General features: G+C 37.6%; 4 protein-coding genes across 9 annotated transcripts; all 4 read left to right on the top strand.

The window, feature by feature from the left end:
• The first annotated feature begins 5,483 nt into the window (after window positions 1-5,483).
• Window positions 5,484-19,626, top strand: traf3 (TNF receptor-associated factor 3). 4 transcript variants are annotated; one of them, XM_053509736.1, is made up of 13 exons: window positions 5,484-5,818; window positions 6,218-6,429; window positions 6,743-6,943; window positions 12,085-12,278; window positions 13,390-13,441; window positions 13,540-13,644; window positions 13,761-13,919; window positions 14,317-14,397; window positions 14,526-14,600; window positions 14,769-14,861; window positions 15,162-15,302; window positions 15,717-15,894; window positions 16,270-16,940. In XM_053509736.1, the coding sequence occupies exons 4-13, from the start codon at window positions 12,088-12,090 to the stop codon at window positions 16,839-16,841; spliced, it is 1,647 nt and encodes a 548-aa protein (XP_053365711.1). In that variant the 5' UTR covers window positions 5,484-5,818; window positions 6,218-6,429; window positions 6,743-6,943; window positions 12,085-12,087; the 3' UTR covers window positions 16,842-16,940. The 4 variants fall into 4 exon arrangements, with proteins under 4 accessions (XP_053365711.1, XP_053365712.1, XP_053365710.1 ...); XM_053509735.1 differs by lacking the exon at window positions 6,743-6,943 and adding an exon at window positions 17,832-19,626 and having other exon boundaries at window positions 5,485-5,818; window positions 16,270-16,863; XM_053509734.1 differs by lacking the exon at window positions 6,743-6,943 and having other exon boundaries at window positions 5,485-5,818.
• A 3,135-nt stretch (window positions 19,627-22,761) lies between these two features.
• On the top strand, window positions 22,762-40,724 carry ehd4 (EH-domain containing 4). The gene is made up of 6 exons (XM_053509900.1): window positions 22,762-23,132; window positions 27,644-27,820; window positions 32,009-32,106; window positions 35,281-35,693; window positions 37,030-37,194; window positions 37,719-40,724. Exons 1-6 carry the CDS (start codon window positions 22,903-22,905, stop codon window positions 38,274-38,276), a joined length of 1,641 nt encoding a protein of 546 aa, XP_053365875.1. The 5' UTR covers window positions 22,762-22,902; the 3' UTR covers window positions 38,277-40,724.
• Window positions 40,725-40,979: 255 nt separating this feature from the next.
• sptbn5 (spectrin, beta, non-erythrocytic 5) lies at window positions 40,980-89,295 on the top strand. 3 transcript variants are annotated; one of them, XM_053509480.1, is made up of 71 exons: window positions 40,980-41,107; window positions 42,005-42,130; window positions 45,994-46,161; window positions 46,293-46,412; window positions 46,510-46,667; window positions 46,789-47,017; window positions 50,551-51,185; window positions 51,454-51,592; window positions 52,820-53,043; window positions 53,146-53,299; window positions 53,426-53,626; window positions 53,741-53,947; window positions 54,387-54,549; window positions 54,671-54,807; window positions 54,938-55,147; window positions 57,173-57,325; window positions 57,419-57,549; window positions 57,680-57,931; window positions 58,027-58,314; window positions 59,075-59,318; window positions 59,506-59,642; window positions 59,731-59,830; window positions 60,008-60,178; window positions 60,366-60,530; window positions 62,259-62,485; window positions 62,726-62,912; window positions 63,439-63,621; window positions 63,712-63,825; window positions 63,915-64,072; window positions 64,155-64,287; window positions 64,492-64,637; window positions 64,867-64,981; window positions 65,059-65,169; window positions 65,272-65,451; window positions 66,588-66,791; window positions 67,279-67,428; window positions 67,664-67,768; window positions 69,075-69,263; window positions 69,338-69,493; window positions 69,603-69,794; window positions 69,880-69,975; window positions 70,563-70,681; window positions 70,777-70,891; window positions 71,192-71,305; window positions 71,489-71,610; window positions 71,691-71,853; window positions 72,365-72,553; window positions 72,651-72,728; window positions 72,824-72,996; window positions 73,078-73,168; window positions 73,341-73,487; window positions 73,593-73,730; window positions 74,367-74,623; window positions 74,721-74,907; window positions 75,494-75,706; window positions 76,197-76,393; window positions 76,918-77,122; window positions 77,324-77,500; window positions 77,964-78,119; window positions 78,217-78,434; window positions 78,517-78,706; window positions 78,893-79,069; window positions 79,202-79,309; window positions 81,632-82,462; window positions 82,535-82,600; window positions 82,731-82,814; window positions 83,038-83,129; window positions 83,675-83,788; window positions 83,910-83,995; window positions 84,082-84,180; window positions 86,791-89,102. In XM_053509480.1, the coding sequence occupies exons 2-71, from the start codon at window positions 42,005-42,007 to the stop codon at window positions 86,922-86,924; spliced, it is 12,198 nt and encodes a 4,065-aa protein (XP_053365455.1). In that variant the 5' UTR covers window positions 40,980-41,107; the 3' UTR covers window positions 86,925-89,102. The 3 variants fall into 3 exon arrangements, with proteins under 3 accessions (XP_053365455.1, XP_053365456.1, XP_053365454.1); XM_053509481.1 differs by having other exon boundaries at window positions 41,010-41,113; window positions 81,632-82,450; window positions 86,791-89,295; XM_053509479.1 differs by having other exon boundaries at window positions 41,011-41,113.
• Window positions 89,296-94,180: 4,885 nt separating this feature from the next.
• foxg1a (forkhead box G1a) lies at window positions 94,181-96,494 on the top strand. Its single transcript, XM_053510240.1, has one exon. It carries the CDS (start codon window positions 94,365-94,367, stop codon window positions 95,583-95,585), a length of 1,221 nt encoding a protein of 406 aa, XP_053366215.1. The 5' UTR covers window positions 94,181-94,364; the 3' UTR covers window positions 95,586-96,494.
• The last annotated feature ends 47,685 nt before the right edge of the window (window positions 96,495-144,179 follow it).

A 144,179-nucleotide genomic window follows, 5' to 3' on the forward strand; every position in this document is an offset into this window, starting at 1 on the left:
CTGTGATTCTGTTTAATTGATTCCTCTGTCAGCGTTGGTGCTGCATGAAATCAAGATAATTAGCTGCCTTTAAGGTTGTGGCGGTGAAGTCGTTTAGCAAAGTTAGTATCAGTATGTTTATTTATTTAACCATGTTTAATATATAGGTAAGCTTTTTTTTTCTTCTTTCAATGAGACAGACAGGTGCAGAGATGTGAAACTATTTACTGCCACTTTTATCTCCCTAAAACGGGCTCTGCCTCAGTGATGCGCTACAGAATATAGACATTTCTGTGGAACTCATGATGCCTTGGCCTTGTTTCAGCTGGAATGTAAAGTTTGTTTCCAGCTCTATTTTAAATCCATCCACATAATTTTAATGAATTAATTTTCTGAACATTTGGATGAATAAAGCCATATAGATAACCAGAAATAATCTATTGAATTATGAAATAAGCCAGTCTAGGTGTTAAAATTGTGAATTTCCCCAATAAGATTTTATTTTAAATATAGTGAATCAGGCTATCAGGTTCTCATTTAATTAGCATTTAAATAAGTTGCTTAAGTAATTCATTAAGAAGGAGGTTTAGTAATGGACTGTTTAATTGTTCAGGGTTGTGTGTGAAAATTGCAAAATAAATGAATTTAACTAGGATTGTTACTTAACTAAATGCAGGCTGTCTGTAATAATACGCTGGATTTTTATTATATATCTATTTTAAATATTATTTTTGGTATAATTTTTTCTTCTGGGTTTTTAATAACGTGTGCTACGGTCTGTCTTGCATGTATGGGCAGTTATTTGATAAACCTGGTCCAAGTTTGAAGGTTTGTTCTCCAGTGAAATATGTGGATGCAAGTTGTTTCAATGATTAAAGCACTACATATTACAGTAATAAATGCAGGCTACTGATTTTTGGACAAAAATTGTCAAGTCTGTTCTAAGGTTCATTTCTTTTTCTCCAAACATTTAACATTTTTTTTTTTACCGTGCCAGAACCACAAATGGGAAGACTGATTTATGGTTGTTGGTTTTGTGTGTGTGTGTGTGTGTGTGTGCGTGCGTACATGCTTCAGTGTAATTTTTTTTTTTCTTTGACTATGCAGACTTTTCCCACATATAACCGGTTTGTCACATTAGCCACAGAATAAACCAATGGGATTTAAGCAAATAATGGTGTGCGTGTATGATTTAAACCTAAACACCATGTTGTCAGAACTAATGACTTGCATTTCATTCTTGTAATGAGTTTAACTCAATACTGAGTTAGTGTTGCAGTTACGAGACGATTGTAGATGGTGCGTGAGTCAACAGTTGTTTTTTAAACTTGTATTTTTTTTCTTACAGTACTCCATCTTTTAAAAGATGACATCTAAAATATCAGAGAGCTTTATCTGAGAGGGAAGAAGTTTAAATTTCCTTTTAATGGTTATTTAAAGGATTAGCCACAAGTTACATTTTTAGGTTTATTTTTACTGTTTCTTAGTACATTTTTTATAATTTTATTTAGATTTATATATATATATATATATATATTTAAACTGGATGAAAAATTCTCCATGGTTTGAGATTGCTTTTACTGCTTCTTCATAAATGGATCTCGTGTTTACTTGATCAATTTTTTCATGTAACATTTGGCTGTCTAGACTGCTCTGAGAGGAACAAAATAGAAGAGAATACTAATGTAAATGTTTTTTGGTTTTCAATGAAATAGAAAGTGAAAGCAGTTCCATCCAGTTGTAAATCTGCAGCATTGTGTAATCTTTTTTTGTAAAATGTCCCAGGACCCATTCATCAATTCAGCTGTGTTTGTATTACACTTCTAACAATTGCTACAAAACAGTTTTAGTGAATAATAAATAAAAAAATGCATGCAAGTAATTTAAAACACGTACGGAAAAAGAATAGACTATAACCTATTTTTTTCCCTGATGAGCAATCCGAGGGTGATGGTGGCAGGGAAAACCTCACTGAGATGACAATAGGAACAAACCTTGAAAGGAACTAGACCCAATAGATAAACCAACCTCATTTGGGTGACATTATATAGTATCACTCATTAGAACATAAATCACTCCCTGGTTTATCTCTGTGGTATGAGGTTGAAAGTTCAATAAAACAGGAAAGGTGTTTAAGTAAATATAGAGTCCACCTTTATTTTTGGAGAATATAATGTAAAGTCCACTGTGGTTTCCAAAATGCATTTTTAAAATGAAGTAACAAACCAATGTAGAAGAGACCAGACAGCGCAAAGCAGTTTGATCTTGTCGAATCACGCAAGTTGGTTTTCCCCATCTCCAGGGTGTGTCCACTGCCACATCTAGCTCATTGTGATGTAAATAATTATTGTAACCGTGTACTGCACTTGTTTACATTAGATGTAGGACCAGGACACTACCTGTCAAAACCTTTCACACATACTCATTAAAAGATTTTCTTTATTTCACCCTATGAAATAAAATAAAGAAATCACTATAGAAAGCAAAAAAAAGGACCAAAGCCTAAAGTTTGAGATAGTTTAAAGAAGCCACTTTTCGATTTAATGCCATCTTTGCACACTCTTGGCAATTTTTCAAATACCTTAAAGACATAGTCATCTGGAATTATTCTCCAACAGTCTTGCAGGAGTTTACATGTTCAGCACTTGTTGACTGCCAGCAAGGTAAACTATGGCTACTTAAAAAAAAAAAAAAATTATGAAAAAAACTAAAAATATGAGGCATCTTTTTTTTTTGTTTGTTTACCACATAATTTTATATTGTACAGTGGGGGAAATAATTATTTGATCCCCTACAGATTTTCTAAGTTTACCCACTTACAAAGAAATAAAGGGTCTATAATTTTTATCATAGGTTTATGTTAAAGGACCAAATATCAAACATCCAAAAATGTTCCAGAAAAAAGCACATGATACAAATGTTATGAATTAAGATGCATTTCAATGAGGGAAATAAGTATTTGTATAAACATGACTTAGTACCTGGTAGAAAAACCATTGCTGGAAAGCACAGTAAGAAGACGTTTTTTGTAGTTGTTTACAAGATTTGCACACATCTTGGGATGCATTTTGATCCACTATTCTTTACAGATTTTCTCTTAATGTTTAAGATTTCTTGCCTGTTGCTTGGCAAATCGAAATTACAGCTCTCTCTGTGAATTTTCTATTGGATTAAGATCTGAAGACTGGCTATACCACTCCATGACCTTAATGTGCTTAATGAGCCACTCCTTAGTTGCCTTGGCAGTATGTTTGGGGTTATTTTCATCGTGGTGTGGTTTGAATGGAAGCTGAAGATTTTGTGGACAGGTGGCTTTTATACACATACCACATTGTTGTTGGGAGCACTTTCTTAAATTAATATGTGTACCACAAGAGCACATAACTTAGTTTTATCAATATTTATATTCATATCCATATGACCCCTCACTGCATGACTCCACATGGTGGAGGTGTGCTGTGGTGTCTGACACCAGGATGTTAGCAATATATCTTTTGAGTTCTGTGGGCTGCAGGTCAGGGTCTCTGTGTGGATTGGACTAGTTTGGTCCAGTCCATCCCATGGGCACTCGATTGGATTGGGATCTGGGATCTCTTGGAGGCCAGGTTGGCGGTCTTTGGCTCCTTGCCTGCTGGGCCACGTGTGCAGTGGTCTGAGGTGCACTGGGTTTTGTGGTAACTTTATATAGTTGGATCATTTACTTTTTTTAGCGGGTTGTGCTGCATTGGCTTTTCTGTGGGATCGGACCGGACATGGTGGCTTTTGCTCCTCACAGGCATGAATGATCCTTGTGAAAAGATTTCCACATTTTGTTATGCTTCAAATTCATCTTAAAAAATATTTTAAATAATTTATTTCTCATCATTCCATACACACGACTTCACAATGACAAAGTAAAAACAGGTGTTAGTAGCATTTTTTTAATTTATATATAAATATCCCATTTACATACATATTCAGACGCTTTATTAGGACACTTTGAGCTCTGGGCAATCACACTCTGGTGTCTCTTATTTATATGAATTTTATTAGAGCCCACCCTTGTCTAAATTAATTCATTGGGGAACGTCACACACTGTATAAGGTCAAACAGTAAATGGTGTATGTCAGAGTGAAAACAAAGCCATGAAGTTGAGAGGAATTATCTGTAGACAGGATGGTGTCAAGACACAGGTTTGCGGAAGGATACAAGGAACTTTTGATGTGCTGCCAAGTGCCTAAGAGTACAGTAGCCTGTAGCATTCTCAAATGGAAGAGATTTGGAACAACCAACAATCTTCTTAGATCTGGCCATCTAGCTGACCTGACTAACTGTGTATGAAGAGGCTTGGACCTGTATATCCCAGGAGACTTAGGGCACAAGGTAGGACGGGGTGCCAATCCATCGCAGGGAACATACACACACACACACACACTACAGCAATTTGGGAACGCCAATTAGCCTAACCTGTATGTCTTTGGACTGTGGGAGGAAACTCACCATGCATAAGGAGAGCAAAAGCAAGAGCAAGAATCGAACCCAGAAACTGGAGCCACCGTGCTGCCTCTATCACAGTAACAGGAAGCATGACAGAGTGTTAAAATACCAAAAGAAAGTCTTTTAAAGGAGACAAATAGGTCAAGAAAAGTTTTACAATATACTTTTTGCTTAGCCATGTGATTTGGAATCATTATAATATTTGGGGTTTTAAAAAATTGAAAAGTAAGCGATGCAAGCAAATAGTACAAGAGTGCAAAAGAAGAGACATAAAGTGGCACCAAACATTTTAAATAAAAGTTCCCATAGGATAGCAGTCTGTAAAATCATGATCACGTGATTTTTAACTTTTTGCATAAATTTGTATAAATTTCACTTCCGGTTTCGTGCAACGCTGCGTCATGCACTTCAAAAGAAAAAAAGCGAATTTCAAAAGAAAAAATATTCATTGTATCTGTGTATCGTATTTATATTTGTACATTTACGCTCTACCTTTTATGTGTCTTGTTTTATTAATTCGGCATCTTAAAGTGGGAAAGAATAGTCATGAATTATTGTATCAAGCCTCTCTCTTTTTTCCCCTAACATGATAGCTCGGGTGGAGGATGGTACAGTATTTAACCGTAAGTGATTACATAGTTAAAAAAAAAAAATATATATATATAAATATATATATCATTCGACGTTCACACCTTCACATTGCACTGTAAGTGCGATGAAAAACAAGCAAAAAATTGAGCTCAAATTTTGAAACGAATTTTGTACCCCATCCGGTTATTATTTTCTGTTTCCCACACTCGCACTGTTGGTGCGAGCCACGGTGTGTGTGTGTGAACAGGGTGCAGTTTGGTCCAATCAGCTCCAGCGAGCCTGTTCTCCGTACAACGCTTAAAAACTCCGCCGAGGCTTTAGCGCGTGCGCAGAGCGCCCTCTCGCGGCCAAACTTCAACGGCGTCTCTCTCTTTTTTTTTTTTTTACTACGGGCTTTTTTTTTTTTTTTTTTGACGGGGATTTCCTGAGGAAGTCGGAGCGAGGGGGCTTTCCAGTTACTCGATTTGACATCAACAGCGCACAAGGCTTTTTAACGCTGTGGATTTTTTAGCTTCTCTACGGGCCAAATTGCGCACTTTTTTCTTCCAGACTGGACACCCGACCATGAAAAGGTTCGGTGTGTGGTGTGGTGTGTGCGTGTCGGTGGCCGCGGCGTGTGTGAGGATCAGCGAGGACGCGTTGGTGTTTGAATTGTAGTCGCTGGTGGAGCGTTCATGAAGTGGACAAGCCGCCGAGGCTCCGGCTGTTACTACATTGTTCTGAGGCGAAACCCAGTGCTGCAATACCGGACGACGTCCATAACTGATTCATGTAAGTGCTCCGAATATGTGTGTGTGTGTGTGTGTGTGGTGCTAGCTTTTGGTTTAGTTAGCAACAACCTGTGTCAAGACAAGCCCTAAGGAGCTCCGGGCTCATTTAACCACAAAGCTATGTGGCTAGCACCTCTTTTAGTCTGGCCTTCGTCGCTCAAAAATCATTTAAAGGGGTCACAACGGGACGAACAAAGAAAAGCAAACAGCTAGCCTTAAAACCTAAAACCTGTCTCCAGTCAGCTCAGCTCCTCACATCAGGACACTATCTGCACTGTGGACATGGAGGACAAGTTCATCTTCCATCCATTGAGGATTTTTCTTTAACCAGGCATGGATGGAAAACAACATCATCATCATCATCATCATCATTTTGTTGTCTTTTTTCTTTTTAACCTAGGAAAGTCTGGTTCAGGCCTCTGAACTACTGATGGAAAAACCATGATGACACACAGCTGAGTTTAACTCTCTATTGGATTCAGAGTTTGTGCTGAGGCATTGTCAGTCTTTGGGCAGGATGTTGGGGTTACTTTTGATCGCTGGGTGCTCTTTCTCACTTCACACCCTGAGCCATTTGAATCTGACATCTGTTGAACTCTCAGAATAAACAAGGTAAGGTCCCTGACATGCTCCACCACACACACACGCGCGCACACACACTTTTGGGACCTAGTGTCAGCGTAACAGAATACATGTGCATTCGCAATTTATCACACTATTTATTTCATCGCACGCACACACACACATATCTCAGGACGTTTATTTAAAAACCATAATAATTTGCGAACATTAAAGTATAACTGCGTCTTCCCCTTAACTGTGTGTGTCACAACTGGTTGATCTCTTCCTCCTGTTGAAAGGTCAGACGAGAATAGGCTGATATTCCCCTTTAGACTTTTGTTTCATTTTTGCTATGATTTCTCAGGCAGTGCAGGCATGTTCAAAGAAAACCTCCTTTACCTGGACGCCATTCAGCCCTGAACTTACACTCTTGGTGGATTGGGTTACACACTTCACCGCCAGCTCTTTCTGGTGTTAAATTCTGTCGGACTCGGATGTGGAGCTCGGGGTGAGACGGCACAAATGGTCTGTCTCCATCAGAATTTTTGCTTTCTGTGTTTCTGAGGCAAGTTCCTTAGTCTGTGTGTCCTCTTTTTATCCTTGTTCAGGGCTATTCAAAGCTATTGTATTACAATTAGAGGAATAGATTTGGTCAATTAATTAGGAATTATATGAAACCAACACTGAAGTAACATTAAAGCTTTAATCTTTGTTAATCTGTAGAGGAAGGGGAAAAAAACATGGTTGATGGAGTTCAGGCAGATAACAATTTTTTTGAGCGAGAATCATGAATATGGTAGGTGTTGTGTTTAATAGTCAAATAATTAAGTGGTTGTTTCACTTTTAATTGTGTCAGGCTATGAGATGTTCCCGTGTCTAGCATGAATCTCTTAAGAACTGCTTTTTTGTGTGCGTGTCTGTGTGTTGTCAGCTATGACGGCAGGGAATGAGGCAGCAAACTGAAAAGCCCCTTAAATATTCCCGGAAGCTCCCAGAGAACTACACGTTTTGGTCAGCTAATAATACACTGCCTTCCCCAGGATGGTTTTGACTGTTATTTCATTTCTCTTTCATGTGATGATGCAGAATAACGCTTAAGTGTCCTCTTTTCAGGGACAGCACTCACAGTCTCGATACCCAAGTTTGGATTTGTAAAAAAGAAAGAAAAAAAAAAAAAGCCCGGTGTGACTGAAAGAGAGATGCAAATATGTCAAACAGAAGCGAAATCAAACCCCGAGTTTCTCAGTAACCTGGATACTTGAATATATAAACATACGGGGGATGTGATGGTGTAATAATAAAACATAGCATTTACACGAATATATAGAATTTAAAAGTGATTCTATGATGCGCATTATTTCGTTTAGCTCATGCTTCTCTGTAAGTTCCTACGCTCTCTCTCAACAGATGATTAAGCATCTTCATATGACGCAGCAGACAGACTTGAATGCCTGGATCCCACCACAGCTGTGTGGTTGTGAAGGGTTGCATGGCATGCACTATACTTAGTTTTTAATTGTTTTGGATCAACCACATATTAATTTAAAATGAATTTTTTTTCTTCTCAACACTGGCATTGTGAAATATCTGTGCGCTTATTTATGTTTAAAAAAATTGTAATGTGTAAGAGAAATTCTGGACAAGACTTTCACCATAATCTGCCCTGATGAAAATCTTTTGTCATTTAGGGAGACACTTGCGTTAATGTGTTTAGTCATTCTACATCTCCTGTTACCGAAATCGTTTCGTCATCCTACCATTTGGTTTTTAAAGCTCTGTGTTCTTATCAGAATGATTGAAAAGGATTTCTTACTGCTGACTAAGAAGTGTCTTCTTTGTGGCCATGAAGTGCTATAGAGTAAAATAGTTATAATTTTTGTATTACTCCTCCTTGTATGTGTGTGTATACGTTAATAAAGTAACTGGTGCCCCACAACTCCAGGGTCCTTGGTTTGATCCTGAATTCATGTTACTGTGTGTGTGGAGTTTTGCATGTTCTCTCAGTGTCCACATGCATTTCCTTAGGATTCTCAGGTTCCCTCTCCACTCCTAAAAAACTTGCAAATGTGCGGATTGTCTGCGCATGGGCGTCTGCGATGAACTGGCATATTCCTGCCTCATGCCCAGTGTTCTGGATCCGGCACCACCATGACCAGAGTAAAGTGCTTAATGAAGATAAATCAATGAACTCTTGATCTCGGCGAACGCTAGAATGTGATCAAACAAATTGCTTTTGTACAAAAAGCTCTTTCAGCATTATTCACACTTCTTAGTGTTCAAGCATGTCTTAAGTTTGCAAAATACCAATACCAAGCGCCTCTGCACATGATCTACATGATCGCTGTTTTCCTTTTTTTTTCAACCCTCCCCTTTTTTGTTCTTTGTTTTTTTTTTTTTGTGCAGAATTGTGCTCTGGCCTGACTTGTGGTGAAATTGTATTGAAAAAGGCCTGCAATGTTACTCCAGGAGCATAACTGTGGCAGAGCCTGATGAAGGTATTTCAAGTTGGGCGGTGTGGCATTGCTGGGACCTTCCTCTGTGCTTGGTTTAGCGAGGCACTTGGCTCCAGTGAGATATTATTAGTGCCAAAGAGTTATGTCTGTTATGAAGGGGTTTCCCAGGCTGTGAGCTGCTGGTCAGGAGCTCTTGATGTGGCAATGCAAGGCCAGAGCTTAAGCGTTTGAAAATGGAGCAGTAGATGACGGTAACTTATTTGTCTGGTGAGCTATAAACAGTGCTGGAGTAGATTCTCAGTGTGTGTGTAAGAGAGAAACACAGACGCCTTTATCGCCTTTATTTATCTGAAATAACCAGCAAGTTAATTTGCATAGGTTTTCTTCCGAGTTGTTATTGATCAGACAGTTGTGAGATCAAATCCCAGAAATGCCTTGAACATCAAGTGCTCAGTTGAATCTTATCTTGGATGTAGCTGTAAACCTCATACAATATATATATATATATATATATATATTTTTTTTTGTTGAGTGATTGTAATTATTTGTAAAGAAGAAGACAAACCTGTGCTCAGGGTGTGTACATTTATGGTACATATACCTGCCAGTAAAGAACTGTTCAAATGAACTCATGCGTTAAAAAAAAATCAGTTTCAGATTGAGCTTGTGCTGCTCTTTAAATAATCCTCCTTTTCAAACCGCAAAAATGTAATATGTAGATTCAATCTGATTTTAAATCCTTATATAAAGCTACACATCTGACATTTTCATCCATCTTTCCTTTTAACCAGGAGCCATGCGTAACTTCCTCTGGTCTTTATAGGAGCTTAAAACAAAATAGCAAATGTATCATTAAGCTTCTGGATACATCCCAAGTTTTTACTCTTGCATGAGATGAATTCTAAGAGTGACACAAATTTCACCTTAGTTGAGTTGGAGGTTAGATTAAAAATTTTGCCAAAGTGGAAGCTTGATTATTTGAGACATCTTGGACTTAAGTATGTTTTTAATGAGGTAAAAACACTCAAATTCATCAAACATGCACATCTTGATAAAAAAATAAACAGATAAATAGTAACTTTTTAACAGTTTTACTTTAAATTACATTTGCAGACAACAATGCAAATAAGAGCAAATCATATTTGCATTAATATTTGCAGGAGTCCAACTGACAGGTACAAAAATAAAAGTGATGAAGAAAAGCCGCAGAAACGACTAACCAAGACTTGCTCCGATTTAAGAAGCTTGCTATTATTTGGCCAACTTTACAGAAAACGTAACCCGGTTTTACTGGCGTAAGACCTGATCCGAGCTGATAGTGTATTTGGGTACATCGCTGGAACACAGCTGCTCGCCACGAATTTGGCTTTGGCTGCAGATGATGGAAAAGAGGGCTTCTCTGAGTGTTTCCATGTTAAAGAAAAATCTCTCCTCTCACAGGATGCGATGGAATTATTACCACCATGTCAATTTGGATAGGATGCATGTTACCTGAGATTATTTTTACAGGTCCTTGTACATGAAAAATGATGTATGTTTCCCCTGCATACAGGGTAAAGTAACTAAATTAACAGTTTTGGAGAGGACTACAATACTGACATACATTACCCCTTCACACCCTGTCACAAGTGCATTCCTCTAGTCCTCGTAGTGACACTGTGTCCTTATGAGAAGGAGGCTGATTCTGTTGCCGGCCTGTAGTGAGGCACATTGTTCCATGTACATCATCTTTCTCTCTGGGATTTTTTTTATGTTGTATTTGTACATCTTGCAGCGCGTCTCAAAAGCTTTCCTGAAAATAAAAGCCTTCGCTGTTATTTACTGACATTTTTGTAAATGGTAACAGCGCTGACACCAGAAGATCCAGAATTGCAAGAAGTTAATAGTTTGTTTAATTTCTTTTTGCTGTTATTAAATTTTTATTTCATTGAATGCTTTTTTTTTCCCCTCCCCTTCTTATTCCTTTTTAAAAATCCTTGCTTAAATTTTGTTTAGTCTATTTTTATTTTTTATTTTTTTTTAACAGTAGACATTATCACAAAGCAGCTTTATAGAAATTTTAATGCAGACATAGATCCCTAATGAACAAGTCTGTGGCAAGGGGAAACTCCCAGGTATGAGACAAAGAAGAAACCTGACCTGTCCTAGGTCACACTAGCTAGAGGGATTGTAATCTTCTCAAAGTTGTTATACTTTGCATATTGTTTTCACATTAGGCTGTGGATTGCATTGTGTTACATGCGAAAATGAGCCACGAGGTGCGAACTAAGCCCAAGGACATGAGTAAATCCTGTGACAATGTGATGTTCTGGTGATTTTGAAAAAAAAAAAAAGAGGGAGAGATATGCGAAAAAGTGGGTCCAGTAGACAAAATGTCTCAATCCAGTTATTTCTAGTATAATTATCTCTTACTATAATGAGGGCAGCTCTGTGTTCTCTATGCTTGGGTGAATTTTTGCTTTCTTTGAGCACTTGGCAAAGCATGCATTTACTTTTCTTTACCATTATTTTTTTTACCATTATTTTTTAGTTTTATGCACAAATTTTAAGCCCTACGCACCTGTCGGCCCATAATTTTTTGCTATTTGTTTTTCTTTACTTCTGCGCTTTAAAAAAACAGACCCAAGCAAACAGCTGATTCAGGATCTGCACAGACTAATAGATGTGAAAGCACCCTGAGACCAACGCTGCACATGCCTGAATACAACGATGTAATCAAGAAGGTTCTACAGTTTAGTTGGAAACCACATTTTCACACCTACCTTTTTGATGCATTTTTTTTGGGGGGGGTGTTGGATTTGGCTTTGGTTCATGAAAGCTGTTTTGTTTTTCTTCCTTGCTTTCCTTTTCATACAGCTTCAGGGTGTAATACGGTGGACGTGTAAGTCTCTGGTGCTTTTCCAGCACCATCACAATCATCACAGTCCAAATAATATGTTGAACATGTTGACCTTTGCAAATTTTTAGGGAGCACCCCGAAACATGACTGATTTAACAGCATTCAAGCATGAGTTTTTTTTTTTTTTTTTTTTTTTTTTTTTTTTGGAAGTTTCCCATCTTCATCATTCCTGTGGCTAAATCCAAAAAACACCTACCCATGAGAATGTACAGTAGTGAACTGTGTGCATTAAGACAACACTTGTTTGAGTGCAACAATGCAACGATGTTTTTCGTTTATATTAGCAAAGCAACTGATATTCAGCTGTACAAGAACCTCACAGGTAACTTTTGTGTGTTTGTGCCCCTTTTGCAGGTCATGTCCTTGTTGCGCCGTGTGGACGCGCGGGAGCAGTCCTTTCTCCCGCTGCGTGGTGGTTTTCAGGACGACTTCGTCATGCCTCCCGAGCCCAAGTACTGCTGCGAGCTCTGTCGCATGGTGCTATGTAATCCTCGCCAGACTGAGTGTGGACACCGCTTCTGCGAAAGCTGCATTAACCAGCTGCTTAGGTTAGGGAAACTTCAAATTTTACAAACACTACTACGTGCCTTGTCACTATAACATGTGGTTATTATCTTGAAGCAAAACATTCCTGGGCCTGATAATCCTAATCCATCTTGATTAATATCTTGTGTCAGGATAATTAAGGATGCACTTAATAAACTTATCTTAAAGATAACATTTCAAAATTAATAAGTTTTATAATTAACTTATAAAGAACAAAATGTGGATTCCAGCTTTTTTTTTAATGGTTCTGCTTTTATCATTTGCCCTGACCAGTCAGGAGTGTTTGTCCGTTCATGTGAACACGTTAGGGCAATTAGTGCTGTCCTCCAAGCACATTCAACTGCGCTGTAATACACGCAGCAAGCCAAAATGCAGAAGCCTCGTGTTTCAGAAGACGTGTCGCCCTTTCATTCACAGATAGGTAGCTGTTGTTTGGTACAGGAACTTGAAACTACTGGGGTGGGAATTGGCAGAAAATAAATCAGGTGAAAATTCTGACTAATTATGTATGGTATGAACCACAAAACATGCCTTTTTTCCCATTTTTTAAAAGATGTTTTTGCCTTAGGGACAGCTGTCTAACCAAAGCACTTAAGCAAACACAATGTCTTAAAATGACAACTGATTGCCAAAAATTTGTTCAGAAATACATGTAACTTGGAGGGCTAGTTATTGAATCATTTTATCAATAAAGATTACAAATTTCTTTTACTAGCCACTTTGTAGTATCAGTTAAGCAAACTGAAAATAAATCCCTATAAATAAACCTAATATTTGCCTATAAGTTATCCAGATATAGCAAGGAGCGTGGATCCTAAGGCCAGAGATAATGAAGAGTCTTTCAGTACCTGATCTGAGACAGTGACCAAAATTGCCTGCACCATTTTTACAGCAGTTGCAGTCAGTAGAAAGTTAAAAGCTCCCATCGACATTTTATTTCCAGAATCGTTAAAATGACGGCCGAATAAGTGTTAAAGTAAAATATATAAAAGCATAAAGCAAAATGTATTAAATATCTACTTTGGTATACAAGCACATGTTGCTTCTGGACTTCACTGTTTACTGCCTGACATATCAAACACTTAAAAAAAAAAATTTTTTTTATTCTTTCAGTAAACAGAATCCAGTGTGCCCAGCTGATATGGAGCCATTATCTCAAGATAAAGTAAGCCTCTCTAAAGGAAAAAAACTAACTGAATTCAAAAAGGCTGGGTTTTGTTTGGGCGAGTGTAGTGTAACAGTAGATTTTCTTTTTTCTAACAGATATTTCGTGATGTTTGCTGCCATAGAGAGATTATGACATTAAAAGTCTTCTGCCGAAGTGCGAAAAACGGATGTAAAGAACAAATGTGTTTACAGCAAGTTATGGTGAGTTGTTTTGAAGTGCACTATTTTAGTCACATATTATTAGTGGTTGAGACAGATTCATAAAAAAAGATTACTAATCATGCTAATTAGTACTATTTACCTGTTTGGACCATCAGGACCATTTGAACTTGTGTGAGTACTTTGAGGTGCCCTGTCCGTTGTGTAAAGAGAAGCTTATGAGGAAGGACATGCCTGAACACTTGAGCCGCAAATGCAAATACCGTGAGGCCACCTGTGAATTCTGCAAACTCAAAATGGCCTTAACAGAGCTACAGGTACATTTCTGAAGCTCCTTTTCCCAGTTAGAAACGTCTTGTCTGACAGAGATGTATTGTATTTTATTTATTTATTTTTTGATAAATTAGTCCGAAACTGCATTACATTGCTTTGTTAGTACTACTTCTGTGTTCAACATTTCCCTTTCTTTGTGCCGAAAATGTCCCATGACGTTTTGGTTTCATATTAGTCCTGGGAACTTTAGGGGAATCTCATGTAAGACATTTTGAGAATGCTGGTCCTCGTGCTTTTACAAAATTGTGGAAGTAGATACTGTACATAATTGTGCTGTGGGAAGTCCTAGGAAGTCTAGGTGAAGTATTTTTGGTCTTATCTTATGATTGTAATGATTACTCATTCTGTCTTTCTCTATTACTGTTTATCTCTCTGATCTAGAAACACAAAGAAACTGTCTGTCCTGCATTTCCAGTATCATGCCCTAATCATTGCTCATTTCCATCAATTTTACGAAGTGAGGTGAGTATGAATTGCTGAATGTGAAGAGATTTTTTTTAAGGTCTAGATATGTACAGCAGCAGTTGTACACTGGACATTAAAGCGCAGTCGACTTCAATGTTTATTCTTTATTTTTCTTTTCATTTTAGCTCTCCATTCACCAGCAAGACTGTCCAAAAGCTCAAGTCTCTTGTTCCTTTTTTCGTTTTGGCTGCACCTACAAGGTAATGAGTTGTCCTGAGACGGGGGAAAAAAAAAAAGTAAAAAAGTTTTAGGCCTAAACTTGCTGGTAACTGTCACCTGTATTTAGTTTTAGTTAGTTAGCTCTCCTTATTATCCCACCCTTATTAAGAATAAATAAACATATATATACTTTTTTTTTTTAATTGCAGGGTCTGAACAAGGAAATGAGAGAGCACGAGTCAAGCTTTGCCTCAGAACACTTGCGACTGATGGTAGCCAGAAGCAACACGCTAGAGGCCAAGGTAGGGAAGCTTTGATATTTATGTTGAAATTTATAGCCATATTAAAGGTTGAAGGGGCTGGATTTATGTGTAATAACAGTAGGAGCGTAATAAACTATAATACATGAATGAGACTTGCATATGATCTCTGGTCCAAAAGTATGAATAATTGCTCCTGCAAAATTACATTGGCTCAGGTATATGTGGCAGTGCAAAAAATTTAAAATAATAATATGAAAATAATACCAAGATGTGTAGATTCTTTTGTTTAAGGTTATTTTGTTCATTTGGAATCTCTTTCACATATATTTGTTTGTGTAGGTGGAGGATGTCAAGAACGAGCTGCTAGAACGCTACAAGGTTCTCCCGAGTCTGAGCAGTCGCCTTACAGAAGTGGAGGAACAGTATAAAGATATGAGGGAGAAATACCGACAGGTGGAGCAGAAACTATCCAGCATGCAGGTGAGAAACATCTCTCTTCTGTCACCTGATACTGTTTACATTTCAGACCTTGAATGGGGCTTTCCCACATAGCGCTATGAACCCAGAGGGCAAATCTTTTGAAATAAATGACTAGTAAGTTTGTAATGTTGCTTTTTTCTGGCAGATTTAATTCCTCTCTGTTAAGGGATACTTATTACTTTGTTGTTTAATCAGTGCAGTTAATAATGGGGTCCTTTTCAATTACTACTGCATTCGGAAAATTACAGTGCAACTATTTTTAAATGTTAAAGTATAATTTGTTGAAAATATATATTAATTACAATTATCTTGTTCATGAAATCTGTTTGTTATTGGTAGATGCCCACATAACTACAGTTTTTGCTAGTAGACATTTGTGCTTTCGACATGACAAAAATTTTGCTTTGCATGTAGAAGCTAATGAGTGCACACTCGGAGAAGCTGCTGGAGGTGGAGATGGAGCTGAGGGAACTGCGGCCGTTGAGGGCGATGCGTGAGGAAGTAGAATCTCTAAGGGGCGCCGTGGAGAGTATGCGCTCTGTGGTAGCATCGTTCGACTCTGTCCGCACTGGTCCTGGTACCCTCACGCTGAGTGAGTGTCACCTCTGCTTCATGACTGATGTATATACTTGTAGAGGCGCCAAACTAACTTAACAATAATGATCTAATGATACAGACACAAGCAAGTGCCTTTGAGTCGTAAGTCATGGATAGACGTTGCATACATTTCCTTTTGTTATTCAAGATAACTGTCATACTGCCAAAATTTACTTATCTTAATCTTCAGAAATGTCCAGATAGTGTCCACAGCGTGTTTGAATTAAGGTTCTAAATTATTTTTGTGTACAAATACAAACCTAACGGTACGCTGCAAGTAAATTATATAAACCTCTGCATAGTTTTTTATTTTTTTGTATTTTTTTTTGGTGATTTAATTTAATATTATGTTGTTCTGTATCAATTTCAGCCTCATTAGAGACCCAGCTTTCTCGGCATGATGAGCTGCTCAGTGTGCACGACATCCGTTTGGCCGACATGGACCTTAAGCTGCAGGTGCTGGAGACGGCCAGCTTCAACGGAACTCTTATTTGGAAGATACGTGACTACAAACGGCGCAAACAGGAGGCAGTGGCTTCCAAAACATTGTCGCTTTACAGCCAGCCTTTCTACACCGGCTATTTTGGCTACAAAATGTGTGCTCGTGTTTACCTGAACGGTGATGGCATGGGAAAGGGCACACACCTGTCACTTTTCTTTGTGGTGATGCGCGGTGAGTATGATGCGCTGCTGCCATGGCCTTTCCGCCAAAAGGTGACACTCATGCTGATGGATCAGGGTCCTGCACGGAAGCACCTGGGTGATGCTTTCAAGCCTGATCCAAACAGCAGCAGCTTTCGGCGGCCCACAGGGGAAATGAACATTGCCTCAGGCTGTCCGCTGTTTGTCGCTCAGACTGTGCTGGAGAACGGGACATACATCAAAGATGACACCATATTCATCAAGGTCACAGTGGACACCTCAGACCTACCTGACCCATGACACCTGGACAGTTAACTCATTGGTCAGTACCACTGTCATTTTCATGTCACTGAAACTTAAAGTGCTAAATGTTTGAAATAAATATTTCATTGGTCTGTACCACACGCCTTAGACTTGTCAACCTTAGGTCCAAAGTCAGGTTTGAACCGTCCTGAAGGTATAGCACTAAAAATAACAGTAGCGAAAATACAGGGTGATTCAGAAAAATGTTAACACCAAGACGACACTACAACGTACTACAGCAAGGTTAGGTTATAAATTACAGACTGTAAAAAAATTTCCATTACATTGTCTCTACTTGTACACCAGAATCTAACAACAGTACTCTAAAGAAAAGTCAACTGAAAAAACGTTGCCAGTAAGTGCTAATATTTTTTTGAATCACACTGCATATTTTTACATACAAGATGATAAGGGCTTGGTAAGATGATGATGATTCTCATCATCTGTGACATAACATCATGATGTACTTTTTCTATGTACCATCATAATTATCAGGAATCGGAGCTTTTATAACACCCCACTTGGACCTGACGATTCTGCAAATACAACCTTCAGTATTTAAAATGCACATTCTTTCCTAAATAATGCTTTATTTGAAGCTTGTTAAGCCTGTAATTCAGCCTTGAGATATCATATTTGCGATGAACTTTATACTAGCACTCAAGGCTGAACTATGAGTGCTACGACGTGCATCAAATTTTAGGCCTTTTCTAATTCGATCCAGTTTGTTCTCTGTAAAATCAAGAAATACTACACTTTTATTAGGTAAAAGTGAAAACTCATTTCAATTTTACATTCTAATTTCTTTTCTTTTTATTTTTTTTAGCGTATTCCATGAAAATTAACAAATGAAATGGCATTTAAAATCTTTTGAATAACAGTGTACTCCTAACTCCTAACAGTAAAAGTGCAGTCATTAATTTGAAAGGTTTTATGCAGTGTAGTTTTTAGAGTCCATTTTTATAACAGACTTTTCTATCATGCCAGAGGGCCCGGTGCTCATCACGGATGTTACGAAGTCACAGGATTGGGGAAAAACAGAGCAGGAACCGATAAGAAGAACCAACCAAACACAAGAGCGTGCTGAGAGTCTCGGGCTGGTGCTCCTGAGACAGTGTTTGTTGAGGGAAAAGATTGTGCTGTCCTTTGGATCATGACCAGGGTGTAGGGGAGGTCTCAGATAGCTGCAGTGTTCAAGATGGAGCAGAAAGAGCAAAGGGTTTTCATCTCTAATAAAAAGGAAAAAGTACGTCTTCATCAGTGCTGGTAAAGACTAAGAGAAAGACAAAATGTAATGATACAAACATAAAAAGCTGCCTTTTAGTGGAAAAATATACAAGGGGATTTGTTTTCTGTAACTGACATATTACTCTGTAATAATATTTCACAGAAAAGAAAAGAAGTATTTCAATTGTAGAAAATCAATATGTGGGCCTCATTTATCAATCTTTTAGTAGTTTTGTGTTGTTTTTTTAAGAAACCAAAACAATCATTTTGTGTAAGTCCCCCCCATCCCCCCCCACCCACCTTTATACTTCAGTGATCTTGCTGATAAATACCAGTCTGATGTTTTGCATATAGTGATGCCCACAAACCCCAAGGTAAAACTCATAGAGGGCCGAAAATGACTCAATAATGAAAAGTACCTCCTAAGCATGAAGCGTCCTAAATCTTCCAGTAATGCAGCTCTACTTATGCAACACTTTGTCTACAGTACACTAACTCTTCCTCCCTTTAAAGGGGCCTGTTTCTGTTGTTTGAATTAAATAGTGTTGTCTTGAGTTCCAGATTTATTTTAAATTGCTTACTTTCGAGTGAATTTCCAATTTTCATTAAATCTGTGTATAAAATCTCAATAAATTATCAAACGAGTGGCTTCAAATCATATATTCTGTGAGGCTCGCTTATGTAAGTACATATGTACAAGTGTAAACAATCTCAGGAACCTTTGTAGGATGCAAATATTTTTTTTCAAACGAAGTAGACTTCCATGTGTAGCCCATTCATTATGTAAATGCTCCTGTGAGCAATTTTTCAATAAGTGCATTCGTATTCAGCTTGATAAATGAGGCCCAATGTCTGTACCGCAGGCTGTCGATTTGGCTTTTATAGTCAGTCAAATACAGATACTATGTATTCCACTTTATCTAGTAATGTTTGGTGGTTTCATAAAAATAATTGAATAAATAAACAGCTTTCAGTGTCGCGTGTCGAGGCATTCATCATATGGAAAAGAACAATGGGTATAGAATGTGTTGTTTGCGCACGGTGGTAGATTTTTTTCATTTTATTTTTTTTGTTTGGTGTACTGGTAATAAACTATATGAAAGAAATCCATAAAACACAATGGGGCGAAAGAAAATGCATGTAAAATCAAGAAAATATAAATCAGTTTAATCTCCCATATGTGTTTACTATCGACACATTATTTTATGTAATGTTTAATATTGATGATGCTGTGCATCAGAATATAATGTTCTTTTTTTTAACACCGTTTGTAATACTAGCCTCTACGTGTACAGCTATGCTGACCGAAACATTTACAGTTAACCTTTTCAAGAAGAATATTTGCACAAGTATGATTTTTTTTTATATGTGTAATGCAATTGTATATGTATATGAATATAAAAAACAAACATTTTACCATATTCTTTTGTTGTTATTTGTGAATAAAAGTTATGGTAACTTGCCTAAGTTAATCCACGGTTTATGACAACACAAAAAAATTACTTCCTTTTTTGTGTGTTTGTGTTTAAAAATCTACAGATACAAATAAAAAACCCCTCTAGAAATGTTATGCTTATGTTCTTATAATTTTAAAATGTTTCTTCTTTCTATGCAACACCTTTAGGAAAAAATAATTAATAGAAAAATAACTCTGTTTTGGCTTAATCCAATGGTTGTGAAATCCCCTAAAGCAGTCTGGACAGGCGGGCAACTTTACACAGGACACAGATGTATCTTGTTTTTTTTGTGCACACTTAATAACCGCCATATCTTATGACACTGTTGGTAAAAGAAATTCTAAGTGTTTTCCGAAATACCATGGGGTGTTTCTTCTCTTGGGAACAGAAGCAAGACTAGGCCACCTCCGAGAGCTGTTTTGTGTGGAATCTCTGTCTGTCTGTCATTACAATATAAAACAATAATAACCAGCATTGTGTATTTTCCCCTTGTGCCACTGGGGTAGCTCAGACCTTCAGGGCATGTCTCTACAAGACTTCTGGTGGTGTGTTGTGGTATCTGGCACCAGGACTAGGTGAGTCTTTGGCTCTGTGCCTGCTGAGCCGCGTGTGTAGCATGCTGTGGTGCATTAGGTGTTCCGATTCCTTTCTATCGTGCTCAGTGTTGTTTTTGGTTTGTCCTACATTGGCTTTTCTGTAGGATCGGACCAGACAGACTGGCCTTTGGTTTCCATGGGAAAGAAGAAGACTTGGGTGTCCTTGATCTTTTGGTGTTATAGCTAATAAGTCTGTGCATACACACTCGCACACTCCAATCAGTTATAATATTAAAACCACATGCTGAGTATTGTGTTCGCCCCACTTGTGTCATCAAAAGAGCTTTGATTCTTCAAGGCAAGAACCCCTTAAAGTTGCAAGATGGGGCCTTCGTGGACTTTTTTTAGCACATCGCACAGCAGCTCAAGTTGATTGCGAACTGGGGAATTTGGAGGCCAAGTTAATATTAAACCGTTCTTGAACAATTTTTGTAGCAAAAGCCCCATATCCCACAACATCATTGTTAGAAAGGCAGGAACTTGGTCTAAACCAACGTGTCGGTAGGTGGTACATGTCAAAATAACATCCACATGACTTCCAGGGTTTTCAGCAGAACATTGCGCAGAGCAGCACATTGCCTCTGTCAGCTTGTCTTTTCCCAATAGCGCGTCTGGTGCCATTCCTTCTCCAGGTAAGCGATGCACATGCACCCAGTATATCCACATAATGTAAAGGAAACCGTGAATTAACAGACCAGGCCATCTTCTTTCATCTTATACAACTGCTTCATGGTACAGTAGCTCTTCTGTAGGTTCAGAGACAGCAGGCTAGCCTTTGCTTCAATGTTATAAATGACTTCACTTGAGAAATTTTTAAGGCAATTATTGCATTTAAACAGAATCTCCATGATTTTGCCCTGTTTTGGTTTGAGAAAAAAAAATGAAATACTATAAACTGTCCATAAATGTGTATGGCATGCAAGAAAATATTTGTGCATAAAAGTCATGAAAAAAAGAGTACACCTGGCACAAACTCTTAAACAATCGGCTTAAAAATCAGTGGATTAATTAGGCGAAAAATAAGATGTTTTAAGTCATAGGCTCCTGTAGAATATGCATAAATAGATATCGGTTGTTTTCTGACAATTCCCGTTTTGGCCACATGGTGGCAGGGACCTACAACCTCTTAGAGTAGATTTCCAGTGCTTTCTGTACTGGATGAGTAATGACTAATGCATTTTATACCCTGCATTTTATATATGTAGTTACACCCAGTGATGGGGGACCTAACTTTTTAAAGTAACTAATTACATTACAAAATTACTATCTTTAAAAAGTAATCAGTTACATTACAGCATCTCTTTCTGATAAAAGTAACTAGTTAAAGTACTTTTCCATTGCAGAAAATGTAAACTCCTTTGTGATTCCTCATGTATGTTGTTTTCGTCAAGACCTTTATAATTATTCAACCATCATCACTTAGCAAAGTTTGGCCCATAATCTGTTAACTACTAATACCCGTATTTCACCTACGCGGTTTCATGCAGTTTCCGTAAGTACAGTTCATCATAATTCTTTGGTGCTGTGATTAGATTTCCATCTTTCTAGATTTCGTATCTGTCCTCTCATGGTCAAACCGCAAAGGTTAGATGGGGGTCTAACAGCAGGAATAACAGAGGGGGGCAGGGGCAGGTTATCGGGGGCGGGACTTGTAGGACGACTTTCACACACACACACACACACACACTAAGGGATTGGGAATGACCGCTGTCTCGCTTACGGATTACATTAATTTATCTAAATAACGGATTACATTTTTGAAAAAGTAACTAAAGGTAGCAGATGTTGGTATCATACTGTAGCAAAGTTTTGCTGGAAAGGGACTGGTGCACTTCAGAAAATGGATGGTATCATGAGGTAGAAGGCAGAATTATGTCAACAGTATGACAAAAAAGTTGCTTTTCTAGTTATGGTTACATGGTGAAGAACTATTTAGCCAAACCAACAGTAGCGTCAGGCGAAAGAGAATTTCTATTTTGTATGTAGAGAAATAAATAAGTTTCAGTCCTCTGGGGCCCAACGCAGTTGCCGGCCTTGCCTGTTGACTGTTAGGAGGAATGGGCAAAAATGACAAAAAAAAAGTATTTTACTCATGTTCAAGCAATTAAAAGACAATGGGCCTAATTAAAGTGTATCTGAGCTTTGTCCCATCCACTGAAAAACTGATATGGTGAATAAAGACTGAATTATTATTATTATTATTATTATTATTATTAATACAAAAATAATAATTATTATTGTTGGTTTTAATAGTAACTATTACATATATACATTTTTTTTAAATAAAAACTTCAGTAATAAGTTATTTAAATTAATATAATAATAAAAATAATTATACAACCACAACACCAATAATAGTTATAATCATAATGATATTCACAATAATCATAATAATCATAACGTTGTTGTTGGTATTATTATTATTATCACTATAATTATTATTATTATTATTATTATTATTATTATTAAATGTCCTATTAGGATTTAGTATAAGAGTGATCTGTAAATTCGGACGTGGCATAAAATGGTATAAATCCAGTCTCACGCATAAAGACACGCCCCTGTGTTTTCCTTTATAAAAATACATATTTAAACAGGCAGGGGGCGGGGCTTGCGGCTTTCAGGTGGACATGCGCGCGTCACAGCCAGGCCGAACTGTTAACGGTGGAGTCTGAGAGAGAGAGAGAGAAAGAGAGAGAGTCATTCATCTCTCTGCCACAGAAAAGCGAAGTACAGTTGCACAATACCGGTTAGGAGGAATAAAACCAGATCCGCGTTATGTTCAGCTGGGTGAGCAAGGAGCAGGGTGGAAGGAACAAGGAGGGAGACATGTTCCAAACGGTGACTGAGGGACTTCAAAGTCTCTACTCTAAAAAATTACTGCCTTTAGAAGAAGCCTACCTCTTCCATGACTTTCACTCACCGGCCCTGGAAGAAGCGGATTTCCAGAGCAAGCCAATGGTCCTTCTGGTGGGACAGTACTCCACAGGAAAGACCACTTTCATAAGGTAATGATGAGGGGATTCTTGTATAAATAAGAGTAAATGTGAGTAGGAGTGAGTAGAATAGTGTTAACTGAAGTGTGTAAAGTGAATGAACAAGTAAGGCTGAAGCTGTACTCGTGTACAGTCTGCAGTGTTTGTCCAGGCGGCTCCTCCTGGCAGTGATGAAGAAAAACCACCCTACACTGCCACAGTCACGTATAATAATAAAAGCACACGACTAAGGGCACACAGCCTAGCATAAGTGGCCGATCAAATATTATTCTATGGATTAGGAAAACTGCTTGAATATTTGTTATCATCTTTACCACTCTTATGATGTCATAATATAATATTATTACCTCAATATACAGTCAACATTACCATGATGTAGCCCCCTGTAGCTCACAGGATGTTAAACTGTATCCTACTTTCCAGGAAACCCTCATCCGCATGGCAGTAAAAAGTACAGTTAAAATTATACCTAGTATAGTGTAATATTAAAAATGCAAAAAAGGGGGATAGAAGTTCATTTATTTTAATTTATTGAAACAAATGTTTCAACATCATACACTGTTCCAGTTACACAGTAACACTAAACACTGTATAAAAATCTCCCAAGTCTCTTAAGTCACTTTAAAAGAGTTATTTTGTAATCTTTATGCTTCAAAAGGATAGAAAGCAACTATTTTTCTTTGTAAACTTTTCTTCTGTGACCAGGACATTGGTATGTTCAAATGTAGCATTTTTATTGAGAACACAGGTGCTACTTTACCTTCACTTTATCTCTTTTGTGCGTCGGGTCTTCTGGGGATTTTTTACCGTCATCAGATTTGCTTTTTTTCTGTGTATTTGTCCTGCATTAATTTTTCTAGTATAGTAAGGATTTTTCTAGTATACATGATGGAATTTGGTTTCCGCACTTATGGGTGGAGCCCTGGGTGCTTATGATCCCGTCACCACTTTATGGCATTAAAGGTTTCTTTAAGGAGATTTTTATTTAATATTTATCAGCTGTCAGCATTTTGTAATAATAATGCGAATGCAAATCACTAGAGAAGACCCAATATTATATTATGATACCTAGGTGCCCATCCAGTTTGTATTGCAATAAAATTCTGTATCTCAATTATATAAATACAGTGGTACAGTACCTCGCCATACGAATGCCTCGACATAACTGAAATTTTGCAAGGAATTTGCTTTAGCAGCAAAGCATTTTTGTCAATGGAAAAAAATAGATGCAAGCTTACACATTTTTTTTTGTGTTTTTTGAATTTTGTGTAAGAATTTATTAAAGATATAGCACAATGGGTCCCATGAATATTGGTAAGGACAGTAGCAGGAAGAAAAGGTTTGTTTTTAAAGCACCTGGCAACAAAAGGAATTGTAAATGAAAGGTTAGGTGAGGTTTAATGTCTATTTATTTCATAATCGACTTTATTTTTAGACCTATTTTAATTTGTTTTTATATGCAGAAATATGATTAAAATGCTGAAAATTAATTAAATAAATTATCCGCATTTACATGTCCTATGAGAAAATTCTGCCTTCAGAACTCGCCTGTGGAACGGATTAAATTTGTATGCCGAGGTACCACTGTACATCGGATAGATTTTTTTTCCCCGATTTTGTTACAAATTTAAAACATTTAAATAAAAAATTGTTGTGCCTTAAAAGCCTTATTTATTTAGTGTTTCACTTCATCTGAACTGCTAGGAATCTTGTTTTAAACTCATGACCTGTGTTCATTCTTGGCTTCTAGCAAACGTTTAGCTCTTTCCACAGTCTTGCCTAAATTAGGGTGGTGCTGAGCAACATAGGCCTGTATGTTAGTCATCTCACTTAACCATTAGTCATGTTGTACTAATAAACTTCAGCATGATACAGGTTACATAGAGCATGGATCATCTATTTATGAAATCCAAGGTTCATATATCCATTTAAATTATGGTGGTTTAGCCCACCATAATTTAATATATTAAATATAACATAATATGTGCATATTTAAAAAATATAACCACATGAGAACATGGTGTGGTATAAACGGAATAAATAAGCAGTAAGGGTCCTGAAAAATTATTCTATTAGGGTTTTAATAATGCTCTTTATGACATAATATAATATGACATAATAATCAGCTTTGCACTCGGCCATAGTACTACCCTGTCTTTGATTATTATTTTGTTTTAACTTCACTCCCAGTTTTGCTTTATTCATAGTATGTTGTGTTACTATTTGTAATGATGAATGATAATATTAGCATTCTAAATAATACAGATTTTTTATGCACAAGATGCATCATATGAGTACTTTATCCTAACCTTCCTAGCAGGAACCCTAACGTTGGAAGACTGATGCAATATAGTTATAATGATATTGAATGAATGACCCAAAGATAATGTTGCAAATACAACTAAAAAAGATGTTTTGCCTCACAAATTCCATCCACCAGTTCTATATTCCATTCACTAAAGTTTCTGACAGGGTTGAGAATTCCAACCAGAGATCACAACAGCTTACCCTCACACATGTATCTCATGTCACACATTTCTAAGTGTTGTAAGTAATATTACCTCTCCGTTTAATTTTCTTTCGGGAAAAATGACTGTAAGGTGCATCTTAGCTCCTAAATAATCTCACAGTGCTTTCACTGTACTGCCTGGAGTTCAGGCTCAGGCTATTGGGTTTGTATTATTGTTTTAAAGTTCTTTTTGCAACTGTGCTGGAGAAATTTGCTTACCGTTACCTTATTTTCATGCAGTCTGTGTTGTTCCAACATCAATCCATCGAATTTATTCTTATTGTGTGGCAATTCTTGTATCGTTACACTGACTAAAAAAAAATTTCATTCACTCGCTCATTGTCTATACCATTTTATCCTGCATTCAGGATCGTGGCGGGCCTGGAGCCTATCCCAGGAGACTTACAGCATGGGGCGGACAAGGGGCCAATCCATCACAGGGCACATACATTCATACACACTCACACACTACGGGAAATTCGGGAACACCAATTAGCCTAATATGCATTGGACTGTGGAAGGAAACCCACCAATCATGGGGAGAACATGTACATAGACATAGGCGGGAATTGAATCTGGAACCTGGACAGGGCAACAGTCCTAACCACTAAGCTCACTAATGTTTGCATCTGGGGTGATAAAATGTTATTATGTAATCAGAAAAAAAAATAGAAAATCAGGATAATTTGAGAATTGCAATACAAATCAAACCGGCACCGAGGTATTGTGATGATATTGTATCGACTGATTCCCATCTCTATAATTTAATGTTAATGTTATTGATACACACAAAATACTTGCAAATCGGTTGTTGTCTAAATGAAGAGAAGGCTGATAGCTTTTTTCTTGACACAATTATACACTACATGAGACTTTTGACCATCACATCCATAAGTACTTACTGCACATGAAAGATTTAGTCATTCTTTACTGTTATAATTTCCTCCGGTCCTGTGTGAGGGCTTTTTAGCACAGCTTTGGGGATTTATGCTCATTAAGCCACAAGAGCATTTGTGATGTCTGGCACTGATGTCTGGGGTGCAGTTGGTGTTTAAGTTCATTACCAAACTTGATTTCTTCCACAGCATGCTTGAAAAATCATGTCTGCCTGTTGGCTGCACTTTGTGCACAGAGGCATGACTATGCTGGTATATTTTTAGTTCTCTTAATTCCAGTGAAGGGAAATTACAGCATACAAAGTCATTCTAGATAATGCTGTGCTTGCAAATCTGTGGCACCAGTTTGGGAAAGACCGTCTTGATAGTCATAGTGTGATAGCCAGGTGTCCACAAACATTTTTATATAGTGTATCCCAAAGCAACCTTATCACTCACATAAACCGACTACTGTACATTGTTCCAACTGTGAATTAACTCTATGTGTTTTTGTTAGTGTTCAGGTTGATGTAATGTAGGGATTATGGGATTATGTAGGGGTAAAAAAGTTTATTCTTGCAAATCTATTGTGTTCCTTTAGCAAAAAACATTGCTTCTGCTTTGAGTGCTGTTAACATTTCCCTATACATTGAGTTTATTTGGCCATTATGTGGTTAATTGTAAAATCATGTGGCTTATCTTTTGCCTTTGTTTAACAATTGGAGGCCGCCAGACGCTAATGTGACTCCATCCCTGCAAAGTAGAGAAAAGTTAATGGTTAATTCATCTTTTCTGCTGGCAAGGCTGGAAGGCAGCTGATCATACAGTATTTAATTAGTGTCATTACTTATGAAATAAATACATTTCAGTGCAAATTATGATTTTCATCTGTAGTTACCTCCCTTCCTATTCAGAAGGACATCATTACACATAAGAGAAAATTTCACATCAGTCACTACCACACCCCCGTTTTCTTTGCCTCAGGTCCAGAATCAGTTGAATGCTACAGTATCCCGGTTACAGTATAATACAGAGAAACATTGCTGCAATGTTTTTAAGTAGTTTGCAGTCAGAGTGTGTAAAATAACAGTACCCTTAAACAGAGTGTTCACTTTCACATTTGGCTGCTCTGGCCGCAGGTATTTGCTGGAGCAGGATTTTCCCGGGATGCGGATTGGGCCTGAGCCGACAACAGATGGCTTCATTGCTGTGATGTATGGCGAGAGCGAGGGAGTTGTACCTGGAAATGCGCTGGTGGTGGATCCCAAGAAACCTTTCCGAAAACTCAATGCCTTTGGAAACGCCTTTCTAAACAGGTAAGATAATGACTGGTTTCCCCATTCTTTGCTTGCTGGATTGGTGTTAATACTATTGTGTAGGGTTAATGCAAACAGGGTCTAAAGATACGCCAGTTTGAAATAGCAAAGGATGAGAACAGAAATAAAATAGGGCTGTTACAAAATTATGTTTTATTGTTATACAGTCTTATTATTATTATTATTATTATTATATAACAACCAAATTATCTTTTTTTTATTGTGAATTTATAAATCTTTGAGCTTTGAAACAGCTGTTAAAGCAGTGTGTCCTTGCATACCTCAGACATGTCTGAGTGATAAGCATAATTCTCAGATGTAAAAGCTAAAAGTACTGTTTTGCCCCAGAATTTGTACAACCATTAAGAACTATAACATAATTACTAAATTGGTAAAGCCTGATGCTGTTATGATCAACAAAATGTGACCCCATTTTCTTATAGTTTCCTCAATAATTGGTTTGTGCTCATATTATTTTAGGATAATGCAAACATGTACATAGAACTGATCATATCTTTACAAACTTGTTGCCATGTTGCACCAAACAGGGCTAAACTGCCATGTCCAAGTTATACGTCAGCTTTTTCTATATGAAACCATTATTACCTTGAAAATGTACAGCAATGTGCAAAAGTCTTGTGCCACCTTATTTTCATGTTTTTTTTTTTAAACAGCCTGATTTTTGTGTTTTTTTATTATATAGCCTTGAGGAATAATTAACCAAGGATGTTTTTTTGGCTCTCGCTTTCAATCCAGTCCCAGTACCTGAACAGTGTTCTTTTTAACATTCTAACGATCATTCTAACATAAGAATTCTATAACTTAAAGCATGAACTAGTGAGAAGCAGGTGCAGATGAAAGTTGACAGATGATCAGGCTGGTGATTAGTATACTGGTGATGCTGAATGCTGAGTGGTTGCAATAGAGGAGAGGGGAAGTGAGAACTAATTTTTCAGGCACTTTGCAGACTATCATAATAAAACATTTGTTACCATTTTTTAATTTAACCTGCATCACTTAATTTAATTTAGTATAAAGAAATATTGTTTTATTATATGTATAAATGTGTTTTAACATGGCACTGTTGAATTCTTGAATCTGATTGGTCAGAAGGTGTTCATTCATGTGTTTATTTTCCTACAACTACATGCTTTATAGAGCTGTATGATTTCAAAGTTTTAAAATGTAATCAATCTTTTGTTGGTCAGTTTTTTAATCAAATAGATTTACACTTATTTACGTAAACTTCTAAATGCTCTAAATTCAATGAATTCCCTGCCACAGCTTTAACCAAAACTTCAAACCAGTTCCATCTTATGTACAGTAAATACCTGAGATCCTGTGGCTCAATTGGCTGAGCATTGGCTCTAGGTTGAAAGGTTGCCTGTTCAAATCCCGGCCAGGGCTTTAGGCTAAGATGTCCCCTGGGTTGCATCTCTTCTATTGAACACAGTGTGAGACAGTGATAGCTCAGTGAGTTAAAGTTTGGGTTACTGATTAGATTAGTGGTTCAAACCCCAGCCCTACCAGACTGGCATTGTGGCCCGATGGACGAGAGCATTGGCGCTCATCGTCTGTGGAGTTTATGAGCAGTTGGTGTAACCAACGCCTCAGCTCCTGACAACTGCCACCTACTGGACTGGAGTGTGGAGGTTGGCAAGGTTGGCACGAGAATAGATGATCGCTTTGTACAATACATTTAAGTCACAAACACAGTGTTTATTGGATAATTTGAGTAGTTTTTATTAATTTAAAACCTGTAAAAAAATTGCCAGACATAGCCTTTTTATCTATGAGTATTCACATTTTGTTTAATTAATGTAAAAAAATAGAGGTGGAAAGAAACACTAAGAAGGTGGCTTATTCCACTAATTTCTCCATTTTAAACCAGGATACCAGGACATAAATATAGTTCATCTATTAATGGTTGTCTGTGGGTTCAGAGTAAATAAGAATTATTTTGAGTAATATTGATATTTGCCTAAATGGATAAGGGGAAAAAAAAAACGAAAATCACTTTAATTCCAGTGTGAATTCTCATAAATCTGTTTCAAAACACAAGAGAGAATGCTTATTCAGCCATAGCTGCTAGCTTGTGTAACAGGTTCAACATCTGCTGGAGCTGTTGCCAAAACAAGCTATTTCCACACATTTCCACGGAATAAACTGCATATCCATTCATTCATTTATAGTATAGTTTGCAGTTTAAATAAAGAAACATCTCATACTGACTGTGTGAAGGTGTGTATGTGTGTGCCCTGTGATGGATTGGCACCCTGTCCAGGGTGTACCCCGCCTCGTGCCCTAAGCCTTCTGGGATAGGCTTCAGCCCCCCCGACCCTGAATACAGAATAAAGCGGTATAAAAGATGAGTGAGTGGGTGAGAACACCTCATACTGCTTTTGAGACTACACATTTAAATACTGTAGCTATCCTGACGATGCATTATAATGGTCATTATTAGCGCTATGGGATTTAATTAGTTAAGCAGTTAATTAATCTTTTGTTGGTTAATACTGTATAGTTAATTGAATTGATGGATCAGTTTTTGAAGCAGAATTGATTCACAATTGTTTTGTTAACAAATTGGTTACAAATGTTAAATGGTCCAAAATTGACGGAATAGAATATAAAATAAAAATATATTAAAAAAAATAACTTTGCATTTACAGAAAGAACATTTTGCAAGAGTATCACTTCTTCATCTTTTAAGTTAATGTATTATGCAATATCTACTGAATTGGAGAAAGGAGCAGAAGCTTGGCTGGAAAATGATTACCACATTGTACCAGATATGAAATTTAAACAATCAACAACACAAGTTACACAGCATAAAAAAAAACCCTACTCATAGTGTGTGTGTGTTTATATTATATATATATATATCAGCAAAAAATCTTTCTTTGGGTGTTTTTCACAGTCGGTAGACAAGTCTCTTTAGTGTCCTGCGTTTTTAGAACTGTGACCTTAAATGCCTACCTACTGTAAGCTGTTAAGGTCTTAACGACCATTCCATAGGTGCATGTTAATTAATTGATTATGGTTAATTGAACATGCATGGAAAACATTGTTTAAACCCTTTACAATGAAGATCTGTAAAGTTATTTGGATTTTTACATTATTGTTGAAATACAAAGTCCTGAAAAAAGGGACGTTTCTTTTTTTTGCTAAGTGCACTATGAGTAGTTTTGACACTTCAACACCTGTAAGATAAACCTATACGAAAGCAATGGAAATGGTGCCAGTTCGTGTTGTTTGCTGCCAGCTTCTTAATGTTTAACTTTAACAAGTAAACGGTTAGGGGAGGGCTATTTTTTCCCTGCTGGCTGGATATTTTTGTAGAGGGGAAATAAGTAAAGTATGCTTCTTTGACAATCACTGCCACAGAGGTCAAAGACACACTTGGCAGAGAACATCTCCTTTTTCCAGAGGAACCTCAAACAATGCATTTGGTTTCCTGTGGGCCACTCAGTGCGTCATGGTTTTGCATGTTTTCAAGTAATATGGTATGGGATTTTTTTTAAGCAGGGCAGTTGATTAAATAGTTATGGGCTTGGTTTCATTTCAAGTAAAATGAATAATCAGGTCTTTAACAGAACTGTCTGGCCCACAGTTACATTTTCTGCTGACTGCAGCTGGTACATTTAGCAATTTCCTCTTTTATATTAAATCATGATTTTTTTTGTGTGTGTGTGTGTATGTAGGTATGTATGTATGTGTGTGTGTGTGTGTGTGTGTGTGTGTGTGTGTGAGTGTGTGTGTTTGAGGGTGGCACTGTTATTGTTTTAGGACCTGTGTTTTTTCAGGGTATGTTTTAAAAAATAGAGATGATGATCATAGTTGTACATGTGACCATACTATTATATTATAGATATGATTTACTAAAATCAGTCCATATATCTTCTAAATCAACTCTAACCAATTCTGGTATTTTCACATAATATTTGGATCTTTTGTACATTTGAGTGAGAAGCAGTCACAAATGAATACACTTAGGCAAAGCTTCAGCATTTAGCAAAGTTAATAAAAAGTTAAAAGTATGAAAAAATGATCGTGGATGGTTTGCATCAGCTGTTTCACTACCCACTGCCTCAGACAGACCACATAAAATCAACAGACAGCTGTGGTGGAAACACCTGTGTTTTGCTTTGGTAACACTCAGTACACTTTCTCTTCCTGTACCACCAGGTTCATCTGCTCTCAGGTCCCCAACCAAGTCCTGCAGAGTATTAGCATCATTGACACACCGGGGATCTTGTCTGGAGAAAAACAGCGTATTAGCAGAGGTTAGTAGCTACAATGTAATATTTTATAGGCTCTGTTTAAATGCAGGAAACCGATGATTGCCACACATGCTGTTTGGGAGAAGTCTAAAGAGTATACTGTGCATTAAATAATAAAATGGATGAGGTGATTTAATCTAATATTGCCATAAAAAATTCTTTTTCAAACGGTCCAGCCAGGGACCTCGTAACCATAGCTTTTTAAAATGTTTAGAGATCGTCAGCATGTGTGGAGCAGGTCATGGAGTAATTGACTGAATGCTTTGTAATCCAGTCATATGCTGTTGTAAGGCTAAATCTCTCTACGCGGATCAGATTTTCCACTGATACACTGCGGATGAATCTCTGCACCATCCCTTTATTGAAGGTTACACCAATTGACATTATTCCTAGCTGTTTCTCATTACTGGGTCATAGCGCTTCGCCTATTAGTTTTAATTTGAGTCAGCAGATGCAAGGCCATCTCTTTGTAACGAGGCATCATTTCCGTCTCTGCCTTCCATCCTGTGGGCCTGGATTCACAAAGCCAGCAGCTTGAATTGAGCAATTTACTGTCAGCACTTCTTGCTTTCTATTCCTCATATGATAAATCACACTCTCAAAACAGACAACTGGACGCACATCTGTTTGAAGGTAGCGAAATTAAACCAACCATGCATTTATAGCTAATCTTTTAATTACAAGGCTTGGCTATAAAATAAACAATACATTTAAATGTAATATTTCTTTTAAATTTCCAAAAATGGCTTAAATAATAATTGTCATCACAAAGCAGCTTTACAAAATCAAAAGAAAATTAAGTATTAAAATGATCAGATTCTCCCTAATGAGCAAGCCACGGGTGACAGTGGCAAAGAAAAGCTCCTTGAGATGGCAATAGGATGAAACCCTTGAAAGGGAATAATACATTTTAAACAGCATTTAAATAAGTATGAAAAAGATTAATCTGATTGTCCAGGATTTTTTTTAATTAGTAAGTGCATTCATATTATTATCTCCAGACAAACACATATACTGTGAAAGCACCAGAGTGACTTCACTGGATTCATGGTAAAACCCACATGTTTATGGGTTAAGAGTATAAGAACGTATCGTTGCAGGTTTCATTTTGTATTTCTTTTTGCCCTCATACCTGTAAATAGCAAAACCTTATTTCTGGCCCAGCGATCTAGATGTACGGTAATATCCCACACTCTGTATTCCTTTAGTGGCTAAAATTCATTATTGAATAGTAGATTGGATCCTACAGTACAGTATATGAGCTGTGATGCTGTCTCCACATCCCACGCTGTGAGTTTTTGGTCCAACTGTGTGTGAAACTTTAGAAGTGATCTACTGTATACTGTTTAGTCTAGAGTACAACAGTTTGGTTTCATCAGAAGAGAGGAAATCTGCTGAGCATGTATAAAGTAAAATACCTAAAACACAACCTCCAGATTCATGGTGCATTCAGCAATTCAACTTTCATAGTAAAACAACTGTTGAACTGATATGGACGGTAAAAATAAAAATCAAGCTTAATGCTAAAGGCACATTGCTACTGTACTTACACAGAGCATGTTGGGCCTTAAATCGCCTTTAAATGTCATATGATTCTTTTTTTTTTGTTGTGTGTGGCACCAGAAATATTCTGCACTCATTAACCAAACACAATCAGGGCAGTTCTTCATGTAGAGTTCAGTCAACCATTAACAGAATTACTGAAATTTTTTTCTTGATCCTAATGCTTGCATTTTTTAAAGTAACATTTCTAATAAAAGAACAGCTTCCATATTTTAAAAAGGGATCATCCAGGTTCCTTTTTTTCTAATTGGTTTAGTTTCATTTTATCACTGCTGCTAAAAGTATAAAAATCCCCCACTTCTGTGGATACCTCTGAAACTAGCCTTATTCATTATAGCCGTCCACGTGCTTCATCTACTGTAGGTTCTGAAGACCAGGACAGGCAGGCAAATACTGTATGAAAAAACACCAGGATGTTCTATATGAGTGGTGCCTCTTCAAAATGACATGTCCTGTTGTAAAAAATAGTTCTCAGAAACTCAACAAACTGTTTTCTGTTTGACTTGTATATCCACCTGCAGGTGGATGCAGGTTATTAATTAGTTTAACGTTTTTCACCGCCGTTATTTGAGAAGTCTACACATACAAGTCACGAGGCCTTCTCTAAAACATGAGCGGCCTTATCTTGTACCCACAGGGCAGTTGACGCACACTGGTAACTGGTTAGGTGGTAGAACCTGCTGCAGATTACACCAAGCTAAAGTCATACGTCACTGCTCTGGACCTGAGGGATAACACAACATGGGCGTTCCACATCTGTTCCTGTTTTCAGTCCAGCTGAAATGGCATGCCATCCACACTAACTTCTCAATTCTACTGATGACACAATGCTTCATGTACGATGATTGAAATGCTTAGTAGCAATATATATGCTAAAGATTATAAAAATTATTATTATTATTATTATTATTTCTAATAATACTATAAATTAAAAATACCCAAAAAGTATTTTTTTTACCAATTACTTTACTTTCCTAACTGAAAAGAGTTTTTATTAATGCATTATAAATGTGTACTTAATTAAAAACAAATACAGTGTAGATTAGTAGTATTGTAATAAATATTTTTGCAAATAATAAAAATTAAGTAAATATAAACTTGTATACAACGAAGTTAATGCTTTTATAAAACTCCAAGCTGTCACTAGGAAATTCTTCAGCTGCCTGCCTTGTTAGACTTAGATTACCCTATGAATAAATATGTTCCTTAGTTTGACATTTAAAAAAAAGTCCAATGGTCCTCATTAAAAGAGCCAGACTCAGCAAGATCAGCTAACTTTACCTAGCTATAGGCTAGCTGCAGCTTTCACAACTGTAAAACAAACATTGAATGCTAAAGCCCTTATCACCTTATAAAATGTCACAACCTATGGATTAGGTTCATGATAAAGCTTGTTCTGAGCGTACACCGATTATTTGGACATTTAATATTAGTGCAAGTTGTAAATTCTTACAAAGAAAACTTTTATTTCTTTTACCCCAGAAACCCTAAGTACAGATGACTTTTTACCAAATTACTTTTTATTTCATTCTTCAGATCATGGTAATTATACTGCCTTATAAACTACTATATATATATACAATACCTATAAATTAAAGTATCTCTCCTCTATAGGCTACGATTTCTCTGAGGTCCTGCGATGGTTTGGTGAGCGTGTAGATCGCATCATCCTCCTCTTTGATGCCCACAAGCTGGATATCTCTGACGAGTTCTCTGAGGCTATCAAGGCCTTCCGTGGCCAGGACGACAAGATCCGTGTGGTTCTAAATAAGGCGGACCAAGTGGACACACAACAGCTGATGCGCGTTTACGGGGCCCTGATGTGGTCGTTGGGCAAAGTTATCAACACCCCAGAAGTGGTGAGGGTGTTCCTGGGCTCCTTCTGGGCCAAGCCCCTGCAGAACACAGACAACCGCCGGCTCTTTGAGGCTGAAGCACAGGATCTGTTCCGGGACATCCAGGCCCTGCCACGCAACGCTGCCCTTCGCAAGCTCAATGATCTCATCAAAAGAGCCAGGCTTGCCAAGGTCAGCTAGTTTTATCAGCCTTAAGTGCACTGCTGTCGCAAATCTGTATAGTATATTGCATTATACAATCTCTATACTAAATACTGATCGTTGGTAGGCTGTATGCCTTGATGCCTATTCTGAGAATTTTGTTCAGGAAGGAAAACGCAATGTTATTTTTAAATGACATTACGCTTTCCTTCCTCAACGTAATGTCATTTTTAAATGATATCAGTGGAAATGTTTGGAATAATTACAGATAATATCGACCTTTGCTGCTCCATGTCATGGCTGTTTTGTCTTGCGTCTGACCTGAGCTCAGACGCTGTTGTTTTTGGCCGGCTGTTGTATGCAAAGGAATAATACCCACGTGAGCTCTCAGCATGCTGCACAAAAGAATCTAGAACAAGCACTTAAGTCTGTACACTTTTAAACAATCCATTTATGGATCAGCCATAATTATGGGAGTGCCTCTTATCTTTTCCGCAGTGCTTCCCCAAACTGCCCGACAAACAGGAATCCTGGTTCTGCTTTTGCATTCTTTCCTAAAATGCAAAAAGCCATGTGCGAAATAGTTCTTCGCATGATTCAATTTCCTGAAAGGGCTCAGTGTAACCCGTTCCATGGTATGCGGAATATGTATGATGTATATATCCATGGAAAATACACAGCTCTTGTTTTGTTTTTTTTCCCCCTCAACATCTCTCACCTTCTTCTACACTGCCACTCTTCTTGTTCATGCCACTCCCACCTCTCTGGTTTCTGGCCACTAGCCATATATTGAAAGAACAAATGTGGTCTTATTTTAGTCCTCCTCCTTCAGGAAAGGGGTGTGTAAACATAGTGACTGTTGACCATTTCCCAGGCAAGCAGCAGTGACAAGGTGGAGTAGCTGATAATTTTATATTTTGCAACCAACGTGGACAAGTGGAAGGCAAAGTTTACCATGTCTGACAGCTTCCTGATGATAAAATAAATAAAGTTACGGTCTTGGTGGTGGTGTATTCCAAGGTTATATTTTAGTCCTGTTATTTATGGTAACTGACTTGTTCTGGTGTTTACTGCACAGAACTAATTTTCTGCATGCTGTAGAGGCTATCGAGAATATAATAACGTTGATTGGTATGAAAGATGGCATGGTAGCGCAGTGGTTAGCACTGTGGCTGCGCACATCCAGGACCAAGGATTTGAGTCTCACCTCAGGTCTGTGTGAAAGACGAAGGACGTTTGCGTATATATATATATATATATATATATATATATATATATATATATATATATATATATATAGAGAGAGAGAGAGATAGTGGATAATATTTAACTACTTTATAATAATAAATCATGTTTATTCCTCCAGGTGCATGCTTATATCATCAGCTATCTGAAAAAGGAGATGCCCACTCTGTTTGGAAAAGAGAAAAAGAAGGAAGAGCTAATCACACACTTACCTGAAATCTATCAACTGCTACAGCGAGAACATCACATCTCACCTGGAGATTTTCCTAATGTCAACAAGATGCAGGTAAATTTTATTATCAGTCACTGTTTATAGATTCTTTTTAAAAATGTATTTTTCAGACACCTCCGGCAATTATGCCGTAACCGGGGGAACTGAAGGTCATTGTGCCATCCTTTATTTAATAAGAAAAATATTAAGAAAAAAAATCAATCTACATAAACAGCAAGCATGGTGGAGAACAAGAATGGGGTCAAGCATGCATCAATATTATTTGATTAATACCAGCGTTTATCTGGCTAGACTTAGTACCATTTATTCCAGCTGCTGATTAGTGAAGGGAGCAGACACATGTCTATCTAAGCCCTTTAAGCCTGGACCAATTCCAGGTAGCACTTACAAGCTACAGACTGGAGTCAGTTTACATGTAACACTGACCGACTACATAGCAGCCCCAGATACAATGTGTGTTTTTCAAACTTGCTTTCATTTTGATTCAGTAACACATGAATAGGCCACATAACATTAAATATATTCAGTAAAAAAAATTTGAAAAAAAGTTTCACCCAGGTCTATTTGTGTCTACACAGGAGCAACTTATGCATTATGACTTCAGCAAGTTCCCATCCCTGAAGGTAAAGCTGATCGAAGCAGTGGACAAGATGCTGACTAACAAGATTTCACATCTGATGAACATGATCCGGGAGGAGGAAGGTAAGCAGCCAACTCAGATGGTGATGGGCGGGGCTTTCGACGGCTCGGAGGATGGGCCATTCGGCCACGGCTATGGCGAGGGCATTAGTGCCGGAGCAGACACTGAGGACTGGATTGTGAGTCGTGACAAGCCACGGTACGACGAGATCTTCTACACGCTAATGCCCATCAACGGCAAGGTGACCGGCGTCAACGCCAAGAAGGAGATGATGAAATCACGCCTGCCCAACACTGTGCTCGGAAAGATCTGGAAGCTGGCGGACTGTGACAGGGATGGCATGCTGGACGATGAGGAGTTTGCCCTGGCTCAGCACCTCATAAAGGTCAAATTAGAGGGCTACGAGCTGCCCTCAGAGTTACCGCCCCACCTGGTGCCCCCTAGTCACAGGAAGAACCCCACTGCAGACATCTTGTACAACCATGAGGACGACTAAGATCCAGATGTGACCACAGTAGAAAAACATGTATAAACATCAGTCTACACCTCATATCACAGCCTTAATGGGATAATTCATCCAAATTCAAATGTGAAAAGAATATATACAATTTTCTGTTATTATTTAGCTTTAGTTTGCTCTGTAATGATTTGTCTTAGGACAGAATTGTAAAAAAGCAATGTTATCTCTAACATGAGTGATATCTGACCATTTCACCAAGGGAGCTTTTAAATCATCACATACGTTTTTTTGTTAAAATAGTGTACTTAAATTAAGTAATCATTATTTGTATTTTCTCTTTTATGCAGGTAATATCATTATGTAGTATTGTGCGGGTATACAAGTATAAAAGGAAATTATTTTATAGCTAGTAAGTTATAGAACCACATCTGTTTCTGCAGATCTAGTACAAAGACTAGGTTATTAAACATGATATATTTTTTAAATCCTAATGACAATCCATTCCCAGTATTCTTTTGTAGTTTATTCACTGTCTCAAAAAATATGTGATAATATTCAGGCGTCTGTCTGTGCAACCTGTGCAAAGCTTCATGGTCACTAGAAGGGGCTGAAAATCCCTACTATTATTATTGCGCTTTTTATATCCCAAAATCTTGGCAGTTAATGTGGGTCATATGGCTAAACCCCCCTCACCACCAGGAATAGCTCTCTTTTACTTTTCTAAGGAATCAGATGTACGGTTTTTATATTTCAATAAGTTTGTCTTCATATCTGCATTTTTATCTATGTATATAGATAAACCAATAATAACACGTAATAGTTAATGGTGTTAATGCTTATAATAATTTGCTACTGATCATGTGCACTGAGACTTCATGCTTGTTTTTTTCAGGAAACTAATTTAATAACTGAAAAACAAATCTAATCTCATTTCCTTTATGTAGAGATAAAAATATATAGTTTTCTTTAATCTGTATTTCAGAAAAGCAAACCTACTCGGCTGGTGCAAACAAAATGGTTTAATTGAAGGTTTAATTTAATTATTGTATTAAATGTGCAGTGAATACTAACCGGCTAACTTTTTTAAAGGCAAGTCTTTATCTGTTACACATTATTTTTTTTAAATTATGTAATAATTCCCTCCAGCGTTACATAACACTAGATGCAAAATGCGCATTGGGGTGGAGTTACACCCCACTTAGTTAATGCCTTCCAAGCGTTATTAATCACAGTTTTTCCTCATTACACATTTTTACATGACTAAATATTACATTTTTACAGTATACTTTAAATGATTTACTTTTTTTTGGAATCTGTTTTTTCAGCAATCTGAAATGTGCTCATGAAAATATCTCTTTTTATATTCCACCTGTTAACATTTCTGTCTGCTTACTGTAGAACACTTTCAGTTTTAATTAAACAGGCTTAGTGTATAGTGAGGAGAAAAGTGCCTTCATGTTGTTGCATAAAAAATGTCTCATGTACTAAATAACTTATTCAGGGGATAAGAGGGGCGTTCAAGTCAAACCCGGACTTTATGATGACTTTTTCTGTGAATAAAGGCATAAAACCAATTGACATTTACAGAAGACTGAAGAACAGTATGGTGATGAGACTCTTAGCGACAGTAAAACAATTGAAATGTGTAAACGATTTAAAGAAGGCTTTACATCTGTGAATGACGATCCTGGCTGAGGTGGCTTGAAACCCTCTGCCGTCATACCATTCAGCAAGCAGAACTACAGATAGGGATGGATAACTTGTTGCCAACTTGCGAATTAGATGCATCTGTCCGTGGGAATGGCAAAATCTCGAAATCATTCACCAATATCATCAGCAGCACATTACAGGAATTTGTTTGGGAATTGTCACATCCCTCATACAGTCCTGACCTCGCACCAAAGTCATTTCCACATGTTTGGGCCATTAAAGGGGTTCCTGGAAGGCCAGCGTTTTAGACTTGAAGCAGGCAGTCTGACCATGGCCCCGACATACCAAAAAAGCTTTCCACATTGATGGTGTCCAAGTACTAGTGAAGCATTGGGGTAAATGAATTAGTGTAGCAGCGGATTATATAGAGAAATAAAGTCTCTCATAACTGTTCTGTTATTCTGTAAAAGTCCCTTTTTGGCTTGAAGGCTCCTCATATTATTATTAAATGGGTATCTGTTTGGTGATTATCAGAAATGTTTCATAAATGTGTGGTGTTAGTTAGTGTAATACTGTTACCTATGAGGGAAAACCCGTAAAAAACAGCAACCTGATTTAAAATTAATTTGTGTAAGCTTCTAATTAATAATATTTTTATTATTTTGAACAAACAGCAAAATGACTCAGATTCTTTTCTATGCGTTGTCTCTTTTAATTAAATAACTTTTTTTGTTGATACTCCTTGTACCTTATATTCCATTTCTTTTAAAAAACTCTCATATTAATGTCTAGCATATAAATGACTGTAAAGAAATAGAATTAATTTGTGAAATAAAGAAAAATGTAAATATTAAATAATATTTAACAATAAATTTTGTGTTTTCTTATTATTCCATGATTTATGGATCTTTATAATCTTGGATCTCTCCTCACATGCTCACTTTATGTGCATTATCATTTTACCATGAAAGTATTTCCTTAAAAGTGCCACTGCTGTATTGAGAGCTGCACTTTATATGATGTGCAACCTTTATCCCTCTATTTACAGAGTCAGGTGAGAGAGAGAGTTGCCCTCCCTTGCAACTACTTTCTTTGGCTTCAAAGTTCAGCTCAATTCTTCACTAATCAACCTGCAAGAAGGAGCTCGGGTAAAATCATGACTGTCTCCACATCTTAGACTGACGTGTGTTTAGACCGAGAGCACAGAGGAGGACATTGTAAGGGTTTGTAAAAATAATAATAATAATAATAATAATAATAATAAAATATATATATTGATTCTTTTTATTAGACTTAAAAGGAAAGCTGTATTGGTATGATTAAGTATTTAAGTAATTCTTTATCTTGATACAATGTATTTTACATGCCATTTGCAACATTTTGAATGACGATGCACTTAAGTGTCTCGTAACCTTATTAGATCTAAATGCTAGATATCTAACTATATCTATAAATATTGTATATAGTACATTATGTCTATTACATCATGTTAAGCATAAACAACGGAAGTAGGATTTTCTGGATAAATTCTGTTGCTTTTTGTTCAGTCAGACTTTAATAATAATTTAATGGCTACCAGCTTTCATTTTATTGATTCATATCATGTCTTGCTGTAAATGAGTCACATAAAATACCAGGAATTTTTATTATCCTTTGGATAGATTTATCCAAGTAAAACGAAACCACAGAATCAGTGAATAATAGACAAAGTTAGAAAACAATTGATTTTGTTAAAAATATGATTTGTTTCTTGTATAATTACCTGTAATAGTTTTTTATTCTTTTGTTCATTGTAAAGTTCAAAACAGCAAGGCCTCAACTGCAGAATGAGGTGTGAAGATTAATAATTAAGCTCATCCTGTGACTTAATTTAAGGGCACTATTCAGTGTGAACCATAATTCTGTAGCATATAAAGGAATATCTGACTAAAGAATGACTTGTTGTAGATCGATCGTAATTCTTTTAATACAATGCTAGTATTTTGTTCATTGATAATAATCCTGGATTTTAAGTAATCTTATAAAAAATACAAGATTGTTCAATGTTCAAAAATTCAATGTTCCAAATTACATGGCCATTACTTACTCCCGTGAACTCTGCTGTGATGTCACAGATGTCTGAGTTGGCAGATGTGGATGAGTATGAACATGGACGCATTCGGGAGCTGCAGCAGCAGCGCATGGCTGTTCAGAAAAAGACCTACACTAAATGGATGAACAGTGTCTTCTCTAAAAATGGGGTATGAACAAGAAAGTCCATATCTTAAATAACCATTTTCATTACAACATTGTGCAGAGCATTAAAGGATCTAACACAGTCACAAAAAAAAAAGATTCAGCATTAAATGAACAGTAAGAGAACAGATAAGTATAAAAGTTACATATTTTATTGTTTTTCTAAGGGAAAATATTCAAATCAATTAAATTATTATTTTTTCACGGAGCAGCTTTAAACAAATCAAAACTATGGATAACAATTTACAATTTATTAGCTTTATCAGCTTGTTCCTGATGATAATAACATGATAATGAGCAACTAAGAGATCACAGTTGTAAGGAAACCTGTCTGAGGTGACATGAAGGAAAAACCTAGAAAGGAAGCAGACTCCAAAGGAAACCCATCCTCATTGGGGTGATACCAGATAGCACAACCGTAAATAAACCTCTTCTATAACTGTGTGCTATAAAAGTCCAATTGTATAACAGGAAATCCATTTCAGTTAACACAAAGTCCATTTTCTTGAGGTTACAAACTGTTACCCATGTATCATTATCCATACAAGCATGAGGCATCACTCGATGGATTGAAAATTCAGCTCTTTGCCCACAATAAGAAGAAAAAAGAGCAGTGCTAACTGTTGAGCATGGGGTGAATCCATTATCCTTTAGGGACATGCGGCAGCCAGTAGCACAGGAAACATCATAAAACATGTTTACTTTTTTCATTTTACAAAGCAACAAAATATCATATGACAAAATATGTACGTAATTGGCTGGCATACAAAATGCCCATGATGCTTTTCTAACTTCTTTTACTTACTTTTACTTTCTAACTTCTTTTACTTAACAGATTCTGTATCTAACAAAAACTAGTCAGTTAACACATGGAAATTATGCCACATATCTTTTTCGACATGATAACATGGTAGTTTATCTACAATGACATAATGTTAGCAAACATCAGCTTCGTCTCGTGCCACCTGTTTTCGTTTGATCTACTGCTACAGTCATGAATACTGACTGTAATTTATGTTGTCATAACTTATATCGGTTAACATTTATACAGTATGATACATAAATGAGCAGTTTCCAAAGTTCTTTATCAAATGGAAGTTTTGAAACACATGTGGTGCTAACTAATTAAGCTAATCTCTAAACACATTTACCATCTAAGTAATTACAGGTACCGTATATGATATCATGTATAATGCAACGTGTGAAGTCACCATGACTGTCAGAGCGTCTTCAAGGTCTAGTGAGGTGTTCTGAACAATGATCTGCTGGGAAACCTCGTGACCTGGCATTCATGTGGCCTACCTACCTAAACATTGCTAAAAACCAAGTATATTCCTTCATGTCAACTTTATTCCCTAATTGCATTGGCATATGCAAAATAAAATGTTCAAGAATGTATTGAGGAGAGGGTTATAATGGTATGGCTGACCAGTGTAAATCTTTGCAGAACACATGTGTAGAAGAGAAAAGTTCAATAAGAATTCTGTTAAGTTAAATAAAAGTAAATACGAGTTTCTAGTTTGGATTACCCACTGATGCTTACATCTCTTAATTAAAATTTTAATCATTATCGCATTCCCTTCTGCATTATAAAGTGTAAAAAAAGACATTAATTCCTCCAACACTGGGGGATACTCGGGGTGAACAACCTTTGAACCCTTTTGTAAGTTCAATTATGTAACCCCCGGTGGCATCTCAGTGAGGAAGAGCATAAAACAAGGAGGAGAGGATATAGCTCATAACTCAAGGTCTTACATAAACATTTCTGCAATGCTGAAGCCAGGAAGGAAGAGGAGCATGCAGTGAGTCTCAACACTAAATGTGATATATTCACTGTCATAACAGCTAGAAAACATGTAGTACTCTAAATCAGCCGACACTGTATTGTGCTGCTTGTTAGGGGTCAAGGGATATATGAAGAGCTATAAGTGACTGACACAGACTTTATACATTTATGATCGGAAGCTTACATACACTCATCATAAACATTAAGGTCATGGTGACATGGTGACTTTGAACTGTTTTTTTTTGGGAGCAGAATGGTTGTACAACATATAGTACATCCTTAATAGAAGAAAACACCAAGAATTAGGAGCACAATGTTTAACTTATTCTGGGTTTTTTTATATTTTATCTAATACTGATCTAATATTTGATTAAATGTCCGTTAAAAAGTTTCATCTTCAACTTTCGGTAGCCATTAACAAGCTCCTGGCAGAATTCTTGATGAATATTTGCCCACTCTACTTGGCAGAATGGATGGAATTCATTTAAATGGATTGGCTTCCTGGCGCTAACCAAAAATTCACACACAGTCGAGACTCCAAAAGCTTACTGTTAGCATGCTTTATCCAGACCATAACCAGCGTTGTTGCGTGTTTAAGGTCATTGTCCTGTTGGAGCAATTAGCATGATTCCCCCACTAGCATGCTTACCATTTGGTACAGTGTTCTTGGGTGGAATAATTTGTGTTTATACCTCCAAAATGCCCTCTGGTTACCATCCTTGTGGCCAGCTACAAACTTTGGTCAAGCTTAAAAGTGTCAGTTTTGGAGAAAGGGCTTCTTTCTTGGACAGCTGCACTTAAGTACATGACAAGATAGAAATAGTTTGAATGTTGATAGTTACATTGGCTTACCAGCAGATTCTAGTTCATGGCAAACTTGTACATTACCATGCTGATTACTGTATAAATCCTGACCATGCAACTAGTTTGGCTCTTATTCCAAACCCTAGAGCAATGGCTACATCTCCCCAAAACTTGATTTTATGTACAATTGTTTGAACCTGCAGTTGTTCACAAGATGGGCATTGGTCAATCATTATTTTGTGTTGGCACAGAGAAGCTGCACGCTGTAGTCAGTTTCACTAACATTTTTGGGCTTTGGGCTTTAAAGATTTTACGAGTTTTTGGGTGACTTTCAGCACCACATAATTAAAAATATAACTACATTTAAATGTGTAAATGTATATTTGTCCCTGTATATATAATCTTGACCTTATGGTATTTTGGAAAAAGAAAAGAGAAGATATTAAACCCTGTACTTCAAATTTTGCGGGATTTTTATCTTCTATTTAAGATTATATATATATATTTTTTTAATAGAAAAGTCCAGTTCAAATAAATCATAACTACCCCAATATTCTCAAGGCTTTGCGTTAATATGAATGTATGCACATTTCACCACAACTGTGTGTTATACATAAATTTCTTTTTATTTCATTTGTTTGATGTTATGATTTCATTTATTTATCTTCAGTAAACTCCTTATCCTGGTTAGAATAATGTTGAATCAGGAGTCTTTGTTTTTTTCAAATAGCTGTCGTCTAACAAATCGCCAAACTCCTTTCTGTTTGTCTGTGATCACCTGCAGAGATTCTAGGATGCTTTTTCCCTATAGCTCTTAACCAGGAAATGCATACAAAAACAGATTTGTCTGAAGAATCTTGCAGTTTTTCCTATTTAGTTCAAAAGGGATCTGTTCAGAAACTAAAGTCCCATAGTTCTTGCATAAGGGAGTGGTTATCAAGCTCTAAGTGGAACCGGCAAAAAAAGGAGGAGTATGTGATTCATGCTGGAATACAGCATAGTGGCCACTAGCCAAATGCAATATTTAAACCGTGCCTGCTGCTCCTGGAGCAAAGAACACAACACTTCCTCTCCCATCTGACCCTAACATTTCTGGAAAATACCAGGAGCTAGTTCAACCTGTTCTCTGTAAGTGACCTGTCCAAAACATTACAAAGATTAACCTTTAATGTTGCCAAGCAGGTTTGTTGTATGCTTAACTAACTGTGCGACCTTTCTAAATAATCCTAAATCATCTGACATGTGCTGGTGAAGTAATAGAGGTATTTCTCTGTTCAGGAAAACATTGTCCTGGAAGATGTGTACACAGAGCTCAAGACTGGTGTGTATTTAGTGCGTCTCTTGGAGCTCATCTCCAGGGAGAAGCTACCCACACCTAGCCGAAGAACCCTCAGAGTACACTGTTTGGAGAACAACAGCATTGCCATAAACTTCCTCAAAACTAAGGTGCCACTGGCAGAATCGAATTTTTAACTCTCATAAAGCAGTAAACAAATTACAATACAGCAATTCACAGTTTAAAAGATTTTCTAATATGTGGGTCTTGGAGAATATCCTTATTTATCCTTTCTCTTTAGATCCGAGTAGATTTAATTGGACCTGAGAACGTTGTGGATGGGGACAGAACCCTGATCTTGGGCCTCATCTGGATCATCATTCTCCGTTTCCAGATTGGAGCAATTAATCTTGATGAAGTTGTGAGCAAAAAAAAAAAACATGCACTTAGTGTTTCTGTCAGGATTATCTGCCATGTTTATCTGCTATAACTGCATCCTGATTCTGTTTTGTTTCCAGGACAGTGGTAATGCCAGCTTAGCACGTCGTTCAGCCAAAGAGGCTCTTCTGATATGGTGCCAAAGGAAAACCGCTGGTTATAACAATGTGGATGTTCAGGACTTTTCCAGCAGCTGGAGGGATGGACTGGCCTTCAATGCACTCATCCATGCTCACCGGTAATGTTATGAGATGTATAACATTGTATGAAAACAGGACCATCACTATATATTTAAAACCACACACAGATGTAAAATATATCTCCAACTATTTAGTCTGTGGTGACTTTTTCTTTTTCAGGCCAGATCTATTTAATTACAATCGACTTTATCCAGATGAGGCAAGGAAAAATTTGGGACATGCTTTCACCCTAGCTGAAAGTGAATTTGGCATCATGCAGCTACTTGATGTGGAGGACATAGTGGATTCACATCCTGATGAGAAGTCCATCATGACCTATGTTTCTCTCTACTACCATTACTTCTCTAAAATGAAGCAGGGGCAAACCATCCAGAAGAGAATAGCCAAGGTTGGTTATACTAATAAATGTTAAGAAGTGGACCTTAATTTGCGTTCCCCACTGGATCATCACTGGATTTAGTGATCCATAATTTAAAATAACAATTTCACAATATGTGCAAAAATTTAAGTGCAAATTTCTTCTTCAGTAATTGCTGATTGTTTATCCTGGTCAGGGTAAATAGTGGATACAGAATGCTGGAGATAAAGCAGGAATACACGCTTGATGGAATAATGTTGCATCACGAGACCCCATGTACACAAATACATTACATTTGTATTAATACAGATACACTTTCATTCCTAGGGGCATACAAAGCAGTTAATCCAACAAGCTGAGGGTTAAATAAGAGACCCTGGAGCTTCAAGGCAGTCAAGTTACCTGCTGTTTCACCATGCTACCTAAAATAGCTGTCCTGAGAATACATTTAAGCAGCTATCATGTTTTCTGTGGTTTTGGTTGACATCACACTCCATTTAAGGGTACTGCCAACCATTAAAACCCAATTGCAAGCGCAATGCACATCAAGAATGAATGCACCATATATGGTACCTTTTGTAGTCTACATCGAGGGCTGTACTCGGGGAGACTGTGGATTATTGGATTTTACACTAGATCAGTAGGGAGGAGCTCTGTCTCTAATCAGATAAGCATTAGCTTAACCCTGGAAAATACACACAAGTGAGGAAGTAAGTCCCCTTCCTACAGCATAGTTAGCAGGATACTAAAATAGCATTCACTATATTTCTAGCATCATGACAGAAAAATCGCTCTGCACACACAGTTAAAGGCCACCAAACGGATTTGAGTTCAGAGGGCGGAAGATTCTATTTTAGTGCTTGGTCGGGACTCATGGAGAGGTACAGTGGTGAGAAGTGTTCTGTTCTGCCTGTGCAGGAAAACGATGACAAGATTGTTCACCACCACATTCGTATGTGTGAATAGAACAGTACACCAGCTGTCATAGAGGTGTGTTTAATAATGACGTGCATGTCGATTCGGGAACTGTGCCAAGTCGGGTCAGATTTAGGGGCAATTTGGTGTTGAGACGTGACGAGAAATGGCAGGTGGTGTGTCTGTTCCAGGTGTGCCCAGCCGGGTCATTGGCTGGAAATGTCTCTCATTGGGAGTTTCAGCAATCAGTGGCTGAGATGGCAGACTATGAGAGAAGCTATTATTAAACCACAGAGGAGTGTGTCAGCACTGCAAAGGGTGTGTATAAGTAGCTAGATGTCGTTGTAACTAAAGACTGCTCTAATACCTTCACACTTAGTTATAGTTTGGAGGCTAACTTGTTGATAATTTGATGATTGACCATCTGATTGAGTCATGTTCAAAAATTAATACACCCTCTTTTAATTATTAATGTTTCTGTATAAAGCATAATAAAAATTATCTCATTATAGTGGGTCTTAATACTACCCAAATACAACCTCAGATGGACAACAACAACGTGCCATTAATTATTTAATACAAATAAACCAAAAAAAAAATATATATATATATATATATATATGGGCAAAATGAAGTACCCCCATGATTCAATCACGCGTAGATCCACTTTTAGCAGCAAAAAAGCATTGTGTTGGCATTTCAAGTTTTTGGGCATTTACTTTCACCTATGCGCAGCTCTCTTAAGGTCCCACCACAGCGTTTCAATTGGGTTTAGGTCTGGGCTTTGACTAGGCCATTCCAAAACCTTGATTCTTTAATTTTTCAGCCTTTCTGATGTAGATTTACTGGTGTGCTTTAGATAATTGTCTGTTGCATGACCTAATTTTGACCAAGCTTTAGCTTTAGGTCCTGTGTCTCCACTTTAGTCTCAACTGTCCATGACACATAAGAAGTCTTGTGATTTGTTCAGATGCAGATTTGCAAACCTCAGCTGTGCTTTCGTGTTCTTTTTTGCCAGAAGAGGCTTGCTCCCGGCAACCCTTCCAAACAAACCATACTTCTTCTTTAAATTGTGCTGTCATGGACATTAACATTTAAGTGATGCCTGTATGGTCTGTAGTTCTTGTTTTTTTTCTATTGCTCAGAGCATTGCATGGTCTGGTCTTTGGTGAATGTGCTGTGATGTGCATTCCTGAGAAGATTGCCAACTGTCTTAAATGCTTTTCACTTGTGAATAATGTTTCTCACTGTAAAACTTTGAATGGCAACTTATTTGGAAATGGTTAATACCACTTTCCAGATTGATGTGCAGGAACAATTGTTTTTCTTTGTATAGTCCATTGTCCATTAGTCCATTGCTTATGTCTTTCCCTCTTGGCATTGTGTGAACACACACCTGAATTCTCCAGACATATATATTACGGCAGCAATGCGGCATGGCATGGAGGCAATCAGTCTGTGGCATTGCAGCCTTTAGCTCTTCTGCGTTGTTAGGTCTGGTGTCTTGCATCTTCCTCTTCACAATAGCCCACAGATTCTCTATGGGGTTTAAGTTGGGTGAGTTTGCTGGGCAATCAAGCATAGAGATACCATGCCTTAAATCTGTACCATGGTATCAGTACTTTTGGCAGTGTGAACAGGTGCCAAGTCCATAAGCTCTCCATAAAGCTAGTCTGCAGAGGGAAGCATGAAGGTGCTGTATGGCTGCGCCGTGCTTGGACCTGATAAAACAGTGGACCAACACCAGCAGATGACAGGGCTTCCCAAACCACTGCTGACTGTTTAAACTTTACACTGGACCTCAAGCAGCTTGGATCCTGTGCCTCTCCTCTCTTCCTCCAGACTCTGGGACCTTGATTTCCAAATGAAATGCAAAATAAATTTTCATCTGAAAAGAGGACTTTGGCCAACTGAGCAACACTCCAGTCCTTTTTGTCAGTAATTTATGCAAAGGGAGCCCCGACCAAGTATTAAGTGCTGCACATGTTCATACTTTTGAGTAGTCCAACATTTTTTAATTGGTCCTAAGTAACATTTCCAATTTTCTGAGGTACTGAATTTTTGGGTTTTCATTAGCTGTAAGTCATAATTAAGAAAATTAAAGACATAGACACTTTAAATATATCAGTCACTCTTATCCATTACACAGTATGTGTGTAATGGATCTATATAATATCTGAGTTTAATTTTTTTAATTGAATTACTGAAAAAAAATCAACATTTCAATGATATTCTAATTCATCAAGAAACAACTGCATGTACTGTATGGATGGATGAATGGATGGATGGATGGATGGATGGATGGATCGATCGATAGATAGATAGATAGATAGATAGATATAGAAGTTATAATGTATTTAAAAAGTAAACAGTTACGTTTATCATTACAAAGTGCACACTACAATTATTATGGAAACTGTGGCCCTTTTAGTGTATAGAGGTTTACCTTACTAATAGAGCTGCTTTATATATTATTATGTTTTCTTTGTATTCATACTTTTAGTGGCTTTTGTGTCAGGTTAATCTGAAATAGGCTGGTGCCTTACAGTGGGGGAACATGGAACATGACTACCCTACTTATATTGATAAAAAAAAAAATCAGAGGTACTCATTTTGAAACCTGTGATCATTCTTTACTCTGCTTCCAGATTGTAGACCTCCTGAAAGAGCTGGATGATATGAAAAGGCAATATGAGCACATGGTCACTGATCTACTACAATGGATCAGGACCAAAATAGTGATGCTGGATGATCGTTCTTTCCCGAACTCCCTGCCAGGCATGAAGCAGCTGGTGGCTGCCTTTAAGACCTTCCGCACTGTGGAGAAGCCCCCTAAGTACCAGGAGAGAGGAGCTATTGAAGCCCACCTCTTTAACCTGCGTACAAAGCTGATGGCCAACAATCAGCGTGCCTATGTTCCTCCAGAAAGTAAGACCCTTGGAGATATTGAGAGGACCTGGACTCTGCTAGAGAGGGCAGAATATGAGCGGGAACGCGACCTGCAGATCGCCCTCTTAAAGCTGGAGCAACTTGAGCAACTAGCGCAGAAGTTTGGCCGTAAAGCAGCACTCAGGGAGAGCTACCTGGAGGACACAATGCAGTTGGTTCTGAAGGATGATTTAAAGCGACTGGAGACTCTGGAGGAAGCCCAGGTTGCAGCTCAGAAACTGGAAGCCTTACGCACTGATATGCTGGCTCGTGAGCCTCGCTTTCAGGCTCTCAGTGAGATGGCAGCTATAATTGAGAGGGAGAATTACCACAGTAAGGAACAGGTTATCCGCAGGTATGTTAACAGATTTTTTCATTTGTGACATACAGTACTATACTATACTTTATCTGTTATGATGTTTTAGGGCCACTTTTAAAAAATTACAAGATTTCAAAAATAAAGTAATTATTTCAAGAAATGTTCTGCCAATTTTTTTTCTTTTAATCTTGTATGTTTCTTTTTTCTTTTATTAAACAGTATCCTTTGAATGCATTTGTACCTATCTGTCCTTACTATAAACAAATGGCAAGCATCTTTCACTGTCCTTTATTGTGTACAACAGGCAAATGAATATCTCCAAAAAATGGCAAGCTTTACTTCAGCAGTTGCAGCAGAAAAGAGATTCTGTCGGAGAGTTGGTGAACACGCTTGCCCTTCTCAAGGACACGGAGCTAATCTCTCTGGACCTAAAAGAGCTACAGGTTGTTATTTTCATTTAATTCCATAAATACAGTGGAGTAAGGTTAAGGCTAAAACATGCAGATTAGGTTAATCTGGCGTTCCCAAAATTGTCCATAGTGTGTGTGCTCTGCCATGGATTGGCACCAGGGTGTACCCCACCTTGTGCCCAAAGTCTCCTGGGATAGGCTCCAGGCCCCTGCAACCCTGCACAGGATAAACGGTATAGAAGATGAATCAATGAATTAATTAATTTCATAAACATAAGGCACAGTAGGGGCCTCCGAGTGGCGCAGTGGTAAAGTGCGCGCCCTATGCTATAACCTCTCACAGCCGGAGGTCTAGAGAGAGCTGATTGGCCGAGCTCTCTCAGAGGGGAGGGATGAGAGGTACTCGCGCTCCCTCATTAATCACAGCTCTACATCCAAACCGGGAGCGTCTGTGAGCTCGCGCACGCGGAAGAAGCGGCTAGCGCTTTCCTCCGACTGTGTTACTCCGCCCCTAACGGTGCGTGAGCGTCATGCTGTCGGAGTTCGGAGGAAACACGTGATAGTCTTCGGCCCTCCCGGCTGAATGGTAGTAGTAGCCTTAATGTGGGAGCCCCCTAGTGACGGGGAGGAATTGGCCACGACTAAATTAGGAAAAAAAAAAAAAGGCACAGTCGATATAAAAATTTTACATGCAATTCAAAAATGAAGCTTTTTGGGAAAAAAAGAGAAAACTTTCATAACTGATAGCTAATAGCTTGTAAAGGCAATTTTTCTTTTCTCTACATTTTTATTTTAATTCCACTCTTCCTTACAAATATACTCCTGATCGATAAAGTTGTAAGAGAATATTCTGTATGAAGGAGTCTTTACCTTTATAAAAAATTTCTTTATTACTATTTGTCTAGAAGAGGTCTGCAGGTGTGGTCACTATTCCTTGTCATGAGTATGGTGTTCTTTGGGTGATAAGATGTCTATTTTCTGTGCCAAATATATATTTAGAAATAATGCCCAAAATGGTTTACCTCTCGTAAGATCAGAGCACATTTTTACTACATGGTTTTGTATTACTGTGTGTATAACTGTATGTATGTTTTCTCTTGATTTAATTTTTAAATCTGGAGTTTGTAGACTTAGACATAGCAAATACTTATTTTTATTATTACAAAAACAAGATATCCAACACATTGCAGTATGAGAACTCTGTAAAAACAAAGTTCCAGAAATCACACTTAATGTTCTTCTGTGTTGTTTCACTCTTAGCTTCAGGCAGGGTCTTCTGACCTTGGAAAGCATTTACCAGATGTGGTGGATCTACTCCAGAAACAAGAACTGTTGGACACCAAGATCATTTCTCTTGGAGAATCACTGAGTACCATCAGCAGTAGTGCATTAAGGGGGAAGCACAGAGATGTTTCACAGGTTCAGAGAACCGTGCAAGAGCTTAATAGCCAGTACAAATCCCTCCTGGCCCTTAGCCAGAACAGGTGATGTCTTTGAATTTGAAATAATCGTTCAAGACTCTCTTAAACTTTTTTGCAATCTGTTGTTCTGTAGTTTGTTATTAAAGATTAAAGATCTTTTTAAAGGAGGAGAGCCTTGGAGGGACAACTGAAGCTCTTTGAGTTCTTCCATGACTGTGAGGAAGTGGAAGCTTGGATTTATGAAAAGTGGCTTCTGGTGCAAGCAGCATCTTTGGGCAGAGATCTCAGTCAGATTGAACAAGCCATTCAAAACCATAAGGTTTGACTTTTTAATTAATAAAAAACAAAGAAATATTAATGCCTCCTAGCTATTCACATGTGAATTAAGTTGTTTTTATGCAACAGATGTTTCTACGTAATGCAAATGTTCTAATATTATTTGCAGACATTGGAAGCAGAAGTGCAGTCACAAGAATCTCTGTGCTCCAAGGTTGTGTCCAGGGGTCAGGAACTGTGTAGAGGGAGACACCCCAACGAGAAAGATATCCAAAAATGGATCCGGACCTTGCAGAAACAGTGGCAGCAGCTTAGGGACCAAGTTACAAACCGCAAAAACAGACTGCATGCAGCCATTGTTATCAAACAGGTTCTGTTTGTTGCTACTACATCTACCTGATAGACCCCCAAACAACTAGAATGTGCACTGTAAGAAATCGCTTAAAAGAGTCTGTTTAACCCTTCATCACTATTTTCCATACAGTATTTTGCTGATGCAGCAGAAGCAAACTCATGGCTTAATGATCGCAAACCCCTTCTAACTGATGAAGATTATGGAAAGGATGAGATGAGCACCATTGCACTGCTCCAGCGCCACCAGAGACTGGAAAAGGAAATGGGGGCATATGCCTCAGAGATAAAGAGGCTGAGTGAGCAAGCTCAGAGTGCTGCCCAGCTGGCTCCACTGACAGTAAGTAACTTTATTAGGGTTTTCTGCAGGGTTGCTGAGATTACACTTTGATAGGGTGTGGGACTAAACAATCCAGCTAAGCATTCTGCTCCTCTGAACTGAAAAAAGACAGTAGATGTTAATTGGGCACCTTATCATGACTCCCCCTGGTGGCATAAGCTGTACCAGGCACGTGCCACAGAACACTGATGAGATTGGCTTTAGAACTTTGAGTCTGTGGTTCTTTTTCTTTGCTTTGGAGTCTTTTGTTTTAATGTTTATTTGTAATACTTAAATAAATAATAAAACCATTAAAACTGATAACATACCTGATTGGTTATTATTATTATTATTATTATTATAATAATTATTATTATTATATTTATTTTTTATCCAAAATGCAGTACTTCTTTTTATTTATCAAATGAATTGTAATGATTTTTTTCCCTGTTCTATTCAGACAGAACCTCAGCAGACCAAAATGGTCAACTACAGTGATTCATCAGGAGATGAAAGAGAGACAGTGAAGGAAAAAGGACGAATTTCAGTAAAAAACAGAGAATCTTCCCCTGCCTTACCACAAATGCAGGAATTTAATGCCAAAATTAGGTTTAAATACAGAGGTACAAATCACATGAATTATTAAAGTGCTAATCTGATATTTATATTAAGTATCAATATAGAACAACACCACCACCACCACCACCACATACTGTATCTTTTTGCATGAACATTTTTGTTCAGGGATAAAACTAACCTGGGATCGTGGAGAAATGCTGACAATCCTCAGCAAAGAAAAAGATGATAAAATGCTTGCACGGGATAGTAAAGGAAACGAACAACTGGTGCCTTTTTCATACATTACAGATCTTTCTTCATCTGTAAGAGACTCCATAAATCACTAAAAAGATATCATATCATTGTATATAACATTAGGTAGATTTACATATGCATGTCATGGATGTTTAATTTATTAATTCATTATTTCTGTATGCATTTTGAATTATGAAGATGCAGAAAACCCCACCTGCACCCATAAGCACAGTTCCAGAGAGCCAGACTCGAAAAGTGAGCCGGCCGCGCCGCACCCGCTCCATGCGCCGGGGCACTGCTGAAATCGCAATCACTTCTATGCCAGACCCCCATTTTCAGAAAGATACCATAGAAAATACACAAAGCAGCTTGGAGAAAGACTTTAACAGTCTCTGTCAACTACTACAGGTAAACATACACTGTTAAACCTCAAAAAGCATGCGTTCCGATTTTGTAGAAGTTCAAACACTATGAAATTAGGGAGCTTCTGTTTTTATTCGGTGATGGGGTGGGTTCCCTCCTTATTAGTGTTGCATTTTAGAGATTATAATCAGATTCTGAGATTATGAGTAATCTCAATAGGTACAACCTTAAAAATACAGAGTGATTGGAGGCCAAAAAATGAAGCATTGAGGTATAAACAGATGTTTCCACACTGGCCAAAGAAAGTTAGTTTGTTACAGTAGTTTTTCACCCACTTTAAATTATTTAATGATTTAATTAAGAATCACATTTTTATACATAACCATTTGGTGCTTAGTATACAGTGGAGATCAAAATTAGAGAACCATGCTAATAGAACAGTATTTTACAAAATAACCAAGGAACTTCAATAAATAACTTTATTTTGTAAAAAACACAATGATCAAAATTAGAGAACAACAATGACCGCAGCACAGAGAAACATTACAACTAAAATTTCTAAAGGTTACAACAGTCAAAAATTAGTAGGAAGTGTACTAGACATCACTAGTCTCTCACACTGCTCTGGAGTGATTTTGGTCCACTCTTATTGAATTATTCCAGTGTCTTCTATAGTTCAGTGACTTGGGTTTCTTGGCCATAACTTTGTTGCCAAGGATTATTATTTTTTTTTTCATTTCATTATTTCGTTATTTCTGCTTTAGGGAACTCCTTCACGCATTTAGTTGTGTGACAGGTGGCACTGTTGTGCATGAAAATTGCTGGCTGATTGGGTGATAAATGCAGGGAAGGAACTACATGTTGTCAAAGAAGGTTCTGATAAACACTTGCATTCACTCTGCTATGTAGCGGTATAAGAGGCCCAACTTCTGCTGCTGAAAACGTCCCCCAAACCATGAGGCTTCCCCCTCCATCTTTCACTGACTTCTTTAGAAAGTTTGGGTCAGTCTTTCCCAAGTTTGTCAACAAATATAATGTTCCATCAGACCTAAATAAATTTAACTTGCTTTCAACATTAAAGTGAATTGTTCTCAGCAAAGGTTAGTCTAGCCTTTTGATTCTGTCTGCTAAAGAAGTTTGGTCACAGCAGAGGGGGCTTTCAGTCCTAATTCTATTAAACTGATGAGACAGATCCGTACTCTGTTCCACCCTGAACTGCCATGCAATCCCAGCTGCAAGGTTAAACCATTCGCCCATTATCTTGTCCTCTCTGGAATTTGTCTTTGTAGGACTTAAATGAGTTTGTGACATTGCAAAGATGCAATATTTCCTCAAATCACAGATTTAGAACGACCAACTTCTCTTGCTATGGCTGAAATGGTCATCCCTTTTGCCTTCATCTGGACGAAGGCCAGTCTAAGGGTTTTAGTCACTTTAGAACAGCTCACCATCTTGCAAAATCAGAGAAAACTGGAAAGTTAGGCTGCCAGTTAAATAGTGTTTGTCAGATAATTAAAGAAATTAGCATCAGGTGGCAGTTTAACACCAATAACTGGAAGTGTTCTCTAATTTTCAAATCTTATTGAAGTTTTGTATTTAATATATATGTAACTCATGAAATATGCTTAAAAGACCTTTTATTCCTGATTAGATTATTTTAAAAAGACCTAAGCAGTGACCTTGAAATCTAGGAAATTGTAGATTGTAGAATCTCAAATTTTGATCTCCACTGTTTATGCCCAGGCTAACTACTTAGGTAAAATTTTAGTTAATTAACCGAATTGTTCCTATTAGCTGCTTAATAGGAAAGTTAAGTTATTTTTGTAAGTAGTTTTGTTATTATTAGAATTTCAAATTTCAAATGCATTGACGGTTTTTATCTTTTGTTCTGACTTGGTTATGAGCATGGCAGATTACTAGATCATTAACTAAATGAATTTGGCATTCTAGGAAATGATAGATGCACAATGTACAGTATTTGGATTTTCTGAGAGCATAAGTCTTTTTCCAAACACCATTCTCAGTGTGTCAAGGATCAGGTAATCACAGAAATTTATTTTTTGCCTGTAGTATAAGACAAAAATCTTGGATGAGACTGCTCAGTTACATGGGTTTTATAACGCCTGTGAGGAGTTTGAGTCCTGGATGGAGGACAAGGAGAACATTCTCAACACTTTCAACTCTAATTCTGAAAATACTGAGGTTCTGCAGGCCAAATACGAGGTGAGTGTATAAAAAAAAATAATAATAATTTAAATTGCATTCATACATCACATAATTTAATTGTGCTAAATCTATTATAATTTCTGCACAAAGAATTTTCTTACGGAGCTGGCAAGTGGTAAGGGGCAGCTTGATGGCATCACTAAATTGGGTGACGATCTTTTGAAAAAGCAACACAGCAAGAAGAGAGAGATTAAGGACAGATATGCTCAGGTCACCAAGAGGTAGGAGGAAATAGCTTTAGACCCTGATAATAACTTCAGAATCAATATACGATGCAAATCCCAAAATCCATGTAAACAAATTCGAAGGTGTCAATGGTATATTGTACTTAAAATAAAAACTTGTCCTCAGGTGGGAGCATATACAGGCCCTAAAGGATGAGAGGGCTCAGGAACTGCTCAGCTCAGCTGATATCAAGTCCTTCTTACACACTTGTGAAGATGCCAAATCCCAGCTCCTGGACAAACTGGTCCAGCTGGATATGTCTGGTGTGGGCAGCTCAGCATCGGCCCTGAAGGCTGAAGAACAGAGTCACTCCCAGGCTGAAAGGGAGATTGAAGCCCTTGAGAGAAAGATAGAATACCTAAAGAGTGTGGCCAGAATGTGAGTCTGTGTGACACACAATGTTACACAATTGTTCCTCAATTATATATACTTTTTCATTTCTCCTCATTGAGCTTGCCCTACCTACGTTGTAGGAAGCGTGACTGCAGCCCTGCAGAGAGTGCTGCTATCATGGAGGAGGTCTATGCTTTGGAAAAGTTGCTGCAGCAGGTCAAGGGTCAGGCTTCGAAAAGGCAGAGAATTATAGAGGAGGCTCAACGCCTGCAACTCTTCCAGAAGGAGTCCAGAGATTTGCTGCTGTGGTCTAAGGCAATAGAGGAACGCTTGCTTGAAGAAGAGAATAGCTCTGATGTTGCCTCTGCTCAAGCCTTGTTGAATGAAAACCAGGAACTGAGGCTGGAGATTGAGCAGCAGAGAGAAAGGTTTTGTAATGCACGGCTGCACTAGTCCATCAAGTCCTCAAACTGATCAGCCATAACATTTTGACCACCTGTCTAATATTGAATAGGTCCCCACTTTTGCCACCAAAGCAGTAATGATCTGTCTGTTCTGACACCTTTCTACTGAAAGTGACATTAACCTTTCTTTAAATTGAACTACAGTAGCTCTTCTATTGAATCGACTACATGGGCTAAACTTCACTTCCCATGTGCATCAGTAAGCCTTGGCCACACAGTTCATCAATTTTCCTTTTCTGTATCACTTTAGGTATGTTCTGACCGCTTAAGAACATTTCACGATACCTGCAATTTGGACCTCCAGTCCTCCAGCCATAACAATCTGGCCCCTATAATAAGATATTGTAACTGTAGATATTGTGAGAAGGGTCAATATGTGATGGCTAGACGACTGCATTAGAGCAGGTCATAGTCTGGTCCAATAGAAGCGTTAATGTAGATCAAATTGATGAAAAGGTAAATCCTGGTTACCAGAGAAAGGTGTCAGAACACATCGTGTATTAATGATTTGGTTGCAAAATGGGGGGCTTACTTAAAATTATGCAGATGGTCATAATGTTGTGGCTGATTGGTGTAAATAAACAAACAATTAAGGAATTTGAGAACAACAAAATTTTCTAAAATCTATTGCATTTTCTATTACAAATATAGAAAGTGGGTTAAAATTATTATATTAGAAAAGCAAGCATCTTAATACAGGCTATAATGGCCCATTTGTTTTCAGATTGAAAAACATGGAGAAGCTGGCTGAGTCTTTGGAGGCATCATCTGAAGGAAAAGTTGCTAAGGATACCCGACCAATGCTGGCTCAGCTGAACCAGGAATGGAGCAGGTTGGACAAACTTTGGTCCAGTCGAAACAGGCGGTTAGAACAAGCACTTGAACTCCAAAAGTGGAACAAAGAAGCAGATCGAATAGATTCTACAATAGCTGGTCATGAAGCCAGGTTAAAGGTTAAAGACTTAGGGGTAAGACGATCTGTCATTGTTCGGGGAAACATTTAAAGTACAGCATAATACAAAATAAGCAGTGCTAAAAACAATTGTTCTAATTATGTGTTATTTTAACTGTACTGATTCAGAATGCTTTTTTGTTAGTTTGGTAATGAAATTTGTATATATGTGTGTGTGTGTGTATGTGTGTGTGTGCGTGTAGGACTCTGTAGATGCCGTTCGCAGTTTACTTGCCCGTCAAGAGGAGCTGGAGGGATTGCTTGGTGCTCTTGACCAAAACATAAAGTTCTTATTCAAATCTTATTCAAATCTTTTTCAAGACCACTTTGCATCCAAACAGTGAGGAGAAACTTTCACTCATAATTTGTGTTTTTCTTTATTTAATTTAAGCGTGTTTACTAAATATTCTATTATACTTTAATCTCAGGATTCAGCAGCGATCCTGGGCCATTGAAGAACGATACAAGAAGCTCAAAGACAGCTGCAGACAAAGACATCTGGAATTACTTGCCTCCAAATCATACCAAGTATTGCTACATACATATGATACGGAAAAGTTTGACTGTTGGACATATGTACTGTAAAATACAGCCAAGTAGTTGTTTCTTGAAGCAACTAGCACTGTCCAATAACAACCAGCACTAATTAGTTTTTAAAGCCTAATAATGTTAAAACTATAATACTTCATTGTTTTCCATTGGCAGGAATATTACAGAGATGCAGAAGAGCTACTAATTTGGATGGATGAGAAGTTTAAGATAGCTGAGGATGAATCTTACAGAGACCCAACCAACATTCTGCGCAAACTAAAAAGGCATGAAGCAGCAGAGAAAGAGATGCAGGCCAATCAAGTCCGTCTGGACAGACTGATTGAGGTACACATAGTTTGGTACACTAAAAAACTGTCTACTATGTACACTGAAACAAATAGATGGATGATTTTTAAATAAATGTGACAAAATCAATCATTAGTAAGGTCTCATTTCCACCCCTTTGATAATTGTTTCTGATAAATCTTAAGGCACGTCTAAGAATGATGCTGGGTTTGTTTTGATTGAGAAGGCAGGAGAAGCAATGCTGGCTGAGGACCACTATAATAGTCAGAGCATCCGGAGAAAGGCTCGGCAAGTGCAGAGCAGATGGAATGAGCTCCAAAGGAAAATGGCCGAGAGAGGGGACAAGCTGAGACAGGCTGGTCAACAGGAACAACTCATGGAGCTACTTCAGGTAATTTTAAACTAGTAATGCATAATTAATATTGATAATATTATCACTTGCTTAAGTGTTATAAATAGTCCTGCCGATCGATCTAGTTCAAATCCAAACTAGTTCAAAATTTAATCACTCTGGTGAATCACTATTTATTACAATTTTAAAATACTCAGATTTACTTGTATCATAACCATGCAATGTTGGCATAAAGAAATGCATAACTGGTTAGAGGAAACAGATTATACAGTGTTATAATATCTCAAACAATATCATTTAACAACTGTTAAATTCAAATCTCCTTGTAGCAACAATCATTTTGTGATCCTTGTCTGTAGCAGGTGTATATAAGGGAATTTTTTTCTTCTCTCTCTCTCTCTGCACTTGGCTCATAAAGAGCGGTGTATCTGTTTGTGTCATTAATAAACTACGCCGGTAAGGGCTGAAGATAAATGTTGTTGTATCCATTATTATAATAATTATTCCGCTGCAAGAAGGCAAAGTTATGCACTTTGGAAGTAATTCTGCTAACGTTTTGTATGGTTAATTTGCGTTAAACAATACCAACGTTAAAATTTCTGGATTAATCACATTCGTTAATGTGCTGATATTGACAGCACTAGTTATAAATTGGAATATTATATATTTATTGTATACAATGAAACCTTGGATTGCTAGTAACGTGGTTTGCGAGTGTTCCGCAAGACAAGCAAAGATTTTTAATGAATTTTGTATTGAAAAATGAGCAAGTCTTGGTTTATGAGTACGAGTATCATGTATCACGCATGCGCTTCTTGTTTTGACGCTAAGCGTCACGTGATCACAACTGAGCCAACGGTTTTGCTCTCTCTTATGCTGCGCAACACCGTGCCGGGTCACACACTCTCTCGCCTGTTGTGTGTTTGTGTGTTTGTATGTGTGTGACGCACCCCCTCTTTGCTTTACACACACACACACGCGCACACACAGACACACACACACACACACACACACACACTCTGCTCTACACAGAAACACTGCTCTGTCACGACTCTTTTCGTGAAAAAGAAGGTAAAGTCCAGGTTCATTTCTTTGCTTGTTTTATGTTACAGCAGTGATTCCATTAGTATGCGCTCACACGAGTGTCATTAGCAATGTTCCTTGCTAATTTTTCCAACAAATTTTTTACCTCTCTTATGTGTGTGTGCGCACGCTTAATTTGACACCGTGCCAGTTCAAATACTCCCTCTCGGGACGGGAGAGGCTTCACACACACACACACACACACACGCACAGCGCCTGCGCGCATAAACGAAAACAACAATCTGTTGGGATTTATTTTTACTTTTTTTAAAAGGTAGAGTGCAGGGTAATTGTTGGTGTTTTATTTTTATTTTATATTTTGTGTTAATTATTTTTATGTATTTATTTTTTTAAGCTGTGGAATGAATAATTTTGGTTTCCATTATGTCTCATTGTAAAATTTAATTTACAAGTTTACAAATGTTTTGGAATATGAGCCCACTTCCGGCACAAATTATGCTCGTAATCCAAGGTTCCACTGTAATTGGTTTAGTATAACTAAATTTACTGGGAAAGAAGATATTCCTCATTTAAAATAACTGTGTTATTACAAGATCAATCAAATGTTGAACAAGTCTATTATCAGACAATTTAATGTTGTAATGCACCTTTCAACCTTAATTTCCATGCATAAAATTTAACTTCTGTATTGTGAAAAAAAATAAGCTAAGCACCTTATTCCAGGATGCCAAAGTTAAAATTGAGGAAATTCAGCGGATGCTCCAGTATGCACCCAAAGGCCATGATCTTCGCTCCAGTCGAATGCTCCTAAAGGAACACAAGCAGGTTGAGCAGGAAGCTCAGGAACTTGCAGACAAAATTAACTCCATTGTCACCCATGCCAAACACCTGGCTACGAATCATTTTGACTCTCAGAGAATTCTTCATGAGACAGACAAGTACCTGAAACTGTGAGCTCTTAAAATGTCCTATGGTTAATTCTGTTATAGAATAATTTCAAATATAATGAACTGTAAATAAGAGCCTTAAATAATCTGACCATAATCAATTAATTAATTGTATAGTGGTCAAATGTGTCCACTGTACTATCCACTGTACTATTATAATTTCCATATGTTCTGTATGTTAGTTAAGTTATATACTGTACAATATAAGAGTGTTATTTAATTTTTCTTTCTTATATTTTATAGGTTTAAGTCTTTAGAAAAACCTCTTGATCAACGGAGAAACCAGTTAGAAGAAGATGTGGCACTCTATAGTTTTTACCATGACGTGGATTTGGAACTTAGTTGGATTGCTGAACACGAGCCTGTAGCAGATACCAGTAGCTATACCAAATCCTTGGCTGGGGCCATCAGTCTCTTGCAGAAACACAAAGTAAAATTCCACAACAGTCGTATATAAAAAAACACATTCATAAAGTTCCTAAATAGATCAACACTGTCCACTTTATTTAAGTTGATTAATTCTAGAACTGACTGTACTGTATATTCTAGACTATACTGTATATATCTATTATACCAAAGTACCACTCAACATCACATTTGTGCCATCATTGAACTCTCAAATCCTCTTTTAGTAGAACCTTCACCTTGCACCTCCAGGGTTGAGGGTTCGATTCCCACCTGGAACATGGAGTTTGCATGTTCTTCCTCTGTTTCGTGGGTTCCCTCTGGGTGCTCATTTAGATTAGGTTAATTGGCATTCCCAAAATTAAGTGGTGTGTGTGTGTGTGTGTGTGTGTGTGTGTGTGTTGAAACCCTGCCCAGGGAGTACTACCTCTTGTGACCTAAGTCTGCTGGGATAGACTCTAGGCCCCCGTGACCCCGTATACAGGATAAAGCAGTATAGATGATGAGTGAGCTTCTTCTTCACACATAAGCCTTTTCTGTACCCTAAACAGGAGCTGCAAGCTGAAGTTAATGCCCACAGGCAGTATCTTCAGCGTGTACTGGAAAGAGGCAGGGCTATGGGCAACCGGGAAGTGCTCCAAAGGTGCAAGCATTTGTCTACAGCTTGGGAAGAATTAGAGGATGCTTGTGATAAACGCTCTTCCCACCTTAACAAAGCAGTCAAGCGAGAACAGGTACCATCTCCTATTCTGCAGACTATAGGGTTCTCTGTGTGCTTCATGCTAAAGTGTGGCTTTTGTGTAATTATATATGATTACGTGCAGATCTTGCTTGAATGTGCTGAATTAGAAGTTTGCTTAGCTGAGACATCAGCTTTGTTGGGGACTGACTATGGCAAAAATGGATCAGCAACACAGAGCCTTGTGAAGCAGCATCAAGTAAGCAAGAAGCTAAACCTGGGTTAATATGTTTATAACATGTTAACCAGTTTGTATGGGTTTAAATCGGAATTAATTTATCTGTGCAGATGGTGGAGGGGCAGATCGAGGTACTTTCTGCCCAGGTGGATGAACTGAAGTCCAGTGTGGACCAGGCTGTACATGCATGGGATTTAGAGGAAGTGAAGAGACCTTACAGCCGCATCAGAAATCAGCTAACTGAACTACAGCACTCAGCAGCAGTAAGGTAATTGCCCAGACAGTTTCAGTATTTAACTGTGTACCAACATGTCATGTGAATTGTGTATGTTATTTGCTTCATGGAACAGAGAGCAAAAACTCCAGGATGTCCTCCACTTGCATGAATTTAAGAGGGAGTCTTCAGAACTGGAGGAGTGGATTTCACAGGAGCGGTTAATTGCCGCTTCAGATGACTACGGCTCCGATTATGATCATGTCCTGGTGAGACAGCTTGTGAGAAAGTTAGAAAGAAAGAAAAATGCTATTTCCTGGTTTTAACATTTAGCAGAAAAATGATTTGTAAAGACATTATGACAGTAAAATGACTTTTTTTTAAGTAAATCCTCAATAAAGAGATAACGATTTGGGTTAAAGCACGTGATAAATGTTCAACAATTCACCTGAGTGTCACCTGATCTATGACAGCACCTGCAGAGAAGGTTTGAGGTCTTTCTGAAGCAGCTAGATGTGGGAAGGGAGAGGATGCGTTCATGTCAAGAGCTGGCTCACAGACTCAAAAAAAACAACCACCCTGAGAGTAAATTCATCCAAGAAAGACAGGAGTTACTGAGGTACCAGCACACAAACAAATCAGCACAGAAATCATGCATTTTAAAACCTCAGCGAACGTTTAAAGCAAGCTATTAGCTTTTGTAGTAGGGGAATAAATTGTGAGTTGATCTGTTGTGACACTCTGTGAAACTGCAACACATCGTAGGTAAAATATTATCCAGCTACCTTTACAAGAATTGTACTTTTGCATTGAAATTTACAATGAGTGCTTTTATTGCTTTTTGTCAGGGAATCATGGGATGAGCTGCAGCACTTGGCCAAAAGTCGTAAAGAGAATTTACATAAATCTGAGGAATGTTACAAGGTCTATAAAGACTTGACTGATGCCCTTGGAAACATAGAGGTAATGAAAGCCAAAAATAAATTCCATGATGATGCTGATTAGTGTGGTAACCTTTGACTGCATCTGTGATCCAACAGGACAGATACAAGTGCATGCCTGATGATATCGCCAAAGACCTGAAAGGGGTTGAGTTGCAGCATAGGAAGCATGAAGCACTGGTAAATGAGCTGGCGGGAAACGAGCTGCAGGTACTAAAAACATCTCCAAGATTTCAATGAAACACATTGACAGTGACAGTGATTTTGATATTATTCATAATTTATTCATGTGTTTCTTTGGTATTTGTATAGATGCAGGAGCTACTAGACATTGCAGACTCCATTTTAGACCAATGCTCCCCAGAACTAAGAGGAAAGATCCAGCACGAACAGCAGAGGTTGGTGGAAAGTTGGGAGAAGCTCCGCATGTGCATGGAGCAAAGGGAGCAAAAGCTGAAGCTTGCCAAACAGCATTACTATTTCCTCAAGACGGTAATTCTCTCGCTGTCTCTCAAACCTATTAGCTTTACTTGTCCACTTACTTAAAATGAAAGGAAATGGGCAGAGTAAGGAATTAAACAAAGTGCTGTTAATTTCGTATTTCTTTGATAATTATATTAGGTTTAATTTAGTTCAGTGTTATTTGCATAGTGCCTTTCACAATTGGCACAAAGCTGCTCTACAGAAAAAAGAAAAACAAATCGAAATACATTTAAAATACTGTATATAAATTGAATAGATTTATAGCTTAGGTCAATTTAAAAGCCAGAGGCAACAGTAGCAAAGAAAAGCTCCCTGACATGACGTAAGGAAGAGCCCTAAAAAGGACCCATACTCAAAGTAAATCCATCCCCGTATAGGTGACACCAGATAGTGCTACCATAATCAAACCCATTATCGCTAGTATATAGGCAAGAGACCTATTGTTTTTTTGTTACCATGATGTCCACTTTGTTAAGGTTACCAACTGCTCACTGATGGAGATTTGGGTGGAAAAATCACAGTCCCAAACACACGGAGCAATTACAAATCTAATGTTATCTATGTTCTTTTAAATGTAATTTTTAAAGGCATGTTTTTGAAAAGGTGAAAGTTCTACATTTTCTAAAGCTAATAACAAATGAATGAAACAATGTGTTTATATTCCAGGAAGTGTAATATCTACTGTATTTATTTGTATAGCAAATGTAAAGTCAATTGACCATTTATGAAAAGGTGTCCCATTTGTAAATTCCAAGGACAGAGGACGCTGCACCTTCTGGTTTCACAGTAACAAATAAAAAAAGAGAAAAGAATGTCTGGTGAGGGAATGACTGTTAAAGATGCTGTAATGCACATGATAGGATCTGATTTGTCTCATGGATGTTCCACTATGTTAAATGTGATGCCAAAGATTGATTAATAGTAAACTGTAATCATTGCAGCATTGCTGATGCATAAGAGGAATAAAACACTTCAGGACATAGTGTTATCATAGAAATATCAACTTCGTGGTGGCAACTGCCTTCAGAGCACTGATTACTTTACTGTAACACAGGCCCTGTTGTGTTTTATTCCAACAACAACTATGTTGGTTAAAAAAAAAACAACTACAGTAGATACCAGAATCTTTCCACTTTGGTCCTTAGGTACAGGATTACTCTCTGTGGTGTGCTCAAGTGCTGAGTGGCATGAAGGCAGAGGAGTCTATTCGCGATGTGGCCACGTGTGACCTGCAGCTTCTCCAGCATCAACAGCTGTGGGCTGAGATTGTGGCCCATGAGGAGACATACGCGCAGGCTGTAGCTATGGGTCAACACCTACAGGAGCAAGATATTCCCAATCGTCAGGAAGTGAGGATCCCTTTAGTCATTTCTTATATCAGGGTTATCAATGGTATTAAATGGCATGTTATGTTAAAATAAATTTAAAAACAGCAAAAATTCTAATCAATTCAACTTTATTTGTATAGCGCTTTTAACAATTGGCATTGTCCCAAAGCAGCTTTACACAATTAAAAGAATTATTTAAGTTTGTATGGAATTTGAATGTGTATGAATCAGAAATGGTCAGATAGTCCCTGGTGAGCAAGCCGAGGGCAACAGTGGCAAGGAAAAACTCCCTGAGATGGTAGTAGGAAGAAACCTTGAGAGGAACCAGACTCAACAGGGAACCCATCCTCATTTGGGTGAAACAAACAAAAAAGCAAAACAGCATGCTGTAAAAAAACAAAAACAAAAAACAGCTGGAATGTTGGATGTCAGCAACAGTATTTGTGATTGGGAAAAATAAACTTATATTACACTATTATAATCTATAAATGTGCTTTTTGTTTCCCAGGTCCAAGACAAACTGAGAGCTTTGCAGAGTGAAAGAGAGAGGCTGACAGATAACTGGGAATCCAAGCAAAAATGGCTGGAGAACACCTATCAGGAACAAGTGTTCTACAGAGACATTGCACACATGGAGAAGATCACCAACACCCAAGAGGTTGGAACTCAAAGACACATCAGATTAATTTAAGTTTAGGCATAAGACTGGCACTATAAACATTTTTAAATGATGAGTTGACTTGGCAGAGGTTTTGGGCCGAGGTCTCCTTTGCTGGTGAAGAAATGAACACTCGGTGGATTTAACATGTAGCTGAAACATGATACCTTTTTATTCCGAAGTTGTATCTTGTGTTTGACTAGAATTTCCTAAAAAAATATTATTTGATCTGCAGGTCCAGCTGAAAAACAGTGAATTGGGGTCAACAGTGGATGAGACAGAAACTCTGATAAAACGCCATGAAGCCTTTGAAAAACTTCTTAGCACTCAGGAAGACAAAGTTTGTACTTTTATTCGTTGTCATTTCTTTTCTAAAATTAAGTTCTAGCCTAATGATTAACTCATTTTCTTTATTTTATTAACACGTAGTTTCTCACTTAAAGTGAAATGTGTGCTTATTTTTTCCCACCCGTTTACAGAATGTTGGTGAGGACCACATCGTTTGGATTTAGACCCTGTAAAACGTTAACTATATCTACTATTATTACTAGTAATAGCCACTATTAAACATAACTATATCTATCACTCCATGTTAAAGGTGTTCTAATATATGTTGACTACACTAACTCTCTGACAGTTCAAAACCAATCACAGAAGCACTTTCAGCAGGAAAACACATCTGATAACATTGTGTCATGTTAAATAACACTTTGTCTCATTAATAACTGCTTCTAATTTATTTTGAATCAGGTCTGAACTCTCCGTGTTCTTTTAGTTATAGCTACAAAGCTTCTAACACTAGCCTGAATCCCAAATCGCTCTCTAACCTGTAATTAAGGGCACTGCTTAGTGTGTGAAACAAGGTACAGCCATCCATTAAACGCTATTTGGGATTTAACCCCAGAACACAGAAATTAACAGAGCTGATATTCTAAAGCAGAATAAGTTTAAATCTAACGAGAAACTTTATTTACTTTAGGATATTTACAGGACTGTCCACCATCTCCATGGTATATTCTCCTCACCTTTTGGCTACATAATAGTGGAAAGAATTTAAAACTACTTTCACCTTTGTTACTTTCACTAACTACTGTATGGTCTCTAACAGTTGATCAGCCGCCAAAAGTAGCATGTAGTTAGTTCTGCAAGAATATATAGTATATATGGTTGTGATGTTCTGCTAAATATCAACATGGCTTTGGTAGCCTTTAATACTCAGGCTACACTCTTATGCCCATGACTGCATCACAACACTCCCTCCTATGTGATATTGCTTAATTAGGCAGATCAAGTTGAGCAACAAATCCGAATCTAATTTTGCATTAAGCTTAAACATTCTTCTGTGTAAATTATTCGGATGATTCAAAAGGGTTTGGGGATGATGCATGAGGAGAAAAAAAAGTGTTGGAAAAATGTTACAAGATATAAGATAGTCGAGAATCTGTTGAAATTGATCCACCTGGCCTAATTGATTTACCTGAGAATGTAAAGAATGGCCTGCAATCAGCAAAGGTTAGCGACTGATATTGTGAGAACTAGAAGTGCAATTAAAAGTTTCTTACATGTCATCCAGTCATTATATGGCTGAATACTTTCTGGACAGACTTTAAGAAATAATTGTTTATTAATGATCTTCCATTTTGCAGATGCTTGCACTTCAGGAATCAGCTGACCGTTTGAGCAAAGGAGGGGTGACAAGAGAAAAGAGCAACTACAAAAACACACTGAACTCTCTCAAATCTCGGAGGGAGCGCATCAGAGATATGGCCATGAAACGCAGAAAGGAACTTGAGCTCTCAAGGCTTCTTTGCATCTTCACCCGGGATGCCTCTGAGGTACACACCACTTCACCACTAACTATCAGAGCAATATGATGTTCTGTAATTGTTTATCATTAATTGTAATTCAGGCTGAAGAATGGGTGTCGGAGCGCATGCAGAAGATGCAGGAGGATTCCAAAGTGGACCTGAGCAACCTTCAGGCCAAAATGAAACTACTACAGAAGCATCAAGTGTTTGAGGCAGAGATTCTGGCTCATGGAAAAATAATAGATTCAGTCCAGCAGGTGAGTTCTGTATATGGTGGCATGTACTGTATTTGCATGACCGTGTGTTTATGACAGATCCCTGACTTTTACACTATTTCATTATGCTTGGTCATATTAATCCATTAAGACAGGAGAAGAGCTGGTGTTTCTTCATCATCCAAAGTCCAGTGAGGTAGAAGAAACCATCTCTGCCCTGATCTCTCACTGGGAGGATTTGAAAGCTGCTATCTCTGCCCGGGGAAAAGTTCTAGAGGGCCACCGTGACTTTCTTGAGTTCCTTCAGAAAGTGGAGCAGGTAGAAGTTTGGATCAGGCAAAAGGTAAGAAAGACAATCCTTAGACTTATAGTATGTGTAACAAAATATAGACAAAATATTAAATAATAGGTTTTTCCTTCCTCTCTAGGAGGTCATGATTAATGTTGGGGATCTTGGGGAGGATTTTGAACATTGCCAGCAACTCCTAAAGAAACTAAGTGAGTTCAGAAGCTCCAGCCTTGGGGTAAGTCACAGAAAGGTGATTCTCACAATTTAACAATATGATCGTATCATATTGTATCACACCGTAACATGCAGTTCATTATCCAAGGATGTATATAATAATAATAATAATAATAATAATAATAATATATTATTATTATTATTATTATTATTATTATTATTATATTAGTAATAACAATAATAAATTAATAATTATAAAAATAGAGTATTGTGTAGGACATCAGTGATGACATTATCTGTGGATCCTTATGATCAGTAAACAAACTGGACTGGGCCATTGTCTTTTAAGTGCACTTCATCACCTCAGAGGTTAGGGTCACTGGACAGTAATCAATTGAAATTTAAATATTACCAGGGCTAGAATCAAATAGTCACTGGCACACTTGCCAGGTGTAAGTAGTACAGCATTAGAAAGAAGGAGGAAGATGAAGAACTGGAGGAGGAAGAGTGTATTGAGAAACATTCCTTTGTAATTGGTTATTTGGAAATTCCCCTATGGGCTTTTGGTATTTACATAAAAAAATTGTTGTGTTATAAAAATGTTTAGCTATAAAGTTATGCTTGCATGTCCTTAATCTCTTTTGCCAGGATGTGACTGTTGATGATGCTCACATCAAGGCCATCAACAACCTGGCAGCTCAACTTGAAAGACAGGATTGTGATGAGTTGGTCACTGTAAGGGAGCGCAGACAGCAGCTGAATGAAAAGTCAGTTGACTTGCTGTTGCATAATATTAACTAGCTCTCTCTAAATTCTATGTATTATTATCATACCAACATTTGTGCTTTGCTTCTGCTGACAGATGGAATAATTTCCATGGAAACTTAAGCACTTATAAAAGGAAGTTAAAAGATGCATTGGAGGTCCACTCTCTGATCCATGATCTTGAAGAAGTCAGGGACAGGGCAAATGAAAAGGTACAGCTGTTTATTTTAAAAATATTTTTTTTTTTATATAGATGATTATCATGATTTTGTCAGTTCTGTATAAATCATATTCCATGACATTTCTACAATAATGTAGGAGTGAATGTAAGTCTGCGTTTGTAAAATGTACCTCTGCTGTCCTGCAGTACTCTAATTTGCCATACTTCATCATATTCCATATCAATTCTATGATTCCATGAGTATAAAACTTAAAAGGTATTAAAGACAGACTCTCCAACCCAAAGTCTTGTAGAAAACGTAGCATTCATGTTCTTTTGCATGGGATTGCAGATTCTGTTACTACAGGGCCAAGGTTATGGAGAGGATGTAGAGAGTGTAGAGAATCTTATACGCAGACATGAGGAGATGGAACGAGAGGTCAGAGTTATCCAAGAGAGAAGCACTGTAAGTATTCCAACACACACAAGATGAATAATGTTTTATCAATAGTATTGCTCTGTTTAACAAGACATGAAGACTATCTGTCTTACTATTATACTTTCCTTGCACCACAGTTAATTTTACCAAGAATGTTAATTTTATTTATTTATTTATTTATTTATTATTATTATTTTTTAAATTAATCAGGTCCTGGAGAAAGAGACCAAAAATCGATTGAGGACTTACCGTGACCTCTCTGACAAGCTGAATAAAAAGCAGCAAGAAATCAACAGCACTTTGATGAAGCTGGACAAGGAAATGAAACTAAGGTGACCTGAAATGTTGCAGCATTTTGGACGCAACTTTACTGAAACAAAACTAAACTGGATTTATTTTAATGTCATTATAGGAAAGAACGTTTGCAGGAGTCACACCAGCTCCAGCTGTTTAAAGCAAACCAACGTCTTTTGCTGGACTGGACACTGAAGCAGACTGCGGAAATGGGAAAGAAGAGCTTGCCAAAGAATAAAGCTGAAGCAGAAAGCCTTATCGTGGAGCACCAGGATTGGAAAGTAAAGGCCCCAAACTTATTTATATACTGGATGATTTGGAATATACAGTATTAACTAAGGCAGCACAGTGTTGTAGTGGTTAGTACTGTCGCCTTTCACCTCCAGGGTCCGGGTTAGATTCCCGTCTGTGTGTGCATGGAGTTTGCATGTTCTCCCCGTGCTTGGTGGGTTTCCTCCCATAGTCCAAATATATGCAGGTTAGGTTGCTTGGCGTTCCCAAATTGCCCGTAGTGTGTGACTAAGTGTGTGTGCCATGTGATCCATTGGCACCCTGTCCAGGGTGTACCCCTGCCTCGTGCCGTAAGCCTCCTGGGATAGGCTCCAGGCCCCCCGTGACCCTGAATATAGGATAACGCGGTATAGACGATAAGTAAGTGAGTAAATATTTAGGAAAACAGAGAAACAAAAAAATATTTTGAATGCACAACTGATTTAATACGTGTTTTGGTATTATGAAAGTAGAAATCATACTAACCATTTATTAATACAAAAATGGCTTTTATGGGTGTAGGCAGAAATAGATGCACGTGGTGAGCGCATTGATTCGGTGAAGAGTTTTGGACAGAACCTAGTGACATCTGGCCATAGTGAAAGAACAGAGATAAAAAAAGCTCTGACTAAACTTGAAGATGCTAAGGTCAGTCTCATTCAAGCATGGGAAGAAAGGAAGACAACACTGGATCAAGCTCTGGAGCTTCAGGTATTATACAAAATGTAATGTAGATTTCACATTTGTTCATGCTGCATGCTTCTCCCAGTAAAAAAATTAAAATGACATCATGATTGACTGATTGTAGATATTCCTTGATAATTTGGATGAAAGTGAGAGCTTGTTGAGCAACAGAGAAGCTTTTCTTGCTAATGCAGACGTTGGGGTAAGTGACATTAGTGAATTTGTTCATTTGCAACACTACTTTTTAGGATTCAGGATAACTATTAACTCTTCATTCTTCTACATTCATAATTGTAGAGTTCTTTGTCAGAAGTGGAGGCTCTGCAGAGGAAGCATGCTTTGTTTGAGAACTCTCTAGAAGCTCAGTTATACCAGGTGGAAGAAGTGGAAAGATATGCTCAACAACTGAACCGGAAAAAACATTATGACTCGGACAACATCACAAAGAGGAGCAAAGCGATTCAGCTGAGGTGAGTTGCAAATCTCACTCTATCTCTCTCTAAAACATCTCGATTAATGGTTCAGTATGGCATCAAGTGTTTTTCTTCCAGAAAGGAGCGATTGTTGGAGATGAGTAAAGCCCGGAAAAAGGCTTTGGAGCAATCTGTTCAGCTACAAAAATTTTTAGAAGATAGTTATGAGGTATAAGCGTTTTCTTTGCCTGTAGACATCATAACTATTTAATCTTTCCATATTTTTGTATTAGTGTATAGATAGAATTACTATCTGATAAAGGTTTCACTTTTAAATCTTTTAAAATCACTCTTATTTTTGTTAATGTCAACATAGCCTGAATTTTCTATTTATTATTGAGGTGTGCTCCTGGTTGAATGAGAAGAAATCAGTGGCTCAGGATGAGAGCTGGAGAGATCCCATCAATTTGCAGGCCAAGATACTGAAACACCAGAGCTTTGAGGCTGAGATCCTCGCTAATCACAACCGTATAGAAGCCTTAACAAAGGTAGAAGTTATTCAGATTTTTTTCTATTAAACTGATGTAAAGCAAACTGCAGAATGCTAAAATGCCCTCAGTATCAGTATCATGGAGATTATGTTTAAATGCCAGGAAGGAGAGAAGATGCAAGCTGCTGGTCATCCTGCCAAGGACAAAATAAAACCCAGACTAATGGATCTCAGTGATGGCTGGGAGCAGCTCTTGATCAACTGCAAGGAGAAGAAATCACGTTTACAGGAAGCATATCAGGTACAGAACAAAAATAGAAATAGGACAGCTTGTGTCATCACCAGGAGAAAAAAGATATGCGCTACTCAAAAGAAATGATCTACACCACAGATATGAGTCAATATTATATCCTCAAATGAGTAAATACTTATGCGCAATGATACAGGGAGCAACTGTTTAAAACTTAACATTTGGTGTACAAGTACTGCATGTGCCAAAACAAAGAATCATTTAAGCCTACAAAATCTGTCCTTTGTTTAATTATAAAGAGAGTCTTAAGCTTCAAGGCTTCTTGTTTGTCTAAAATGTAATGTGATTCTTACATGGATCAATGTTTGTGGACACAGTCACAGCCAGATGTGTCTCATTACACTAGATTTTGGAACGTGGTTGTGAATGAGCTCAGACACAGATGAAATATGTTGGAAGATTCCAGTTCATCTCAGTGTGGGTTCATGGACCTCAATTTGTACATATCAGGGACATCTTATATAACTGTTCACTTTCACCTAAAGTACTGTTTATGGCAGTAGTTTGCGGAAGGCGTGCATATGGTGTAAAGGACAGGTCTCAATATGAATTTGACCATTTATTTTTAAAAACATATATTATATTACTATCATATCCTCTTTCTGTACCATATCCCTTATCCTTCAGGCATTGCAATTCCTACGCTCTTTGGATGATGTTGAGGAATGGTTAAATTCAGTTGAAGCTGAATTGAGTCAGACAGACTGTGGGGAGGACCTGTCCTCCGTCAACAGACTACTTAAGGCTCTACAAGGAGTGGAGGAAGTGGTGGATGGACATCTAGAAAAAGTCCAAAATCTGGTGGACACAGCCAAAGATCTCAGCTCCCAAGGCAATTTTCAGGCTAGGGAAATCCAGGAACATGTTTGGCGTATGGCCAACAGGTACCTTACTGCTTTCTGCATTTCCTTTAGCTTTATTTCTAAGATTAAAAAAATGCAGAACCAAACAAAAATATCAATTGCTTGCTTTGTTCCTCAGGTATAATGGTCTGTCTGGACCTCTCCAGGCTCGTAGAGATACTCTGGAATCATGGCAGCTACTGTTCCAGTTCTACCGGGACATCGAAGATGAAATGGTATGGATTCAGGACAAGCTACAGGCAACAACTTTAAAGGATTATGGTACTTCACTCGAAAGCACACAAGCAATGGTCACGAAGTATCAGGTCAGTATTTAACTGTCTTAAAGCTAACAGAATTGTGGTAAAAAAGAATTTATGAAGTTAAAAAAAACATTACATGTATTCAGCAAATGTGATGTGCTTACATGACTTAGTGTTCACTGCAAGAAATATATTAGCAGTTAAAACTCATTTTAGTCATGATAGTTTTTTAAAACATATATAGGGCTGGGGATTGTGCAGTATAGAGTGGCATATTCGTTTTTTTAGCACAGCCCAGGTAATATGTTTCTAGTTATTTTCAGTTGTTACTATATATTACTATATATTTTCAGTTATTACTATATATATATATATATATAAATAAATAAAATAATAATATGCTTATTTTGAGAGTATTCCAGTAGTGGCAAAATTTTCCTCTTATAAAAGTAACAATAACTTTCTACCTGACATATCTGAAAACTAAATGACAACAATTTCATATAATGTTTAAGATGCTTTGAATATATCCTGTGTAGACCTGTATCAGTTCTAGTGGCTATCTTTGGTTAAAAAGTTTTGAACAAAGAAAATAGTGATATAAAACACACATGGTGTATTTATGAGTGTGGAATGTTGTATTCCTCAGGTGATGATGCAGGAAATTGCAGGCCATACCCCGTTGGTGCAGGCAGTACTTGAAGCAGGACAGAACTTGGTAAGGGGCAGGCACTTTGCCTCCCAGGAGATCAGTGCAAGACTGGCTGAACTAAAGGAGCTCTTTGACACTTTGAGGAAGGAATCTGAGAATAAAGGCCACCTGCTGAGAGAAGCATTGAAAATCCAGACCTTTTTGTCAGAGGTGTGAAATCAGTTTTTTTCAGGTTATGTTGTTAATACAGGAACATTTAGTTAGTCTCATTATCCGTAAAATTATTTGTTTAGATATTACTATCAATTTAAAGAGGAACTTACAATAAGATTTTTAAATATTAAGTAAAAATATAAAGTTTCATTTGTAAAAAGTTAATCCATAATACTGTACTATTGTAGATAATAATTAATAATGATATTTTACTCATGACACCTTGCATTGCAAAGTCTTAAAATTTAATTTGGAAATTTGAACAGCTAAAAATAAATATTGGTTGCACGGTGGCTTAGTGGTTAGTACTGACGCCTAGCGCCTCCATTGCCTGGGTTTGATTCCTGCCTCAGGTCTGTGTACATGGAGTTTGCATGTTCATGCTCGGTGGCTTTCCCAGGTGCTCCGGTTAGAGGTGCTCCGGTACTCCAGGTGCTCCGGTTAGATATTTATTTAAGGCTGTCTTAGACACTGTGTTTTTCCAAAGGTTTCAGAGATCGAGCTATGGATAAAGGAGTTGAAACCAATACTAGAATCCAGAGACTATGGGAAAAGTGAGGAGGCCACAGAGACACTCCTTAGAAGGTTGGATGCAGTGGACCTGGAGTTAGTCAACAACCATGAGAAAGTCAAGTCCCTGCAGGATACTGGGATTGAAATTGAGAAGTGTGGCCATCCCAACAGGTACAGACATTACCTAGATTAGACTGGTTAAACCTGTTGTAATGTTATTTTCCTATTTTTTATAACACCATGGCACTGAACAAATACAGTAACTTAGTTTGGAGTTGCATTTTACTGCGCAGCAATATTAAAAAATTAAGAAACTTCAATATTACAGTACCGTCAAAATTATTTGACACAATACTATACAATACTATACAATATCCATGGTCAAGGGTTCGATTCCTAATAAGGGCTTGTGTGGTTGTGTGGTTTACTAATGCAACAGCAGGTCCCCTCCTCTGTATATCTCCCTAAGCAACCTAAACTGATTGAATTTATATTTATAACACAAAATAAGTTTATTAAATTAAATTAAATGATGCTTTTTAGAATGGTCATTGCCACAAAGCAGCTTTACAGAATCAAAAGAAAATTATGGAAATGTGTATGAATCAAAATGATAAGATTGTGCCTGATGAGAAAGCCGAGGGTGAAGGTGTTTTTATTAAAAATATGAACATGCTAAATATGTTTAATTGCAGCCATTTGGTGAGCAAGAGTGTCACAAACATGGAAAAGCAATACGCAAATCTGCTGCAGCTTTCTTCAGACTATCGTGAAGCATTGGAGGAGCAGTACAACTTCTATGTGTTTGAGAGAGAGACCAGAGACCTCAGAAGCTGGTTTATTTCTCACAAGACCCTCGCAGAGTCAAATGATTTTGGCCAGGATCTTGAAGATGTGGAGGTACCTCTGCATAGGATTTACATTTTAATTTATAAAATGTCACAAAAGTTGTCACCAGGGAATTGAATTTATGACATACACACTTGTACAAACTTGTGTATCTCAGTACAATGACTGAAGTCCCACCTGCAAGTGATTCTCTGAAATGCTTTTTATTATTATTATTATTATTATTATTATTATTATTATTATTTTCACCAGACCCTGCAGAAAAAATTTGCAGATTTCACAGTTGAAGTCAACAATCTGGGTCAGAACAAACTAAATGCAGTTCAAAAGCTGAAACAGCAAGTGAAGTCGCCAGAAGCTGAGCAGAAAGAGAAAGCACTACTAAATTTATGGGAAGAATTACAAAAGGCTATGGAAACACGAGCAGAGGTAATTGTCCAATTCATTTGTGAAAGGCCTTTTTTTTTTTTTTTGATTAATTGTTTGAGTACAGGCCTTATTTAGCAAGCAAGTCATGTGTAAAAGGGTATGGATTTTTTGACTGTTGTTTTCCAAGACTTAAACTGTTAAAACTGATTCTGGAAACATGATAAATCATTTTCACACATAAATTGAGCACCACATTGCATGCCGTAATCAAAGCTAAAGGCGGGCAAATTAAATATTACAGTGTGTAACATTTTTCTTTGACACTGAGAGCATGAATTAGCTTGTAGCTGAGTAGTTTGTGAATTAAGCCACAGCTGCTGAGGCTTCAGGCTCTGATGGCATCTCAGTCCAGGTAATCAGGGCCTATGCAGAGCAATTGGCTACAGTCTTCACAATTAAAAATAATCTTATATATATATATATATATATATAGTTGCCTTTCAAAATTTATTATTGACCACAGGGTTTACAATCGGCACGTGAGGTTCACCAGTTTGACCATGACTTGGACGAGCTGAAGAGCTGGATAAGTGAGAAGGAAATTATGTTGGATTCAGAGGACAGGGAAAATGACCTGGTCAGTGTTCAAGCTCTTATTCGACAGCATGAAGGCCTTGAGGTACTAGTAGTGTTACCTAAGAAAAACTATACCCTATACCAGGTTCTGTATCAGTGAAATTGTGATGTGGGCAAATAATCCACTTTCTTGTCTCTAGAGGGATTTACTGGTAATAGAAGAGGACATGCGGCGCAGAAAAGAAGAGGGCAGGGCTCTGGTTAGACGATGTCCCCAGGTGAGGGAAAGTCTGTCTGAGAGGACTCAGGAGCTGGAGGATAAATGGGATAGCCTCCTGGAGAAAGCCAGACAGTGCAAACACAGACTGCAGCAGGTCATGGCTGTGCAGAGATATCTTACTGATTGGAGGGAACTCATGTAAGTCAGTCTCCTTTTATTTATTTATTTTTATATTGTTATGGCATGACTTTGTATCTGTCAAATACTTTCACTTCAACAGGGCGTGGCTTAGGGAGTCACTTTCTCTAGTGATAGGGGAGGGACTCAGAAGTGAGGTCAAAGACTTGGCGCAGCTAATTAAACGCCATGAGGAGTACCATACCCAGATTGAAAAGCAACTTGACAAATCAGAAATGGTGAAGAATGAAGGGAGAGGTCTAATACAAAAAGGAAACTTCATGAATGAAGAGGTGTGGTTATTAATATAACAAAAATTACACAGAGAACTATTGCATTAATACCATTGGAAAGAATAGTAAAAACCCAAATAATGTCTCTTTTACACAATGCACCATGACAGACGACTATTACAGACCTATTAAAATGGACCTATTTTCATGTATGTGTGTATATGTTTTACTGAACTGTTGATACAGTTGGAGGAGCGTCTAGCAGAGCTGCAGGATCTGGAAGTCCTGGTTCTGCAGGGCTGGGCTGAAAGAAGAGATCTCTATCAGAAGGAACTGGAGTTGCAACAGTTGCAGAGAGAACTGGAGCAAGCTGAACATTGGCTGAACACATATGAAAATGTGCTCACCACCCAGGACTATGGGGTAAGGATGCTTCTATATACATTGCTAAACACAATTTTTTTTGTAAGGGATCAGACTGCTGGAAGATTTTGTTGCTGACTAAATGAATGTTAAATCTAATTAGAAAAAAAACTCAACTGCTTTGTTTTTCAGGACTCTGTTTCAGATGTTTTAGAACTAATGAAAAAACAAGAGGATCTAGAAGCAATGATCCAAGCTCAGAGTGACCGATTTAACACCTTACAAAACAGGAAAACTCTGGTAAAAAGCCACAAAACCTGATCAGGTGTACTGTGTTATAATTTCAAATTTGCTGCCTAGAAGAATAGAATGATTCATTTTATTTATTCAGCTTTAGAGTTTTTGTGGATTCAGACGCTATCTTAGAAACGCTGGGTGTAAGATGGAAATACAGCCTTGATGGGATACCAGTCTGCGAAGCTATATGCATACAGACCACCACACACTCCTAGCAGCAAAATAGTAGCCAATTAACCTACTGTTATCTACTGTACTATTTGGGAGGTGGGAGGAACCTGGAGATTCCACATGGACACAGGGAGAACATGTAAAACTCATCCATGTGTAGTCTATCCATTGTGCTTCGGTGCCAAGAAGGAATTATGTCCTGTACTAAATGGTTTTGAGCAGGCATGAGATGATGCATTGAAGCCACAATATCAAACATAAACAGGCTGCACAAGATGACTGACACAAATAAAATTAATACAGTGAAACCTCGGATTTGCGAGTGTTCTGCAAGATGAGCAAAGATTTTTAATACATTTTGACGTTATTGTCAATAAGTTTTCAAGCAAGTCTTGGTTTATGCGCACCGAATATCATGTACCACGCATGCACTTCAAGTTTTGATGCCGAGTGTCACGTGATCATAACTGAGCCAACGGTTTTTCTCTCTCTTGCGCTGCGGAATTGTGGGTGCTCATTTTTTACTGGTATAATCAACATCCGTGCATGCGTGTACTCTTTACTATGAAACTGTTACCATGTGTGTGTGTAAAACATATTTTTATTGTGTTTACAGCACGCGTGTACTGTTTCTTATAACACATGTGTGTGCGCGCGTGTAAAGCAAAAGAAAGTCTCAATAGAAGGTTAAAAATCCAATTTTTCCCATAGTGTAATTTGACACCGTGCCGGTTCACACTTTCTTTCTCTCTCTCTCGCCTTTAGCCGTGTGTGTGTGTCCCGTGTGTGATAAGTGTTTCTATTTATACACAAACAGCACCTGCACCTATAAATGGAAACACTTATCTGTCTGGATTTATTTTTACGTTTTTTTAGGTAAAGTGCAGGTTAATTGGTTTTATTTTTACTTTATATTTTGTGTTAATTATTTTTATGTATTTGTTTTTTGGGGCTGTGGAACAAATAATTTGAGTTTCCATTATTCCTTATAAGAAAATTACATTTGGTTTACGAGTGTTTTGGAATACGACCCCACTTCCGGAGCGAATTATACTCGTAATCCAAGGTTCCACTGTATTTACATATAGAATAAAATTAAATAGAACTAATTTAATGATTATTTAACAAAGTGTACCACTATAATATCAGCATGTTGTGAAACGTAGATTCATCATATAGGATTTATCATATACAAGGTAGTGTAATTCTCCACGATTATTCATGTTATTCAAGTCTTATTCCTAATTTTGAGCAGAGCAATGTTAGTTATTATAAATAATATAGTACCACTTAGGGTGTAGCCATACCATGTGTATGCAACCTCATTTCTTGCATGGTAGTTAACCTGTCTTTAGCCAAATTGTGTTTTGCACACAAATGACTGGTTAGTAGTGTAACATACTGAACAGCACTTGTTTTAAGAAGACATTTAAATGTGCCTTTTAATTATCCAGTTAAAATACCCCTGCGTTTTTAATACCTTGAGCTCCTGGTGTTTCAATACTCATCTGAACATGTCCATTTAGTGTCTATGTAAATGTTCTGCACACACCAACAGCATGTGTCCACATGCATTGTGTTTGATCCACTTGGCAGTCTTGGCATTTCTTTGATCTTGTTGTCTAGCCATCACAGTATGTTCTCTGTCAAAGTCCATCAAATAATTAATACATCAGTTTCAGGGACAAAATCTTCACTTGCTGCCTATTATATCGCAAACAATTCCAGACATGATTGTAATGAGATATTGTAATTGTAGCTATTGTGACAAGGGCAAATTGTGATGTCTACAATACTGAGTCAAAGGAACTTGACTCAGTATCTAAACAGCAGGTCCTGTGCAAGTTCATGGTCTCTGGTGGTCAGGACCCACCAAAAGTCTTCCAAGGAAGGGCAGCCAAGGGTAAAAGGGTGGACCTACTCAATATTAGGCGGGTGGTCCTAATTTTATGGCAGATCAGTTTATTTTGTTTGTACTGTGTGTCATGCATTGCATGCTTTTACAAGTTTAAATGTTGGAAACTGCTAGACAAATATATATAATCATTTTACAGTTTAGTTGTATCTTATAATATATAATTACTTTAAATTAAGTTTGCTGAGATATAACTTCTTTTGGAAATGCTAACAAATGTATACATTCTCATCTCTCAGAAAGAGGAGAAACTTCAAGGGACTAAGGAAGAAGATAGTGGTTCCAGGAAGAAGCCTTTTCGTGTGAATTCCCTAAAGAGAACTCCTGATTACCTTGTCTCAGGTTCTCAGCCATCTGTAGCCGAAAAAAATATCATAAGAAGAAACAGCAGTGAGAAGAAAGATGGTATATTATTGGCATCATCACTGCTGAGAAGAAACAGCAGTGGAAAGGGGGAAAGTTCTTCTACAGTTCCTCGGGTGGCATCTATGCTCAAGAGAACCAACAGCAACAGTAGTGATACCAGTACTCACTCTGCCAAAATTTTCCCTGATTCTTCTCAATCACAAAACACATCTCATCCAAGCACTGTTTATAGACCCCATCTAGTTCACAGCACAAGTTCTGAAAATGAAGTAAATACCTCCAGAAAAATAAATCTATCCCACAGATCCTTCTCTCCTGAGACCCCCAGGTTGTCAGGTTTAAATGAAGTGATTGATGACCATCCTAAATCAATATTTCATAAATCAAAAGAAGAGATTAAGGAACGCCCCACATATATACATCTTGAAACAAATGAAGACATAGTGGAGCCTTCTGAATCATTACTTCTTGAATCAAACAAAGAGATTGAGGAACCTCGTACATCCATGCAGTTTGACTATCCTGTAGCCAGTCCACGAAACACTGTTTCACCAGTGACTGACTTTTCTCCATCTTTGTCTACCTTGCAACCACCATCACCTCCACAATCTTATCCACCTTCACCACCCACACTGAGAAAATCCACTGAGAAAGCAAAGGATTTAACTGAGGAGGCTCCTGAGCCATTCACTGTAGGTTACAAGGTATGCTTTCTTAAATTACTTCTATACCATTATTAATTTATGGTATACATATGTAAGATTTTTGCTGTTTAGGTTAGAGAAGCCCTGGTCAAGATGGAGGGACCACTGGATATTAAACTAAAACAAGGAGGATTTAAAGTAAGCTCTGCACATTTTGCTTAAACATAAATCCCCAAATCCCCCAAATTGGTCATCTTGAGTACATAGTCTGACAGTATATCAGGTGTTTTTATTAATTGGATATTGGTGGTGTCTGAATTTGAATCAGGGAATGGACCACTGGGAAACTGTCTATGCATTACTGGAAGAAGAGACACTGAATTTGTTTAATGACAGAAATGCTGCTGGAGAGGTATGAAAAGTAAACACACATACAAGGCATATACAAAACTCAATATTTAAGTCCAAGCTGTCCCTCAACAAAATTCCTCAATATGGATGATAGCTAACATAAAAACACCATCATTCGTTTTTTTAACAATAAACTGGCAAACCAAATTTTAGCTATCCTACTACTGTATTTGTAGTCTAGTTAATTTGCTAGCTCTTATAGTTAACTTTGACATGCTTTACAGAACTGCGCCCGATGGCCACCTATCAACATGGTTGGAGCAATTTGTAAAGATAATCCCTTCTACAGAAGGAAGAACTACACCTTCAAACTGATGTGCGTATGCTTGGGCCATTTCAGGATTCATGGGGAATAATTTTTACACATGAATTAGCCACCACAATTTGCATGGTTTAAGCTAAGATAAAGACGATCAAATGAAATCATATAGTGTGCGCCTTTTTTGGCCAATCGGCATATACCAAACCAACAAAATTTTGCCTTATACAAAAGGTACCTTATTGAGTACAAAGTGTCTGTAACAATAAATATAATGTGCTGCAAAAGCAGGTAGTAAGTCGTAGACTTTTGTGCCAGATCCATTCATTTTATGATTTGTTAGGCATTTAGATAATGAAAGACAAATGGTGACGTCTAGAGTGTTGGTATGGGTTTTGACAAAAAATAGCGTAGAAAAGAGATTTTTCTTGCTTTCTTTTCTTGCTCTGAGACTGCATTTTATTAACTAATACCCATTTTCTGAGGATTAGATACTGCTGTCACACAAGGATATCTTTAAATTATAGTTTCCCATAAACAATTATAATTAGGAACAAGGGGAAACAATTGAATTGAAAATAGTTATGATCATTTTGGTTAAGACTGAGTGATGGCAGTCACTACCTGTTTGCTGCACCCTCTCAAGAGGAACAGGACAAGTGGGTGGAGGAGATGCAGAATTGCACCGGTCAGAGAGGCTTCTCAAAAAATATTAGGTAACCAAACAAATATGGTACCACATTTAGTATGGTGAACATACAGTACATGTACAGCGTAATCTGTATATCTAGTTGTTTACTACTTTTATTAATATGTTTTTTTCTTGCACTATTTCAGAATAAACACAGAAGACAAAGAGAAAGAGATGACAAAATTATTGGATGAACCAGATAAACAAGTCTACCCCATTGAGCTGGATAAAAGTGAGGAACTCAAACAGCCTGTAAGACCTTTGTAAGCATTTATGTGTAGCTGTGTTTTCTAACCAGATGTTTTAAACCATCTACAGATTTCACAGAGAGTTTTGAGAAGGAACCACCTCCTAAGCCCCCACACACATACTACAACAAACACCGCTACCCAGATGGAGGAGAGGGCAAAGACTCAGGTGGGCTCAAAAATGGATCTTTCATATGTCAGACATACCTTCTCCTCCTGTGACATACATTAGTCACCCTATGTGATCCCCAAAAATGCATAGTAGAATGTTTTTCTTAGATCTCTTAAATTATTGCTTTTGTCTTAGTGATATCCGTATTTCACACACAGATTGATCAACTCAAGGGTCAAGGTAACTTTTATTATCCCCAGAAGGACAATTTAGTTCACAGGCAGCCGCAACATGCAACATCAGAAAAACACAGGCCAAATCAATATCAACACAATTTATAACTAGTACTTACCGTTAACTGATAGAGCCAAGATTAAATGACCTGTTTTTGAAAGCTGTTTGTTCTACATTGTGGCCCTGATGGTAGCAGCCTGAATTCAAACCACAAGGGATGGCTTGAATGAGCCAAAAATATTTGGACTACTGAGTGTAAGACAATTAAAAAACAAAAAAACAAAAATATATATTTTTGAATAGCACTGTATTAGCAATATGGGCATCATGATAGTGAGGTGGTTGGGACCTCACTATGATTGCTTTGGTTACTGTCTAAAGAGAATCTAGCCCCATGCCGATATAGTTTAGGCATAATCCTAATTCTAAACCTAGCTTCAAGTTCTCTGGTCACCTTACACCTCCAGGATCTGGGTTCAATTCCCACTTCAGGGTCTGTATGCATGGAGTTTGCATGTTCTACCTATGCTTGGTGTTTTTTTTTCAGGTTTCTTTCAGGTTTCCTCCCACAGTCCAAAGACATGCAGATAGATAGCTGTTGTCCGAGAATGTACAAATTCTTTAGGCTTTCTAATTATTTTCAGAGTTGTTGTTAGTCTTTTGGCTGGTCCCATAAACGGGTCACCAGAAACAGACCATCCAATACGCACATAACTTGGCACAGATTTTTTGCCGGATGACCTTCCTGGGACAGCCTTCCCATTTCATCTGGGTTTAGGACTGTATCCAGTGGCTGGGCTATGGGCATTGGGCTGGGAACTTAACCCGGGCTTTTCAAATGGCAGGCAAGAAATCTACCACTGAGAGACCAGTGCCCACAGTGATTTCCTTAGTGCACTTACTTGAATTAATAACTCTGGTAAAACCTTCTCTTGATTATTGTTTTTGACACAAATGTGTCTTTCTAGAGGGTGTTCTTGATTTGGACAAATGTTGTAAAGGGGTTTTTCCTTACCAGGAAAAATTATTTTCTTATGTACTAGAGTTGCATGATTAAAAAATGAAAACTTTACATTGCAATTATTTTGACAAATATTGTGATTAAAACTATGATATTAAATAATTAAATGTACCATTTAGTATTCGAATGCATTTATCTAGGCTAACAGCAAATAATGGCACAGTGATCTAATTAAGAGGATGTTTGCCAATCTGTATTTCGCACCTTAAATGCTATTTTAAAATTACTTTGAACAATTGACAAACTCTACATGCTTTCCTGACTATGAATATATTACTGTATGTACAGTACCAGTCAAAGGTATGGACACAAGTTTGGATTTATTTTCTTCATTCTAGATTAAGACTGGAACTATGAAATAAAACATATGGCATTAGGTAATTAGGTAAGAAGAAGAAGAACATCAACAACAGTCAGTTGCTATTTTAAGACACAAAGGTCAGCTGTTCTGCAATAGTCCTTGCAAGAACAGTATTGTCAAGTGTATTTGTGAAACACACCAAACTCCATGATGAAACTGACTCTCATGAAGACCATCTCAGGAAAACGAGACCAAAACTTACCTCTGCTGTAGAGGAGAAGTTCATTTAGAGTTAGCAGCCTCGGAAATCACCAATTAACAGCAAATCAGATTGGAGCTGTTATGAAGACTTTACAGAGCATAAAATAACAGAAACATTTCAATTTCAACTGTGCAATGGAGATTATTGCATTATTTGATGCCTTCAGCTATGTTTTACAATGTAGAAAGAAATACAAATCAGGAAAAACCATGGAATTAGGCTTTTTTTTATATATATAACTGGTAATGTATAGATGTAAAAAACTGCTTTTTTACATTTATACGACTTTTGCGATCATATAATTGCACATGTTCCTATAGCAATTAAATTTTTTGTGTGATTAATAATGCACCATTGATGTCTACCAGGGATTTTTTTCTAAGGTGGCATCGTGGCTTAATGTTTAGCATTTTCGCCATGAACCTCCATGGTCCAAGCTCAGTTCCACCCTGGGTTTTTATCTTCTCCTCATGCATGGTGGGTTTTCTCCAGGTACTCTGGTTTCCTGCTATGGTCCAAAAACATTGTGCCATATGTCTCCTGGGATAGGCTGCAGCTGTCATTCTTTCCTTTTTCTTCTTGCATGCAGCATATGTAAAGTCTAATTAAGCTACATGCATATAAAGGCCAAATTAACCATGTGATAAATTTTTAAGAAGAAAGTATAAGCTGAAGCAAAGAACACAATTTCAGCTGTTTCATGACTGGACCCTACACTTTGGATTATCTGAGTCTTTCAAAATGTTTCCTTGGCAAAAATACCTAAAGAGTCAAACCCATCTAAGCTATAGGAAACTGTAATAAAGTTCTAGTTAGACTAATGAGTGCTGTTTTCTTTGTTCATTCTAGGGACTTTGAGAGGTCTGAGGAAGAATCAACCCCCCTCCTTCCCTCCTCCTCTTCCCCCACAAAACCAGCAGGAGAGCGAAGGCAAAGAAAAGTCTAAAAACAAAAGTGTCTTCAAAAAGATTTTCAAAATATAATTTATACTGCTTGGTAAGATTGTATTTGCCAATTAAAGTCATCTACACGCTGGCTCAGAGGAGACACATAGTGATTGCTAAGTCTTGATAAACAACTATACAGAAATTTTGTTTTATGTGCATCCTGCACCTTGATTATTAAGTAACGCTTACTAAACATTTAATTTCACAAAACTGGATTTCAGATCATTTGTAATCAATGCTGTGTATAAATTTTTTTTTTCCCCCTTCAAGGTTAATGACACAATAAATGTATGGATGCCAGTTGTTAATTTTGATCGATATTGAGTAATGGAGTCTTGATACTTGCCAAGAACAGATGCTTTTACATCATGTACATTCCACATGCATTCTGCAATCACGGAGGCCTACAAAAAGACCTTAACAGTTTGAGAGCAAAATGTGATAAATTGCATTTTCTGAGTTTTACTAATTCTAACAAATTAACCACTAGCTCTAAAATAAAAGTTCCCTAGCTTTGAACTTTTAGGCAATACATAACATAGAGTGGATGCACTACCCACCAAAACATGATGCATTCTGAAATGCCAACTGCATAGCTTCCTTCTGTCACATGCTCAGGGAAGCAAAACTACCAGCTGCCGGAAGCGAATTAAATGCATTTAATTGATTTTTGGAGAATATTGAAGCCAAGAACACTTTGTTGCTGAAATTGCAGTTATGAACCATTAATGGCATTAATTTATGGAATTAATAAAGCATATTTATGCATCATTTAACATAACCAATACACTCTGTTAAACAGGACATTATGTTATTTGGATGTTGTGCAAACATTGTATACTTAACAAAGCTTTCATTCCTAACTGTTTCACTCCTAAAAGCTAGTTTAGAGTGAGCAATCTGATTGGGTGAGAGGCCTTCCATGAGTGGTGATAATGCATGGTAACACCACTGTTTATATGTATCACTCTACATCCTAGTTGTCCTACAATCGATAATTACATTGATGTTGTCAGCATGTAGATCATTATAGTCAAAGTACAGCAGAACTAAAAAGATAACTAGCTTCTAACACTAGGCTGACCCAAGGGCCCTACTTTTTGAACAAGTTATCGTACACCCTAGCATGCTAGCTTTCCATTTACAAAACTGTCAACCACCACCATGGTTTATTCTCCTCACCTTTTGGCTACATCATACAAGAACAAATTTTAAACCCCTTTTTTCCTGTTAAATACACTGTTGATTGTCAGTCACCAGCTTGTCAGTCATAAAACGATATGGATTTGGCGGAGCAAAATAACTGTTTAAATAAACAAATCATAATCCATTGATAAATCGTGTTTGTAGAACTGTTGTATAAAAGCAATATCACACCTGAGGTTGGGTTGTTAAGTTGGTAATCAGCAGGCTGTGATATCTTAAGCACTCCGGCACTTCTGACTTAATATTTGTTTTAGAAATGAAAATTACAATATGACTCTTTATTTCTTCTCTCGATACTCCGTAACTCAATTTTTCTTTTGGAATGATTCATGAAGGCAGAATATTCACCTATTAAATAAAACACTTTGTGCCACATATGTGATCTGTTTATTTGTCACAAAATGAAAAAAAAAAAAAAACCTGAGTGAACACCCTCTCAATGTGGTGATTCCATAATTTTGCCAGAGGTTGTACAATTTTTAATATTTGCCCAGCCCTCTAAAAAAAAAAAAGATCTTTTAACTATCAGCTAATTAACACTCTTTTTTAACACTACAATGTGCAGGACAGGGAGATAAGAGGGAACCTGCACCATTTAAAATGTTTGTTTTCTCTAAATGCAATTGTGAATTTATTGCACTAATATACAAATGTGCCCATCTAAAAAAAAAAGCAAATGAACTACAAAAATCTACTCATGCTTGAGATATTTGGAGGGGAAAAAATCACGTTTTTCCTAAATTTAAGCATGCTATTTTGTTTTCAAGCTGGTTGTGGTATAATTTCACAACCCCAATTTTACGAAGAGGGTCTTCGTCTGTCAAGTGTGGCAGCTCATAAAGATGGTTAAGATAAATTTATATAATCAATTAAATATATTTGCCATTGAACAGAGACAACCTGAAGTTATTTCAGTTATTTCAGTTATTGAAGTTATATATATAAGCATTTCACTGCATATCGTACTGTGTATGACTGTGTATGTGACAAATAAAATTTGAATTTGATATTTCAACTAGGTAAATGGTTAATAGTTCTTAAGTATGTAGAAGCCCAGTTTTAGAGTTGCTCTGATCTAGGCGCCTGCCATCACAATTCAATATGATCGTCAAATTAAATCGTACAGTATCTCATGCTTGCCCATTTTTTCTGCTTTCAACACATCAACTTCTGGGACAAATTGTTCACTTGCTGCCTAATATATTTCATCCACTTCCAGGTGCCACTGTAATTTTCATAATTGTAACTCTAGTTGTAACTGGGCGAAGAGCATCTCCGAAACTGCAGCTCTTGTGGGATGTTCCTGGCCTGCAGTGGTCAGGATGTACCAAAAGTAGTGCAAGCGAGGAAAATTAGTGAACTGATGACAGGCTTATGGACAGCCATAGCTAACTGATGCACAAGGGGAGTCTAAGTAGTCTGATCAAATAAAATAGCTACTATAGCTCAAATTGATAAAAAGGTTATTGGTGGTTTTCAGGGAAAGGGGTCAGAACACATTTGTGTGATGTTATATGGAATTATATACCGTAAAGTGTTGCTTTTAAAATATACAATTGTACCTGCTCTCATCTTCTCCAGAACATGGACTGTGTACCAGTGACCTAAAGTTAAATGTATTGTACAATTGCACATGCGACAAATAATTCAATTTAAAGATATTTTATTAGAATTATTCAGCATACAAAATTGAGTACGCAAAATGCGTGAAAAGTTTTCCAGGATTCTCAGGTAATGAAATAGCTCTAACACAAGATGGTGCCAAAGACGATCCAACCCGCAATTTAACCCCAATGCTTTTAATTCGGTGTAGAGACTCGTTTGTATCTGTTGTAAAGATTTAGCCCATTACAAATCAAGTGAGAGAAACACAGATCATTTAGGCTACATCTGCTGAGGTTATATTTAAACCAAAAGCAACTGCCTCTACTTATGGCCTTTAAAATCTCTTCGCTTTTTGCAGATTTATCTTCGGATATTGTTCACAATGCATTTCTCACGAAACTGTTATAGCAGTTACATTGTGCCGATGTTTCTTCTTTTATAAACCTCTGTATTTTGAATGATATTACGAGACTGATGATCTATTACTCTTTAAATAATAATAATAATAATAATAATAATAATAATAATAATTATTATTATTATTATTCAACAAACTAATAATAAAAACAAATTCAACGAGTCATTATATGTACATTCCATCCGCATTAGTGTAGATAGGTTGTATCGTTAACCTTTTCACTACACAAATCAAGATAAGAACAATCTAATTGAAAACCATTACTATTACTACTAATATTGCCTAATAGCCCCCTTCTGTCGATGTTGCTGCTGCTGCTGCTTATTATTATTATTATTATTGTTGTTGTTGTTGTTGTTGTTGTAAATAAAATTTGACTTTTGGACTGAATGTAATTTTAAACGGATCGAAAAAAACTGATTTTTTATTAAATTCAATTCGACATATTTTTTATTTGTATAGCGCTTTTAACAATAGATATTGTTCCGTAAATCAGCTTTACGGGGAAAAAATATAGTTATAAATTAGACAAATGTTACAAGAAGTATAAAATATAACTATCATTTAGTTATCATTTATCCCTGATGAACAAATCGGGGTGACTGTAGCACGGGAAAATTCCCTGAGATAACCTTGAGAGGAAGCTGACTCAAAATGGAAGCCTTTCTCATTGGGGAAAGCTCGTTTCTCGAACAGTTACAAAAAAAGTCTAATGTTGTTCAGTCCCTTTAGCTTTCCCATTAGATATTAAATCAGCACAGTAACCAGAAACCATATTTTTATGGTTACAAATTATTTTGAACGAATTTGTGTACATTCAAGCCTTAATATAGCCCAGAAAATATATACACGATAGTTACACTTTGTATTTTTACACTACTTGCACTTAAACTTATATAACTTTTAGGCAGTATTTCCTGTTATGTATTTGCTGTAGTCGGGATTTTAAAAAATGCATTTAACACTACTTGAGTCTCGAATGGCAAATCTGATTTGTTTTTTAAGGCGTATTTTAATGAAGTCCCCTACGTACACTAAATAATTTCTTATACGGTTACACGTTAAACATCAGACATGGAATCCCTCTGTGACCGCTAGGGGGAGCCCTTACCACATTTAAATCGTAAATCCGGCTTTGCGCATTCTCTACACTCTCATAGAGCTGTTATCACCTCATCGACTCAGAGTAGGTTCATAAAGATGGCGACTTTCTTTATTTAATACGGTTATGTGGTAGATTTTTCGAGTTCGTCTCAACAACTGTAAACTATTTAGCTTGACAGTAAACAAGTGTTTTCTCTAAAATACCACGCAAATTCTTTGCACAATGATACACAAATATAACAAAAATTAACTATTTAACTATTATTATTATTATTATTATTATTATTATTATTATTATTATTATTACTTATATTATTACATATATAATTAACGGTATTATATATGTAATAATAATAATTTATTTTTATTATTGTTGTATGTTTGTGTGTCTGTGTGTTTGCGCTCGTTCGTTAGTAGCAATATGAACGACTTTATAATATGCAGCATAAACGCGATGGGTTGGTCTAGATATTAATAATTTTACGTATAATATTTTACTAAATATAATCAAATCATCAAATCCCCTAATTGTGGTCAAAACTGCGGCTGATAATGAGAAAACACAACCTCTAAATTAGGAAAAGTGAACTGATAAAAAGTCAGGTAGATGTTAGACTTTTTCTTACATTACTACTCGTTTCTAGTCAGCAATAGATAATTCTTATTTGGAGACAATAAGAGGTAAAATAAATATAGATATAAATAAAATAAATGTGCTTTATAGGAAACACATCCTGAATGCCAACAAAAAACAACAAATAAGCTTTTACTAAATGTTCTTTCTGAGTCAAATATGACATGTCCATATGTAAAGCAACATGTGGGCGCAGTCATAAACACCCATGCTTTCACTGATTTGTTTTTAAATTTGAAAGAGGGATTATGTCCATCTGTTTTGAATATTCTGATTATGTTCCGAGTGCTGCTGAAAAAACAGAACGGAAAAGTCGTTTTACATCTACAGTATACAAAATTCTAAAGTGAAAGTATCGAGAGATAATTACGCTGTCTATTAATTTGTGGAAATGACATGAGGGCATATTTCTTCTTTGTACACAACTCCTGACCCAGTATATAACAATTACAACAACACCAATAATAGTACAAATACTACTACTAGAGAAAGAAGAAGAAAATTATAGTGATGACGATCACGATTATGATGATGTTGGTGATAAATCACAGAAATTGTGCTTTCTCTTTTTATTAATATTAATATTAATAATAATAATCATCTTCTTCTTCTTTTCAACCAATACCTAATACATATATATATTTTTTTTTTTGGAAAAGCACACTAGCTCTTAATATAGCTGTAAGCTACATCCGGGCGTTTGTCTTTTGTTTATTTGCGTGCATGTGTGTGGACAATTTGTTGGACCATAGAGAATGCGTGTGTGTGTGTGTGTGTGTGTGTGTGTGCGCGCGCGCGCGTGTGTGAGCCAGTGAAACACCATGCCTATCTGTAACGCAACACATACATTTGACTGGAATTTAATTAAAACCAATGGATGATGACTTTAAAAGCCAGTTAGATTTACAAGAATTAACCTGATTTTTAGTTTGTTTGTTTGTTTGTCAAGTCTTCATATAAAGAGAACTTCATAGTCTATATTGATGATGTATTGAAACTCAACTGTTGGGATTTAGACTAGACATTTTGGACAGAAATCTGTGTGAAAGGATTTGTGTACAAAAAAAAGCCTTTACATATTCATATTTTGTCTATTTTACTAAAATACATTAATAGAGAAATTACACTCTTAATTTAATTTAATGTTGATACATTAATATTTGTGAGCGGACAGAGGTTAGAAAAAAGAAATAAATTTTTCAATAGGTTCGTTTTTTATTAATCTGACGAGAAATAAAGATGTGATTAAATAAAATTTGTAAAAAAAAAAAGGCACTTTTAAGTATTTATTTTATAATCACAAAAAATACACGCAAAATGTTTACACATCGTTCAATTTGGCTTTCCTGGTTTTGTACGTACATTTTCTTTTTTGAAATTTTTTAGACATTATTAGTTAGGTTAGTTACATAGGTTGGATTTTAGTGCTGAAATTTCAAATCTAAAGCCCAACAGTTGCATTTTCACACATCAGAAAAATTACACAACATCAACGGATAGACATCCGATAAATTGTGGCCTATAGAATGAAACGTCACTTTGCCCCAGGTTTCTTGTTAACATACTTTTATGTTAGCCGCCTGCATAATTATTGTTGCTGACAATTTCTGTGATCCTAGATTTAGGCTGATTTAGTAGGTGTACTGTTATTACTTGGAAATCATGCAGGATATTGTATAAAACAGCACGCACTATTGTTTAGTGTAAACACGCACTCTTGTCAAACAGAGGCAAAATCGATGCGTAGGCTGTACTAAATGTAACGACGTGCTGCTGATGATAAACACAAGACATGCGTCAAAACGTGTGAATTTTTCAGTAAAGGAAATTGAAGCTGAGGTGCAATGATATGATGTCTCCCGGATAAAGTAGCCTAAAAATAAAGGGAAAATACGATCAGATTCGCGAAGTGAAACTATGATTTGTGCTTCTGCAGGGAGGTACATGCACGCGCTGTATTAAAAAATAATGTCCGGTACAGGAAGTAGTACCTCTGTGTCCACCCCCACACGCACGCGCGGCATGGAAACAAACGTGAGGGCGTGCGGGTGTGTTGAAACAGCACTCTAAAATTATCTAAAGCTGCGGAACGGATCGAGGTTATGTGGTGTGTTTTTCGTGGTAGGGGTTTGGTGCAGAAACTCGAGCTCGCTGTTGACTGTGCGCGCGAGTTTCCGTGTGTATCCTTACGCGCTCGAGCGGCCGTTAAGAGCTGCACGCTGATTGGCTGCAGCCAAGGAGGACGCTTTAATACTTATGGTGCTGTGGTTGGCTGCAGACTGTAAAGGTTCAAGCAATTTTTTTACAGCTTAGTGTCTGTGGCACCGTAATTAATTGTAGCTAGCCGTCTCTTATCGATGCGTTTGGAAGGAACATGAAATAGCTGTTGTGGTGTTTTTTTTTCTTTTTTAATCAAAGGACTTTACCGGTCGGCCTTGGAGATTAAGATATCTAACTGTGCTGCTACTCCTGCTGCTGCTGCTGGCTGCTATTTCTACCTTTACGTGTGATGTTGGATATGGGAGAACGGAAGGAAGTGAAAATGATTCCCAAATCATCGTTTAGTATAAACAGCCTGGTGCCTGAAGCCGTCCAGAGTGACAACCACCACAGGACAATCCCAGAAGAAGAAGAGAAAATCCCTTTACCTATAGCACAGGAGGCGAAGTCGGAGAACACTTGCGCTAAAAGTGACAACCCTGAACCAACTTGCACGGACGATAAAGAAAAACAGGAGGATAAAAAAGACTCCAAAGAGGGCGAGGGAGGAAAAGACGGCGAAAAGAAAAACGGCAAGTACGAGAAACCTCCTTTTAGCTATAATGCCTTAATCATGATGGCCATCAGGCAAAGTCCGGAGAAGCGATTAACTCTAAACGGCATTTACGAGTTCATCATGAAAAATTTTCCGTACTACCGGGAAAACAAGCAAGGCTGGCAAAACTCCATCAGACACAACCTAAGTTTGAACAAATGCTTTGTCAAAGTTCCGCGGCATTACGATGACCCGGGTAAAGGAAACTACTGGATGCTGGACCCTTCAAGCGACGACGTGTTCATCGGCGGCACGACGGGAAAACTTCGGCGGAGATCGACCACGTCGCGGGCCAAGTTAGCGTTCAAACGCGGCGCGCGGCTCACTTCCACCGGTCTCACGTTTATGGATAGAGCAGGCTCTCTATACTGGCCCATGTCGCCATTTCTTTCCCTGCACCATCCCAGGGCAAGCGGCGCCCTGACCTACAACGGCACTTCCTCGGCCTACCCAAGTCACCCGATGTCCTATAGCACCATGCTGACGCAGAACGGTTTGAGCAACAACCACTCGTTCCCGGCATCTAATGGTCTGAGCGTAGACAGACTGGTAAACGGAGAGATCCCGTACGCCACACACCACTTGACAGCGGCAGCACTGGCCGCATCTGTGCCCTGCGGCCTCTCGGTGCCCTGCTCAGGGACGTATTCGCTCAACCCGTGCTCAGTAAACCTCCTGGCGGGACAGACCGGCTATTTCTTTCCCCATGTGCCGCACCCTTCCATGAGCTCGCAGGGCAGCACGTCGATGAGCTCACGCTCAGCTTCTTCTTCGTCGCCGCAGGCGGCTGCGTCTCTCCCGTGCGAGTCATTAAGGCCTACACTACCGAGCTTCTCTTCGGGACTTTCCGCCGGACTCTCTGATTACTTCACACATCAGAACCAAGGCTCTACGTCCAATCCTCTTATACACTAACTGTCATCCCAAAGGATGAAGACTGTAAGTGAACATTTTACACGCCCATTTACACTGTAATATATATATAAATATATACTTTAAAGAAAAAAGACTGAGAGGGGAAAGGAAAAATGCAAGCGGCCGAACTCCAGGTATTTTGTATTATTCTTCTCCTTTATTTCTGTACACACGAAAAAGTCGGGTGTCGCGAAACTGTTTATTATTCCACTGTCAGCAACGTGCAATGTGACAAGATTGTTTTTTAAGAGGGTAAAGCGTCGATTTTTTTTTTATTTGGAAAGGCAGTAAAATTACATTAGAATGTGTATTTAAATAGTGGTTGCAGATTTGTTTAATTTTAAATGTTAAAATATCTAATACCATCGCAACAACCACCAGTCTTCATGTTTGCAGTATTACACGTATCATGGGCACACTGGTGGAATATGATTTTACAAAATTAACACTTATTTTCTTTTTAAATAAATGTGCTCTAAGTGCAGAATACCCGTTCGAATCCATGGCTCCTTGTTATTTTGTCCATTTCATAGGCTCTTGTTAATGAAATAAATGCATTTATAGTGCGTTCTTTTATACATATTTTTAAATTACAGTTTCTTTAAAGACCAAAGAATGGGTATCGAAATAATTTTTTTCAGTATTCACTATCTGAAGGACAGTTTTAAAGGGAGCAGATTGAATGAATGCTTTTAGCTTGTGTTTTGCATATTTTTTAGGCTAATGTATGTGGTCACCACCAAGTCTCATGCTTTTTGTAATTAGTGAAATGTCAATTCCTGTTGTAATTATAGGTTACTTTGCGAAGTGTAACCGTGTTGAGTAAATGCCTCATAAAATATTAAGTGAATGTTTATGTCGTCTTTAAATTCCATGGTTGTGATTTTGTGGTCTATATGCCCGTGTTTGTCGCTTAAACTGTTAAATCTAACAAAATAAAAGAAATAGGTTTCGTCCATATATCGCGATCATTTTGTCCTTTTTGCAGGTAAAATGTATATTGGGTTCAATCGTGTTTGCTGTCTAAACCCATATTTAAGCGACAGTTTGCGGGTATGCGGAGGCAGTTATGCTTTCTCAATTTGGCCTTTACCAAAATCTTGGACTTTTTTCGTCAAAATGTATTTGCCAATTTCCGGAGTACCTATGAGAGAATTATATAATTTAATGTCGTAAAGCGCTTATGTCGCGTATCTCAAAGCTCTCCGTGACCACAAAGATTTTATGTGTTCCTATCCGCCTCGGCTTTTTATGGACATTGCGAGTATTTGCCAAAAATGTTGAGCAACCTTTCTAATGTACTTAGTTCACTTTATTCTGAGCTGTTTTTTTTGTGACAATTATCATATATTGTTTTGCATATCAACAGAGCATAGAGCTGCTTATTGTAATTTCAACGAATTTTCAGTACTATACGTATGGTGGAATTTGCCCATTTCTTATAGAGGCAACATGTTAAATGTGGCCAAATGTAATGCAATAACCTCACTGCTTTTTACAAAAGAGCGGTGGAATTTAATATCTCTTTGCATGATGTTATCACTCGAATGATAAATGAGGTGACCACTCATAAGACAATAACTAAGAAAAAAATAGAGGCTCATGGAGACAAATTCTGTAAATAATTATAAAAACGACAATTACTTTTTAAAGGGCCTAAACGTACATATGAAGCTGACGGCGGAATTCTAAGTAAACCTAGACTCAAGTTTAAACATTTTAGGTTTAAACAAATGTACAACATGTAGGACATTTTAAGGACACAAACCGGCTAGGCTGATGAGCATGAGCATGTAAAAATTCTATTTAATATTAGTAGTAGTAACAACAACAAAAACTATGATATGAAATAATAATAATAATAATAATAATAATAATAATAATAATAATAATAATAATAAATTACGTGGCTGATGGATGGACCAATATAGTGCACATTATATAAAAGTGGCATATTCCGTGCCTTAGAGGTGGAAGGAAACTGATAACAACAATAAATTAGTTTTTACTTGCTCCTGTGTCACTGGGCTTTAATGAGGACAAAGCGATGATCTTGAAGCAGTGATTGCTGTCCTCGTGCTTGACGTCTTAATTAGGCCTCATCTGCCTGGAAGTTCGCTTTGACCCCGCGACAATAAATAATCAGTCTATACCTGAATCTCAAGTGGCGTCAAGAAACAAAGCATCAGATCAGATTTGCAAACTGATCACCGGGCCTGCAGCTAATACATGTGTTATGCGGAAAGTATACCGTCTCATACATTTAGGCGAGTTAATGAAGCGAGGTGTTTTTATAATGTTTGTTTTGAAGTCGCACCCATCTTCGGGTTTCAATTTTTTTATATATCCTTTTTATCCTAAGGCGTAGGAAAAAGAATGGATCTCTACACACTAAACGGTTAGTTTATAAACTTGATACTATTGTATTTAGCACAGTATGCTTACAGTGCAGTGTGAAGTGACGAATATTGATACATGAAGCTGTGTTGCACTTTGTCTTTGTAGATTATATTTCAGAATTTATAATAACAGCCAATATGAATGTGTTGTTTTTCAGTTTCCAGTTCCTGTTGGTAAATTACATCGAGTAATTTACAGTTTTTTCTTTTTTTCTACTTTTTTTTAGAAAGAGAAGTGCACTGTAGTTTAGATAAGAAAATACTATATATAGGCCTAGGTATACAAAATATTGTTAAACTTTGTCATAAAAGTAAGGTCTACAGTAGGGCATTTATCATCATAAACTAGGAGTGTATGACATAAAATGTAAACAGTTTACATTTGTGTACATTTCTATGAATGACTATATATTTAAAAATAAATATTATGCGCACTTTTTAACCCGATACTTTCCACTGTCGCACATAGCGATCTATCTATTGTAGCTCGTCACCCGGAGAGCGTATTTAACAAAAACTAAAATATAAACCATAACGATCTATATCAGTGAATGACGGACTGCCAAACGCCTTTGTAAAAGTAATGTTAAATGATCATTTCCACAGGGGGTATTTATCACATGTTTATACGAGCTGAGAAGTTTTGTAAGCAATGCAGATCCTGCCTGAATGGTAAACGGACGTTTTCACCTGTAGTGTAATGCGAGCTGAGCAGAGTGAGGGCGCTAGAGTGACACGCAGTGCTGCAGGCATCCGCCTTCTCACACCACTACCGATCATACACTGCGCCTCACTAAGTTTTACCCCATGGCATGTAAATAAATCTGCACGCTGTACGCTTAAAAAACAAACAAACAATAATGGATACGGAGTATGGATAATTAAACTTTATTTATTTATTTTGTTACCTTGTCATGAAGCTCTTTAACAGGAGTGTGAACGAAACTGCAGAGCTACGAAGGAGATATTTATGTAATCCTATGGTAAATACATTCATAATAAAATAATCCCTAAAAGGAATGAAAAATATATTATATAAATGAACTAGCTTACTTTTTCTTTATAATAAAACGCTTAGCTTTTTGCATTATTATTTTTATTATTATTATTATTATTATTATTATTATTATTATTATTTTAAGCATGTATATATATTTACTATATATATATATAGTGAGAGAGAGAGAGAGAGAAAGAGAAAGAGAAAAAGAGAGCGATAGATAGATATTTTATATACTGCTGCCAAAAAGCAGATATGTGGACAATTATAATTAGGAGAAACGCGCATTATGTACTTTTACATTTTTTCCCTAAAATTGATATGTCACCCTGTGTTTAGATAGCCCTTCTAAATTATATCAAATCCGGAACTACAAAGTACGCAGTAATACTAAGGTAGATGCGCGTTTTTTTTGTCATTGAAGTAAAAGGGCACTAGATCTTGACTGCTCCTTGTTTATGGCAACTTATTTTAATGAACTACTTTAGAAACACCCGACAGAACGTAAATAATCGTTTTAATGAGTTGATGCACCGACCTGTCGGGTTAAACAAACAATTTGTTCCCAGACGAATTCGGATTGTTTAAGTGCAAAGTGGTGTCATTCCAATCCAATCCAGTTTTTTTTCAAAGAAATCAGACACACTGGAGTCTTTTTGGTTTTGACCGGCAGTTCTGTTGCGTTATTGCCCTAAAATTGTATACACCCTGCCAATGTCTGGCTTTTTAAAGTTAATTAGTTTTTTATTAATGTACAATGTATCCTCTGACTGAACTGTGAATGTTATATATTAGGACAGCGCAAAGCAAATTCATTTTAAATATAGGGAATAATAAAATAAATGTTGTTTCTTCCAAAACATAGGCGTAAAAATATATAACATTATTATTATTATTATTATTATTATTATCAATAGAAGTAGTGAAAATAATTATTATTTCACTGAAGGTCATATTAACTGTGATTTTTGCCTAATGCTGCTTTTGTAAAAATTTGGAAACCTTACAATATTATTTTGTTCAGTGTGATTTATGCTGGAGCATGCATACATTTATAACAAAAATGTTGATGTCAATGTAGACATAGCTAGGCTATAAGACCGGACTGGTGCAGAGGCGTCGCTCTGGAGAGTGACCGTTTGGCCCTTTGACCTGCGCGCGCGCCTCCTCCTTGCGCTCTAGTGCACGCTCTGTCTCGATATACCGCGTGCACGCGCATTCGCTCGCGGTCAGCCAGTGCTTCGCTCGCGCTCACACTGAACTTGATCTGGTGCATTTAGTTTACATACACAGTAGTCGTTTTATGTCTAGGATAATAAAATCACTATCAAAATCGATTACCGCGAAGTACGTAACGTTAAAGCCTATTAATGCTTTTAAATATAAACTAGCGACCGGATAGTGTTTTAACGTCAGAGTCACTCGGTGAATGTGTTTGTTTGTCAAAGCCATTAACAGTTTTGTTGGTAATAATATGTGCATTTAAACACCGAGATGGCTTACACATTACGCCATATTAAACTCGGTGCATGTAATTTGGTTGCTGCGTGCTTTTCGTTTAACCTTATGTGATGATTTTCCCGTAGTATCTCTGAGAGAAACTTTAGATCAATTTTAGATCAATACCCGCCATTCGCCATATCACTACAGACTATGTTTTGCAAACGTGTACAAGAAGACTAAAAGACGCGGAACGGTGACTTCGACAGGATGCGTAATGCTAACCTCCATGCTAAACCTTTCTATCTATCTATCTATCTATCTATCATTATTATTATTATTATTATTATTATTATTATTACCACGCGTCACTCTAAATCCTCGATTGGTCGTGTGGAATCACGGCTTTGCTTGCATCATGTTGCATTGCGGTGACTTTCCGAGACAACCAACAGGCCTGCCGACGGAGATGAATTCCCTCTAGCCATTCTCACACGACAGCAAACTATTACACCAAGCACTTAGCTTATTTATGATGCGCTGACATCCAGCTAGAGCAAACATTTTTTTTCTTCAAAAAGCCATATCCATTGACTGTCTAAGTTTTACTATGTTATAAAGCAAGAGCTTTTATTATATTATAGCCTTATATACCCTACCATAATCAAGCTATACTAGCTGGTCCAGTTAAAATGGGCTAACAATGTTATTTCCCAGTTCATTTTGATATTTTACCACACTTGATATTGATTATAAACACATAATCCACTTGGGGATTTCAGATATTCATATTTCTACCACCACTTTGTTTAAGTCAATAAGACCCTAATGCACTACCCTAGATGACTTAAATTATTATTAGATCTTAACCTCCGTTACTGTCAGCGGCTACATCAGTGATATTACTTCCGCAATGTCCTATTATTATTATTATTATTATTATTATAATTATTATTGATGACACGTTATTTATATTTCGATTCTATAAATTTTCTAAATGTGGCGTTCTAGTTGTTTCGTGTGCTAGGTTTTAAGGGTTGTAAACAGCGAGGTAATTAGCAATACAGATGACAGAGGTGTAACAGACATATTTACATAAACTATATATTAAGCTATACTATAATGCAACATTTTATAGTAAGCTTGATAACATTAAGATGTTACAATTCCCCAAACGCTGTATAAGCACAACTAGTTATAATTATATTATTGGCATTAACATTTTACAATAAGGTTAGATAACCTTAGTAATCTCAGGATTAATAGCATTACGTTACTTTTTGTACACTTTACACGCGTTGTAAAATTTTATTTTTAATGATATTCAGTTTCTTTTTTTTCCCTAGACGAGCTTTCTGTAATTTTATTATTATTATTATTATTATTAGGCTATTATTATTAGGCTATTATTATTAGGCTATTATTATTATTATTATTATTATTATTATTATTAATAATAATAATAATAATAATAATAATATATTTCTATAAGTCATGTATGGAATCATGTGTGTTTTTTCAGGAAAGCTCAACCGTACTTTACGGATGTGATAAAAATCTAAACCCCTCGCTCTTATATATTGTGTAGATTGTGTATACTGTGTGTGTGCGTGCGTGTGTCTATATATGTCTGTATCTATATGAAATGAGATTTTGACATATATATGTCTGTGCCTCCTGGCTTTATTATCAACCCAAGCACAATATAGCCTGCTAGTATTTCCACATCCCTATCACCCCGATGCTTGAAAATCTACTAAAGGGTTTTGCGTAGTAAAGATAAAGCCAAACCTACATCACCGCAGAAGTCCATCAGGCCTGCTGATTTTGTTAATATTAACCTAAATGCCACTTTATTTTCCATGAACCCCATTAAAGACAATATTTTTTTTCTTTAAGTGTGAGCCACTTCCACCTGCTTTCAGCCCCCCTCTCCAGTAAAAGAATTGGAGATTTTTTCCTCATTCCGTACTTTTGGGGTGAGGCAGGTTGTGTGTGAGTGCAGCAGAGGCGACAGTCTGTCTACAGGCCGTAAGCTGATCTGCGCCAAGCTGCAGGGAAACCGGGCAAGATTCCTGGCTCGCGAGCAGCGATATTGATCTACCTCAGGCACCTAAACAAAGCCTCACCTGTTCCCCTTGTCCATACTTTATTTTATGCCGTCTAATGCTTGTTTTGTTTGACATTTCTTTTATTTCCACGGATCCGAGCTTTGATACACGTTTGGGGAGTAGCACATAAACACGGTGTTTTTGTACCTGGAGCGCGCGCAGATCTCCCGAACTACCTCGCGGCATACGAGACCACCCTCCTCTCTCGGAATAATCACCCTGCTACGATTAAAGAAACCGGAAAACAAAAAAAAAAGTTTTCCTTGCTTCGCCGGCGGGGCCGTGTCCAATAACATTCAACGTGAGATAAAGCTAATTACTTCCATTATGGTGCGCCGGTTTGCGTTTCATAAAAGCGGACCCGCTAAAAGCTCCTTTATTATTTATCGGGCCTCTCCTCGAGCTGCTTGTTAAACATATCAAGATTAGCGGCGGATCTTGTAGGGTCCGTTTGCGGAGATTTTCGCTCATACAGCGCCGCTTTATCAGCGCGTTCCGCACACGGCTCTGCTGACACACCGCCAGCAGCATGAGGACAGGCATGTGCCTCCTGCCCAAGAGCCGAACCACATATTCCTCTGTAAATAATGCATTGTCAGAAGCGAATATTAGCCATTTGTTCGCGGCATAATATTTGTAATACTCTTGGAACCAAAAACATTTAAAAAAATATTTTTTATAGGCTTTTAATGCAAGATTCATTCAGTTTTAGTATGTTGCTACGTCCTTTGTCTGGTGTAATGACCCATCTTTAAGTTAGCGATAATAAACAGAAAGTCAAACAGTTACTTACAATAAATCTCTATAAATAAACTTCTAAAAATGGGGGTACTATACACTTTTCTAATGCATTTAACTTGTGTCGTATTTTTGGTCCTATTAAATAACTCAGAATTACCTTCATAATTCTGGGTTATTAAATATTTTATAGTCAATGTCTAATAAAACACTTTTATAACGATTCGTACCAGTTTACGAGTTTAAATGAAGTCGCCAGCCCCGCCCCAACCATAAAGTTTCTTATATATATATATATATATATATATATATATATATATATATAGAAAATGAGTCGTAAAAGTTAGACATTTAAAAATATGAAACCATATTAAAGAAAATACTTTTTCACTGATTGCTGTTCACAAGCTAAATCCATAATTTACATCTCATAGGTACTTTACTCTACAACATAATTTACATCTCATAGGTACTTTACTCTACAACTACGTAAAAAAAATAGAGGTACTCTACACACAGTGGGCTTTTTTTTGCCAATTTGGACATCAGTTGTATAAATGAAAGGTAAAGGAGTCTATTCAGCGGCTGATGGGCAAATGTGCTACATTGTGGAACAAACACTTCTGAAGATCACCATTACACCTGTGAAGCAGGCTGAAAAAAGGACCGCATTGAGTAAATGGTGATGTCAGTCCAAAGATAGCAGACAGGGGTTTGGACCATTTCAAAGGAAAATCTCATCAGTGCATCAGCAAGTGAGGAAGGGGCACTTTCTAGGCTGACACAAACAGGTGCCTCAACCAGTCTCTGGCTATTCCACAAACAAGCCCAGCTTCTCAATTCCACCCACAAAGTCCCTCAACACTAGACAATGTGTTAAAATGTCTGCCTGCCTGTAGCTGATACAGGTCCAGACACCTGGATTGGCTGCAAGATTACCCAGACACCAATAGTGCTTGAGTTGACAAGCAAGCTAAATTTACAGTCTCTAAAATAATACATGAAGATAATGAAAATAAATACATCTGGAACTTTAAAACATATGGGTTCAGAAGCAGGATGCAGAATTCAAATTAGATTAACAAATCTATATATAGGATAGGTGTCTACCATGCGGCTAAAAGGTCTATGAAGGACATACCAGAGGCCAGTGGGCCTCATCCCCCTGTGGGGCACCAAAAAGAATGAATGGGCAATGAGAGGGTCCCAGTGTAAAAAACAACCGTTGTGTACCTGAGCAAAGCACTTAACCCTAAGTTGAGTGCTGCATCATGTTACCCTGCTCCCCTTAACCCCTCCTCCATCCAGGGCACAGTAGCAAAAGAGGAACTGTTCTTTGGGAGTTTTCCCAGGTTAGAGAAGGTATTGGGGGTAAATGGGAAGGCTGTGTGATGAGAAACTGTGGGTGGGTGTGTTTGTTCGATTTGTAAGACACCCTTAAAGTTGTGGAGAAAGAAAGAAAAAAAATGGCCTGATGCGTTAAAACCAAATCAAAATAGTCCACACTAAACTGTATAAATTTAGAAAGCAGTTTAGAAACCCAACTAGCACTTCTACATCAATTCACTATCAGTTGTCCATACATTGTTGCCCTAAAACATTATATTATTATAATACTATTATTGTTGATATGATGAGACATTATACAGGTGACTTTAAATACACATTAACCAGATTTTATATGGATAGTTTGGTTTTAAAAGAAGCTAACATAAATTAAGCCATCGTCAAATTTCGAAAAGGCATATTAGTGCAAGAAAACAAAAGCGCGTAGACACATGCAGCAAAAAGTGATCATGTTTAGAAGTGAAAGTCTGGGATCTTCATGTTGTGTGGATGAGGGGGTGCAGGAGGGGCCTCTTTTTGACCTGTTCTTACTATCCTGTCCTTCTTATACTCTGTGCATAAGCCCATTATATGCTGAATAGTTATTCCCTTAAATCATTGTCAAAGAGATACACCTTAAGGAGAAAATAAAAGAATAATTTGGAAAAATTGAGCCTGAAAGAGAAAAAAATAAAGTCTTAAAATTCAAGTCACATTTGTTCAATTTGATGGATAACAACAAACCATAGATATTAAATTGGTCATTATTTTGAGAGATTGTCACCTGTCTTTCTTTGATTTGATCCATGTACTACCTAGGAGCTAATGCTGTAATATAACACTGTAATATAATTTTCACTATATAACAACTGAAAAAAAATACAGTACGCATGTGCATGGTATTTATTTTAGCATTACAAAACATGTGTTTCCCATAAAAAATATAAATTATAATTGTGGGTGCTGGGTAGATTTCACATTTCATGTTTGTGGAGAATTTAATAGCAACATGACAATTGTTTGACTGAGTTTCAATACTATTTAGTAATTACTTTTATTTTTACTTAAACTATAAGCTGACTCTAGCTTTTACCCTCAATGAATTACACAACACATTTTAATTGTACTAAATGAAGAGCTAAGTGACACAAGAAACTTCTATTCTGGTGGTGATTGGAAGCCAGAAGGTATGGAAATGAAAAGACTGCTACTCTCTGTTGTTTTCACTACAGTAAAAAGCTTATTAAAAAAACACACACATTGCTGTAAGTATAAGTTCTGTTTGCCTACTGACATGGTGAAGAAGGAAGCTGTTTACACTAATTATAAATAATGCACTAATTGCATGAATTCCTTGCAATTAATCTACATGTACTATTTCAAGTGGTACACAGAAATAAACAGGAGCAGTCAAGTGGTTAAATCAATGACCAGTATTCAAATATGAGTTAAATCCTGGGACTGCCAAAAGAGCCACTGTGGGGCCAGTGACTGTTAACCTTTAAATGCTGAACTACATACTCAACTCGGTTATTTTGTTAACTTCTAAAAAAGATGTTTTATATACAGTGTATTTTCATTGACCTTGTATATGACCATTAGCCTACATGGGTATTTCTTTGCACACACAGACGCACGCCCGAACGTACATCTATCTATCTATCTATCTATCTATCTATCTATCTATCTATCTATCTATCTATCTAATAGTTGGATATGGATCACATTTATTATCAAGGCGGGAGTTTACCCAAAGAGACAACAGATTTGTAGCACGTCCTTCAAATTTTCCCCTGGAACTAAATACCAGCCACAAAAACTGATAGCACACATAAGGGCATTTATTTGATTAATTTTATTTTTTTTGTGGTTTTCACATTTGACCATGTTTAGTTCACAGAATTAGATTTTAATTAGTTATAGCCTACTTTGATACTTATTTATTTAATTATTTTTGAAGGCATCTCTTTGTAATTTTTTTTGTACGTATATGCTTAAAGTATTTGTGCATACATAATGATACAAATAAAAGCATTTTATCTCTCTTTCAATAAGTAAAATAAATGTAATTCTGTAATACTGTATAACTTGTTTCCATAAAAAAATTGACTGCGAAATTACTATTAGCAAATTATTAGCAACATTCTTTTATTTTTTTTAAATGCCTTTCCTTGCTATATTGTGATCTGCGTAGTGTCTGCTTGTGTAATAATGTTGTAATATCGTCAGCCTTTCTGTTTTGTGCCAATACAAGGGAGGGAGGAAGAAAGAAATGTACATGTGTATGAGAGAGAGAGAGAGAGAGAGAGAGAGAGAGAGCATTGTCTTGGTGGTGCGTGGTTGCCAGAGCGCGCAGTTGAATCCACCCCGGAACGCGCTCCTCACTCATGCTGCGAATGTTTACAGTTGTAATCAAGGTCCATGTAACTTGTTTGTGAAATGTTTTGCCTTTATGGTTTAGAGGTGCTATACAATTTGCAAATAGTGGGGCATGAAGTCACAGTTTGATTAAATTGCTGTCAGTACGAGAAAAACAGGGAAAAAAGAAAAACAAAAGCATTATACAAGGCACAAAATGTTGTTTTTGCATGTTCTTTCAATGAGCACAAATTTTTCCATTAGGAAATTTGTTCTCCAAAATTTATATATATAATTTGTTGTTCTATATTTATTGATCACGTTGGAAGTTTGTATATTTATAAAATACAAATATAGTCTTTCTATTCCTATTTTGGATTTAAAGAAACTATTACCTTCTAACCTAAGTTTATTGTTTTTTATTGTTTTTATTTTCGAAGAGTGAAACCTGCGAGTCACTATTAGGGCTCCTGGGTTTTTCTCAATGTTTCCCAACAGTTCTTTCAGTTTGCTGACAAGTGAGACTGATGCTTAAATAGTATCTTGTGTGTGTCAGTTTGTGTGTGTTGCAGTGCGTGAGCTCAAGGGAGTACTGCACTGAACCTGCTATAGACACACACACACACACACACACAGCAAAGGGCTCAAAGGATCAATGTTACAGCAGGTACCATAATGAGAAACGATTCCACATGTGTATATGCACTGAGGAAACAAATATGTTGTGTGTGCGTGTGTGTGTGTCTTTGCCCACTGTGTGAATCTGCCCGTGTGACATGAAAGGACTCGATTTTACACACCCAAAGTCTCAACGTCCCAGTGGACGTATCTCCAGAGATGTCCGCTTCAAGGTGTCTTTTAGTGTGTCTACATTGAACAAAGTAAACACCAAATGTCTTGTGAAAACACAAAGGGATATGAACAGCCTTTCAATGAGATAATGAGAGGTTAGTTGCTTTCTTGGTAAACACCATATGCCACAGAAGATACTAAAGAAAAATATACATGATGTTTTAGTATCAAAGTTAAAAGTTAATTATTTACATGGTAAATAATTATAAATAATAATAATGTTTATTTCTATTAAAGAATTCAGAAAAACATACTTGCTCATCGCATTATTTCTGAAAAAAGTCACTGAAATAACCGTCTAATGGTGTTATATATATATGTGTGTGTGTGTGTGTGAGTGAGTTTCAAAAACGCATTTCTCATTGAATGCTAGCTATTGTATTGAAAAGATGCACTTTATTGAACTACATTGTGCTCATCAGCAAGCTATCCAAAGGATTATTATCTTCAACACCCTGAACTCCTCTCCTTGCGCAACACACCTGAATGAGTACCACACAAAGCATGAAAAAAAATCGCCTCTCTCTTTTTTTTCTCTCTTCAGTGCTAGAACTGCAGTGGAAAATCTGCACAAACAAAAGGATGCGACTGCAGTCGACTTCCCCAGCTGGGCGGAACACGCAGGCCATCGCCGCCAATTTCACAGCCCAATTATCTACTTGCATTCAGGGGAGTTGACTAAACAAACAGCGGCCCCGCTGCGCCCCGAGAGCTCGCCGAGTCACGCGAGACCCCAGCGAGATCAATCCTAAACGCAACCAAGCACCTCTGAGCATCAGCTCTGCATGTATACGTTCTGGGCCCATCGATCTCTATCCGCGCCTTAAAGCGAATCCATTTATGCACCTGTTTACTTATTTGTCCTCGACTTAATTACGCACCCACGCAGTCTGCGTATTGACCTAGAGTTGGGCCAAAGTTATTTATAACAATTATGATTCACGTTTTAGTTTTTTTGTGTTCTTCCTTCCTTCCCTCCCTTGCTCTCCCTCTTTCATAAACCGCATTGCCAGACTGTCGTGGTCAGACCACTGTCAATTGCTCTTGTGCTGCTATTAGGGCAGACATGGCTTCGGCGCCTGAAAGGGAAAAAATCAATGCCACCGTGATTAGACCGATGACAGCAAATTCACAGTTTCATCCGGGAGTGTTCAGACAGAGACGAGGTGTGCGGCAAATAAGGCTCACTTGTCTGCACACAAAGGAAAAGTCCTCCGGTCTTTGTTTATAAGGTGTAAAGATTCAGCAACGATTGTTGGATTTCTGGAGACATTCTGGCCGGTTTTATGGTTAACTTTATAGTCTACTGAGACTTCTTTACCTTTACACAATTTAATCGCTCAAAAAACAAATATTTACTCTACATCTAACCAGTGTAGGCCCAGGTTACTCGAGATCTAGTCAGTGGCGTAGGGTTAAGAGTTTCCCAGATGCAATATAAATCAATAATAATAATAATAATAATAATAATAATCTGACTAGAGCACAGTTCTGTTGTTTAAATTATGATTTTAAACATCTTGTAAGCTACACTAGCCTATTTTGACACATTTTGCACTACGGGGAGGTGGGCCTTTTGTTTATGAATGTTTATTAATCTTGTCTGGAGAAACTTTGTGGAACGGAAAATGGAAACACCCCCCTGCAATCGGGGCGGATATTATTAAGCAGCATGGGGCGGCTCGGTTCACGTCACGTGGCCTTCACGAGCTGAACGCGGCGGGTCCGCGCGCGCGCTCTAACGGGCCAATTGGCGTCGCGGAGCGCGCTATTCTGCTTGCCAATCGGTGGCTCTCCTCTTACTGCGGCTGCCATGGCAACCCGCTCTTTAACCGGCAGCCCCCTCACATTACAGCGTCGCGCGCTTCCGTCGTGATTGGTGATTCGGGGAACCAAACGAGGGGAGAGCGGTTTCCACAAAACAAGAGCCATCATTGTGTGCGTGCGTGTGTAAGAAAAAAAGACATCACTCGTCTAACACCGACACGTTCCCGTGATGAGGCGCACAGAAAAGCAGACAGGAGCAAGATAAGACAAGGCCAGCTGCGAATGTAAATTTGCTCCGAGGCATTTGTTTGGGGTTACAGTTGGGCATAAAATTGGTAGGGTGGAAACACAGTTTTGTTTAGTCTAGCTTAGTCGTATCCTTACACCAAATCCGCAGCAGCACGCTAACATCAACAGAATATCCCATACTCCTAAGGGCAAGTCAAAGAGTTGCACTTATAAATTAGGGTATAGGCCTACCAAACCGTGTCGCTGTGGAGGTACCATCAGTGCTAAATCTTTTCTACCCAGGAAGGGGCATGTTATGTACTTTTAATAAACTTTTAGTTTAAAGGATTTAATTTGCATATGTGATGCTTCAGCTCTAAGTAGCCTCATGGATCTTAAAGTATTGTGGGAAAATGTGGATTGTATTTAAATTTCCAATATACAAAAGAAGCGCCGTTAATTGTACCACCCCAGTGATAAGGAAGTGAACGGTACCCTTATTTCTGAGACTGTAGATATAAACACGAATTAAATTATTTACTACAAACTAGACCACTATATTTTAAAAACCAACTCCAAATAATCTTTTCTACTTTTGGTTGTCACACAATTATGAGCATATTAGCTTTATAAGTAGTAGCTTATTAGTAGTTATTGGCTTAGTAGTTTATAGAGAATTGTAATATATATATATATATATATTACAATTCTCTATAAACTACTAAGCCAATAATATATATATATATATATATATATATATATATATATATATATATATATATATAAACCTTTTACGAATAGACAAAAATAAACGACACATACCTATCTATCCCACTAGTAAAACTTTAGTTTAAGCCCAAGAAAAAAAAACATAAATAAAAATGATAAGCCGGGCTGACGCATGCGCATCGGCTGCGCGCGGCTCGTCATCTTAATCCTCCGCTCTCACCTGCTCTGGCCCGGAATGCACTCATATATCAACCTGCGGGCCACACCGAGACACTTCAGCCTAGTAAAGCGATATCCCGGGGTGTCATGCTGAAAATTAGACTTGGGTTTGAGTGAAGAGACTCCCTCCCCACGGCGACCTGCGTGCCAGAGTAGAAGCCTTTATTCAACACAGATGTGCTCAGATATATACACGGCGTGGATGTGTGCGCATGTTTTCAGACGAATAATCGTTGCAGAAAAGACAACGAATTAATCACGGCTGTTTAGGGTTATTATGGGGTCATCTGAACATGGGAGAATAAAAGAGAAATACTGTAGAAGTAAGTTACAACTCAAGCAAGACACACGCGCGCGCGCGCACACACACACACGCAATAAGTAAATAGACACCCGTGTATGTACCAAAATTTGGTAATTTCTAGCAAGTGCGTTTTAACCTTTAAGACATAATTATTACATTGTTGACTCTATCAGAGCAGCGACTCACCTAGGCATACAATGAGAGAGTTGTTTCGAACAGATCTTTTAGAAGGCCTAGATTGACCATATAATGACTCTAAAAATGCTTTAAACATTTTTTTAATAGAACCCTCAGGCTGGGCAACAACGTGACCAACAATACAGACAAATGCTATCTATCTATCTATCTATCTATCTATCTATCTCTCTCTCTCTCTCTCTCTCTCTCTATATATATATATATATATATATATATATATATAAACCATTGCATAGCACAACAATTACAGGCCTAATTACATGTGGGAATGCCCACAACACCACTAATAGAAATAAAATAACATTAGTAAGAATAGTTTGCATCTGTCACTCTGCACTAAGAGACATATTAGTGAGCAATTAAGTGACCTTCAACATGACTCTTGACAGATTAATATACCCCTGACATTGTAGAGGTGTTGCTAATATTGTAGAAGCAAAAGTTGCAACATGACTCTTTCACTGAGGAGGAGGTTGTAGTATATGTTTATGACAGTTGAAGAACCTGTTATTTGCTAGACATTGCAGACAATTTAGTGATGGAAATCACTAGAAGGTATTGTTTTCCCTGCCTTTAGTGGAAAACTGTAGTTTTAGCTGCCCATTATACCATTTAACTTGAATCAATACCAGTGCCTAGACTACAGACAAATATAAAAACCATGCATTTAATACCCAAAATATTCATGTGCAAGAGTAAATGTTTAAACTCGTCTGGTACAATTCTATTTCAAGTAATAGAGAAAAATAGGTGTGCGGTTCCAGGACTGTGGAGTCATTTGGCCTGCAGATCTAAACATGTTTTGAATTTGCTTTATTTTGGATAAGATCATCACTTGAACACCATTCCAATGAAATACAGCTGCATTTTCTCAATATTGTGCAATCCAATAAAATGTTTTACATTTAGTTGGAAACATCGCATGTAACTAAGGACAGTTCTATTTTATAACCATGAAGATGGCTTTAATTGCACTGAGACAAGCAGTTTCAATTGCTCAAAAAGGTCTAAAAGTTCATATCTAATTTTTTTTATCACTGAACAGTTGATAACCTCAAAAAAGTGGACTTTGTATCATTTAAAACATATTTCCTACAATACACCTGCACTCTCACAGCACACAATTTTAGAAGAGATATGTTTTTGGTTGTCATCCAAATGAAGATGGAATCTCTCTTGAATCTGGTTGCTCTCAAGGTTTCTTCCTCATGTTCATCTAAGGAGGTTTTCCTTGCCACCATCACCTCTAGCTAATGCATTATGATAAAAATCTTTTAATTTTTTTCATCCAGAACTTATTTCTGTAAAGTGTCTTTTCTGGCAATGTCCATTGTTAAAAGCACTGTACAAATAAAATTGAATTGAAGTATATGTGATATAGTTTGTTTGTAAATCATTCCACTGTGAATATGAGATTAAAAACTGTAAGTATAATTTGTCAAGCTGTTTTTGTAGGTTTTATGTGTCTATAAGTTCCTGGTAATCTAGGTAATGCCTAGCCTTTATCAAATTTATCAAAGCCTCTATCACACTTTAATAGTCACTGAGGTTATAACATGTTGCCTTGCTTTATCAAATGACTCTACTTACAGTAACAGCTGCTAAGCATATCTTGCCATTGCTATCCATGCCAAGCATAGCAGAAGAAAAGCCACAAAGGCAGGAATAAGGGTGCTAATTTATGTTTTATTACGTTCAAGCATCACCACATGCTATATGATACTCATATGCCTCCGGCTTCAACTGTACCTGCACCACAAAATAAATAATCAACCCTAATGTATTAATTCCAGACTTTCAGTATTATTTGCCTGGGGCAAAAAGAAAGTTTTAATAATGTGTCTGTTTGTAGTGGATAGCTTGTGACCAAACAGTATATTTTAATCAAGTAAATATCAGTTGTAATTATGCTCATAGCTGAAGTGAAACTTGGTTTCAGAAAGTCAGGTAATTTAAATATTAGGGAACATCTCTCAATTATGAATAAACTTCTCTAAATGACATGTATCACATTGTAAGGAAAACTAGTGGTTTGTGCTGTAGATGTCTATATTAATTTCAATATATAACCATGTATTTTTCATGCATGGTAGCGTTTAATATTTAATGGTTTTTCATACTGTCTAGTCAATTGTAGCATTTGCCTTTGTGTTTCTAGTGTTAGCATTTGTGCTTTACCACTGCAGGATCCATGGTTTTATCCTCCATTACTGTATGCACACAGTTTTGCATTGTCTTCCTGCAGTTTTGCCTGGGCTTCCTCTATGTATTTGCTCCCACCTCCCCAAAATATGGATCCATCCTCCAGTGGATTAGCAGTTATAAGCAATAAAGGAAGGAATAATATTTGTTTGACAAATAAAAACATTATTTTCAAAGCAAATTAATTTTTTCTTTAAATTACCTATTCAAAGGTAAGTATTTTGGGAGTAGTAATAATGCTCATTGGGATGAGCTATCTAGTTGTGGCATGGTTTCATTATCAGCCTGTTATAATTTAAAGAGTGCTGAAAGTTTTTGTTAATTTATAAATTAGAGAAAAAAAGGATTTATCGGAATTTGTCAAATAAACTAAAGACTAATGTCAATTTAATGACTTGGAAGCTTATAATTTCATCGAAAAGTGTTTTGTTTGATTTGTCCATTCCATGAAACCATGTAAGGATAGAGATCAGAGACTAGAAAATGTTTTCCTTTATGTAATACAGAAAGGATTTAGGCAACTCACTTTTGTGCAAAACACACAAAGAGAACCTAGTCATGCAGTATTGAACATTCTGGAACAGACTGCAGACATTTGCAATGCTCTTGCTGCACATAATTCAGAAACTCTGGGAGATTGGCACGATTTGCAAAAACATGAGTTATTTCAGGTGCCATAGACCCCTTTCATGCCAATCTCCTTTTGCAGACAGGAGTTTTTCTGGGAAAAGAGTAATTTCAGGTATTACTCTTAATTCAGATGTACTTGTAGAATCTATTGTATAAAGAATGTGTTTTGTTATTTGAGAGAGCCATTAAAGACATTTCACTTTGTTACACTCCATTTTATAGCCTTCACACAGAGCAGGAGAGAGAGAGAGAGAGAGAGAGAGTGTGTAAGAGAGAGAGAGAGAGAGCATACATTAGCATCATTTCAGCCTTTAAATCTGCCATGAAGTGCATGAGTGAGATGAGAATTTCTCTCAACTGTTGAAAGATGTCATTTCACAATGTTTTAGAAGTCAGCAATATGTAATAGTGCACGGTTAGCTGGCACTAAAATTAGCTCATAATTATTAGGACAACAGTACTTGGCCAACAATGGAGAAGCTTGTTAAGTGGCACAGTTTGCATTTTCCTCATAGCAATTTTACTAAGAGGATCCATGTGAAGGTATACGAACCCTTCTTGGAGGAGAAAGGGTAGTGGGTTTATAGTTCATATTAGAGTCTATATAAAAGTTATTTTGCATAGTTCAACCCTAAATTGAAGATTTCTGAATTTAATTCAATAACACTATTCAGCATTTTTGCATATAACACTTTTTTATAAACACAAATTACCTAGCATGTGGTTCCCCATCTGTTCTTTAAAGCATTTTTAATCACACAAACTTTCAAAATTCTTTACTTTGACATTCTTATATTATGTGAATTGCAAATTAAATTCATTTCTTTAAAAAAAAATTGATTGAATGCATTTTTCATTTTTATATTAGATTTCAAAGTTTACTTGGTTATGAACTGCACTGGAATCCAGATGTTTGATGTAAAGGAGAAAGAAATGGCAGACGTCTGCACCCTACAATCATGTAGGTGAAGGGAATAGAGAAAACAGTTCAACAAGAAGACAAAGCCCAGCTGGACATTTCTCTTGCTCTCTCTTATGTCTTTTCACTCTCACTCACTTTCTCTCCAATAGACGTTCTGGACGTCAAATAACAGATAAGCTCTGCAGTAGTGTTTTGAAAACCTTGCTTTAATATGATCAACAGCTGTATCTGATTGGTATGAAACCATTGCTAAAAGAAATCTGTGGCAATTGTACCAGTTCATGGTGCACTAGTCAATTAACAAAAAAAACTTTTCCTGTCTTTTAAAGGCAGTTCTCCAAAACTAATTGGAAGTTACTTTTACAAACAGAGGGTTTAATAAGGTTTACAAATAACTTAGAACTAGAATAAGATTTTGACTTTCCAGAAAAAAAAGGACCCATTCCATGCTTAATTGTCATGGGGGTGGGGGGATGGGCTAAAAGTGTTGTTAAATGTCTTTTTCCTTGCCGTGCACTTTTAGCGTAAACAGCGCTCAAGGACACTCAGGGAGGGCGCACCTGGGGCATGCCAGAAATCCACGCCTGGAGCCAATACACTAGGTCCCAAGGCACCAGGCCATGGGAAGAAGGCTTGGAAGAGAAGAGGGAGGTAAAGTGAGATATTACTCTTTAATTATTTGAACGAGTGGCTGTTGACAGAGAAGAACAGGCTGGGGGGTGGAGGGGGTTGGAACAGGGCTTATGGTGCTGTTGGCTAGCTAGCTGCCAGCCACCTCCTCCCAAAATCTCTAGTGGGGAATTTATCAAGCAAAAAGAGAAGAATAATACCAAACACTGCAAAACATTGTTACCAGTGATAAGCTAATGACTGAGGGAGAAAGGGTCAGATGGGGAGCAAAGTCATGGACCAGTTCTACAACCAGAGAAGTATTTGGGCAATTATTTGCAATTATGATGACAAGAAAGGAGATGAAATATTCTAGTTTAAATAGTAAAAGGTAGGCAGGATGCAAAAAATATGATATGACCATCCTTTATAAACAAGTCAGGTGTACAAGGGATTGTCGAGCCCTTTATGCAGAGTTAAGAACTTTGGAATTGAGAATACTTCACTGCTTAAATTAAAAATCTATTTAAACTAAATGTCATTTATTTTTCCTTTTTATTTTGAAGGTGGACACTCCACTGCCTTTAAAATAGAGAGTTCTGTGTTGTACTACATTTGTCTACCACATCTGAACACATTTAACTCGCTGGTGACTCCACAAACTGTGTGCATATATACAGTACTTAGCACCACATGCACCAAAATAAAGGGTCTCCCTTGCAAAAGAGATTTTCAATCTCTATGGGCTTCTCCTGGTTAAATAAAGGATTAATAAAGGATGCAACTAACATGTTAAAGTCATTTACATTGACATTTGAAGTCATGCTTGCATTGCACACATAGAGGGTCAGGGGTAGCTCAGTAGCATTGGGCTGCTGATCAGAAGGTCTCAGGTTCAAACCCTGATACCACCAAGTTGCCACTGTTGGGTCTTTGAGAAAAGCCTTTAACACTCAACTTCTCAGGTGTAAAATAAAATAAGGTTCTGTGGATAAGGCTGTAAATATATGCATACTTAACATTTCCTTTTTCTCATTTATATAGTAAGTACAGTTTAGTATACATTTGTAAATATTAATTTACATTTATTTCATTTTAATATTTTGGTCATAGTCATGACAAAACATTTTAGACTAACAAACAAGAATCAAAATTTTTATCATACCTGTTCTGTATTTTGTTCATAGACATGCATTTTTTTCCTGATACTCTCTAGTGTCTTACAAAAACACATTAAGTTCAAAGGCTACACTAAATTTCCAGCAGATGTGAATGCATGTGTGATTAACTAACGTCCCATCCAGGTTGGATTCTCGACTCACACTCAGTGTTCCTGGGATATGCTCCACTGCACCTGACCAGGATAAAGCAGTTAATAAAGATGAATGAATGAATAAATGAATGAATATTATTACATCTATATTAAATAAATGTATACAGTTTTCTGTAATATGCTAGAACATGTAAGAAGGTACACTAGAATATTGTGCAAAAACTATAATTTTAAAAGTATCTTTACTATTAATGAATGTACAAAAGATTAAACAGCAACATTTGAATCATACATCCAATGCAATCTGCACAGATGAATGTAAAAACTTTTGTACTAAACAAAACTTTTTAAAAAATTAAAACAATTTTTAGAGTTAAAATACAACAGAATATTTTACATTTGTTCCCCCAAAAATGCAAGTGACAGCATTTTAGACATCGCACAAAACATCATTTACTACACAGAGACATTGTCCAATAAGTTATTAGTAATTAAAGCGTCCCTCTTGCTGTTTGCTTTTGCTCCATCTCCCTTAGTGCTGCATTTCAGCAGCATGAAGCACCCTTAATGAATGGAGGCAGCAGAAGCATGGGCTGCATAAATTGACACTAGAGTAGTGTGCCCAGTATCACCCTGCCCCCGTGGGAGCCGGGAGGATGAATGTGTGTGTGCGTGCGTGTGTGCTGTTTTCCATTTTTAATATTTGCACACATTTTTTTCTTCTCTGAGAATAACAGTCCCCCGTGTGTGCACACACACTCGAATGACAGGAACGAAACTGTTAGTTAGCTGCTCAGAAGACTCTTCCCTCGAGATGATCAGGAAAGTTTTATAACAAATCATAAAATTTAATTTTCACTCGGTGACTGATATTGATATTTGAAAAAAAAAAAAGGTAACACAGAAAAAAAAGGTAACACAGAGACCTGACATTTACAATAATTTTGTGAGGAAAAGCAGGAACAGGTTATGAGAAAAGGATGAATGTAGCTGACTAAGTTCTATATCATTTCCTGACACCTGAGTTTTCATTAACTTCAGGTCTAACGACTGTCTGCCCTATCACTATCATCGTCTCAGGTATTGACTTTCCTGTAGTCTCATGAGTTGAGTGATGCAAGGACCAATCGAATAAAAACTTTTTCTGTCCAGGCAAAATACAGATAAAACTCTGCACATAAAATCATGTTTTTACTGTGATCAGATCCTCATCCATTTACACAATGGCAGTACAAACAGAGGAACTAATGTAATACAAGAACAAGTACAGACCAATTCAATAATTGCACAGAACACCAGTTTGCTCTGGGTTTTTTGTTTTCCACACTCCAAAAACCCCTCTGAAAGTGCACTGGCTTTGCGAAATTGTTCTGGTTTGTGAAGAGTTTCTTATTATTATGGGTTTGTTATTATGTGTGTCCAACGTGTAATGATTACGTGTCATGTATTAACCAGGGTGTATCGGTTTCTTGCATAGGAAACAAAAGAGACATAATTGACCAAAAAAAAAAATTATAAACTGTATGTGATGTTGATTTTCACAGGTAAAAGTTATATGAACTTGAACTACAGTATGAAGCTACTAGACTGCTCAATGACACTCTTTTATACAGAAACACTGACACACTAACCTTTATGTCACTTAAACAAACTGGAGCAACTAGGACATCAGATAAGACAGGTGTTAGGGAACTGCTGGAGAAGCAGTAAGAACCTGAAAGAACAATTTACCGGAATGTATAATGTTGAATATATAGCAGGGCTAAACACTTTAACAATAACTGGATGCATTCTAATAAGTTTTATATTATTTTGTTGCATTGACCAGTCTGTAAAAAGGGATTAAGAGTAATATAGTTTTGCCATTAATGTATTAATAATTTAATATTAAAGTGTAAACATTTACTACTGTACATTCATGAGTGTAAAAACGGTTTTAAAACCATGACAAAAATAGATTTAAAAAAATCTTAAATAAAAAAAATAAATAAAATACAAATAAAAACTTTGCACAATTCAGAAAATATTGTATATTGTACATATAGTGTATTGTTATATTGGTCTGTTGTGGTTTAATTATGACAGAAAGTCTGGCTTTGTCAACGGGCTGAAATGATGTTCTATGTAACAAATATCATTTTAACATTTCCTGTTTCCAGCAGAACACTTCTCTCACTAATTGCTTATTATTGGTTCACCTATCACGCAAAAGATGGATCTACTATCGCTGAATGATTTAATGATATAGAAATATGCTAAGAGTAACAGTTTGTTTATGGTTTATTGCTGTTGTTGATACATGATACAAAATGTGAATTCAACAGTTCAGCAGCAATAAAATGTGACAAACATGCACATATTTTGCTTGAGAATTAGTTATCACGTTCACAAACCCAGTTCTGATTTTCTAAAGCTGATGTGTTTTCATGACTAATAAGCCATACGGCATCTATGCAGACTTTTCCGAGCTTTGTATAGCCTGCTTCATTATATGTGTAGTGTGGTGAAAGGTGTTCAATCGACTTTTTGAGGCAACTAGGAGAGCAAAGGGGAGAAAAACTAATTTACACTCGCCTACAGCCCGCAGATTCCTTTCTTCAGCTGAGAGCCAGGCAGCGGGGTCGGGAGCTGGTGTGATCGAAACGGCGAGCCCTTTGCGCACCAATAGTACGCTTCCTATAAGATTAATTGGTTTTGTTTGTAAATCGGTCCATTACAAGTTAATTGCTGTTAACGCCAGAGAAATTAGTGGCTTATGAGAGCTTGACCTCACAGGTGAAGGTCTGGCCTGTAGAATGTCTGACGATTTCCTTATCTACCATTGTCTAGGGTCAGAGGGGGTCAGGAGAGCATTGTTGGTTTTTGAATGTGCAAGGGGATTTTGTCATTCACAGACACAGAGCATCCAAGATCTGAGCCTGTCGACCAAGGACTTGGCTGAAAGGACAAGGAGAGGTAAGGATGGATCTATTGAAATGAGAGCACACTTCCTTCAGAGAAGGAGCCTCCCTCCTTCTCTCCCTCCCTCCTTCCTTCCCTTCATCCGCTGAAAATGGCTTCAGGGCACTGGCCATATCTATGGTTCTCCCTTTTCTCTTCCTTCTGTGCTCATTAGCAAGAGGGTGATGGTAAATCCCACATATCCCTCCTTGGCCCATGTAGTATAATCGACTTTTCTCAAACACCAGCGAATGGTTGAATAAGGGGAAAAACTCAACTTGAGGGAAGAACTTGCATAGCACAATATTTACTGATGGCTAATCCCATGCTGTGATGCACCATTCTCAAAAGCTTAATCTTTAATGAAACTTGACCATGCAGTTGATTGAAATAAAATACAATGTTTTGGGTAAATTAGGGATTCAGGGCCTTTTACAAATAATATTGTGAAAATACTTTTTTTTTTCTTTCCGTCTATCAGCGTAGAAATGATTAGGCAGTTTTATTTTCCTCTATCTATTTGTATAGAAAATCTATTTCTAATATAGATATGATAGTTAGGATCTGATAAATAAAAAGCACAAATAGACAAACAAAATAAAAACATCCTTTTATATTTATGTTTATACAAGCTATTCCACTTATTGTTTGTGGCATAGTGGAATAAATCTACTTCTACAACCACACATCAACAAGATCTACACCTCAGGAGGAAGTTGCCTGGGCCTCAAGAGAACACAACCAGCTTCTCATTATTAACCTCCTAATAGACAGGCAAAGTCTGGCCCAATTCCCACAGGCTTTCCCTGTAAATACAGTATCTGATTTGAGAAGGCCACTTGTCTCCTTCTCCTCCCTCCAGAGAACAGAGCATCAGTGAGATCAGAATCAGTGAGATCTTTATAAGAGCAGGGTAAAGGCAGATATCAGATAACACTTAAAGGTAAAGGGTACGTTATGGTGCAGTCGCAGTAGCAATTCCACCTGTGGACATTGCAATTGCCGTGTTTTTGGTTGTTGCAAAATAAATGCAGATATGTCTTGAGATGAAATAATGAGCTATGAATTTCATATTCTGTATCATTAATTGGTGGTTGCAAGCCATGAATTCTCGCCAAATCTCTCACTTGTGCGCACTTAGCATTGTGCAGCCAAAGGCTGTTCGCACCCATCATCTGTCCTCCCATTTTGTTTTGAAGCAGGAAATCATTTTGCAGTTTCGTTTTGTGCCATAGCAGCCCAGAAATCTAACTTGTAACATAAACATAAAATTCCACTCTGGATTACTGAACAGTTTCCAACTGTTTGTGTTGAATGAGTCTTAGTGCACTCATGTTTGCAAATAAAACACAGGCTCTTCAAGGTACAGCAAGTGCTGGAGACATTAATCTTCAGCACCTGCCTTGGCACTGCTTTTTGAAACCACTTGACCTGCTTTGGCATTAACTCTCAGAAATAGTTGACCCCAGGACTGGCACAGTCATATCCAGTAATTAAAAATACTTCCATCACAGTCTAGACAGTTATGGAACTGCATGCTAAACTAATATATTGTTCATTATTAGAGCTGTAGTGAATACATTTTACCAAAACTGCACCTTTACAAAATAATGGCAGGAATAAGTAATAATAAAGACGAATGGTGCCATACCAGTCAGTGAGCACCTGATCTCATCTGATTTCGGAAGCTACACAGGCTTGGCCCTGGTTAATACTTGTACTGGAGACCTCCTGGGAATTCCAGGTGATGTAAGCTTTCAGTTAGACCTTCCTGGCTTAAGTCTGTGTGCATGGAGTTTGCATGTTCTCTGTGCATGCTGGGATTTTTTTGCGTAATCTGGTTTTCTCCAACAGTCCAATGCCATGCAGAGTAAGTTAACAGGCATTTCCAAATTGCTGGTAGTGTGTGTTTGAGTGTCTGCTTGTGTGCCCTGCAATGGATTGGCACCCCATCCAGGGTGTACCCCGCCTTATGCCCAGAGTCCCCTGGGATATAGGCCTCAGGTCTCCTGAGATGCTGGATAAGTGGTATATAGAAAGAAAAAACTAATTGTTGCTTCTGTTTAGAAAAAAAAATCCCTTTCTTGACCAGTTTCCTAAAAACACCAAGCTAGTCCCATTACACATGCACTGAAACCTGTAATGAAGACTTTAAATCTATACTACTCATAAACTATACCTCTCACACAGGGATTTTCATGACAAGTGAGACCGTCCTTCCCTTATACTGTATGTGGGTGGCATTTCTAAGAGTCCCAGCTAGAGACATCTAGGAGACAAGTGCCTGTTTAAATGACCTCTTGGGATAGAGGGATCATGGTGCAAAGCCCTGTAACTGAAGGAAAATAAACACTCTAGGACTGTGTGGGACGGCCCCTCGTTCACAGAATTTATTAATTTGTTTAGAGGGGCAGAGAGAGAGAGAGGAGTGGGCTCTTAGGGAAGAAAAAGTAGCTGAAGGGAAAGTAATCTAAGAGGCTAATGATCTTTGGCTTTACAAATGGGTGGGAGAGAGCACTGGGTGAAATTGGATACACCCTGAATCACCCTTGAAGGTACAACAGGCTTTGTCCCACAGGAAAAAGACAAGATGGCAGTTGATGAGGACTTTTTCATCTCAGTGGTCAGAGGCACCATTGGTGGTGCAGATTTATCCTGATACCTTAAGGCTTGATGGCTTTCGTTTCTCTAACTGTATTTAGAATAATTTAATTAGTTTACTGTCTTTGAGTTCAGATGCAAACAGTTAACAGTATTTAACTACATACAGTTAACTGTTTGCATCTGAACTCAAAGAAAGCTATTGAGCTAATTTACAATAACACGAATCATTGACTTTTACATGCTATCCTGCATGTGGAGAAACATAAATCCAGCTCTCTTAGCAAAGGCAAGTTATATTATACAGGGACATGGCTTTCTTTAAACATCCTTTAAACATTTTTTCAGCACACGGACGGCTAGTTTGGAGGGTTTGTGTTTTAAAAACATTGCCAGTTTCTTTCCCAACTAGAGGGAAATTGTGGTTTAACACATCAGGGAGCTGTCACAGGGTAAATGCTATGTGCATATTCTAATGTGCATATTTCTTGCTCACATTCTTTTGGTAGTATTCACCGCCTGTCAGTCAGTAGGGCTTTTTACTGACGTGATGCTGAGCTGCAGATTCAGTCACCATGGTAACTTTGCAAGGTCTGTGTCACTGAAAATCCATTTAAGGATCAAATTAATCGAGGGAGAAAAAAAGGTCTGTGCTGTTAGATTGCCGCTCCGCACCTTGACAAAGGCCATGGCACAGCAGTGCTGTCAGCTACTAAAGAGAATGTGTGTGGAGGCACTAAGGGAGAACATTGCCAAAGAACTGATGCTGCTACTGCATCAGTTCATCCCACAGCAAAAGGCTGAATTAAAGGAATAGGTCATTCGAAAATGGTAACATTGTTTGAAAAAAGGAGCTATGAGAGAAATCTAGCTGATAGCATGGGGTGATTCACGTGACTACCTTCCACCTTCTGTTAGCCATGTTCACACTTTTGGAAATATGATCCTCCTTCCAAACAAAAACAAAAACTTCGAAATGGTCGAAAGCAACCAAAAAGGTCAATGATTAGACATATGGTCATGAAAATAGCAAAGACTCTGAATATATTAGGATGAAGCTTTGTATAATTGAGCAGCATGATTGCAGGGCCGATTGAATGTCACGCCAAGGACACGTGATGAACTTTTTCACGATTAAATGCATGTTAAATTGAATACACTCTTAAAGCCTTGATGAGGTTCCATAAGGAGAAACAGCAACCAAGCCTGCCACATGCAAAAAAAATCCATATACACAAGTATTTTAGAAGAAAGAAATAAAAGTATATCTGATTTCTAATACATTCTTGTGACTGCGAGGTACAGCTAGTTTCCCAGGCTGTCTCATTTTAGTTTCACTGCAAAAACATATCTTTCACAGCTGCTGTAGAACTCTTGTTATCCCCTGCATATTTGGACAAGTATGGGCCATCCCAAGTGCTGGTGTCAGGTATACTGCTTTCTGAACATTCTTTACCAGAATTTGCATTTTACATAATTCTCATGCAACAGATATCAACCCATACCATTCAGAATCACATGAAACGTTTTTTGTTGTGACTTTTAAACACTAGCCAGCTTGTGGCAAATAACACCCTTTTCTAAAAGGAATAGTTTTACATGGAGAGGCATAATTTTGTTCTATATTGTGTATGCATATACCTGGAAGTATCTCACCATATTCTTCATTCTATAAAGTAATGTGTAGAAATAACTCAGAGTAAGGATTTCTGTCTGACCCAAGATGCTGGTAAACATTTGTGCATTTTCTTCCGTATAAATATATTCCAGGAAGTGGAGTGAAATATTCTATCTCCAGAAACACACTCAAATACTGGCTTAGGCTCAAAAGCGAAACAGAGAATTATTAAAAAGCCAAAAGACCTACAACTAGCACTTGTAATAATGATTAAACAATGGTTTTGTAATAAAACATAGTGTATATACAGTAGTATGCATGCTATTTTTAATGTTACCATCATGTGTACATTGACACACCAATCTCACTTATAAAGTGATTTTTCTAATCAATTATAATTACCATAGTCATCTTCCAGCAGCATTATTTAAAGACAGAATATCCACAAATTGAATCTCGGCATGGATAGTTAGTACTTTCCATTCCTACATAATTAATTTTAAGAACCATTCAGACAGTCTACTGGGGTCTGGACCGAATAGGTAGCCTCTGGCCATATCCTCACATGGGATGTGCCATGTTCTTCCAGCAGCGGTCTGATCAAGTACCCCCACCCATCACTTCCATTGGCCCACTGACAACCTCTGTGCTAACTGGTGACCCTACTAATGATCCTTATCACTGGTTGCCATGGACACAGGTAGCCCCCACTGCCAACTGTCAACTGTAGTGTAGATTAGACTTGAACTCTATTGACCTTTGCTTCTAGCTGGACTCCATTTGTGGCCCTCCCATAACACCCCTGGAAAGACAGGGTATAACCCTTTACCTCTATCTGCCATGTTAAATATGGCCCAAAGTCTGAGTGAGAATGAATAATCTATGAATACATTAACTGTTTTACTTAGTTCACAAGTGGTAGTTTATGTAAATAGTGTTTGTATATATCAGCTGTAGCCAAGAAATATGATTATTTATGAAGGAAGCCAAATGAAGCCATTGTACAATCCACACAAGTGAGAGATACTTAGTTTAGCTTTGTCATCCAAAAAACTGTCTTGGATCCCACTTCTCCCAAATGAGTTTCATGTTTTAATATTTTTTTGAGATCCTTACCCATGGAGGCAATTACACAGCCGACAAAGTGCAACCCAAACATACAACTGTATTCACACAACCCCTGAAAGAGAGAGAGAGAGAGAGAGAGAGAGAGAGTGTGTGTGTGTGTGAGTGTGTGTGTGTGTGTGTGTGTGTGTGTGTGTGTGTGTGTGTGTGTGTTTAGAGTGTGTGTGTTTGCTGGCCAATTACTACCACAAAAGACAAGCTCTTCTTGCATCAACAAACACACAACCCTTTCTTCTCATCCTCAAGCAGGTTCCAGCAAACCTGCTCCTGTGTCTGTGTTTCAGACTCAGACAAGCCACACACAAGAGCATCCTTGGCCATCTAAGATGTCTGCCCAACGGCGCAATGACATTGGTGGGGGTGTGTTGAATGAGCATTCGCCACTTTTGGAGCTCTGTCTGTAGGCTTTATTGTGACTTTTGAAGACAGGCCTTCTTTGATGTTTTTAAGGAAAGATGAGACATGCACTAGGTAGCCAGCCTCAGGCCTGACATTAAATCTTTACATGAAGCAAAGACTACACAAAGAACAATGGTCCTTTACATTCATGATTAGAAGCCATCAGTCACTTGTTTACATTGTCTATGTACAGGTGAAAGAAGGTTTGTTGGACCGCTTTGTCAAAAAGAAAGACAGTAACAAGGACTGAGATCAGGTTTTCTATGTGTGTGTTGTGTGTTCACATGCTCATACACACAGCGCAGATTACAACACGCCTTCTGACATATTTGAAACGTCAACTTTTTCTTCACATTTACACCGCCCCTCTTTGTTTCCCTGTGTAGGGGTTAGTCCACACAAAATGTGACAGCAAAACTTGAAAACATGTCAGGGTCTTAAATGATACCTGAGAGGATATAATTACACCAAAGGTGCTAATAGCATTTATCCAGTCTTGTGGAGGGACCGCCATTGAGGACCGCATAATGGGTGGTGCTGCTTTGCTTTGCTTACAGCAGCATTGTTGGTGTGAAGATGGCTGGAAAAAGAGAGCACTAACAGGTGTGTCGACTGTGTACCGTGACCACATTCTTCCAAAGCTGGAATTCTTTTTCATCGTCACCTATGCGTAGAACAAAGGAGGTTCTCTTTCTCCTTCCCCATTTGTTTGTTTTTCCTTTCTAATGTGCTTGGTTGGCTCCAGTTAAGCAGTGTTTTCATTGGAAAGCATGGAGGCAAATCTCCCTATTAAAGTGATGACAACAGTTTATACCCCATTGTCACTGGACTTGGTGAGCGAGTCCAAAGTTTATTTGTAGTGGCAAATGGAGGGCGATTCCCAGAACGGACTGAAGAGGCCTCCCAGTGAAAGAGGTCGGAGATAGCCAAATATTATGACTGACTGCCTCTTAAATCCCCAACCTTCTTCTAAACAGATGGATATCGCAGATGCAGAGTATATTTGAGCTGCTTTTTCGCCCCTCACAGCAGCCTGACACAAACTGTGCATTGTTGCTAAACATGTCTTTGAAACAATTACAAAAACTGATATGAGACTGAGTCATTCATGTTGCTTTGTCATACTCATATTTAAGCATGGCCAAAAACAAAGGCTGCCATTCATTAGGGACCTTGTGGTCTCTTTTGTAACAGCTTTCAGAGCCTTCAGCCTGAGAAGAGATAATTATTTGTGGTGAAGACAGACATCTCTCACAGCCGTTGTCTTGCTTTTCCCCTACGTTTCGTCTCAGCAGATAATTCATTTTGCTGTTAACTAGCTAAAGTTAATACTGCACACAGACGACTGATGAATAACTCTCAGAATAGAAACTGAATCATGTGCATTATGAGAGATGCAGCTTAGGTTCGTGAAAGCTGAGTTATTCTTAAAATTAAGAGAAAAAAAATAGCAAATTGGATCAACACCTCTAGAACTTCACAGCCGTATCTTTAATGTGCTGAAAGTGAAACTTTAGAACAAACATACCTCAAGTAAGGGCTAATGCATTTCATTTGGATTGACAAATGAAAAAGTTATGCAAAGTTAAGGAGCCCTTAAATGACATGGAAGTGACTGCAATTTTCAGTTCGACAGAAACTTTGTCAGTCAGAAGCGACTCTGCCAATTTAACATCACTGCCTACATTTCCTTTCCACGTGGGGCATTGACCTCTTTTTAAAATGTTTTTGCACAACAGTGCTAAAACACTGAAAATCAAACATCAACAATTTTTACCCAGAATGCATGCTTTTGGATGTCTACTTTGTCCTGTTTTTCTAGACCAGATTTAACATTGCAGCAACAGATTATTTTTCACAACGCTACTGCAAATAGTGGCTACGATTAGGTATCAAATACTCGGTAGTAGTGTTATTATGGACCCTTGAAGGCTTTCTTTAGAAATTAGCTTGGAAGAGGCTTGCTTCTAAAAAGTAGTAATGTATCTATGTGAGCAAAGACAAGTTCATAACTCTGTTAAATGCAGAAGGACAAACATTAGGGTATTAAACTATACAATATTGTAATAATGTCCTAAATTGTGCAAACATTTTTCATTATTTTGAGTTTTGTATGTTCCTGTAACTACATTTCTTATAGCAATTAGGGTTTACTCAAACCTTCTCAAAATAATCTGGGGGCTGAGCTATCTTTCTTTAAATCACTCCGAGGTGTGAATGTGTGTGTGACTGTGTGAGATGCTCTACAATAGACTGTTGTCCTATTCAGGGTATATTCCTGCCATGCACCTAGTATTTCCAGGATAGACTCTGGATCCACTAGGATAAAAGTAGTTACTAAAAACAAACAAACAAACAAAAACAAAAAACAAACAAACAAACAAACAAAAACAAAAAAACAAACAAACAAACATAAATCTAGTACCATGCTTAGACACAATACTGCAGTACCAATGGAAAATGACACATCCTATTATATCCTAACATTGCTAAAACTATCTTTAAAACCAAAATTTCACAGAACTGGCTAAACAGAAGTAATTGTTTTGAATGTGCAGGTACACAATGTGAGAGAAGAGTTTTTCCTGTTTTCTTTTTATATCTTCATGCACATGTCTTCATTTCAACTGAGTGCTACATGATAACCCAAACTTCCCCTAAAGTTTGCACACATTCCACGCAGCATTTTCAGGAGAATCAGCAACACTTTGTTGTAGGCCCTTGGCGAAATAGGTGGTCAAATGTCAAGCCCTTCTGATGAAATGTTTTGTAAATAATGTGCAATAATGACTTTAAATACTCTCAGACAACAGTTTTACAACAGGGGTACTTTTTCTGTGAAACAAGAAGCTTTCTGGAGATGCCCGCAGGCCAAGCTCGTCATAGAGGAGTAATAGGTCTCTTAGTTCAGCCTTGGCACTTGACAATGTTGCTGCTGCATTAAATTACAAACAGCCCATGGATAAGCCCTTATCCTCTTCAAGGATATTTAATCTGGTGATAAATTGTTTTGGAATTCAAGGCCTCATTGAACAGGCTGTGTTTGCCTTTTTTCTTCCAGACAGGTACCCCCTCCCCCCTCCCCCCCCCTGGTGTGTTCAGGTAGAGTATGAGGTTATGACAGTCATTCTATGTGTCAATGTTAAGCCTACTTAACAGAAAGGGCTTGAAGGAACTAAACAGAATTAAAGCAGACCTGGACTTCACAACACAATGCACTTATGGGGGTGGTGACAGGGTAACAATCATTAATGCAGCAATTTAGAATTTCACAGAGTGAACATTTAAAACATTTTGAAAAGAAATAAGGCAGTAAACATTTCTCCGCTGACTATGTACCTCAGGACAAATAACAGCAAGCTGGCTGAAACTAGAGGCATTGAGTATAGACAATGCACACTTGACATTTTCTCAACGCTTACATTACATTTACTCTTTCTGTTATCATTATACAGTATTGTATATTACTAATGGTGGCACGGTGGTGTAGTGGTTAGCACTGTTGCCTTGCACATCCGGGGTTCGATTCCCGGCCAGGCTCGATTCCCGTTTCTGTGTGCATGGAGTTTGCATGTTCTCCCGGTGCTTAATAGGTTTCCTCCCACATTCCAAAGACATGTAGGTAAGGTTAATTGACATTCTCGAATTGCCCCTAGTGTGTAAATGTGTGCTTCAGGTCCCTGCGACGTATAGAAGGTGAGTGAGTGAGTATATATATATCACTAATTTATAAATACAATATTATTTAAATGGGTAAAAAAAAATTATCCAAAAATGTTTTGCCTTATACTAACAGACATTTCTTTACTATGTCAGTGATGCTGAAGATGTTTAAAACACAACAGGGTCTAGCATGTTGGGAAACTGGCAGGGATTAGGCAGGCAAATGGTGAACTCCTGAGTCAAATTCAACCAAGCTGTAAGTCACCTGATGTTGGAGAACACTGGAGAGAGTAATAAGGTAGTGTATTTTATCAATCCTCACATCAGGCAATTGAAATGTATTGACAGAGGTGCCACTCTGCTGTTTTAATAAATTTAGGCTAAATAATAAATATTAAGATATGGGTGCCTCTCGGTGACTTAGTGGTGAGCACTATCGCCGTACACCTCCAGGGTCCTGATGTGGTTCCCGCCTCAGGTATGTGTCCATGGAGTTTACATGTTCTCCCTGTGTGCTTCGTGATGCATTGGCAACCTGTGTTGGTGAACCCTGCCTCATGCTCTAAGTCTCCTGGGATACACTGTATCCCCCTTCTACACTGTATACAGGATAAAGCAATTCATATGACAAGTAAATGAGTGAATGAGTAAATAAGTGAATAGAGCCTCTATTGTAAATAAGCCTCTATAGAAACAGGGAAGCTACTGTACAAATATCTAGCTATTCCACAATTGCAACCAAATTATTAAATGTACATAGCCTTGCCACACAATCTAACGGTTTGTTTAATATCCTTTAGTATCCTTTTTTATTATCCTTTAATATCCATAATCATTGATTATGGCATAATATGGGGGCTAATTCCTTTGTAAAAATGATTCCTCATGCTCCCAGAACCTTTTACAGTTTGAGTCCTGAAATATGCCTGTGCTTAGAGGGAAGAAAACAAATGATAATGTAATAACCTGATCATTCAGTACATTTAGATCAGACTTTACTGAGCCTAGAACTGACCAAACCCAGATCATCCCACTGCCACCTGGGGCTTGTATAGAGGGCACTATGCATAATGGGTGCATCAGTTCATGTGTCTTCTTACCCTGACTCCATATCTTTTTTTCCTATTGCTTCAAAGTCATTTTTTTGCTCACTAGCAAATGTAAGTCTTTTTGTTTTGATTAGCTTCACTAACAAGTAGTTTCCTTATAGCCACCCAGCTGTTTCATCACATTCCTGTGAGCTCTTGTCATGCTGTGTGTGGAAACATGCTTACTTACTATTAAACATAACTGTAAGCTTTACTGTCAATATTTTTCACGGTGCAACTTCTCGAAATGTTGACATGATCTCCATTAATAATTTTTTTTCTGACCATATTTCTTTAATGAATTTGTTGAAAAGTTAAATTGCCTTATTGTGCATTTTAAACAACAGTAATGAACAATATATAAATTCTAGCATTCTGGCAATAGCAATGAACAATCTCAACAGCAGTTTTATTATAGATTTTCATCATTTGGATAAATTTAGGTGGAATAAGACAGGATCCAAAAAGCTAGGAATCATAAAAATTAAATGGTATTTTAAGATGGTAAGCTACTTTCTAAAAACTAGAGCCATGAGAAGGATATACTGTACAACTAAGCATTCATACTACAGACCAGCAGGGCAACAATGCCCATACACAAATAGAAAATCTATTGATGTTTGTATGGATGTGTGTATCTTGTGACATGAGTCTCTGGCACATAAAGTGAGGACAAAGTTTGCAAAGTTAGGAGATGATCAACTGTCTCTACCACTATTGTCAGCAGATAAAAGCTGGGAGATGCAAGGGATGACCTGGCCAAGTTGCAGAGTCGAGCCAGCAGAATAGCATCACTCTCACCAGATGGACGGGAAGCGAAAAAGACGACGAGAGCACAGTTGAGCCAGGGCAGTATGGCTACAGAAAGGGCCATGTGGTTGAGGCACGATAGGGCAGGACAAGAACTTCAATCATTTGCCAGACTTTCTCCACTCTCGTGCTCCAATAATAGGAGTGAAAGTGAGTTGTGGTATTAAACGTGTTCCATTTTACCAGCCCGTTTTTTTAGCCCTCAGCTCCACATAGACAAACAGGCTTAAAAAATAAGGCGAGTTCTGTGTAGTAGTATATTAGGCCACTTTTCTTGTCATTATCTTAATTAAGGCTGGGTGGAACAGAGGGATTGTGTGTCTTTAAACACAAGTGCAATAAGCCAAAACATATGAGGCAAAAATAATATTCACATTGCTGCTGTAAATTTGCAGCTCATTAGTGGTGAGCAAGTGAAGTGACCATCCTGGCATGTGACGACCTTGGATAATTTCAAGTGTGGGGCTTTTGGTTAATATTTCATCATTTGTTATGAGACAGATTGGTGGTCCCTTGTCCCCCCTGGCTGCGTGTCAATGTTGTAATTCCTTGCTTGTGCGGTTGAGTAATTCTTTGAGTTTGAAAACAGATGTCAAAACAGTAACAATGGCATGACACAGTTTGCTATCCTTTTAAGCCAACTCAACTGCCTGCACCGAAAGCGTTTGGCAAACTTTATGACGAGCGGACACAGGATAGAGGCTGCGGTGCTTTTACAAGCCTACTTTAGCAGCTTTCAAAAATACTTGGCATTTACACTGGCATTTAGATTTATATATTTATTTCACTTGTGTGCAATAACATTATGTGCAGGATGCAAATTTGGTTAGTTCTTACGAAGCCATGACATTTTGAAATGTGAAATAAATTGATATGGTTCAATTAAATTCTAACTGTTAAACAGGGAGGGGGGAAGCATAGCCAGCTTTCACTGGGGCCAAAATTGCTTTGTACTTTGCATTTCTATTTAATTACGGCTGCTTGAGTGTTAGGCGATAACAGTGAGACCCTCTTGTGCCTCAGCATAATGCTCGAAGGTCTGAAATTGTGTTGGAGGGAAGATGACGTCTGTAAAAAGCCTCGTACTGCTGCACAAAAGCATACCAGGAACCACCTGGAATGTAAGAGTTCAAGCGGGCAAGTGTGGAATATATTTAATATTGTGTTACAGATCGCACTCCTCAACCAAAAATAAAAATAAAAACTTAAGAGTAAAAAACAATACACAGCTTCCTGAAGGCAATGAGATTTTGCACATTCAACCATTTTTGAGGTGAACTAAGTTATTTAGTTGAAGTGCAAGACAATCATAGTAATGATGTGGGTGTAACTAGTCTTGTTGCTAGGTGTGTGTGTGTGTGTGTGTGTGTGTGTGTGTGTGTGTGTGTGTGTGCGTGTGCGTGTGTGTGTTAGACTTACCAGTACAATTCAGATGTCTAACCCCCAGCCAGCTCAACAGCACTGAATCATCAAATCCCATTTCTTAGAGTTTGCCTGGGTTGAACCAAAGCCAAAGCATCTGTGTCTCTGATTGGTCTCTGAATGTGTGAATACATACAGGCTCTAAATGTTTATCACATCACTTCTTCATAATGATAGATATTATAAAGAAAATAGATTTCTCATCCACCCAACATACGCTTTAGTAGCTTAAACTGTATGCTGTGGATCAAGGGTTTGGTTGGGAGAGAGAGAGAGAGAGAGAGAGAGAGAGAGAGAGAAAGATGAAAAGGCTGTGTTTAAAGGGAAAGCCAAGAGGAGAATATCGGAAAATCATTTACTAATACCTGTTAACTTCAGGAAAAAAGTGTAAAGTCTTATACAGTGAAAAGGTCCTGTGTCATCCCTCATTATTTTATGTTAAATTTAATTAAATGATGTACATTTAATCAAAGAAATTGGGACAAATTTTTATTGTGGCAGGCAAGTGCCTAAAGATCTGATTTAAAATGTTATATAACAACCTCAGCAGCAACCTCATTTCCCCTCTCCTCTATTGCAACCACTCAACATTCAGCATCACCAGTATACTAATCACCAGCCTGATCATCTGTCATCACCTGTTTCCCACTGGTTCATACCTTATATTAGATGTTTAAATATGTTTGAAATATTCACATGTCACTGTGTGGCCAGCAAAAAAAAAGCATTCCTCTGAAACTGGTCAGGTAGAGGGACTGGACTGAAATTTAGAATTAAAGCCTTGTTAAATGTTCGAGCCAAAAAAATCCTTCATAAAGTCTGGAAAACTATTCCTCAGGACATAATAAAAATATAAGAAAGTCTGGTGCTTTGGAAGCAAAATACGAAGAAATAAGGGGTGACTCAAGACTTACTGTATACAGTATTTGGAATTAGGGGTGGGGACTGTACTGGTACAAATAGACAAAAACAATCAAACAGTTGCTGGTGAAATGTATTTATTGTACTGAATAATACAAAATGCTCACAAAAAAACGACTAGTGATTTTAAAGTCTTAGAATTGACAGTGTATAACATGTAACTGTCCCATGTTTGAAATGAAATGTTCTACCATAATCATCTAAATTATAATAAAGATGTTTGTGATAGTGTCTGATACTTTGATAAGTAAAAATGGTATGTGTGACTTAGTGGGTTTAGTTTCAGGAAACTTTCCATTAGAAGATGGAAACTGTTGGTGGTCACTAAAGGACTAGGTTAGAATGAGGTAAGCAAAACTTACAATGGCTTCAAACGAAAACCACAAGGTCTTTACTTCGAATTTGGCCAATCAACCAAGAAATGAATAATCTCCCCAAATATTGCCAATTATTTCAGTTAAGTTCACACACCACAATAATAAGTAAGCAACACTCAGTACAGCACTTCCAGTACAAATTACTTTATACATTTATAGTGCAGAGAAAAACATTCCACTGGAATACTTAACAAGCTGCACGAAGTGTACTCTTTTATTCTGTTGAGAAAATCATAACACTAACAATAAACAAGATTATTTGTTTCTCTGATATATACACATTAAAGTTTGCATATTTTTAATCAAACAAAGCACAGTCTAAACACTCAAACAAGTCAATTAGACATGACTGTTTTGCATACCTGATATAAACACTGCAAATGTTTTGTCTCAGTGTAATTACCAGATGTTTATGATACCTGCTGCATTTTCTTGTGTCAAAATCATAATCAAACACTGGCTGCACAGTAATATTTAGAAAACAGCTTGACACCTTTTGATTCGTCATGAAGATAATGATTGTAATTAATTGTAGTTCTATTTTTTTTTTTTTAAACTTCCCCTCCCAATTTTATTTCCATTGTTATTTTGATAGCCACAGACAGCTGGTTCTAATACAATAGGGAATTAATAGCTCATTTGTAAAACATACTGAGGGTGTGTTATCAGAGGGGTGATGTATAATGGCTTGTGTCAAGGGCTCTGGTAAAGTGCCCCAGTCAGGCTCGGGTGGCCTCCGTGAGAGCGTTTTTACGAATTGGCACGTTCTGCTCTCGTGCCTGCTGCCTAGTCTTTTATTTTACTTACAGCTGACAATGTCCTCGCCACCACCACTAGTTTGAGTATTTGGGCTCTGCCTTTCTTTGCTCCTATCAAAACAACCTGCGAGGTCCTGCGTTCCTGCGAGAGTTGTATAGACTTGGGAGTATGCATCAGCTTTGGGAGAAAGAATAAGAGAGAAAAAGTGAGGGAGAGAGAAAGAGAATAAAATTACAGTCTGAGGTGATGCAAATGATATCCTCAGTGTATCTTCCCCAAAGCTCCTACCAGCACACTGACAGCTGATGCCAGGATTAAACAAAAAGATCAGGAACTTATGACTAATAGCTCAAAGCAATCATCTCTCATTATTTCAATTACATGGGTAAATGCATGCAATCATGGATCAAATTGCTGCTCTGAAGAGGGTCTTTTCAGCCACGCGTCCCTGTTAGCAACAAAAAAGAGACCAAATGTGAAAATATTTGCACTGATTTTCCTCACAAAAATACACCTTTGTTTGGAAAAAAAAAGAAACAGTCCCTCAGTTTGCAGTATGCGCTTTTGAAACCTGTCCAAAATGCAGTAAAACAACAATGCTGATCAGCACACACTGGTCCAGAGACGACACATGAGAGCTGTGGAGAATATGAGCAGGACTGGAATTTTGTCTCACTGCTGCTATCTGAGGTGAAGGGCTATGCAAATGGCAGCCATTTCCCCCAATAATAGTAGCTGCGAACATGGCTGGGCCGGCCGATTCCGGGGTTCTCAGCAAGCTTGTGATTGATGACTCACTGACTGAGAGAAAATTGCCTTCTCATGCATAATTCATCAGGCTATCTATTTGCTGTTAAAGTAGCTGACAGGAATGTTTCTGACTGTCTGAGGGCACAATCCACTTTCGAAAATCACTTATAAGAAGTGGAATATCAAAAATAGCCATGTAAGACCAGTATCAGGTTAGGAGCACCCCTTTCTTCTTCAGGATACAGAGTGCAAGGGGTTGTCTTTTGCCTTTATCAGGCTGACAGATGAAATGCTTTCAGGACAATTCTACTCCATTTCCTGACACCTGGCTGTTCAGAAAGAATAGAATTTTAAGAACTGTGACAGACTGAATGGAGAAGCACTCTGCTTGTGTCTTATCAGAAAGTTATTGTGTCTACAAGTGTGTATGGTTTTTTTTATCACATTGTTCTCAAGCACTACAGACAAAGCAACAAAAAAAAAAAAAAAAAAAAAAAAAATGCCCATAAGGCTATCCTGGTGTTCTTGGTCAAACGGTCACAAAGAGGATAAGCTCCCATCCTCCCATGGGTAATTCTTGAAAGGAATCTGTTATAATACACCAGGCCATATTTATAGACAAAAGGCAGGTCAAAGAAGTGTGTGACATTTGAAAACTTATGTAAGGGACTTCTTCAAATTCAGTTTGTATCGACTCTGTGCCATAGTGCTGGCCTCTGTGTAACTGAGCTCTGCCACTGTCCGTCTGTAACCCCTGCATAGAGTTATCTTGACTAAATTCTTGCCCCATCCATTGTGAAACTGCAGAAATTGGGATAAAGACAGGGGGTATAGGATATAGGGAAAGGAAGGGTATTGCAGGTTCGTGGGCCAACCTACACCAATTTGCTCTTGCCTCCTTCTACATTAGCTCTTCCTGAACAGGGCTCCATCGACCTGTCACAGACGTCAGTGAGATTGACTGCTAGGGCAGATGCGCAGCTATAACAGGTAACCTGATCCTCCAGTCCCATCTGGCTCTGAGCCTTCCTTAATTCACACTTTGCCTCAAAAAGACATCAAAAGAAACATGTTCTTTGTGCTCTGGGGAAACATTGCCACATACACTATATACATATAGTGTGGGCGAGTGGGTGTACGGTGTGTATGTGTTAGAACGTGGGGGTCCTTTTGTGTTAATGCAAAAGCACAAGAGGCCGCTATGCTTTGTCATAATCACGCAAGAAATGGGGTCCCAAAGGGATGACTAGAATTATGCAGATTGGCAACTTATGGATTAATCATCAATTAGCATGTTTTTTAGCAGAGAGGGGACTTTAAAATTCCTTGCATTGTGTCTTCAGTGTAGCGCTTGATTTCTAATAAGAATTGCAATTAGTAAAGGCTGTGAAAGCACTGGGAGGACGAAGGCTTCTCAGACAGATGGAGTGTTTAATTGCACAAAGCCTGAGAAGATCGTCCCTTTGCCCTGACAAGGAGGGAACGTGGAGGGGGGCTGTTTTGAAGGGGAAAAACATGGTGGAAGTGATGTTTTTTTGTTTCACAGGCCACCTCTTGGTTTGAGAGTGCCAAGAGAGAGAGAGAGAGAGAGAGAGAAAAGGAGAGGAAAAGGAGAGGCTGGTGCCCAGCCGTCTCTTGCAAGCATGGACAGATCACCTCATCCCCCTACTGATCGATGGAAGTGCTGTTGCCTGCCCATCACTTGTGCTGGTAATGACTTCTTCCCTACCAAAATATTTTGTCAAGCTTCAGTGCAGAGTCCCCACTCTTTGAATCAACACCTCAGAAATCCATCAGTGAGCTAACAATCCTGCGCCATGGAGGGGGGCATTAGTAACAAATCCTCTGCCTGAACAAACACAAATGTACTTCCAAGATGAAATCTTGGTCTTGTTATGTGATGCTAACACTTACAAGTGTGGCACTGAGGAAGATAACACATGAGAAGGGGGGAAAAATCAACCAAGCTGTTAGTTTGTATATGAGGAAAGGCCAAAGATACATTCTTCAAATACAATTCACTCTATTGTTCTTTAAAACACATTCACTACCCTTGCACCAAATGTCAGGGAGTGTATTGCATACACACACACACACGTGCGGGCACGCGCACACACACACAAAACACAAAGCATTTATAGCTTGCATTCTCTGCATGTTAAATTTTACATTATTCCTTAGCAGTATAATTGATTCTATGTGAAAATTCTATGCCACATATAACAGAGGCTTTAAATGAAAAGGAAAAAAAAAATCAAATGTCTATCATGCAGATAGACTATACACCACAGTCTACTGTACTGGACTTCCCAAAATCCAATGATTCTCCTTCTGTAGATTGCCATATGGGCCAGCCTGATGACTGTGGCCATAATCAGTGGTGATACTAATTATCTAATCAGCCTTATCTGTGTGAATGGTGGAGACAGAAGAGCCTGGAATATAGAGCAGGCAAGAACACTGACAGCAAGTGCTCCATCTAATGGTGCAGTTAGAGCATAGCAGAAATAGGCTGTCTGTCACGAGAGAGAAAGAGACACAGAGAATCCTCCCACTCACATACAACCCAACCTCTGCAAACCCCGCCTTTTGGACTCATCCAGCCAATCCTTCCCTAACAGAAAGCTCCAGAGTATGTTTAACTTACATCTGCTTCTGTTATTGTTTGTAGTGGAGTAAAATTAATATTTGTTTCGCATGTGGGCAGCACAAGTGGCAACGTGAAGAGCCAGGGGACCTAAGGCACACCCGACAAGCTGAGCAGGAAGCCTTTAATGAACAATCCGTCTCCATTATATAACCCTCTTGAACCGAGACCCTCGCTTCCTGAAACACTTCGGTGTTGTTTAGGAGTTAGCATATGTTGCCAAATGTTCCCATAGTGATGGGCGCATCACTGCAGACTCTGGTATTTATCCGGGAGGACTAATTATTAAAAAAGAAAAAAAAAAAACATGACTGCGGGTGAGAGAGAGAGCTACACTCTGGTGGCTAATGGACATACGGCTGCCACTTAGCTCTCGCTCTCAGGTCAAAGAATAGCAAAAGATAGAAATTAGCATATCCACAAGTTGACAAGGCCCTTGAATAATGCCAGATAATTTCAGGCTCCTTTTTCTCTTTTACCTCAGGAGCCATTGAAAAGTGGCACACAACAAACCGATCTAAAATGTGTGGCATGTAACATAAGTGTCTGATCTCAGGGAACAGAGGAAAGTGAGGGAAAGCAAGAGTGAGAAAGCGAGATGGGAGAGTGAGAAAGGGAAACTCTAGATCTGAACCAGTGAGTCAAGTTGAATAGGCTGCCAGCAATCGCGGTCACCATGTCAGGTCACATAGATACGCCTCGACGATTGACATTGGAGAACTGGCCGATAACCAATCCACGGCACAGCATTGAATTATAGGATTAAAGAGGGATTGCCAGCTCCACCGGTTTTCATCATATATCAATCTAACAATTTGCTTAAGCTGCTTCACGGTGCCTTAGAGGCTCACTTTAGCACGTGGGGACTTCCTGAAGTGATCGACTGTAGCTATCTGCACAATCTCACCTTCAAGACCTGACATTCTTCTGGTCTGCTCGAGTGTGAATGGGCAGATCAGGACAAAGTAGCCATAGTGCTCTCACTTGCAGGGTGGTGGCCAAAGCCCTTGGCACTTAAAGAGAGACCATGTTGAGCGCCATGCAGAATTTTGCTCCTCTGGAGAACATTACTAAAACCAATTTCAGATACGCACTTTTAAATGTTCCTGCAATTTTCCAGCGGTGTGTGTAGTATCACTTATACCAGGGTTGTACCAAAAGTAATGAAAAGTAGCCATAACTAATTAATTAGCAGACATAGAGGCATTTAAATTGCACGTGTTGGTAGAGGAACTTTTCCTTTATGCAAATATACTCAACCTGATTTCTCCTGCTTTAAGCTTCACGAAGGCAAATCTGTGCACATCTGTGGACACACTCAATGGTATCAATGGTGTCATCATCGTAAACATTCTGTAGCCCTTAAGAAAGCATAAATTGAGAATTTGGGCATTGGGTTCAACGATTGCCCAAATAGATCACTTGTGATTGTGACTATGTTGAGTAGACCCTTTGTATAGAGTTAATTTACCATTGTGTGCCATTTAATTAACCAAATATATTTTTTAAATGTTATACCCACTTTTGCATTACTTTCTGTAAAGCTGTCACAGTATATACTTTTCATGTAAGAAGATTACTAATAAAATTTAGAGAAAAATAAAATGTTTTTTTTTATTATTATAATAAAATATAAATATATAAAAAATATTGACTACAGTTCCCATATGTTCATATGTGATATGTGACCTTGTAGTTTGGGTAGAAACCACACCGCAGACCTTGTTGCCTTGCTCTGCATTATTAAGCCATATCTGACCAATAATAAGAAAAGTCTTAAAACCATACTGAGTAGCAAAAACATACACCACACAACATTCCCACAAGAACATCATTATAGTCAGTTAACTAATGGGACCTTTTTTCTAATGGCCAATTGTTTGTATAATTCATGTGGATAAAGTTACAGAGTCTGCTGTAACTGAGTATGTTAATAATTGTGTTTGTTTATAGACTTTTCACTTTTACAGACACCAAATGGACAAAAGCATCCCATGAGTGAAACAAATAAAGGACTTGAGAAAGCATCATCCACAGTAGCACAAAAAACATAAAGAGAAGTTAAATGGATTATAAATAATGAAGATTAAGAAGAACTGGCCAGGCAAATTGCTGTGTTTTAAAGAAATACAGAAGTCTCAATGTAACCCACTTGAGCTTTATGTCTCCACTAGCTTCACAAATAAAAGTGATTTCCATGCATATTCTTAAAATCACAACATCATTGCTGTGGTGTAGACAGTACAGCTTGTGATCAATCAATCAATCAATCAATCAATCAATCAATCAATCAATATTAATGATGCTATTTACTATAATTTAATTGTCAGCAGTGTACGTTCCTTGTCACACATTTACAGGAAAAAAAAATGTTAAATTTTCTTCTTGTATAAGGCTTCTTAAGAGCATGGTTCTCAATATGGTGTCCAGCGGAGGGCCTGGCCTCGTTGGTAAAAGCAGCCATAGGAAAATATCCAGGACAATTTGAGCTGTCAGAGGGAATATAGCCTTAATCACTCTTTACAATCGTAGTGAGCAGAAAAGCAACTCAGCATGCTTAAATGTTGAGATGGATGGGCTACAACAGGAGAAGACTACATTGGGCTCCACTTTCTACCAACAAGGCAACATTTGGTTCTATCAACAAGGCTTTTTTACCCACAGAACTGTTTTTCACCCACTGGACACCGCCTTAAAAACCATAATCTTCAAAAAGAAGAAAATATAAATGTATTATATAAAAACTATATTTGCTGTAAATGTGTGGCAAAGAACGCACACCACTGGCAATTAGATTATTAGTAAATTCAGCCACAATAACAGTAATCTAAAGCTATCATGAACACAAACTTACCCAAACTAGACAGTCAAAGATTGGAAGAAAAAAAATACCTCTTACTTTCCAGTCTTCAACTGTTGTAGTTGATCCACCTCAAGGTTTGTAGTGTTGGGCATTGTGAGATGCTTTTCTGCCCACCAAGGTCATAAAGAGTGCATATTTTAGTTACCATAGAAGTGGTTCAGCCTGTAGATCCTCCGCTCAGTCAATGTTTTATTTTTGTTGTTGAGAAAAAACAGCCCTTCACAACCATGCCATGTGACAAGAATCACATAATTTTACTTTTTTTTTCCAATTTGATGCAAATATTTACTTGAGAACTGTATAGTATTATATATAGCTGTTTTTTTTTTGCCAAACCCCTGCACTCCAAATAAAAACTAATAAGTCAAATGATATATGTGCAAATCTGCAAATCTGAATATATATATATATATATATATATATATATATAGTATATATGTATATATATATACTGTTTTTTTTTTAAGTGCAGGGGTTTTGGAAAAAAACCCCTAATTATTAAATATTTTTTTAACTAAGGTTTAACCATTTATACCTTATTATTAAAGGTAAAATGTGGGTAAATATTTCGTTCACTGTTCCATGTTACATAAGTGTGGAGTAGACAAGATGCATATCTCTGCTGTCTCAAATATCCAGTATCAGCTCTTGATCTTGAAATAAGCATTAAGAATTAAAGGTGAGGGGAAACAGAAGGTGTACATAGCAAGCAAAACATAGTCTCTCTCTACACAATCTCTTGAAAAAAAGTCTTAAGGCCAGGCTAGGCCAAGGAACCGAATGCTTCTTTCATGCATTTTTGGTAACCTGTTTCTCCCTGCGTACTTACACCAGATCAGGTCAAACTGGGATTCTCTCCATACTCAAAGGATTTGATTCGAGACTGATTAAAATTTTCACAGTGAAAAAGATAGTAAGCTAGGCTTAAATGTAAACATTCATCATTTATTTAGCAGGGCATCACTTAAACATGAAGGAGTAAATGTTTTGAATACCAGAGCTTTAGGCTTCAACCAGGGCCAAATGTCTCTCCTTGACCTTGCAAATTCAAGCAGCCACATACAAACACTAAGCTGTCACTCACCACCATGACTTTTACCCCACCAGAAAAAAAATGGTGACCCACAAAAACTCTCCATCCTAGAGAACCTCTAAAAGCAAATATAGGAACTTTAAAGGGACACTGAGAAAAATGTAGATTCATGAGGGGGATGAGGAAAAAGAAGAGGCCAAGAAGGAAGAAGTATCCTGGATACAAATGTCACATTTATGAGGTGAATCAGTGGCCCCTTGAGGGCTGAGGCAAATCTTTTGGTTGAAGGAATTAAAATATTTCTGTCACCGAGGAGGGGGAGAGGGGCTGCACAGACTTGGGCATGGTGTTTGTCTATGTATGTTTACAACAACTGTCATTAAAGGCACAAGAAACAAGATGGCTAATGTAAGGCGATCCATCCCCTTGGCTGAATAATTAATGCCAGCTGCGAGGAAGAAGCAGCAACGCATATTTTTCCTTCTCCATCGCTTGCCTCTCTCACCCTTTTCTAAGTGTCTCTGGGGATGGATGGGTTTCGTTCCTGGTCGCGATGAGTAGCCATTTACTGCCCGATCTGGCCTTCTTAGTGCCGACTCTCTTCCTGTCTGCTGAAACCAAATTTGCCTCATTTTAGTCACCTCGAAGCAGACTTGTGTGTGTATATATTTTCAGGAAAATTTGATTGCCAGTATCGATTTTTCAATCGGCCCTCAGCTCAGGTTTTAGAAATATGTAAACTGTTGTGTTATTTCATCAGGCCCGGCTGAAGAACACATACCTCAGATACTGTACACCCAATATGGTGGAGCAATCTTTAAGCAAGACAACTCGGACATAAGTAGATTAAAAAAGCCATAATGGGGAAACAAGTGCCCATTTCAAGTGCAGTTGAAGGAAATTTAAGACCTGGAAAGTTGCATTATAAATTTTTGATCAAATTGAGGATATTTTCACACTGGCTGAAGGCTGAAACCTGAACCTATATTTTCTGTCTTTGGTTTCCTTTCTTGAAGTACCCTTAATGTGCCAAAGATGTACTACTTAAGCTCGGGTTACTGTTGTCGGTTTGTACGTTAATGTCTAAAAAGTTCAGATTTGATTTGAATCGACCAATATGCATTAAAACCACTGTTCTTTAATCAAAATCGTATATAATCTAAAAGGGAGAGTAACAAAAGCTTCCCATTCTTTCAACATCCTGCTCTTTTTGGCCTGTCTAATCCAGTTGAGGTTTGAATGTGGTCTTTCTTCTCTTACAGCAGTGGAGGGTTACTGCAGGAGATGGACAAATTAGCCTACACCTCCATTCCTGAGCGAGGCTATTGTATATCGCTGCAGTCTGTTCAGGGTCTCAAAAAAAGGGCCATGGCCCACATGCAGTCATTTCACATGTAAAAGAATTCTATGCAGTGTGTAAAGATAAGGATTAAAGATTACATTTGTTTAATTATTACTACAATTACTAATAGTGTTTAAACAAGGCCAGATCTGCAAGGGGTGTTTAAATATTTCTTACAGCCTAATGCACAATTAATTACAAAGATGCCACAATTTAAAAAGAAGTGTATTTTCTTTAATGTAGTATCATATTTTTGCAACGCATGCAGATAAATTTGTGTGTACGTTTGTATAAAGAGAGTTCACTTGCTAAAAAATATATCTAGTTTTAAGTTTTTATAATTTGTCATAAATCATATTTATTATTATGCACTCTAGCACATATCAATAAAATTGGTGTTAGGTTGTTTTGATAAAGTAAAAATATTTAGTCTCTAATTTTTAATTATGGCTTGAACAAAACCATATTAAGTTTTTCATTTCTTTTAATCTTAAATTAATGAATACAATAAATATCATAGCACATACTATGTAATGTAATGTGTAAAAACACACACACACACACACACACACACAACAAATAAAAAAAAATTGTTGTTATACAAAACCAAATTGTTGGTACATATGATATTAAAACAAATATGAATATTTTTGTATTAAAAATTATTTGTCATTTGTTTGTAAAATAATTATTCTTATTAAGTCAAATGTTAAAGTAATAGGAGGGTTAAAAGCTATTACGTTTACACAGTGCACTCTTCAAAATTGTTTTAGATGTAGTGGGATCAATACTTTAAAACAAACTCCCACAGAACGATCAATTAAAATACCTCCCAACACCACTTAATTTTCATAATTTAGCTGCCCCAAATTGAACTGCAGTCAATGCACTGGTTGGGCCTTCAATGGAATAAGTGTGTTGTCTTTCAACA

This window comes from Clarias gariepinus, chromosome 13, assembly GCF_024256425.1.
Source record: "Clarias gariepinus isolate MV-2021 ecotype Netherlands chromosome 13, CGAR_prim_01v2, whole genome shotgun sequence".
Lineage (NCBI taxonomy): Eukaryota > Metazoa > Chordata > Actinopteri > Siluriformes > Clariidae > Clarias > Clarias gariepinus.

Excerpts from the sequence above, each read along its gene's own strand:
- sptbn5 (XM_053509480.1), top strand. The coding sequence starts at position 42,005 with ATGTCTGAGTTGGCAGATGTGGATGAGTATGAACATGGACGCATTCGG. Across the intron at positions 53,300-53,425 it reads AAGCCATTCAAAACCATAAG|ACATTGGAAGCAGAAGTGCA; the intron begins GTTTGACTTTTT and ends TATTATTTGCAG. Across the intron at positions 57,550-57,679 it reads TATGCTCAGGTCACCAAGAG|GTGGGAGCATATACAGGCCC; the intron begins GTAGGAGGAAAT and ends ACTTGTCCTCAG.
- foxg1a (XM_053510240.1), top strand. The coding sequence starts at position 94,365 with ATGTTGGATATGGGAGAACGGAAGGAAGTGAAAATGATTCCCAAATCA.
- traf3 (XM_053509736.1), top strand. The coding sequence starts at position 12,088 with ATGTCCTTGTTGCGCCGTGTGGACGCGCGGGAGCAGTCCTTTCTCCCG. Across the intron at positions 13,442-13,539 it reads AGCCATTATCTCAAGATAAA|ATATTTCGTGATGTTTGCTG; the intron begins GTAAGCCTCTCT and ends TTTTTCTAACAG. Across the intron at positions 15,895-16,269 it reads TCCTGGTACCCTCACGCTGA|CCTCATTAGAGACCCAGCTT; the intron begins GTGAGTGTCACC and ends TATCAATTTCAG.
- ehd4 (XM_053509900.1), top strand. The coding sequence starts at position 22,903 with ATGTTCAGCTGGGTGAGCAAGGAGCAGGGTGGAAGGAACAAGGAGGGA. Across the intron at positions 32,107-35,280 it reads AAAACAGCGTATTAGCAGAG|GCTACGATTTCTCTGAGGTC; the intron begins GTTAGTAGCTAC and ends TCTCCTCTATAG. Across the intron at positions 35,694-37,029 it reads AAAGAGCCAGGCTTGCCAAG|GTGCATGCTTATATCATCAG; the intron begins GTCAGCTAGTTT and ends TTATTCCTCCAG.